This window comes from Cyprinodon tularosa, unplaced genomic scaffold (genome assembly GCF_016077235.1).
Source record: "Cyprinodon tularosa strain WSP-4 unplaced genomic scaffold, ASM1607723v1 ctg531, whole genome shotgun sequence".
NCBI lineage: Eukaryota > Metazoa > Chordata > Actinopteri > Cyprinodontiformes > Cyprinodontidae > Cyprinodon > Cyprinodon tularosa.
This window is the reverse complement of record NW_024039265.1, coordinates 21,493-156,971: the sequence shown is the minus strand read 5'-3', so window position 1 is coordinate 156,971 and position 135,479 is coordinate 21,493. Positions and strand designations below refer to the sequence as shown.

The window sequence follows — 135,479 nt, the reverse complement described above, 5'->3', positions numbered from 1 at the left end:
ATGGAAAACTTTGCAAAGATCTGTTACTATACAGTATACTATTCTGATGGCAATCTTTTTGTGTCCAAGGGACACAGATGGAGCAATATAAAGTGATCCCAGTGGCTTATTGTTGGTTAATAATAACCTCCATCAGCGGCACGTGTGAATAATCAGGGTGTTGCAGAGACATTACCTATCCAACACCCCCCCTCCATCCCCCCAGAAGAAGTTGTTTGCCCACGCACCTGCTGCCAGCCTTACTTTTATTAGCTGTTATTTTTTTCCAGCACATGTGGCACATGGTTGGTTCTTTTGAACCCCACACCTTGACAACCAGACAGTGTTTGCATTCCCCGCTTTAAAATCCCCATCACGCTCCTGACAGAAAGTGTTGCTGCCGTGACAACCAAAGTGCCGCTAGTGTTAATTTTCACAACAGATGTGCTGACAAATAGAACAGTGGTGTCTGAGCCTGTAATTGCACCTTAGCCATACTCAGAGCTCAGACTGTATAAAGTGAGGCATAGCAGAGCGGTTAGGCCGGACCGTACCATAAGAGAGGCCTCTCCGCCTCCAGCTCCCTGGGTCGAGCAGCAGCTGGCAGACTGATTTGCAGACCGGGCTGAGTGCGAGAAGAGCAGGCTGGGTTCTGGCTTTGGCTGGAGGACGGAGTAATTAACTTTGACACAGCTGATGAGTTGCTAATTAAATGTTTATCTGACTCTGGCATCTGTCATGAAACAAATGTCTGTTAGCTGCCTACAATCTTTGGATTAGCCCAAATAACTGGGGTTAGTTTGCTTTCTAGGAGATATTGGTAGCTAGAGCAAATTTTGACCCCTCAAACAAACAAATCGCTTTCTCTGTGTGCTTTATATGAGCTTACTGGGCGCATTATATCTACAAATCACTCTAAACACTCAAGCCAGCATATATATGTATGTTTTATGTTAATTCAGCCATACTTCTAAAATAGTCTTAAATATAAAAATAATTATTGCTTACTTTTCGATAAGATGACAGATTTATTCCATTAACACAAAGGATTTTTTTTATTTTGTTATTGCTATAACATTTGGGACATTTGTATCCGTGGATCATAAAGTTCCAGGTTTATTTTTTAAATTAAAATTCTTCCATCTTTATTGCTTGTGGAAATCATTTCCCCCTTCGTCTTTTGCTCTTCACAGGTTAGAAATTGCTCACCTCTTATTGTATTTTTGATCCGACTATCTCTGTGGTCTCATTCATTTTTATCCCTTGTCTCATCCTTATAAAGTTTAGCATCAATTAGGTGGTTCTTGGTTTAATTCTTGAACTTTTGGTTCTTCAAATCTACAGAGAGGTCAAAAATGAAATAATCAAAAGAATATTGAACTTTTGAAATGTCTATAAACAATATGCTCTTAATTTAGCAAACCTGAGCACTTAAAGGACCTGCAAAAACTTAACAGGTGGCATTTTTATCAAACAAGAGATTTGAAAATCTACCTGAGCTGGTGGAGTTCCAAACATCTCACAATGTTTTAATATTAATTTATATTTATATATTTTTAGATTTAGATTTTACTAATTAAAATAAAATTAATCAATGACTTAAGCAATACTTTATACAAGAGCTATGATATCTATATTTCAGCTTTGATTATGGCTGTAAGCAATTGAATCATAAGATCATGGTAAGTAAAATGTTCTATCTTTTAATCTTATTAGACTGAAATATTCTGCTTGACAAGAAAACTATTATTTTATCCATTCTGACTTGTACGTCCTTCCCCCTTTAAGAGGCTGTGGTTATTTGCTTAGGGTACATATGTTTTAAGTATTGAATGTTGGTTATAGTGCTAGAAAGACGAAGGAGGAGTGGCAGGTAGTTTACCTTAGTATGTATGTACACTGGTGTCAACCTGCAATCATTGATGGTCAATGCAGCTAACTTCCTCCCACAGTCCAAAAACATGACTGTTAGGTCATTTGGCTTCTCTTCTGTGAGTATGTGTGTGCCCATTGCTGTATGTCTCTGTATGTCTTTGTGTTACCCTGAGACAGATAACCTCACCTCTAGACTGCTGAAGATAGGAACCAACCCTACCACAACCCTGACGGAGGAAACAGGAGAACATGGATGTTTTCTCAGTATCAACCCTGGACAAAATATTTTCATTTAAGCTGTATTTCAGAAATGAGAGAGGAAAATTCTAGAAATCTCTTTAATATAGAAATTAGATAACAAGTCCTGAAATATCGCCGATATTTATATTATTATCTGAGATCAGTTTAATATAGGGTGGGCAATTCCAGTTACTGGGGGCCAGTATCCTGCAACTTTTAGATGTGCCTTTGGTTTAACACACCTGAATCAGGTAATTAGCTGATGAAGTGACTGATTATGACTCTGGTCCACAGACAATACCTTATTTTTAGTCTGCATTCAAAGGTATACTTCAGTCATCCAGTTTCTATGTCTTAATAGCTGTGATGTGTTAATGATAATAACCTATGGTGTAAATATCGTTAAGCAGAAACAGCAGTTGTTTTGGGCCCACAACCTCTTAGGGGCCCCATCACTGACACTTGATGGCCCCCTACACAATTGTAGACTAGGACGTCTCTTTGCAGATGTAATGGTGTGAATAATTCCTCTTAAACCCACCTGAAACTGTATTGACTGACCGCACTAGACCGTATTTATACCACAAAACATACCAGATTTCAACATGATGGTGAGCAGTTTAAACACGACACCACTAACAAAGCAGACAGTGGTACTTCTAATTACTATATTTATAACTATGTATAGTTCATTAGACAGTTGGTAAAAAAAAAAAACACTCCTATAATATGTTTCAAATCGCAATAAAGATCCTAAAAGAAGTATTTGAGTAATTTTATTTTTTTACACTACGGCTTGGGATTATGGTCAACCCAGAGCATAGATTAAAACCATAACCGTTACGTACAATGTGTTAGCAAAGATGGATCCCAAAAAGAGGTACTTTAGCGGATTCAAGAAAAGAAAAAGGAATGAAGAGCTGCTAGAAGAACGAAAAAAAATTTCCAAAATAAACACGTTCTTTTAAAGAACCAAAGAGGGCGAGGTGGACGTTGCTGCTGCAGTGAGTGAAGACTGCGACCAGGAGATGAATGGAGCATGGGTGAGGAGGGGGGCTGTAAAGCTCTAGTTATCCCAATGGCCTGTTGTGCTAACATGTTGTGGTGCGCTGTTACTAATGGTTCCATTCAAAGTTCACAGTCACTGTTTTTCCGTGTGTGATATGTGATCATATACTACTGAAAATGCATAATTGTATCTTCTTGGCCGATTTATGGAACTGTAAATATCCTGAACCTTTATCAAGTGTTGTACTTCATATGGGGCCCACCCGGATAATGTTGCTTATGGGCCTATTGTTGTGTCGTTACGCCATTGATAATAACCCCTTATTGTCCTAGAAAGATACCAACACAAAACTCAGGTTACTTTTCTGCAGAAGAGGACAGTGGAGCCAGAAGTAGAATGACACTCCCTAAATGTCTGTGGTCAACTCTGCCGGTTCATCTCTGTCTCCTGCCTTTATTAACAGACTGAAAAGTAGTATCAGGAGGGGTCAAAAGTTTACACATCCAAAGGGGGATCCAGTTTCATTGCGGATGGTGATCAATCACCTGCAACCACAGCTGGATAAGGCACAACACTTCCCTTTCTGGTAGAACCATTTGTTCTCCCTGTTTAAACAACAGAACATTTATGCATGCCAGATAATGTAATTTAATACAAATAAAATGATGATATTTACATTTTATAAACAACCTGCCTGCAATTTCATCAGGATTTATGGACAAATACTGTAAGGATGAGTGTCATCAGCAATAGGTATGTCTTTTATATATATATAGAACAATTTGCTAACAGGACTTAGCAATCAGCTCTTTAACCTTTCCAGATGGTACGTCAAAACTCCTTATATGCTAGAGCAGATTCTGCTTGCATTGAGATGTGCCTCCTCAGTTCGTCAGTGTGACAAAATAGTGGAGAAGCTCAAAGTATAGCATGTTCATCCTATCAATGAAACATTTTCAATGCAGTCTCTCAGCAGAAAAAGGCACTCCTGATTGAAAGCATAAAATGCATCGCAAGGGATTTCAGGAAGAACCATGAGTTTAAGGTGTTTATTTTGCTGCTGTGTTCCTCATATCCCAACATACTAAAGTATCTGTGAGAACTTTAATATTTTAGAATATTTCAAGAGTTGGTTGGTAAGGGCTGTTTTGACATCTTGTAAGACCAATGCACTGATAATCATAATGGACTCAGTAAGAATTTATCTTTTTTATCCTTACGTTCTTGCACTGATAGAAGGTTTGTTCTTCCCATGTTACGTTTGGCATCTGATTGTTCTGCTAAAATGTGCTATAAAGAGATCAAGGCCATACTAACCCATATTAAAGGAAAGTGGTGAGCAGCAGGACAACACAGTACTGTAGAAATGTTAAAAGAATCCTTTCAAGAGAAACCTGAATCTTCTCTGTTCTAGTTTTGACATATAATTTTTTTGTCTTTATCTTGCAAAAACCCCAGTGTTACGATTGGCGTCATCAACTTAATTATGGAGATAAGAGTGTGCAGGTGCCTGTCTCTGAGAAGTTCCTAGAAGATGACTGAGAGATCCAAATGATGGCCACCTGGATATGACGAATATAAAAACTCAGCTCATCTCAACCAGCCACACTGTCTGTTAACACCGTGTAAGTTTTGGAGTTGAAAGGAGTGAGCTGCTAGTTATGTTTGCTTAGTTGTTCTTAATTAGGGAGATAGTTTTTTTCATTTGGTTTGTTTAATTTTAATTAGGTAAGTTTCGATTAATATTCAGATATTTTCCTTTTGTTTGTTGTTTTCAGCGTTACAGCTCACTCTGAAGCCATATGCTCCATTTGTAACATCCTAAAAATACAATTAAAGTATTATTTAAAAAAATATAAAATTATAAACCAACTACGAGTTTTAGTCTGTAAGGCAAACACCCTGTCTACTTTTAAGGATAGGCTTAAAACCTTCCTGTTTGATAAAGCTTATAGTTAGAGTGGCTCAGGTTTTTCTGAGCTATCTCAGTACTTATGCTGCTATAGGCTTAGACTGCTGGAGGACATATGGACCTCTTTTTTAATCATTCTGATTTATTCTGTCTCTATTCTCCCAATCTGCAGAATCTGTTAGTTCAGTCTCTAACGTTATGCTCTCTCTGCTTTTTTTCATAGTAGCTTCATCTGGTCTGTTCCTTTTTTGGCTTTGATGCCATCCTGGAGAGAAATACCAGCTATGCTGCTGCCATCAACACCTTTGTTTATGGATGTCCAAGGTCGGCCTGTTTTTCAGTGTAGTCCTGTTCCTCTGACTGGGACTGGCTGGATGTGCTCTCTTCATCTTCTGACATGGGAGCTGGCTCGGAGCTCTTCTGCCTGGCTGTGTGTTTCCTGGATGGGGCCACCTCTAAAGCTGATTTACAGTTGCCTTTTGTTTCACTGCTCCTTTCTGTATGTCTCCTTGAACCCAATTCGGCCTCGGCAGATGGCCGCTCACACCGAGTCTGGTTCTATTGGAGGTTTCTTCCTGTTAAAAGGGAGTTTGTCCTCTCCACTGTCACTACAAGCATGCTTAGTGTGAGGGATTGCCTTCGAGTCAATGAGTCAATGCAATGAACTGGTTTTCCTTAGATAGAAAACTTTGAATTGATGTGACCGTGTGATTTAGTGAACAGTAAAAGTGCCCTGAGTTGACATGTGTTTTGAATTGGCGCTATATAACTAAACTGAATAGAATTGAATTGAATTAAAATGTTCAACTTTCTTGTATTGGCTGAAGGGATCTGATGGGGATGGGTCCTTTATGCTATGATCTTAATACCCATAGTAGGTTGGTAACCCCAGCAATAATTGTAAACTAAGGAACAAGCTGAATATCTTTTCTTAAAATCACTGTTTTTTTTAAGGAGAAGCTTCATATTTCATATTTCACTTCTGGTATTTGAACAAAAAATATCTGTTTAATATTCAAATGTAACATTTTTTTTCAGTGTTTTTGCTTAAAGCACCACTGGTTTGAAAATTCTAAAGATAAGCATTAAATGTTAAGGCTTTATGTTATTGGTTCATCTTTGCAAGGAAAGCAAATAAGACAGGTTCTAAAATGTTTTCTGCATTTTAAGTTGTTGAAAACCAACTGATTATTCTCTTGTTCACTGTCTTCAGTCTAAATTAGTCTCATATCTATGCTTTGACATTTAAGCTGCTCTTCCATTCATATGATTCAGTCTGATTGCGGACCCATATTTTCATTTAAATGCTGTTGGTCTGGAGTATCAGCGTAAATTGAAAACCAAAACTTATTTCTGTTTTTCCTTTTTCTAGCCATTTTGTGTGCTTTGTGAAGGGAAATTGGACCCGTCATTGTTTGTCATGCAGATTCGCACCAGTGGATTTCTATGAATGTAAAAAAGGTTCCACACGGCACTGACCAGCATTAAAATCCTCTATTTTAATTCAGATGTCAAACCAAACCCCAGCTCAGGCTATGGGATGCTGGATATCACGCTGAAAGTGTTAGCTAACGTCTGAGTGATGTGTCTAAAACACACACCAGGTATGCAACCCTCCCACTGCGTCTCTCCAACTGACTCTTTAAAGTTGGCAGAGACTGTAAATGATATCCACTTTTTGCAGCAGCAGTTCCAGAAGTAGGAAATTGTTCTTCAATCATGTTAGAGTTGCAGAAACTTGAGACAGGTTTGTGTTTTGTTGTTTTGTTTACATCAACAATTTGTGAAAATGTTACTTCAGTTTGAAATAGTAAAGTGGTGAAAGCACGGTATTTAATATTCAGATGCTAAACAGATGTAATTATCATTGAAAAAGAAATAAGTAAAGGGGTCTCCTAAGTGTATAAAATGTATAATTTTTGGGGGGCAAAATCCTGTTAACCCTCAATCCCCCTGCAGAGGTAAACCCTCGGCAACCCGCGGCTCCAGAGCCACACGCGGCCCTTTCATGCCCACCTTGTGGCTCCCTGGGAGAAAATGAATAAATATGGATTCTTTTGTGCTTTTATTTTAATATGGTGTGCAGGAGGTCAAACAAACATTTATTGTGTTTTCCAATGCTGTAAAAATGTGTATCATAAATAAATGTTAAAAAAAAGAAATGTAAACATTTCTCTCAACGAAGATTTGCGACATAGCCAGCAACACACGTTTCAGTGCGGCCTGTTGCCAGGAAGGTGGTGGTTGAAAAAAAAAAAAATAACCGGTGCGTGTGTCTTGTGCCATGGATCTAAATAGAATATAGCTGATGAGAATGTAGGATTCAAAGAAGAATGGACCGAATCATTTGCTTTCATTATCAACGCAGAAGGGTTGCCTGTATGTTTGTCTTGTACTGAGAAGTTGTCAAGTAAAACAATAATTTGGAAAGACATTTCAAGGGAAGGCCTGCTAAATATGCCAGTTGGGAGTGAGAGAAAAAGTGCGATTGCAGAACATCTAGATAAGGTAGCACACTTATACAGGTGTATGTGAACTTTTTTCCTTTTTTCCCCCCCCAGAATTCTCTAAATAAAAATAACACCAAGGAATGCTAGTGACGGAGGATGTGGGATCTTGGGGTTAGAGAGCTCTGCTCTGATGGATGTCACCTCCAGCTCGGGTCCTCATGACTTTATCAACTCCTCCCAATAGAACACGTCCATCTTAGAAAGTTTCCTTTATTGTGTTTCTATAATTTCATCAATGCAAAACCTAATACATACAAACCGTGCGGTGAAGGGCTTTGAAGTGGCGAGTGATGAACTCCATGTGGTGAGAGTATTCACTGCTCCTCCCTCATCTTGTTCTACTATGGAATGTAAACTTAAAGCACCGAATATCATACAGCATACTGTAGTACTCACATGGTGGGACATTTGCTCCAGGATAAACATTTAATCATGGATATTTATTATATACTTAAGCCCGCGTAGTCTGTTTTTAAAGTGGGCTAAAACTCTAAGAGCCCATGTTGCCATACAAGGCTTATAAAAGACTTTTACATTTTTGCAGCTCCAGGTAGATTTGTTCTTTTTTTTTATTGTTGTTTTTTTGGTGCAATATGGCTTTTTGAACAGTTTTTGTTGCTGACCCCTGGTATAGAGCTAGTCCAGTATTTCATGGCTCGGACAAGGACAACACTACTTCTCCTGAAGCCCAGATTCGACAAGCAGTTTCTCCTCTCCAGCACCCTGGCATAGGCCTTCTTTGTTTTCGCCAGGGAAGGTCTGGGATGAAGAGTGCCGCCCGGGTAGCGGTATGTTTGGCCTGACAGTACCTGCTTGATGCCTTAGGAGTCCAACAAGCCAACTAACTCATTAAGACTCCCTTTTCAGCTGGACAACATACTTTACTGCCAGTCTCCATGGGGGTTGCCTCACAAGAGGCACCATAGACTACGGGCCTGCCAAGTTTGTCCAGCCTCTTCCTCTTCCAGCATATCGACTCACCATCAGGTTATGATCGGTGGAAAGCTCCACCCCTCTAATCTCGCAAGTGTCCAAGACATGGTGCCCAAAGTCAGAAGATATGACTACAAAGTTGATAATTTACCTCTGGCCTATGGTGAATTGGATAAATTACAGGTACTAAACACCACTCAGCTTCTGTGCTGGGGTCTGCTCCTATTGATCAGTGCCCAGATAAGATAACTGGAAATTCTATATCATACTTAGGTGTAATAGTGAATTCTGATGGTTGTTTTTTTCTGTTATGACTGGTTCAGTGTCATTACAAAAACAGGAGACCATGCCACACGTGAAGCCACAGGCATGAGGAAGTATGCCGAAAAAATTGTGTTTTATAGCCTGTGTTCTGGAACCCTTTACAAAGGAGGAGCAAATAGGGCAGGCACCCTTACTACAACCCAGCTCACAAAACTTAGTGCTCTAATATTTGGTCAGACACCAGATGTGAGGTCTTTTTAGGACTACGGTTAGCATAGTTGATTTTTTTCACTTCCACCTTTCTTGTTAACCATCATAGACCACTGTTTAATTCAAATTGAAATACATGATTTGATCTGTGAAGCCTTCTTCAGAAAGTGTTTGGAAAAGACATCCAGTACAATTCCTTGAGCTGATTGGGTACCTGCCTCCTATGTCGAGTTTTTACCTAATCATAGCAGCAGTAGCAGCTTGATTTGTTTCACGACTAGAGAGTTAACTAATAAATAAAACTCTTACCAAATCCGGTCACTGGGAATGCACAAACACCTTCCCATTTACAAACACCAAAAATTGTGTCCTACTAATTTTTTTTAGGATATCCAGCTAAGACCAGCACAGGTTTTTTGTTTTGCTTCAGCCTTCTGACCGTGACACGTTGACGTCAAACATCACTGCATTTTATTGGTCCGAAACATTTCTGCATGAAAGCAAACGTATGTGATGGCTGCTGGCAAGATATATTTTCAAGAGGAGAATTCCTCTTGCTTGCAAGGTAACTGTCTTTTATCCCAAGACTTTGACTTTCTTTGTGCTATTTGGATTTATAACTACACTTTAGGGAGCTGTAGGTCGATTTATGTTTTCAGAATTCTTATTATGTTTTCTCTAATGAAATATTCAAACATATTCAGATGATGTGCAACGTTTCGAAATAGGGTTTTTGCAGATGAAAATCTGATTCAGTATAAATATTCAATTATGAAAACTTGTAATATGTTCTGCAAATTGTACCTTATGGTGGTATCTACAGGATGGAGCATTTGGCCTTTGAATCTTTGAGACTCATGTTACTGATTGTTGAATATACTGATTTAGAATTACTGATTTAAGTAATACTTCAAGAGTAGCTTCCTACGATGTCACTGGCTGATTTTAGCTATCTTGGCTGATGGAAATAGCCTTATCCCTTCACTTGATGTAAATAAAAATGTATTTATCGAGGAAGGCCATCTTCCACCATTGCTTCCTTATGTTCTGATGCTTCAATAGTCAGTAAACAGAAATACATATGAACTACTCTGAGTTTTCTATCTATTGTTTTAACCATAAACCATATATTTTCGAGAACAGTAGATAAATGTTGTCCGACGAAAAAATAAATGACTTAAACAACTTGGTTCAATGTTCACTTGAAAGAAGCCAGCCATTTATCCTAACAGAAGCCAGTCTGTTCAGTTGTGGCTAGACAATGGGACTCTGTGTACTATGTTGATAGTTAGGCATTTGTTAAATAAAAAGTAAAACATTTAGAAGAATAGGCTGTCTGTATATTGTCTTCATTTAGGAAATGCAAATGATTTTGTAATTCTTACTGACCTTCTGAGAAATGTTTAGATAGAATTAAATAAAAGTGGAAGTAAATTGGCCTTTTTCAATTATAAAATGGACAGAAATATTTTTTAGGGCTTGGGGGATTAATTTTAGGTACTCATTGAGTTTGTTGGTTTACTCATTGGGAAAGACCTCAATGCTTTTATGGTCAAAATAACTAGGAGAAATAAAATGGCAAAGAACTGAGTGCTTTCTAAAATGTGCTGATAGAAAGTCTGCATTTTCCTTTTTTGAAACAAAAAGTAGGAAATTAACTTTCAGCAGCACCTACTCAGTTTCACTTTATTTGTCAATCACTATGAATTCAACTTGCTACAGAGCTCACCCACTCAGAAATATTAATATAACCACAATGCAAGTTCTGCCTTGGTCCCAATACAACCCTAGAGATATGCATAAGATCACCTGAATAATAGAGGGGCTTGGAGACATTTCAAAGGGACTTGAGCTTCCCTGAATTAGACCTGACAATGTCCATGGTTAAAAATATAAAAATGGGTCTAAAACAGGTTTATTTGTTTATCTGATTGCTGTAACAATGCTATAAGCAAAAAACATCTTACTTACAGTAAGTAACTCTAACAGCCACCTCATTTTATAAATCTAGGTAAACTAAGGTGAACTTAAATAGTGCCATAATGGTTTATGCAATTATTACTTTATAAAATTTTAAGGGTTGCATTTGCATTGAATAAATACATGTAGGGAGGCACTGCACCATCATTTATAATTCTGATGGAAAAACAGGTTATGGATGCTAATAGAATAGTGGCAATGAAAATACCTGTACTAGTAAATATTCAGTCCTGATTATGACTGCAGGTAGAAGTTTAAACAGTCCTCTCCCTGTATTGGAGCTACATTTTGGGGAAAAGTGATTCTGCAGTTGGTCCTTTAATGGATTTCTGTCTCTGCTGTCTTTTCTTGACTGCTGCCTGTGGATGGTGTGCTTCTGTTATGCCTCCAAACCTGTCACCCTGTAACAGTGATTTGGGCTTGGGTTGGATGATAGAATGCCATTATTAATTCAGCTAATATCTTTTCAAATTGCTTGATACTGCTTGGCTATTTACTGTAGTCTGGACTGAAACACTTCTATTGTTTTATTTAATTTATTTGATTTGGGTTAATCTGGGTTTATGTAAATTGAATGCTTTGTTGTAGTTTGCATATTTTCTTTGTCTTTAATTAAATATTTTTAAAAGCATACATTTAAAGTTACAATATTTAATTTCAGACATTTTTTTAATTTTTGGTTTGATTGCATAAACATCATCCAACGTGCACCATTTATATTTTTGCTGGCCTATATATATCCTTTTTTAGAATTTTCTTAAAATTATTCTACTGTTGTTATTCCTGATGGACCAAATATGTTTACATAAACAAATAATCTTTCTGCATTTTCTGACATTGTACCAATGCTTCCTTTTTGGCCTCAATGACTGTAGATAGGTGCATTTTTAGGTGAATTCAGATGTGCTAAGAAAGACAAAATACAGCTGCAGTTTAGTTTCAGATTTGGAAAATCACTTTGCAAGTGGTACATGTTTATATTTACATATCCTCCACCCATGAATTGCTCATTAGAATATGATCTGCATATTGATGGAGGCACACTTACAAAACAAGGTTTGCACTTGCTGTCTGCTAAATTGCAAGCGTGAATCACTCAGCGCCTTCTTTTTGGACCTGCCCTTCTCATAAAACCATTTTTGGACCCACAGACCTCCTGAAGATCAGGCCCTGTGTGCTTAAAAGTGAATTTAAAGTTGAAAAGTTGCAGTAAATAATATCTATATTAAAATAGTATTTTAGAATTTTAATTGCACACCATTGCAGCACATTAGTCCTGCTACACACCCTTGTTTTTGTTTTTTCTTGCTTTGATTGTCTTCCTCAGGCAACAGTTTGGTTTCAAATGCTTCTGAGTAAATAACCATCACATCCAACTATTTTCTACACGTCTCATAATTGCCCAACATGTAAAATGAGCTTTCCTCTAATTACCGCAGATGCCTCTACAGCCTCCTTTAGTCAGTTCATATGAGAGGGATTTCTTACAATTCTTACCTCAGAAGACATGTCTCTGTTCTATTACTGTAAACAAGGATATATATAGTCACTGCTGCAGATGTTTTTCCTCTTCTCCCATGCACATGCAAAACTGGCAAAAGACTGTTGTCAATGGCTGTTGTCACCAGAAGGGACAAACATCTGCAAAACCCAAAACTTGCACTGTGTTCCTTTAAACACTTTTCCACAACAGTGAAAGTTCTACATAAATCCATTTAGTTTTAAATGGATGTTGGTGTTCTCCTGGACAACAGACTGAAGACAAAACTGTAAAGTCGTCTACAAGAATGAAAGGACCAGAGTTTACTTTGAGAAGCTTAGGTCCTTTATGTTATTCCGGCAAGATGCTGCATAACTTCAGACATGCAAGTCTGTTAAAAAGAGAGTTATCTGTAGAGAAGATCCTACAAAGCGCACAAACATCTAAGAAAACTCATTGAAATAAAAAAGGTTATGATAACATTTAACCTATCCCTATAGGATTAGTTTAGTAATTTCTAATTGAACCAAATAATATTAGGTTGAATTGTATCAACACTGATCAACTCTGAAAAACTAAACTCAAAAACTGAAGTTTGCAAGATGTAAATACATGCCATTGCCAACATATTTTAAACCACATTTGCACATGTATGACATGTACACATTTGGGTCATATATACAAAACCAATTTTGCTTGTGGTATGCCATGATATAACCTCTGTCATCATTGCCAGACTTGGCCCGCTTCAGTTTGAAATAGTGGTTGCCATGTCAGCAGTTAACTGTATTAATGGCCCCAGACCTGTTTGCTACATGAGAAAGGACTGTCTCTTGTTCTTGAAGTGCAAATGTTCAGCTGAAACTTGCCCAGAGCAACTGACTGTCTTACAGCAGTAGCCATTCAAAATTTCCCAAATTTCCTTGATGCCCTTGTCTGGCCCTAGGCTAACCCCTACAATTGCTTTTTAAACATCAATCTTTGTGCTAAAATATTCTTTCTGTCTTGATTTGTGGAGAATAAGATCTAAATAGAAGCGTCATCTCTTGGTCAGAACCTGTAATTCATTGAAAGGGGGGGAGTCAGAGTGAAAAAATATGCTTGCCCGGGAGAAGAAGGGATCCCTCCAGTGGCTGGAAGTTGGAGGGGATATTGCTAAAAGCTGCAGGTAAGTGGGCTGAAAATCGGCAGGCATTTGACTGGGAAGGGCCATTTTGAATGGCTGTTACTGTATGCTCTTTTGGTAATTCTGTTTTTGGTTTCATTGATTTAGGAGTCTGAGCAATCCTGGCTTAACTGGATTGCGTAAGCAATGGCACACAGCTTTGGTTTGGGTGTTCCATTTTTCAGGAGAAAGTGTTACTGAGTTTGGTATTTAAAGTTCTGTTTACAGAAAATCCTCAGTCTCTTACTAAGAAACTCCTAACACATGTAGTGCAGAATGCATTGTGAATGTAGTATGTGTTTTTATGATAACATTTAGATCAGTCATAATTGGTGAGAGATTCCCCTGTTATAATCACAAAGGCAACCTGTGGTTAATTTCTGTAACCCACTTGCATAATTCACAAACATGTGATCAAAGGTAGCAGGAAATTGTTTAATAAAGACAACAACACAAAAATCTCACTGAGCCATGTTGCATTTTTAGAAAAATATGGATGATTTATTTGACCCTACTTTGACAAATGTTGTACTCCATAACCAAGATAATCCGGTCTTCCTATATTAATGGAATACAGTCTACATCCAAACAAGAACGTGGTATATCTATTGTTAGTAACACATTCATTCACTTCTTGTCCAACCAAGTTGGCAAAGAAACACAGTAATTATCCTGTCAGATATTTGTTAAGTGGGTTTCTATCTTAAACTCACTAAACAGTGATGAGTTATAGTTTTTAAGAATCTATTTAAAACAGACAGTCTAATACAAAGTTCATCCAGTACAGACTTGTCCATAAGACTGCTTCAAGGATAGCTTATTTACAATTGCCTACTGGAAGCAAAAGAAGGGAAAAATAAAATGCCATTGTTTTAAAAACAAAACAAGCTAGCCATCACTATTCAAAGTCAAAGATAGACCAAAACTGAATATTTTCTATTGATTGTGCTTAGTAACCCACAAAACCACTTGGTATATAGAAATGGAACATCTGTCAGAGGCACCAAATACAAGTGCAGATAACATCCATTTCAGTTTCTTTCATGAGGTTCTCTAGGGCTATGAGTTAGATGGGGCATAAAAATATTCTTTTTATTCATTTATGTTATTTATTTATATATTTATAAAGAGATTACAGGCTCCCTCTTGTTCATTGCCTGTGATGGTGTTGTGTCAAACAACGAAAGTCACGGAGGAATCAGTTTTTGTTTATAACCATGCAAAGCCCTTTAAGATTTGCCAGAAAAGGTCATAGATTTGTGGGACAAAGGGGACTGATCAAGGCTTGAATAGACACAATACGTGTTTCCACTAAAACATATACAGAGGCAGGCTGTAGGCTGTGGACAATTGGATTATCCAGAAACTGGAAGGTATATTAGGCAGGTTAACTTGACAAGACCCAACCTCATCCCTTCCACAACCCTATCTGGCTTCAAATCTTGCTGGGCATGTTTATGCAGTGTACAGTGTAGTTCTTTGTTCCGGTCTCACAGTAAGCTAGTTGATGATCTTGGTCCTGGAATTTTCAGTTAAGGTAAATTAAGTCACTACTTTCTACTCTACAAGGTGGCAAGTTGTGCAAAAAAACCCATGGCCTGGTACAGCATTGATTCTTCCAGCACAGTTTAGGTTAGGGCTACTGTTACACAGTCACTTCAGTCTTGCTGCCTGTGCGGTAGTGCTGTGGCTGTTGTTGCTGCTGGTGGTGCTGTGGGATATAGTGGAGCTGCTCCACAGTGTGAGTTCGTCTAGAGGCAAACACCTGTCTCTTATTTGCTGTCTGATTCATGGCTAACGTGTTGGAATGTACAGCTACCCCAGTTCCCTGTGCCCCGCTGCTGCCACCACTGCCACTGACACCATTGTTCGATGCACTTGGATGCGAGTGCATTTTGGTCATCTTGTAGCGATCCATAAGGGGAGTAGTTGGCGTGAACACATCAGTGTGTGAGATGGCACGAGAAATTGACTTGTCACTACCGTGAAAACCTCCAGAAATGCTAGTGACCATACCACGCTTCAAGGACATCACCAACTTGTCTGGTGACAGGAGAGGATCTTGAGACAGGAGGCGGTCTTGCGAATACAAGCGGTCTTGTGAGTAGAGGCGTTCTTGAGAGTAATGGCGATCCTTGGAATACAAGTGCTCTTGGGACAGGAGTCGGTCCTTGGAGTACATGCGATCCTTGGAGTACAGGCGATCTTGGGAGGTGTGACGGTCCTGTGGTAGAAGACGCTCCTGGGATCGAAGACGTTCAGCAGACAGAAGCTGCTCATCTGAGAGAATTCGGCCACCATAAGGGGACATGCCCTCAGAGGACATGTTGTACTCCTGGTGTGGACCACTTTGTGGGACCAAGACACGGTCTTGGGACATGGCTCTCTGGACACGACGAGGCCTCTGCCTTTGTTGGGATTGCTGCTGGGAAGACTGCGACTGAGGAGGAGCCTGGGAGATACTGGATTGTGGTGGTTGGCTTTGGAGTTGTTGCTGTGGTTGTTCCCGATGCTGGAGAGCAAAAACATGACTAAGGTAAGATCACTCACAATTTGAGGCACTCTAATTGGAAACTACTGAATGATTAACTCTAATGAAGATTAAAAGAAATGAAAGTGTTCGGGCTTAGAGCCAGAACCTTCACTTATCACTTCAGAGAATATCACCTAATTTTAAAGACTTTTCTTTCAATTCCAACCCTTGTGCACCCACCTGTTCTTGACTTATTTTGAGAACATGCAAAGGAAGAGTTCCTCTTGCTGCCAGGTCAGGCAGGTGACGCTTACGGGTGTAGTAGTCATCAACTTCTTTATCTGCTACAAAGAAAATCATAATTAAGCAAAGAAAAGAAGGCAAGTGAGGAGGAAAGAGATCCAGGATGTGAAAGGGCAAAAAAAAAAAAAAACAGGAAGATGTTTGCACAGGAATGGAAAAAAATTAGATCAAGAGGAAGAGTAAAACATTGCACATATGGCAGAGAGTGATGTTGACAGACCCATCTGTGTTTCACCTTTCCAAGCTCATAACAGGGAATAGAAATAGAGGAATTGCATAGTACATGCTAGGCACACAACATCCACATCCAAGTTTCATCGGGAATGCTACAGTCAGCCCTGGCTGTGGGGAAAATTTTTTAAAGGTCATGAGGAAGTCCATAAACAGGAACAAGCATTAAAGTGACATACATGGAAACATTCGGGCACTTTAAACAAACATGCTGCAATGCTACTTGTTTCAGTGCAAATACAGTACATCCTTGAGAGCTGCAAGAGGTCTAATATTCATTAATAGTTGCCTCTTTCTTTACTTTTGTATGCAGACAAGAAAACATGCATTTAGAGACAGACCAAAGTGACAAATACTTTCAGAGATAATCAACTTTAGGAAAGAATATAGGATCATGGTCATGCCACACAACATAAATACATGCACAACAACTCTTTACAGAATTAGAAACATGGTGGGATACATTTACAAAAGTTGGTTCGGACATCTTTTCAAGGAAACGAATCATTATCCATGAATGTCAATAAATGACTGGTTTGCACTTAATTAGAAGTGAACGCAAGCAGAAATAATTTATGAAGAGCTTGTAAATGGCTTTTGTTTGTGATGCTATCTCCTTCAATAATGAGTGCAAAAAGGCTCATGCCACCTGTCCATATCAGATTCAGCCAAAATCCCCTCTGGCACACAGGCGCCTGCTGCAAATCGATTCATTATGAGAAATAATAAAAACAAGATGTTCCCTTCTCAAGCATAATAGTCAGCACGATCTGGCCAGGGCACTGCAAGCTCATCAACCATATTATCATGGAGTGAATGAATAACTTGTGATGTATACTGTCCAACATGGCAACAGTCTAAATGTTTTTTTTCTTCATTTTGATAGCAATTTGCATTAATAAGCAGAAGCATTATTCTCTTTTATTATCTCGAAAATAAAACCGCTGCTCTATCTTCCCTCTCGCACAATCCAGCATGATCCGTCAGCATACACAGAGTAGTTAAGCAACAAAAAGAAACAGAAGAGCCTTTTGGCTATTTGCTGCAACAAATAATTTGCTTTGGAAGCAGAAAGAAAGTTAGCAAGACTGAAGGACACTGCCTGAGGGTATTTGTAGACTTTTAACACAGTCTATGTAGCAGGCTTCTGTTGTGTAAATTGAATTAATTTGGTTTTGTTTTAATTTCCATCAAAAGCTGTTATACTTTGAAAGCATTTGGTACATGAATATATGATAAGCAGCCCTGAATGCCTCATAACCATTTTTCACTTTGCAGAAAAGGTTCCTGGCAGTTGCTGCTCTGTGTGGCAGTGTGGAGTGAACTCTGACTGGATGAGCTGCGGAGCGTCATCCTTCACTTTGAACACATGCCAGCAATGAAGCTGGACGGTCTTGATGAGATTACACAAGCTTCAAGAAATAGTTCACTTAGAGTATATCGGGAGATGAGACCTCATTACGCAGCAGAAATCCAGCGTAACGCCACTAAATCAATATGAAACAGAGCCGAGCCAGACTTGGCCCAATACGCCACTTAATGCATTTCTTTGCTTTGAGAAAATATGTGGCTGCAGTATTTAAGTGAAGACAAAAATAAAAAAGGAATGTCTTAGCTTTATAGTTTCTTTGAGATGACTACTTATTTTTCCATGCTCAGAGATGAAAAGGATATAGCTCATTTAGATTCAAAGTACTCTTGATTTACCTTCATATTTACACAACTGTGCTGAGCAAAATAACCTGGGTAATGACTACTTTTGTCAGATATCCTCAAAACAGCCGGGAATTCGCACTTTGAGATAAACAATATGGTGCTATAGTAGCTTAGGCTCAAGAAACAGGGAACCGCATATAATACATTTTTTTAATTTGTTTTTTAATCATGCAGGCACCAAGACGGGGATCCTTCGCTTGCATTAGTGCAGTGAACTTGGACCTACTGAGTTTCTTCAGGGATGAGAACCGGCTGAGGTCGGCTTTGACGGCCGCCTCGTAGGAGGGTGGCAGATGTGACAGGCTCTGGAAGGAACGTGAGAAAGACAGGTCGTAGGGCTCCGTCTGCGAGGTCAGGATGCCGCTTATCCGATTGTTCTCTGGAGACACATACGTACATATACAGACACAGAAGAGGAAATATTGGGCAGGCTGGTTTCTTCTGCTCCCCAACCCAAACTCCTTCAAATGACACCTTGCAAGGATGAGACCCCTGGCAATCATCACAGGCGGACCACCTGCTGAAGTGGAGGAAAACAGGAGCAGGCTGATGGAAGAGCTGAAGTTTTAGTTATACGAATGATCCCTGGGGGCAGAGGTGATGAAAAATCTACTAATTTTTTTTAGAAAATGTATTTCTGGATAAATCAGTTGGTAGTGGGGAGGTTAACTTAGGTAATTTAGGACATATATTTTCATATTGTGTAGCGTTATAACCAAAACAGAAATGTATTCAATTTGGAGTATCATGAGATCTATCAACACAAAGTGGTGTGTATCACAGTAGAAGTAAATGGCAGTTTTTTTTCCTTTAGAAATAATAAAAAAAAAATCTATACTATAATATTTATTAAAGGGTTATGTTTCCATTAATCAAAGTCCACTTACATGTTAATTAGAAGTAAGTCATATTAAACCCAGATAGGCTGTTGGTGAAAGAGCTTCATGAAGGTCAAAGAACAATAAATAGGTCAAGAAAAAATGATTGAAGACTTGAACTATCCTACAGAAAGGTATTTAACCCATCATGGAAAACTGGAAATAAGAGCCATTACTGTCACCAAGAGTGACAGAATAGAAATGTATAGAAAAAAAAAAAAAATAAGATTCCTAGGTCTTTTTAAAAGGGGCTGAGGGGTTCCACAGCTAATTTCATACATGAATTACTGCCCTTCATGAAAACATAAGAGGAAGACAGCCATTGTTGAAAAAATGTCTAATTTGTCAATTGGCACAAGCTATGTAGAGAAATGTAAGTTTTGCTTCGGCATGTATTCAGTTATTCGCGTGAAGAACTAACAGTACACACAGTGTCGCCACAGTGAAGCAAAGAGGTGAAAGCATCATAATGCAGTAGTGTTGCTCTTCAAGAGGAAAAAGGAAGCTTATCAGAATGGAAAAAATTATGGGTAGAGTTTAGAACAGGACACAACTATGTGTCACTTCATGACTACAGCCTTCAATGTGTCAGTAATTCTAAGAGGTCCTAAAAATGAAAACATAAAAAAATCACTGTTCAAATGAACTGCTTGTAAATGGCAGAATTTAAAACGCTGCTATGAGACAATAGTAAAAACAAGATGGCCACCTAATGTTTTCACAATAGGAATAACCAATATACTGATAGCTGCGTTTTTAAATATATTATATCACTATTGGTCTAATAAGTATATGGGACCGATATTACCAGCCCATATCTATATTTTATGGATTAAAATCTGGATGGACATATATTTCTATGTGATTACTTGCTTTGTTCATATGACAACGGTAACGAAGCAGGTCTGGATTCTGGGTTTTTAACACTACAGAGAGACAAGGTTAACCCTTTGCTCATTTTTTTAATTGGTCCAATGGGTTTAGAGGTAATAATATTGATGACTATCAGTTATCAGCCTTAACAGCAGTATGCATATTGGTTAGATTTTGATGTTGGTGCATCACTACCACAAAGACCTGCATATTCAGTGTTCAAAGTTCAAGAACAAAACATGAGGGCGGCATTTAGATTCTTTCCTTTCCAGCTCAAGATTTGCTTGCAGCAGCTTTTGTCTAAAAGGTCTTACTGATTAACTTTTTGCTTGATCACAGATGAGTGGGGAGAGTGAGATTGGAGAATATCTAAAGCCGTTTTAACATCTGTTTCTTTTTATGCGAGTGTTTGTATTTTTGTCATTTTAATGTTTCTCTTTTGATTTGGTGTAAAGATCTTTGACGAAAAGTGCTCTATAATTAAACTCTCATTGTCCTGTCTTGCCAAATCAACACTGTAAATGTAAAGTGTTAAAATGTTTAACGTGTATTCATGTGATCAAATTACACTCCAGACTGAAGTCCAATTGAGAAATTAAAACGGCTGTTCTGCTGGAACTCTCTATTGATCTGACAGAGCCATGGCCATTTTACCTGGGCAAACATTTAGTTTGTTGACATGCAACACTAATAGAGAAAATACCTCATAAGAAGCTTTTTCTAAATATTATTTAAGATATCTGTGCCATCCACATTTTCGAGATTTCTATTTGTTAAAAACAGGTAAAAGAGAGAAATGAAACTCATGTTTTATATTCCTTCCAGTTTCATTTGTCACTTTGTGCTTGAGCGTCTCATAACACTCCAAAAAAAACAAATAAAAATTGGACGTTTCATGGGAACTGTTATACATACAAGCCACTGCTTATAAATGAAATTTGCTGAGAAGTGAAAAATGAAACATCTTACAGCTGGCTGTTCTAAGTGCGATTTTAAAATCTTAGAGCTGTCCTTGGCTCTCTTCATGTTCTTTCTAAAGTCTTGACTTTGAAGCTTTATGGAGCTTCCATACCCAAGTGCCTGTTCTTCAGAGATGCTTGCACATCTAAAACTCCAGCTTTCTTTACATGGTAGGGCATTTTAGGTGGAAACATTACACACTCAATGAGTGCTTGCAGTGGCTCGACAGGTGAGGCGGTGGTTTGACTCGAGGAAGCAGTGCTCAGAGAGGGAAACGAGAGGAAGAAAACAAGACAGAACACATAACAGCTTCTGAGTGTTTGAGAGTGACCCTGTTCATGACAGCGCTGTGATGTGATCTGGGACCAGGCAGGGAGCAATGCCCAGACGGACTGCTGTTCAAACGACGTGATATGATTTCAGGAGCACACTCGGGTTGGGCTGCAGGCAGAAGGAGTGTCTGAATGACCTAAGTTTCTGTTATTCTTACTCTACTTTTTATCTCTCTTCCTCACACACATGCATGGACGCAAACATTCAGTCTGTGCCATTTAGCTCCGTCCTCCTCACTCTGTCAATCTTATCTTTCCCACCATGCTACCACCCACTTTTCTTCGCTTCTTAATTCTTTCTTGTCCATCCCGTATTCCCTTCTCTCTCATTGTCTTTCTGGCTGCTTCTCTATCTCACGTCCCCCCTGTAACAAAGTCTGTCAGAGTACAGAGCTGCTACATGGATGAGGCTCTACAGCCGCCTTCATTGAACGGATAGAAAAAGGGCTTTTTGCAATTTCTGCAAGATGGAAAACATAGGATAAAATGCAGTAGAGATGAAGATGAGGCCACCTGAAAGGGACAAAAGGTTGACTGTAATACAAGAAGGGGAGAAAATCTGGACGGGAAAATTGACAGAATAGGCAGAGGGGATTCAGGAGGGTCACACGACTGCTGGGGGTCCAGGAAACTGCAGGAAATGGGGTCTGAATAATGTAAATGATTTCTGGGTGGAGTGTCTGCAATCCTGCATCAATAAGGAAGAATGGGCTGTGGCATGCTGTTAACTTTAAATAGCAAACATGTTTCACTTCTTCATCAAGACAGACACTACAACCACACAGACCTGGCTCAAATAGTTCAAGAGTTTGGTGACTTATCAGCTAAGGATAGTGTTCCACAGTGAGGAACTTAAATTTGAGCTTTTCTGCCAACAAATCCAATGAAAAGATTGAAGCTATATATAAAAATCGATGACAAAACTTATTTAGGGCTTAAGTGACAAAGCTGTTAGATTCCTCTGCTCATTTGAAAGAATAAAATATATGCAATTTTTTTGCCACAAAATAGATCTGTGTTTGGGCTTAATGTTTGCAGGCAAAACAAGGTTATTCCCATTGGGTAGAGAGGGGGAAGACATAGGGCATAGAGTAAACCCACGATGGTCATGTCAAGGCCTCTGTACATGGGTCACACGCTTTAACCTCTGTGTATCAATGCATCCCTGTAGGGGAATTCTTAGTTTGCATTAGAGCTTTGAGTGTTCTATGAAACTAAACTTTTAAAACCATTAACTATTGCTGCTTTAAAACATCTGTCTTTCTGTTTTGTGTCTCGCCCATGAGATATGGTGCACTGCCAGTCAACTGGTTGACTGAAAGGTGGTACACTTTTCTTTTAAGACAAAGAAAATGTATGTTTGTGTGTTTGTGTGAGAGTAGAGAGAGGGAGTGAGAGATTTCAGCACAGATATTGCAAAACTGTCATTCTTCATTTTTCACAGTTCCTATTTTGTCCACTAAAAGGAAAAAAATCTTTTTTAGGATTTGTTGGCAGTAAGAAAGAGACAACTTTAAGCCTCAGTGTGGTTTGGACTTTTGCAATTCGATAAAATCATATAATACTGAAACAGTATATTTGAACCCACATGGCAAACCCTAGAAGTTTCCTGTAGGAGCAGGATCAAACACGCTTTCAAATCTACTTAAATCAGGTCTGACAATACACCAGCAGATATGAAAGAAAGGAAGACAGATTCATGAGGGTTGGATTGTGGAGGATGTGTAATAAAATGGATAAACAGTTATATCAAATCAAATATGTATGTATGACTTACCACGCCTCAATGATCGGTGAGCTACCAAACCCAAGCAAAAACAACAACAAAAAAAAACACAACAAAAAAGATTTCAGAAACATGTTGATGGTAAGAGAAAGAACACACTGCACACAAACCTTCTCCACATTCAGCATGACCAGTGCAGAAAAGGCTCCCATAAACAATTATTCTGATGAAATCAGCCTTCGCCTCCAGTGGCTCCACTTCCAGAGCCTGTGCCCATTTTGCCATTTTGTGCTCTGGTTGTGTCAGTAGTGGGCCAGGCAGAGAGAAATGGAACATTGGGTTTTATCTAGAAAATACACTGCATGCTGAAATGCAAAGGATTTCAGCCAGACTGTGATCAAAGTGACTGTGTTAGATATATTGTTGAAATGGATTTTTCATGTTTCCCACAGATCTCCAAGCATTTGTTCCCAGTGTGTGGCTTGCTTATCTGGGTGAGTGTGTCTACACCATATGGTCAATTATGTTAACAAAAGAAAGAACAATTCCGGCTGCAAACGTCATGCACGTGCAATGCTACATATTTTGAATATCTATTTTAATTGGAAAGTGAAAAAAATTACAAAATGTGTGTAAATTAATTATTTAGAAGTAGGAAAACTATATCTAGCCTTCTCACTCTTTGCTATTTTTTCCTGCTTCTTTAAATATGCAACCCCCACAATAATGGTATAGATTGACAGCTGGATGACGTCAGAACAAAAAAAAATATGTTTATGGAGTTGCCTCATTGGCCACTATTAGCTTTAGGTGATAACTTTGGTTATTTTGTAGAGCAGCAAAGTAAAATGGAGTCCACAAAGTCTGTCATCCCACCATTGGATGACCTGGAAAGAATATTATGGTATTTATCTTACGGAACAGAAGAAATGGAGGCTTAATCTTGTTCAGTGTAAAAATGGACATGACCATGAGTTGCGAAAACACCAGGATTTAATCTTTGGCCTTGTAAAAGTATTCACACCCTTGCAACATGACCGTTTTATTTTATTTTTTTTTATCTTTTTTGTAGAAGTCTGCACAACCCACTTTTAACCTCTTGAAACCCATCTGGGCGTCGGCACCTAGGTGGATGTATTTCTTAAAGGATGACTTATAAAAAGTATTTGTGAAGAGGTCCCTTTCAAACTTCTATGATTTGATAAAAACTATAATTTTAACACTGGCTCTATATCTAAGGGTGGCAGCTCCAAGATGAACTTCCACCCTTTTCTTGGATCCTATGCACCCTATAACAGGTGTTCTTCAGGAATCTCCGTGTTCAGCTGCATCATCTGCCATGACCATCTTCTCTTCTCTTGTGAAGAGAAGTATTGCCACAGCCATATTTTGACAATACAATATTTCCCCATATGAAACCAGTGTTCAGTTGTATCCAAGGTGAGCCACACAGAGGGCTTTGCATGGAAGCAAGAAAGTTCAGCTGAGTCTCATATGAAAAAAAGAACTATTATCTGCATGTTTGACGGTCTAAAACATTGCTTGAAGCAAAAATGCAGATGGATGCATCAGAACCCCCTAACGACCATTAACCTCCCAGGTGACCTCCGTGGCCAATCCATTAGGAGGGAACAAAGCATCTTTTTGTTCCCCCACGTAATTCTTTGTTACATCTACAGTATATTTATCTTAGTGCTGTTCAATACTATTTAGAAATTAAGAAGAATATTGAATAAGAAAACTTTGCATAAACTGAACCTTTCAAGCTTGGCCTTGACCTGGAAAACTGCAAATCTTCACAGATTTGCAGATGGAAATTTTTATGGCTTTCTGTCATCACTGGCTTTTTCTTTAGTCCCATACAGGCCCAATCTGTGCAAAACATTGTTGCTAAATGCGGGTTCACATGGCAAGATTGTAAACCTGTCAGGTGATTTTCAAAATGCAACAGACCTTACACCTGACAATAAATGATAAGGATTAAACAGTTCTGGTCAAAAGATGTGTTGTCTCCAACCACAAGACAAATGAATCACATCACACACAAATCCATTTGACCCAACTGTCACACAGGAACTCTTGCTAAACCTCTCAAGAGCAGACGTGATGCTGGAGTGAACAAGCATGCAATGACCCGAGTATGTGGTCTCATTTCATAAGAGAAAAACAAAATTATAAAGAACAAGCTTTGGGACATAATAGTTTTTTTGCCTGTAGGTTGCTATAATAGAAGGGTTCTTGCCCAGTTGCCCTCAGTGAATACCACATACAATAGGATAATGGGTAAAGACATTCCAATATGTTGGATTTCCCAGAGTTACGTTTACAGCAGTCCTGACATTCATCTGAGCAGAGCCGATACATCTTACCACATCAAACATGTGTGAATCCCTCTTAACAGATTCTGCTGTTCCTCTTTTAAGCTGCTCCTCTAAATAATGCTTTCCTTGCCTTGCCTGTTACCTAAATGGTAATAGGCAACCAGCTGACCAAGACAAACTTTAAAAGGCTTTGTCTTGCAGGATTTTCCACTGTGCCATATTTAACACTATTACCGTGTCATACTTTAAAGGTGCTCTGATAGATGCTTAGAGTTTAGATAATTACTCTATGACCTAAACCTAAACCTGCTTTATCTCTGGCCAATCCGATGGGTTCTTTGGTGTTAGTGATAAACCTCTACAGCCTTTAAACCACTGTGATTTTGAGGTAAATTCGACTCATTGGATTAATTTGGATCACTTCCAACATGTCTATCAAGTAAAATTTTAATAATGGTTAGTAACTGTTATGTGACAAAAAGTAAAAGAAAGCCAGAGGTATGTGAATACTTTTTCAGGGACTGTATATGCAGTGAATTGAAAGGAGGACCATGTCAGTGGGTTTGTCACTCATCCATCTCAAGTAATGAAGAGATGACTGTCAGACACAAAGCTAATCCTTGAAGTCACTTTAAGATTCCCCTCCGTTCCCTGTAGTTTTTCTTACCATTCTTAGGTGTGCGTGTCGGGCTACCTAGAGCCACATGGTTATAGTTGTGTTGGTGGGTACCTGCAATGACAAAAAGCAATGAAATACCTTGAATGTCCACAAGGAACTCAGTGTGTCAAAGTGTAAATAGACAGCGGTGTGAGAGAAGGCATTTGTAATCCACAAAAATGTTGACTTTTAATGGCACTTTTTTTTGTGTGTTGAACGATGCAAGGATTTTAAACTAAAAATGGGAACCAAGGTCTAATTGGTTTCCTTTGTAAGATAAGTAAAATAAGCTTTTAATTACTAAATTAACAGAAAGGGGTAGAGGATGCAATGGAGTACAAATTGGGGATAAATTAAGCCTGCTGGACTCATATCAAATAGAGTCCAGACAAGAAAAGCCAACACCAAATACATTAGGGAAGCAGAAAATGCATAAAGCAGGACCCGTATGCAATATTTATTACATCCAGTCCTGGAACACACAGGCAAATTTTATTATTTAAGAGTAAGTCATGCACAGCAACCGCTTGAATCGACGCAGTCCCATTAAAAACTATAATATATATGCAGAGCGGCCAGCAAAAGAACCGGACAGAAGATTAATGAAACAGGAAAACATGCTGACCAGTCTGAGAAATAGATACTATATTTTATATTTGTGCATCTACTACTGAATAAAACACCAGCATTTATTGCAAATTTGCTTCACATAGTCAACAACCATTTGAGGTAACCAAGTTTAGATCCATCAGCATTTATATATTTCCTAAGCTATTTGGTGGGAGTTTTAGGAGCAACACTACAACCTGAGTATAATGCAGAGTCTGGTTGGTTCTGAAAGGCAAGGCAAGTTTATTCATATTGCATATGTCAGCGGTAAAACATACAAAGTGCTGTACATGAGGAAAAAAATAAAATTCTAGTGGAATGGAGGAAGAAAATAAATGTAGCACATTCAACGAGAGGGTTATATAAAAAGATTAGTTGATTAAGAACATGGAATAAAAGTTAGACTGATAACATAACTAATGCTTAGAAAGCACAGTCAAAGGACACACTCTAAAAAAAACATGTTTTTATGTCAATTTGAAGCAACTGAGGGTTTCAGCACTTTTGAGAGTTTATTCTAGATTTGTGGGGCATAACAATTAAAAGTGCTTCTTCATCTTTGGGTTTGTTCTAAATATGCAAAATACATGACAGTTCATACCTGGTGACATTGTGATGTACAGGTATGTGTCATCTGCATAGTTATGGTAGCTGATATTGCTATTTATCCAGATCAGCTTTAGTGGAAACATGTAGATATTAAACAGCAGGGGCCCTAAGATGGACCCTTAGGGAACAACTCATGGGAGGTTTGTTTGGTGTGTGTTGTAATGTCACCTACACTGCAAAAAGAATCTAGAAATAAGTAAATATTTCTTAGATTAAGTGGATTCACCCTTAATTTGATAAGGTAAATAAGATGTTTTGTTAAAGGAATGCGCATTTCTATTCTTAAAGTAAGATATTTTGATAAGACGCACTTAAAATAATAGATTTTTTTTCTTATTTTAAATGTAAATTATCTTGTTCCATTGGTAAAGTGTCTCACTTACCTCCTCAATTCAAGAAAAATGCACTTAAATGAAGAAACAATTGCTCATTTAAATTTCAGTTTTTTGTAGTAAACTGACACAAAAAAGGCGCTTTCCTTCAGAAGGAACTTAAACCAGTCTAGTCATGTACCAGAAAGGCTGAGCCAGTTTTCCAAGTGCTCTAATAAAATGGACCGAGCAACAGTGTTGAATGCTGCACTTAGGCCCAATTATACCAACACTTTGTTTTCATTCAGTAACTCAAATCAAAATTTGAAAACTAAATAATGTAAGTATTCTGAATTGTTATGATTCCCTTGTTAACAAAAAAAAAAAAAAAAAACAACCAAAAAAAAACCCATCTTTGATTATTTCGAGATAGTACAACACAGCTTAAAGGCAGATTTTCGCTATGAACTGATCAGATATACAAATCATTTTACTTTTAAATATCTAAATGTCTTTTATCTAGGACACTGTCAAAACGATCTAGAAATAAGCAAAAATGTCTTAAATCAAGTGTATTTACTCATAATTTGAGTAGGTAAATAAAATGATTTACCAATGGAATGAGTATTTTTTATCTTAAAATAAGATAATTAGATAATATGTGCTTCAAATAAGACAATACAAATGTTTTTTTTTTCTTATTTTAATTGTAAATTGTCTTCCATTGGCCAAAGGGTCTCACCTACTTCCACAATTCAAGAAATAAAATGGTTATTTCAATTTCAACTTTTTGCAGTGCTGTAACTACGAAATAAAACACAGGTGATAACACGTAGACTTCATACATGTATATACCCGCCAAAAAATTCATATTCAAATGCTTTAACCAGAATACCAATAAATATAATTCAGCAAGCAAAGGGGAACAAAGAAACACAGAAGCAGTGACTGTACAGAGCCCAGCAAACTTCCAAAGTGACATCTCTTAGAATTTTTATGACAGACGGCTATTTTCAACACAGGCTGTCAGTATCATGCCATCAGGCTTCATGTGGTAACCCTGTGAGCCACCTTGTTCTGTTATGTATTGTGATGGAAATAAATGTGAAGCCTGGACCCACAGAATCACACTTAAGAAGTCAGTTGAAATGATAGAGGAAATTTCATTTAACACGAAAGCTTTCTCATTCCCAGAGAGTCCAGGCTCATTCAAACAAGCAGCGTACCTTGAACACATACATACGCTTCTTACCATTATGCAGCTGCAACAAAATGCTATTCACAAAGTCACACATACAACCGTTTGCACATTTTCACCCAAAATAATACTTGTTTGTAGATTTGTGAATGCATCAGTCCTCCTGTGTGTGACAGCTGACAACACTGATCTATGGAAAGTTTCTACAATAGTCCACAACCTCTTCTACTACTAAGTTGTAAGCTTCAGTAAAAGAAAAAAAGTCTAACCATATCATCAGAATATACTATTCAATCCAACTTTATTCATAAAGCACTTTGAACTGCTTTAAACCATTTGTGTTTGCTGTTCAAAAAACACAAATACGAAAATCAGTCAAATGTGGCATAAAACATCAACATCCTTTGGAGCGTTAAAACCCGAGTACAAGAGAATAATGTTAAAAATGATTATATTTTATAAATGAAATTATTTTAAATGAATCGGTAAAATTCACCTGAAATCAGTGAAGTGAGCTTCAAACCAGGAAGATATGTTTAAATAATATGTTTAAGTGAAAATATGTTGTAGTCTTGGTTTAAGCTTGTGTTAGAGTAACTTTTTTATCATATTTACATAACCTCTGGGTTCCACCAGACCATCTATTTAAAATACATCTGCAATAGAACTATCTTAAATCACCAAAAACAAAAAACTGTAAAATAAAGTTTCAAGTTTTCAAGAGCCATTATTATAATCCTGTGTTTGAAATACATTTACCAGGTTAAAAACAGATCATTGTGGCAGAATTTCCCACATCGATGCGAAACATCGGGTCCTAATTCTTATAATGCGATTGATTTCATTTACCCATTGTGTTCTGGGTCTTTAAAGGTATAGTGGAGGATGTTCTTTTTCCAGGTGGATCATCAAAATAAGTGGCCCTCCTAATTGTCAATCATTCTGGTGATATGTTTACCTAAGGTCGTCCTACGTGCTCCTCCCCATTTTCACTTACTGGTGGTGAGACTGACATAGTGGAAAAATTGCAAAACCTCTTTTGTATGAGGATTAGCTTGTATGAGCGATGCAAACAGCAATTTTTAAACAGAGCGTGCACGAGGAGAAATGGCCTCCTGCATGCTCTCGCACGCGTTTCATAGACGTTCCCTCTCAGGAGCGGGTGCAGGGTTGTGCATCTGCATTTTATTTTTAAAGAGGAGAGGGCGGGTCTTTTCAAAAATTCTCTAAAATCCTCCACTATACCTTTAAGTCCAAAAGTGCCTTCTCTTTGTGTACTCTTCTATAGAGTCTTTCTTAAAGTATACTTCTGCACTTACATTAGATTAGGGTTTTGTAACACCACACTGAAATAAATACATTAAAAAATATAGTTATCTGTTAATCCATCATTTCATTTCCTATGTTTGCTTAGTCCTGTGCAGGCCATTGAGAGGCTACTATATATTTCCAGTGATGTGTGGGCAATGTAAGACAACTTGGAAATATCTCCAGTCTATTACTAGGGCAACATAGAGACACACAAGAACTATGCACACACCATATATAAAACAAATCAGGGAATAAGATTATTTTCTTAAAGTTCGGCCTAGTAATAGGGCGACAGTGGCGTTGGATGTAGGAGTTTGCCCTGTAATCGGAGGGTTGACGGTTCAAGCCCCGACTCCGACTTTCATTGTCGTTGTGTCCTTGGGCAAGACACTTCACCTGCATTGTCTACTGATGGTGGTCAGAGGGCCCGGTGGCGCCAGTGTACGGCAGCCTCGCTTCTGTCAGTGAGCCCCAGGGCAGCTGTGGCTACAATGTAGCTTGCCACCATCAGTGTGTGTGTGGGTGCATGAATGGGTGAATGAATGTAGTGTAAAGCGCTTTGGTCAAGTCTCCTAACTTGAATAAAGGCGCTATATAAGTACATGCCATTTACAAAAAACACCAATTGGACTTTTTAGAAATTAAACCAATTATGTCTTTTCATGTGTTTGTGTCCTGACATATCAATTAGGAGAGTAGTTTTAGTTTCAAACCACAAAATCAAGTGTTTCAGCTAATCATCCACCCTCCCACTGAGCAGAAGTGGTTTTTGCAGATGACAGGAGATGTGATGCAGTGGCACAGTGCTGGCTGGGCACTGCACTGTGGAGGTGCTTTTTTTGAAAGATGGGACCTTTACTGAGCCCATTGTACTGGGAAAGATGATGAATGATAGCCATTCTCAGCAGCGTGTGTGTCTGTGTGTGTGTGCGCGTACATATATATAGCTTTGTGTGTCACGTGTAAAGAGGAGGCAGCTGAAGATTGAGACTCCGTCATAGTAATGCCGTCGCGACACGTTCTTTTGCTGTCTGCTGCTGTTCCTGTTTAAAAATGCATTAGAGCCGACTGGTGAAGCATCAATTTACATCTGTCACAGAAGTGAAGGAGGAGAGCGAGGCAAGATGCTTTCACATCATAGCTCTCGATATTTGCTCAGGCTATGAAGATAGATGGCATGTGTCTTGTCTGTGTTCCTCCTTTCTCTTTACTCATATCGCTGCTCAACAGTCACTCTCACTGCAGATATTACTCAAGGGTGGTAAATCCACAGACATCTGAGACACTTTCTGCAGAATATATTGAATTATTATGATCATGATATAAATGGCTGTTTAGTGTCGGAACTAGAGCAATCCAAGCTGTAGCCAGATGGGAAAGGACATTTCATTGGGAGATGTCCACTGTTGAACTGAAGCTTTGAAATCGATTGGAAATTCTGTTGAATGGGCAGAGACCATATAGAAAACATTTATTTATTTGTTATTTTTGTCCGACAGTTTTCACCAAACTAAACAACAGGAAGCCTTTTTTGCTAGTGTATTGACTATTTTATTTTTATATAATGTATGATATTGGATTATTGGAAGAATTCAAATCCAGGGTCAACTCATTGGATGTGAACTGCATGACTGATCAATCAATAGATCAATCAATCAATAAAGAATGAACATCATCAGATATGTCATTCTAATTCCCGTTGGATATCAGAACCATTTATCCAAATTTCTATAATGTCACTTTAGCGTTGATGTTCTATTCAGACATCAGTCTGTTATTCCAAGCCTTTTGATTAAAAAACAGCATTAACATCTTATGCTTGACAGAATCAACTATTAATAGTTGTAAAACTTTTTATGATTAACTTTACTTAATCAAAAATACCAACAGCCATGGAACCAGCAGAAACACATTTCTGCAGATGCTTCAGATGTTATCATCGCATTAAATGGGCGTTATTAGTGGTTATCAGTCCAATAGACTTTCTTCAGATTGTGCCTCCTACCAACCAGTAGGCTCAGTAGGTTGTTATCACTGAATGAATCCTAACCCTAACCCTAATTTAATTTTTTTTTTTGCCTGTGGAAATATTTAATAATTCTGTTTAATCTGAACATTATGTCATTAGTTCTTCATTGCAAAAACATTTTGCATGTCACTCATATTACAGAAAACAAAAAATCTCAAACTGTAATTTGCTTTTAAATGCCACATTAATTTGTATGACAGATACCTGGAATCTATTCAAAGTAAAGCTTTAAAACGCAGTTTAAAAAATAAATACAATGTAAATAAAGAAGATACAAAGATGAAAGTAAATTGTTAATAAAACTTACGGTTTTAGACGTAGCTCTTATCAGGGATAAGCTGCATATTATCAGCCATAGGAAGACTAGTCGAAGGTAGAGGAGGTAGGGACTAAAGCCAGTCTATGGTAAATGGGAAATGGCCTGTAATTTTTCAAGTCAGGAGACTTGACCAAAGTGCTTTATACTACATTCATTAATTCACCCATTCATGCAAACACTGATGGTGGCAAGCTACATTGTAGCCACAGCTTCCCTGAAGCTCACTAACAGAAGAGAGGCTGCCATATACATGCACCATTGGGTCCTCTGACCACCACTAGTAGGCAGGTGAAGTGTCTTGCCCAAAGACACAACAACATTGATAGCTGAAGACAGGGATTGAACCAATAACCCTTTAGGTGCAGGGCAAACCCTTGCCCCAATCTATGGGACTGATAACCACTAATAATGGCCATTTCTGTAGATTAAGGTTCACATCCAAACCGTGGCTTTAAATATCAATAAAAAATAAAAAGGAATATTAGCCAAACAAGAAGTTAGAACTATGCTGCATGGTGATGCAGTTGGTAGCAATGTGGATTTGCAGCACTGAGATCCTGGGTGAGAATCCTGGCCTCTGGCCTTTTGCTGCTGCCTGTCATGCATGGGTGGGTTCTATCACATTCATGCTTGTCTGTTCTGTGTGTTTTGGTGTTGCCCTGAGTGGCAAGCATGTACCAATGATTGCTGAAGATAGGAACTGCAAGTAAAAAGTATATGAATAATAGATCAAATAAGTTGTAACTTACTTGATGATGATGATGATGATGATGATGATGATGATGATGATGATGATGATGATGATGATGATGATGATGATGATGATGAATACTAAAAAAAAAAAAAACTCTATCGTGAGCTTTCAGGCTTTAAAAAGTTCATCCGAGGATTGAACAGCAATTTGAATTCAAAACGGAAACTGAATAGTAAGTGCGCAAGGAGGAAACGTGTACTTTAACGCTTCTGCAATGGCGCCCTTAATGACCAACTTCTGATTAATTTAAGCAGCTGCATGGCTCTAGAAAAAAAATAATAGAGCTAATCAGTTCGAAACAGGAGCAGGCTGAGCTGTAATGAGGACATGACAGTTAAATCCTAAGTGAGACGGAAATGAATACCTGCTCTGAGTTTGCCATATTATGGTTATATGTGTTAATGAGAATCTAGACAGCTATGGATGTTCAAAATTATTTCAAAACCTACACAAACAGCTTGAAAAATACACAGCAGAGAATTATTGTCATTTGAGATGCTGCTGGCACTTCTGATATAGAAAGTAATTTGTATATTTCTGAGTGAAATAAATACAACTAATTTGACAAAATGAGGGACTTCTAGCATGTTATAAATCACAATATTCTCGTCATAATTAAACTGTCATAATTGTTCTATTATTAGTTATTGAAAAAGTGCTTATCAATGTTAAGCTCCTAAGAATGGTCTTATTTATTTTTGTTGTTTATTATTATTAATCTATATTTCCCTTTTCTGATTGTGCTTCCATCCCAACTCTTGGACCTGTTTGCTTCACACTTAGGCACATGGAGTAGAGGTCAAGCTCCTGTCTTTGCAATAGGGAGAACCGTTGGAAAACCCATGATAAGACTGCTAAAAGAAAGGTAGAAAAAGTTTTAACATTCCGGAGTGGTGGTGCTCTGTTCCACTGTGCTGCCACAGATTCACAAACATTACCTTCATGGAGAAAAAGATCAGCAGCAGCAGTAGCAACACTTTCTCTGCCTTTTAAAAGCAACAGCCAAGGTCTAAGATACCAAAATGAAAACCGGATCTTTCAATTGATATGTTGAAAGCTGATTATTTTAGATTTCAAACTCAGCGTAAATGAAATGGTTATATGGTCACTTTTGGATCAAAGCTGTGTGAACATAGTTGTCTATAGCTGTATTTTACCTGGTTGTCAGCTGCAGGGGGAAAAAATGAGTTAGTTGGAATAAATTAAAGCTGGATCGGGAAATGCATAAATGCAGACTTTATAATAATAAAAAAAGCTTTATTTGATTTTAAAATGTATACAATTTCAATTAAGGTGGTGATGGTTCCATTTCCTGTTTTACCTACTATGTATTTAGTAGCTACCCAGCGTTGCTTTTTTAAAGATACCATTACTTATCAGTGAGGTTTTTTAGCTCCTGAATAATCAATAAATAAACTTTCACCAGTAGTTTCACTGTTGAATACTGTCTGTAGACCAAAACAAGATGTGTGGCAAGCTATTGTTTTCTTTATCTGTACTCAAGCTGCAGCTCAGCCCTGACATCCCCAAAGCAGCACAGTATCTCACAGGAGCATGCATATTTTAGACATAAGTAAGTTATGAATTTATAGTGCTGTTAAAAAGCTAACTTTATTTTGGAAAATAATAATCTAGAGTTGAACCTTTTCATCCGTTCAGCCATATTGCTCCTTCGCTGTCCTCTATGGCCTAAGGGGGGCTAAGCCCTGAGTAGCAGCTATTTACATGGATGTACATGCATGCGTGGCCAGCCTGGCTTGTTAACAATAAACTGGACAACAGCAGATAGTGTGTGATGTCACACCATATTCCATCTAAAAGATACCACTAGTCCCTGATTTCGCTATTTTTAGTTCTGTTTGAATTATTGCTTACTGCCCTTTTACTATTTTTCTCCCTGAGGCTATATAGTTGTATTGATTAAACACATCACAATACACACACAGTCACACACACAAAAAAAAATCTAAATAAATATTTGGATGTTTTACAAAGGTGAAATTGGCTGGAAAGCATTTGATATTACTGTACAAGAATATTAAGCATTCTCAATAACAGGCTGTTTCAATGAATCCTGTTTTATTTAAAAATCTTCAAATGTTTTCTAAACTCTAAGGATACCTGAAATAAACATTCAAACATTCAAAGGTAAACTGAAAAAAATAAACATTTTGTTGCTCTTTTCACATTTCCTCTCATTTACTGACAAGGTATCTTTTTTTCTCAGTCAAAAGGAAAAAAAAGAATTATATGGATGCTTTTAGATGTTGTAGAAAACATGGTTTTCCTCTAAATACCAGCTGACATCTTTTTCCTTCCTCTAACTTTAAACAACCTTTTAGGAAATAGCCTCCATACTGGAGATATGTTCTGTCAATTGAACTGATGTAGCTTTATGGTTACTATTCTGCACCGTATTGCAATAACTATCTGTAAAATTAAAGTGGGGCTACTTCAATTGATCTGAGAGAATCCAGTTTTTAATGGAAGCAAGAAACTGCAGGCAAATATTCGATTTAAAGTGACTTTTAGATTCAGGTTGCATAGAATATAGGAAACCTTCAAACATGGAACCAGTAAACAAGTAGATTAAAAATCTCTGCTTTGATTTCAGAAAGTGCAGTGATATAGCTGTTCTGAACTGGGTGTATATTTTATTCAGTTTTTCCCTAACCTAAGACTTTTCATTATCGACAATCAAGGCGATTCTTAGATTAGACTTTACAGCATCACTTTCTTACAATGCAGTAAGCTCTCTCTGTTTGAATGTAGAGTTAAAGAACAGATATGAAACACAATTAGGCTATTTTCTTAATTTCTAATTTCTGTGATATTCATTCAAAAACTGGTCTGAGGGGTCTTAGCAGAATCAGAGGGCTGAAGCTCATTAAGACCCGGGGAGAGTCGACGTTCAGTGATCCCATCGTAATCTGGAGACCAATTAAATTCATTTTAAGAAACTCCAGCACAGTTAGTCTCCCCAAATTCTCATCTTGCTTATCAGCTTCTGACACCCCACAGCTTCGTCACCTTCCGGCCCCCCTTAAGCCTATGTAAAAAAAAAATAAAAAATAACCTGCACACACCATGTTACTCTGAAGCAACCCCAGAAAGCTATTAGTGATTAAAGTTTCCTGAAGAGGAAGCATCAGACCTCCTGTATACCTTGCAGTCCATTAGTTTGTGTCTTAATCCCCCTTACATGTCACAGAAAAATGCATCCAAACCCAGTGGTGGTGTTTAATAACTGACTGACATGCCCTTCAGACTACTGGGTTAAATTGCTAACTGGCTGTTTTGCTGCCAGTATAGGGATGATACAGCGCTGTGTTCGTGGGATTTAACTGTTAAATTAGGCTCAAACACATCTATGATCAATGAGACGCGCAGACAAGTCATAGTCGCATTCCTCAGGAAACAGTCGCCTCCGACTCCACAAGAGGATTAATCACATAAAATTTCCCTTTGCTTACACAGTAAGTGTTCTCTGGAGAATACCTCCTTGGCAAGTTTGCATAATAGCATCCAGATGGCGAGCAAGTGAGTCAGTGATATGACATTTGGTGTGGCATTTTGTCTCACATCACACTTCCAAGCATCGCATCCATATAAAGCACTCAGGGGAGGTAAGCTAAGGGACGCTGAGCCAACTGTAAAGCACCTTGAAACCACTGCCAAGGTTAGATAAGCAATCGCAAAACTGATTGCACACCCCCACCCATATTTCGGTAACTGCCACTAATTTCCAAGAATGTTTTTTTTTTTTTTCAAATCCTGAAAATTAACCTCAAAGCATTCAGTCAAGAACCTCACTTATCTTCATGAGCACAGATGTTCCGACCAGTGGCGGAGCCAGAGGGGTGGCAGGGGGGGCATTTGCCACCCCCAACCGAGCCCTTGCCACCCCTACTGCCACCCCACTCGAAACGGTCATTTTAAAATATAGTACTTATGAGATCGGCAAAGATTTGCCAGGAAAACCGTAATTTCCGACTGTCCCTGAAGGCAGCCCGATGCAGTAGCAGCCTACATGCTGCTCACTGACGCTGTTCATTGGTTAAACTGACATGTGGTTCCTGCTTGATCCAAAACACACCCGCAGCTCTAGAGAACAACATTGAGGAGTTTTGCAGGTATTTACAACATTTTACCGCTCAGCGGTAACCGCAGTGTTACCTTCCTAATGAGAGGCGGCACTTGTCATACATTTCTAAAAAGAAAAAGAAAAAATGGTTGTGCACCGCTCCGTAGTGCCTCGATTATACTACTGCTGATAGATTGTGTTTTAAACAGATTCTTTTTAACATATGTTTTAGTGCAAATGCTGCCCTGTAATGTTTTATTCATTTGGCCAGGATATATCTCCCAGCTCTTGCTTGAAATGTGTGTGGTAAAAATATGTGAAAAACCATTGTTAAGTTTTATAGTGACTGAAATGTCACTATAAAAACTGTCATATGAAAGCTTTGAATTATAACCTAACTAGTTATATTAATTAATTTAATGGATCTATTTTTAATTTTTTTTATTTTAGCTAGCTACAGAAAACGAAAAACTATAGTTTAAATGATAGTTAACATAGTGTTGTGCCAAACAGTCATGGGGTCTAAATACCAGGCTGTCTTATTTTTTGTAGAGCCAGTTCTTCTTAAAGAGACACCAGCAGGTTAGAGGCTGTGACAGAGAGTTAATAAGTAGTAAAATCCTCTACTTTACTTGACTTTGTTGTGTTCCTGGAACCATATAAAGAGGTTTTTCATGAGCTATTTAGACTTTGTAAGATTTCGGTTGTTATCCCAGTCAGTACTGCATCCTGTGAGTGAAGTTTTTCTGCTCTAAAACTGATCAAAAACCACCTTAGAACAACTATGGCTGATGACAGGTTAAGTCATCTTGGCATTCTCAGTGTTGAGTCAAGGAGGGCACATGCCCTCAACATGGATGACTTTGTAAAACCTTTTGCTTCTTCCCACCAAAATCTGAGAATTATGCTCTCTTGAGTGTATCCTGGCTTTGAGTTTGCAGTACGTATGTTGTTCCCATTCAAAGCTTATTTGACCATAGCAGTGTTTCTCAAACCTTTATAAATACCACCAGGGTAATACTGGTCAGCTCTGGTGGTATTGTCTTGCAGTTTACTATTTGGAGCCAGTTTTATTTATTTATTTTTGAGAATTAGTTTTTGGTCATATTCTGGGCTCTGAGTTTACATTTACATGTTCACTGTTCCATAGTGCGTTTTCACATCTTGTTTGGTCATGGCAAATCTTTGTTAAAAAAAACATTTTAACTTGAGTGTGTGTGAGAAAATATTTGTTTCCTTTTGTTCATCATTTGTATATGGACCCCTCTGATAAAGCCTTGCTCACCCTTTGGCCACCCCTTGAAAACAGATCTAGCTCCGCCTCTGGTTCCGACTCCTTGCAACAGTGTTCACATCAACTTAGCCAAATCGGCAACATAAAATAATGCAAAAAATAATTATCATTTAAGCTCTTTACACCGCAAAAAGATTTAAATCTAAATAAGTAATTTTTTTTCTTAAAATAAGCACATTTTCTTAAATAGAGGATTTAAGTCAGACACTTTGCCAATAGAACAAATCTATTTACATTAAAAATAAGAAAACAATAGCATTGTCTTAATTGCATAATGCATTAATGCATATTATTTGATTATCTTATTTTAATTGTAAAAATACATATTCCATTGGCTAATAATCTTATTTAACTAATGAAATTAAGGTTAGATGAACTTATTGTAAGAGATTTTTACTTATATCTAGATCATTTTTGCAGTGTAAAGTACAAATAAACAGAAAAGGCATATACACTGAAGCTAAATTCAGCTAATTAGTAAATAAAGCCCATCTTTGGTTTTTTTTCTGCTGTCAATAAAGAGTTAAACTTGACTGTCTACATAAAAAAAACCCTTGTGGCGGAAAACAAACATTGCAAATAAAACACTGAAACATTTTTTCATTATTGCAAAACATCGTGGTGGCTGCATCATGCTTTTATTTAGCGGCAAGAAAAGTGAAGTTAGTCAGAGTTGAAGAAAGGGTTATTTGGACTAATACAGGACATTCTTTGACATAACTTGTAAGAGGTCACAAAACCATTTGACTCTGTTTTAGTTTGAAAGAGAGGCCTGTTTATTAAAGTTCATAAGTCCACTTGCTTTCAACTTTATCTGACTGAGCTTCACTTATTTTGCAAAAAAGAAGATGGTACCCTAATTTTGCAAATTAAAAGCACACAATGGAAATCACACTGCCCACTGTTGAAAAACCTTAGGCAGGACCTGGGTGGAAAAAATAACAGGCAGTAGTCTGCAATAAGAAATGAGTTCACAGGGATGGTGATGCAGGTAACATGCAGGTTACATTGGGATAATATATTAATATTGTAGATCGGCCCTTTTATAATAGATTCAAATAAATATCTGCTAACTCTAATTGAATCCGAAAGCTAAGAAAAAAACATTATATATTTAAAAGGTCATCCCATTCACCAATGAGGGCGTTTACAGTCATACGGTATTGTTCCATCCTTGGGTCCATCATCAAAGGTCAACCTCATCAGGTTGACCTTTGTGGATAAACTCAACGGAAGCTCACTGCTTCTAAACACAACAGTTGGTTAAAACTTGCTGAACTGAGCTGCTTCATTTTTATTTAAACTCAGTCTTCATTCAATGCGTAGAGTTCCTCCCTAAAAAAAACACATTTGTTACACTACCAATGGCAATATCAGAGTGTTAGTAATCATGCAAATGGAAATGTAACATCAAAAGCACAAAGACTGTCACAATGCATTGTTCCTCATATTTTTAAAATACTCCAGTTTTAAAGACTATGTTGTCACAAATTTAGCAAACGTTAAAGTGCATAGTTAAATGTATGGTTTTAAGAGAAGCGGAGTATCAGGAGAAAATTACTATATTAACCTGGACAACATGAGAAAATCTATGGCTCGGTTGACATTTGAACCAAGGGCCTTCTTGCAGTTCAAGCTGCACTACCCGTATAAGAGCTTTAAATGAGAAATTAAATTTAAATGATGACTATCAAACCATTTAGCAGAAGTTGACCAACACTCTACAAGGGTTAATGAATATTTAAGACAATAAAGTTAGTATATCATATACAAAATCCAAAGAATCTTCAAAAGTATAGTGGCAAACTTCCAGGCATTTGAAAGCACATTTTGAGTCCATCTAGGGCATGTAGCATGGCAGACACTGACAGACTGGAATACACCACATACCGATAAACACAACCTAATGAAAAGCCTAAAGGCTCAATATCTCTCAACAACACAGAGGGGTAGAGAGAGGAGCGGTGGTGAGGGGCTATAGGGGCAAAACTGGACACAGGATAAAGTGAGACAAAAAGCAGATAAAAAAAGAAAAAATAAGGATTTGGCGGAGTGCTGCAATATAAAGTGGAGAGAACCATCAACATGGACGAGTGATCACAAGCCCTCACAGCAATCCCTTACCCCCTCACAATCCACACCACCCACTGCAGATTCATAAGAAAGCCATCCTCTGCTCCCCTCATGGCAACCCTCTCTAAAACCAGCAGCTATTCTGCTCTTTCAGCCCTGCCAAGTGAGCTGCTGGAGCTATGACAGCTCAAAAAGAGCTAGTGTTACCATGAGGGCTCAAGAGTGGGAACGCATGTGACAGGTATGAATACAGATAGTGGAGTCCCACCGGCTCAGTTGTCAGCGTGCTATGCTGTTAGTAACACCTCCCTGCCCTACTCTTACTGCAGAGGATGCCGAGGAAACGGAAGTCACTGTGGGCCTGACATTTAACAACTGACAAAGAGTGTTCACATTTAATGGCTAAATGTTAACTGCCATAATAGCCCCGCTTCACTCGATTAGTGGGGACAAAGCTTCAGGCCCCTGGAAAGAAGTAGCTCCCACCTCTTCATTGATTTCCCTGGCAGAGCAGGAGGCTTAACACTGACCCAATTGCAGCACTGATGATAAAGCTTCTGAGTTTTGTTAATAGAACTTAGAGCTCTGTTAATTGAAGTTTCCTCTGTTCAATGTTAACTTACAGGCAACTGTGGGTAACACTTATAATAAACGTAAAAAAAAATTCGTTTTAACTTAAAGCTTGAACTTATTCTCTAGTACTTGTCTCAATCATCCATACCCATAAAGATCTGTGTAAGACATTTCAAACTGACCACATAATTGCTTCACTTGCATCTGTCTTTAATATGATTTTTATTGATAACCAAAAATATATTTTTTAACATTTTTCTAAAATAAACAGTGCATTAAAAACACCAATGATATGTTATTTTTAAGGTTATCCAAAGTAAAAACATGAAAAGTCTGACGGGTATTTAGGTTTAGCCTGCTGTAAATGGATCCTAAACTCTCAGAGAAGACACAGCTCACGTACTGAAACATTCTGTCTGCTGCAAATGCTGTGGGAATGCTTTTTCTTTTCTTGTTTCTACAGCAAAGCAAAAGAAGCTGATCACATTTGCTAAATGCTGGGTAATCATGGAAGAAAACCTGTTAGAGACTGCAAAATCTTGAAGACCAAATTGAAGAAAACAACCTTAAAAATGCCCTATATATACAGCCACTGGGAAATTTAATGTAAATGTGCAAACCACTCACTTTAAATCTGGCTTTAAGTCCAGTTTAACAGATAAAACAGAATATGCACTTTAAATTAAGTTTAATAACTTACAAGTACACTTTAGTGTCTTAATGGTGGCAATATGTGGGGCTATTCTCTGGAAAAAAGACCTACAAATCAGTACAAATTTCCTAAATTAAGTGTATTTACCCCGGTTTGAATAGGTAAATTAGATGATCTGCCAATGGAATAAGTATTTTTACTCTTAAAGTAAGATAAATAGATAATACGCACTTGAAATAAGAAAATGCAGCTGTGTTTTCTTATTCTAAATCTAAATTATCTTGTTCCATTGGTAAAATTTCACTTTTATCTTTTCAATTCAAGAACAAATGCACTTATTTTAAGGAAAAAATGACTTAATTAGATTTTAATTTTTTCGAGTGTTGCGATTTCTTAAGTAGAAAATAATGTTTGTTAATTGCTGTTTCAGAAAAACAAAAACAAACAATATTTATATTTTAGAGCAACCTTGACAGAAATCCAGACCTCTGAGAAAAAAATTCATTTCCTGTTTATAGACACTCTTCATCCAGTCTGATTGAGCTTGGGAATCTTTTCGAAGAGGAATTTTTAAAAGCAGTTGCAACCCTAAAACAATTTAAACAAAAATTTTAGTGGAATGTTGTTCTGCAAAGCTCAGTGAAGGATGAATCCTAATCTCTATCACATTTTTTAGATTTCAAATTGTAAACCTTGTGTCAATGTTCTTGCCCTGCACATTTATGATAAAAAAAAACTAAATATATTAAAGGTAATGAGGAGGATGTTCTTTTTCTGGCTTGATCTTCAACATAAGTAGTTCTTCTAATTGTCAATCATTCTGGTGATATGTTTACGTACAGCCGCCCTACATGCTCTTCCCCATTTTCACTTACCGGTGGTGGAAAAAATGCAAAACTTCTTTTGGAAAGTAAGCTTGCACGAGCGATGGAAACAGTAACTTTTAAACAGAGTGTGCACGAGGAGAAATGGGCACGCATTTAATAGGCATTTCCTCTTCGAAGCAGGTACACGGTTGTGTGTGTGAATCTTTTTTTTAAGTGGAGAGGGTGGGTCTCGTGAAAATCCTCCATTATATCTTTAAATTGTGTTGCTTTCTGTATGACAACATGTCAAAAAGTGCAAGGGGTATTATTTTTGATTTGCATAGGATAAAGGTATTTATTAGTTCTTGTGGGTTTTGTTTTTAATAGATCTTAACAGGAGTTAAGAGGGAATACATATTTACATGCATGTCAACCTAATTTGTTGACACATGAGTGTGGTTTCTGAGCCTTAAATGCATGCGGTGAGTGACAGCTCTGCCCAGGCATCAAGGCAGGAGGCAGAGAATTTATTGTGATTTCAGAGCCTCCTGCAGACTGACTGGTTGATTCCAGTCTTTAAAATGCTGCTGGCAGTTGCACTGTAGCTCCATCAGTCTATTTGCACCCTCATTTTTAATTCATCACACTGCAGTTAACGCTCTGCGAGTGTTTCATATTAAAAGTTTTCTGCTCCCACTTGGTCAAAGTTGAATGCTCAAACTTCATTGTGTTGAACTGGCAGGACCTTTAGAAAGTTGTTAATAAACAAATAAATGTAAAATACAAAGTGTGGACAAATATTCCTCAACAAGCTGATTGTGTAAATTTTATAAACAGCAATAGGTTTTTTTTTGTACTTAGGGTATTTTTTCAAGCTGGTCAACCCTCAGAGGTACTGCCTTTCATCTGAAGGTACATATATTCAAGATTTTAGATTAGTTAGATTAATTTGAAAAATTATGCTTTATTATATTCTTAATTGGGATTGTTTGTAGAATTCACAATCTTTAATGTCATCAGAATAAATTTTACTTTTGCTGTAATTTTCCAGAACTAAGGATCATCTGACCAAACTGGGATTAGCTGGCAGCTGTAAACAGGCAGTTGTCATCACTGGAGACAAAGTGTTAGAGTAAATTGGCATCCACACTGCAAAAAATTAAGTCTAAATAAGTATTTTTTTTTCTTAAGGCATTTTCTTCTTGAACTGAAGAGGTAAGTGACACAGTTTGCCAATGGAACAAGACAATTTACATTTAAAATAAACAGTATTTTCTTATTTCAAGAGTAAATCATCTAATTATCTTATTTTTAGAGTAAAAATATTAATTCTATTGGCAAATGCTCCCATTTATCTACTCAAATTAAGTATGAATAAACTTAATTTAAGAATTTTTTACTTATTTCTGAATTATTTTTGCAGTGCAGCGATGTTTTCATTTGGTGCATTTCTGTATTATTTGGACAAAACATTAACTTAACAAAGCAGTGTTGCAAATGTATTATTTTCTATTTATGCAGTCAATTTAGTAAAAAAATAAGACTATGAATGTCAAAGACATATGCAACTAAATTGTGGGAGTGTGTTTGAGGCTCAAATGTTCACTATGCAGGGGATATAATTTTAGGTAAATTATTTGAGAGGGTGTTGCTGGTTCTACTCATTAATTCATCTCAAATTAGCTTATGTATTTACTGCCAATTCACATATATATATATACTATATACTGTATACACACAAAAAAGTATTTACTTTATATAGTGATAATACAATCAGATCATGAGAAATCTTAGCCAACAGGTCACAAACTGGAACCTGAAGTAGGAGGGAACCAAGTCTAAATGTGGTTTAAACCATCAATGCTCAGAAATCTACAGGTTTCAATCTGTTCTAAAGACTGACATCAGTCTTTGCTGTAAAAAAATCTTTTCAGGAGGAGACTTCATGGTGAGACGTCATTGTGTCCTCCTGAAAAAAAAAACTGCTCCATTTTGACTCATTGAATTTAAATGACTAATATTTCCTCAATTATTTGACTGCTCTCTTAATGTTAGCACAGTACTTTAAGAATAGAGCGCTTTGTTACATGCAGATGAAAACCATAAAATATGCATTTTTTTCAATTATGTTGACAGCAGCCTATAGTTGGAGCCCTGTGTATATAGCCCCAATTCATAACAGATGACATCTCAAGGCACTTTGCAGGGAAAATGCAGTCAGATTGGTTAAAAGTTTCTATCCAGGAAACCAGTTGATTGCATCCAGTTATTGACTTGCAAGACATGCTCCTCCTTTGAGAGCTTGCGGCAACAATATTCACTTGATGACTGATGTAAACGAGGTACTGAGGTAAATGTACCCATCAAGTCTAAACAAATGTCATTTGCGCATCTTTGGGGATAACCCTTAAGGGATATTTAAAGCATATGTAGAAAACAGTGGAATTATTCTATTGTTTTTTATTATTTATTCTCAGATTGAAAAAAAGGCAACACTTGAGTTTGTCCGAGTTTGTATTAACTACATGCAGTCTGTCTAAATATGTGCATTGTGATGCAATGTTGAAATGAAATTAAATGTTTGTGCTTTACTGATATCATAAGGTGGGCATCAGGTTTCTATACAGGTGTTGGCTGCATACTCTCTTTTTAGTGCGCCTTGGAAAATCCCATTAAGACCTGGAATCCCTTTCTCACAGAAAATCCTTCCAAAACTCTGGAGTACACAGAGTTCATGACATTCAAAGAAATCATATAATAAAAGAGAAGAAAAATGACCATCAAAGACCTGTAATTTATATTTTTATAACAAAATATTGTAAATGGACCTGCCTCCTCTAATGAGTTCTTAGATATCAAAGTTGCAGAACTTTCTTGCAATAATATGATGCACATGCATTTGTGATTAGGTATAGCATCCCAGTCATCTTATTGTTCAACCAGCGGTGCACAATAATTTTAAAATATTTTTTCTGAAAAGCATATGGTCTCATACCTTCCAGTTTTATTTAAATAAAATGCAGACACCCAATGCTATGTCAGAGCTACAGTACTGTACAGCTAATACGCTGCCTAAATAGTATTAATCTGCTTTAAAATCCCAATAAATATACTCCATGATGCACGTTTCTGATCTAGTATATGCATCATTAAATTATTTAGTTTTTTCTTGGTAAGGCTGTTTACATATTTTCATTTCTTTGTTTGAAGAGTTATAAAACTCTACCTTCGCGTCGCGATGGAGTTACAAAGGTACGTGCAAAGTAACTTTGGTGTAATGAGATCATTTGCAATGACAGTGTTTTTAGGTCTGTTATCCTGTAGCACTACTTCGCTGTTCCCCAGCTAAAGAGCAGAGCTGAGTGGACCTGCAGAACTCGGGCCAACTCTCTCGCTTTAAAAATAAATAAATAAACAACTGACAGTTATTTTACATTATGACCCTTCATCTTAATTTGTTCCTAATGGTACATTTTTAATTACTGCAATGTAGAAGTAAAAAGAATAAAAGCAAACAATTAGTCTTAATAATCCATCAGGAGGATGGATGATAAAAATCTATCAAAGAGGTCCTAAGTGAATCAGTATTCTCAGTTATAATGAGCCATCTCCATTAATTTAACCAGAGCATCCATTTTTACACACAGAGTTGATCATTCTTACAAATTAGTATTGCCTTCATAATCATTTGTGCATGGTTTAAACCTGTCATGCCTGTTGATTTATCCATATTTCATATTTGATGATAAGTGAAACATAATTATTGTGTTTTGAATTGGTTGAAATGAATAGCTGCAATAAACAAAAATTCAATACCACTCTGCATTGAATGGCTCCAATCGTCTGTGCAGCGAGCACACCCAATGCATGCTGTCCAGATTGTTTCTATCCAGTATGCCGGTAAATATCACTCTTTATCTCATAACTCACAATCAAACCCCCAGACAGCAAAGGCCAAGTTGTTACTTGACATGTCATCCCCTCTCCTATTTGACAAATGTGTGGGGATAGTCTCAGCAGTAATGGAGAAGGGCAAGAGGTTGAGATGGACTCCATAACCAGTTCATTGTGGTAAATGATAGACAGTGAGCCCACTGTGGACTTTTATGACCCTGTGTGTCAGAGGGTGAAGAGGTAACCATTCTATTGGGAGGGCTTGGCTGGTTTCTTGCTGTTTTGTCACAGCAAAGCCAAATTGACTTCCCAGGTTTAACAATTGTTCATCCTGAAAAATCAAAAATTGGCATTTGCATGGTAAGTTACATTAATAATAAAAAGGCCGTTTCTTCTCTTCTTAGCAGTTGATAGGCATACCAACCAAGTCCGCTTGCAAGCTTTTGAAAAGCAGACTTCCCTTTGAGAGGAGGTGGAGGGCGAGGAACAGGCAGAGGAGGAAGAGGAGGGTCCGTATATCGTAAGCAAGGATAAGCACAGATTTATCTGATGTCTTCTTAAGATAAAAGAAGTAACATCATCAAAACTGCGTTTATCCACGCCTTTATAGACCAGCCCTCCTCTCCACTGAGACGGACAGAGCCAGAGAGCACACGCACGGCAGAGGTTAGCACATTTACTCCAGCATCAGGACATCACAGAGAAAGTGAAGCAGTTTAAATAAATGTACATTTCAAAGGGCACAGATTAGAACAGAGGAGTGAAATGAGACCAGTCAGGTTCTAAGGCACAGCACAATAAAGAGGCTAACACAATGTGGGCCAGCTGCAACAAACATCAAGAGGTACAGACATCTCTATACTTACAGTCCTCAGTAAAGTTTTGGCTTAATATATTTCCCCTAACTTTAATCTGTGCTCGCTGAGTGTTCCGTTTATTGAATAAACAGAAAACAGAGCTGCAGAGGCCACGTCTGTACAGCGTTGACGGCAGGCCCACATGATTGCACAAGTGTTAGGAGCAAACCTAAGAAAAAGGGTGTCACGGTACAATGTTAGTAATTCACACCTATTACAGTGTATTGCACATAATCGAATTTACAAATCGCTTTAGCATGAGAGATGAGGAAGGAGGATTTCTTTAAGAGCACCAAAGCTACTGTCTACAAACACATTTACTCTGTTTCATCTGTTTTTATTGCACCAAAGAAAAGCAAAGAAAATGATTTTGCTTTTAAGTTAATAAAAATTTATGTTAGGAAATGTAGAATTTTACTTCAGGGACAAACTTAAAATTCTCACTAATGAAAGAAATGTGGAATTTTATTTGTATACGAGGAGGTTAGCTTAAAAAAAAGAAAAAAAAAGCACAAACCCTGAAGAAAGTTTTAACACCATTTTTGTTAATTCATAAAGATGTGTTGAATTAAGTAACTAAGGTGTTCTAAGTTCAACCAGATCCGGTTCTAGCACTGTAACTGGTTGTGACTGTTTTTCATGTTACATGTCATCTGAAACCACATCCATCGAAAAGGAAACCATGAATTAAATTTGCATGAAACAGTTTGCACGAGTTTTCTGACTCTAGGCTAAAGGCAGGTGGGAAGAAAAATGACTGCCAAATGTTTGGTGACTTGCTTCACATTTGATAAAATCTTTAATTCTATGGACAGAGGACCCCTCAACTGTTGATAGATAGATTTGCTTACTGTAAAATGTTCCTTTAAAAGAAAACATATGTACATACAAGTAATCACATTTTCTTAAATTAAGTGCATTTTTTAATTGAGCAGCTATGTGAGACACTCTGCCAAAGAATAAGGAGGTCTCATATTTCAAGCGCATAATATCTAATTATTTAATGTTTAGGGGTAAAAATAACCAATTCATTGGTAGATCATTTTATTTAACTACTTAAATTGAGGGTTAATACTCTTACAGTACTAGCCATTCAAAATGTCCCCACTTTCCTTGATTGGCCCTTGGCTGGTCCCCTACAATTCCTTTTTAAACATCAATCTTTGCACTAAATATTCTTTCTGTCATCCTTTTTGGACATTAAGATTTAAAGAGAAGCATCCTCTCCTGGTCAGACTCTATAATTCAGCGAAAGAGTGTAGTCAGAGTGAAAAAATACACGCCCAGGAGAAGGCCAGTGGCTGGAAGATAGAGCGGATTTTGCTGAGAGCTGCAGGGAAGTGAGCTGCCATTTGGCTGGCGTTTGACTGGGAAGGGCCATTTTGAATGGCTGCTACTGTGTTATAATTATTTTATTTACTTATTCCTAGATTCTAGGTAAGCAGGTATAAATATCAATTTTTGAGATCTTCATGCAATAAAATTATTTTTATCAAACAATTTTTTTGCACTTAGGCTTAATTATTTAAAATAAATCTATATATATGTTTTAAAACAGATGACCTGCAACTTTTCAATCTGTTTTTTCACTATTATTATTTTGAATTTTAGAAAGATTTATTTGCAAATAGGTGTTTTGAGTTTTGTGACAGAATAGTCAAACAGGTAAAAAAAACCAAAAAACATAAAAATAGAGCAGGGCAGTTTGTAGACAGTAAAATTAATAATACAGATTAGCTTGTGGGTAAGTTTTTTTTTGTTTTTTTTTATCTTTCAAATTCAACCTGAATGGTTAAATCAAATATTACCTTGTACCGTTACGCCCCTGAATCCAGCACATACAAACCAGACTGTACACATCAATTTATCACAAAGACAGGAGAGAATACACAGTCAAAGGGAGAAAACACAGGTAAGATAAATAGATAAAAGCCACAGGAAGGCACGGCACTACAATTAACACCTGAGGTATGAGCTGCCTCTAAACACTGTTTTTGCCACAGATGCTGCTGCTTTTGAACATTAACCAGCTCATACAACAGAATCCAAAACAACAGAAAGTGGTTTGAAGCAACTTTGACCCTCAAACAGAAAATAGCCATCCCTACCATGGTGACTCTGGGAGCGGACCGGCCAATGTTTTTCCCCTAGAAAACAGAACCCAGTGGTTATTGATTAGACTGCTACTTGAATTGCACTGCAACAAAATGTAATCACACTCAGTTACTAGGAGAAACTGTGTTGGCATTGCACAGTAGAAACACGATTTTATTCAAAATATCACTCTTGTTGACATGGTCGATAATAAAACATCACTACAGCCTAATGTCATTATAATTAACCCTTGAAAATCTTTAAACAATTTTCAGTGGCTGCAGCGACAGATTTCTGGACGTGCTGAGTGCTGGAGGCGGCCAAAGATGAACAAAATTTTAGTGGTTCGATATTGATTCTGTGGCATTTTATCTTCCCATCAACTACTGGCAGATACCATCTGACACCATGACACAACGCATCAGCTATTACTACAGTAAAGAGTCTAGATTTTGAAATGAAAAGAGAGAAACAGTGTGAGAGGAGAGGAGAAGAGGATAATGAGAAGAAGTAAGGCGAGGAGTCACTGCTGTTCCCCACACCCTTTTACCACAGGGCTCCAGCCATGCGGCGCTTTGATCCATCACTATTGATTTACCATCAGCGTCTCATCGCCACTGCCTCCCACACAGCAACAAGGATGCGTTCCCAAGATGTGGCTCAGTATGATATGCACACTAGGTTTGACCTTAAACCTACCAGCCAGATGAACCATAGCACAGTTTATATCTATGACAACCCTTGGTGGAGATGCACTCTTCAATGGGAGTTGGATTTATTTCAATAAAACACACTGAAAAGGTTTTAACTAAAAAAAAATCACATGCACACATGCAAATAGTTTTACTAAAGTGAACAAAATCAAGTATATTACTACCAGGAACAGATTTTTTTTTTTATGAAATCTTCTGTGTGTCCTAAAATTTGGGCCTAAGATTAGTGAAAAATTCTAATGTGCTGATGTTTAGTCCAATCTGTATTTACATTATCACCAATAAAGGCACTGTATTAATATAATTGACAATAAGGAGTTATGTCTGCAGAGACAATATCAAGGAAGTGGAAAGATTGTATTGATTGATAGGTCAAAACTGCAAAACGAAAGGCTACATTTTGTATGTGGTTTGTACTGTTAACTATTTACCAATACAAAATACATTTCGCTACTGACTTTATTTATTTGTATTTCTTAAAGAATACCTGCTTATTATTTCCTTACTGAACAAACATAGGCTTAGTCATTCGAGGCAGAACCGGACTCAAACACACCAAGCTTGCCCCTCAAAGTCATTCTTCGGTTATCTTTCAACCCCCAACCTCCTCTATTGGATGGCATCCCTTTCCTTGACTGTAATTTGTCACAAGTCACACACTAATGTACAGTATGGAGAACCAAAAGACATTATTGAAAATTAAAGCAGAATGCTTTGAATACACATTAATAAGTAGCTAAGCCTAGAATCAGGAATAAAACTAGAATTACAATTTTAGAGTGATTCATACTATTGTGTTTGATGTATGTTGCCCATAAGTTTACCATAGCTTTGGAAGGTAATTTAATCTTTAGTCTTTAAAGATATGTTTTGTCTGATTAAATGTGGAAAACAGTCCATCTGCAAAGCATGCTTTTATTTTGAAAGCATCCTTAAAACAAATGCAAACCTTTGTGCTCCTGCGAACTGATGTAGTCAACACAGCAAAGCAATCCAACTAACTGCACTACCTGCTGCTTACTTTACTACTTTGCTGCTGAATATTTAACCCCTCTATTTAAATGTATAGTGGAGGTTTTTCACAAATTTTTGAAAAGACCCGCCCTCTCCACTTAAAAAAAAGGTCATGGACAACCCTGTACCTGGTCCAAAATTCAGCGCCAATATTTCCTGCCGAGGTCTGAGCGCCAAAGACTAAAGTAATTGTATCAATAAAATTCTTGTAGTTGTCTTTTTTTTTTTCAAGTGTGAGTTTGTCAGATCGAACTATACTAAAACTAGTTTTACACATTATAGAAGGTGGGAAAAGCTGCTAATCACTGCACCTTTTATAACAAAAATTGTAAAAGACTGAGATATGAATATCTTGTGAATTCCAAGAAGATTTTTTTTTACTTTTTTCTTTATAAAATAGCAAATGATAGCAATGAAGCTCTGCTATCATGTCTCAGTTCACACAGTAGCTGAGGCCTTATGCTGTATTACTATAGTCAAGGACCCGGTGAACTCGGTGAACTCTGAACATTTTTCAAAGTAAGTGGAAAATGTGTCTGCTGTAAATCATGAAATGTAGCAGCTGTAGAGTGTGTCTCTTCAGTTTTATTTGCGGTAATTTGGTGAATTGTCTTTCTGACCCAGCAGGAGCAAAAGGAAAATTACCTTCATCCTTTTGTGGTCCATCAAACACAGATCTGCTGATCTTTCCATTTTTCTTTTTTTGAATTGTATATTAGTAAGCAAAACGTGATGACAAATGCTCTTCCTGAAGCTTTGCTGACTTAACATTATGCATCAGGGTTTGGAAATGGTTCTACAGTATGTGTCGTTCAGAAACATGTAGGGCTCATGAGTGATAAAGAAATATTCAAATGCACCTTCAGCAAAGAAGCAAACAAATTTCTCAATTCACCGTTTTACTGTCAGGAAGCTTTTTTAATGTTCAGCACTTTTTTTTCCATTGCAAGGGGAAAAGCATAAATCAGAGGCTTCAAAACAACTGTCAGCGGAGGGACAATGCTTTTACAAAGACGAGCCCTTAAAGGTGGTTTAAGATAAAAGTCTACCTGGCAGTTTAGCAGGAAAAGGCAGCGGTTCTGATTCCTCCCTGGAATCAGATTTTTTTTAGATGCTTGTTTTCATGTGCAATTCTTTCAGCTCTACTTACTCAGCAGGAACATTTGTGATGGTAAAAGAGGAAAAGTTTTGAATTACAAATAATTTGTAACAGTTTTTACCGCATTACATGAAAACAGCTCCAAGCAAAAAGCTAAGAAGAGGAGACCCGCTTCTCTGTGCCAACCTACCTGCCAGCATGCCCACCCTCTGCTTTATCAGCTACCTGCTTAGATTTTCAGCTTAAGAGTTCTTGGATTTTCCACAGAAAACTTCAGCATATCAGCAAAGTTATATTTTAAAATCAGTAATATTGATAATGCTTTCCTAAATGTGTAACATTAGTTAACTAACACAGAAAACACAAGTCCTCAAAAGCCAAGTTCAAAAATAAGAACTATATCTCAAAACTTAACTTCTTGCTTTTTACAAATAATCTTTATCAATAAGTGCAAAAAGTACAGCTTGGAAAATATAAAGTTTGTTTTTTTGGCTGAAATTCTTAATTTAGTTGATTTTCATTGAAAATGAGTATTTCAGTGACAAAAATGCTATATGATATTAATACTGACTCCAGGGGCTGCTGCCAGACTGTGATGCATGTTGCAATAAAGCTAAATGTTTTTTTATGACTCAGAGACTTCACATAGTCTTGCGTTTCATATTAACACACAATGTAGCACATGTAAATCTCATAAATCTCATAAAAACCTTGCTTGCTAATGATGCGGGTGCAGCCTGGGAGCTGAAACCACATTCAAACCAAATGTTCATTAATTCATTGCTGCAAATGGATCAGCGTAATGTGATAACTCTTAGCTTTCAGTGTACCATGGAAAAGAGCTGTTAAGATTTGGGGTACGCATTTTATTCAGCTTTGTTCGATGGAAGAACCAAGTGGTGCTTTATTGTCAGGCTGTTAATGACTGATTTAGACATTTCGGCTTTATTTGTCTGAGTTTACAACCTCATGGCACATTATATGTTTTCTGTTAATGACAGAACTTTGAATGTAGATTATTAACAAAATTGTAAAATCAGTATGACTAGATGTAACCCATATACAGAGGTAATGCTGCAGTCTCTTAAAAAAATATTAGTAAATAATTGAACTTTATTGATCTCACATTGGAAAAATTTACCCCTGCATTCAACCCTTCCTCTCATGGAGCAGTGGGTTGCCATTGTGGGTCGCCCAGGGATCAATCGGGGGTTAAGTGTCTTGCTTAGACACCCAGAGTGGCAGTCTGTGGGAGTGGGTTTTGAACTCACAACCACAGGATTCAAAGCTCTAACTACTAGGCTGCAGTTAGATATCAGGTGTTTTTTTGACTTTTTTATTCATTTATCAATTAATTTTTAATTTTAATAGAAGGCCAAGGTGATTTAGTTTTTTGGCTTTAATAAATTCCTGCTGAAGTAAAACTATATTTTGTAGACTTTTCCACGTTGGTTTCAATGGGAAAGCTTAGTTAAGAGCTGCTGCTGAATATCTGCTGATTTAAAAGCTTTGCTTTGGAATCCACATTAGAAGAGCTAAAAAAAAGAATAAATTCTAGAAAAAAATCCCACTTAATCCATGCATTGTTTATTTTTTAGGTGAAACTTTTTTTTTTTTTCACTTTTTTACATAATCCACCTTCTTCCAACAGTGTAGAATATGTTGAATACTTCTCCAGGTATAAGCTTATTTCATATTGGCTCTATTTCTATTTCCTAACAGTTTTCACTGGTGCTACAAGCACACAACAAAAACGCCAGAGGATAAGCTCCGTATTTGAATCTTTCAATCTACCCCTTTCATATTCAGAGTACCTGTGGAGGATCTTAGAGCTGTTTGATTATATTTGTCTCCTCATCCCTTAAAATCCCTATCCTTATATACAAAAAGTTTTAGGCAGTATTTATGTTTTCTTAGCATAATATTAGCCAGTGCTCAATCAAAACTGAAATATTATTTCAAAAAGGATTTAATTCAACTTGACAGCATAGGAGACCAAAAGGTGTTTGTCAAATTTTGAATTATATTTATCAATCTAGTAGGAAAGCATGTTTGCGACCATATCCACATGCATGACAGGGGCATGACACTGCTATATCACCTGACTGCATGAAAGGTGATATTACACAAACAGGTTGAAGCTTAAACAGGTGTGCACAGCTAAATCTTACTGACTTTCCAACATTTATGGGTCCAGCAAATAGGTAATGCGGAGATAAGGAAGACCATTGCTTTTATATTTACCATATCAGAAGAATATTATAAGGAGAAACTGAAGAAACAAGGAAACAGACTTTACAATGTGGCACTACAACAGCAATAACTTGTGCAATATCTAATGTGCAATTACTATTTAATACCCTGTGCAATAACCAGTTTTTTATATTTGACACCCAGTGCAATAGCTATAAATATATATATAAATACCCATGCTAATACCCTGTGCAATAACCTTGTGTAATAATATAATAAGAGACTTCAGCGATCATATATATCTATGCGGATGCACTGTATATACTGTATATACTGTATATACCGTATGCACCTTTTCCTCCTTTTGGGACCTTCTTCTTCTTTTTGACTATTGAGTTGATGTAGCGAGTACATTTCTCTACTGGGAGAGCAATAAAGTTAATCAATAAATCAGTTCATATCAGTGTAATCGAAAAATTCAATCTTTGACCAAATACAGTAATTGTCCATGAAGTCAGTGTACAGGCAGATAATAGTCTAGACAATGTCAGTAAAACAAAGATTATTCATCATAAGAGGGTCACTTAATTAAAAGTAATCTAACTGTTTACACTGAGGTTTGAGATCAAAATAAAGTGTCAATTCTACACACAAACCTGCTCCTGTAGCATTATCATGAAGATTTACCTGTATTGGAAAAATTGCTATTGTGCCCATTTTCCTTTTATCTTTAAGTCATTTAGTAGGTTTTTGACAGAAAAAAAATATTATTTTGTCAATTTTAGATAATTGTAAATATGATTATGCATTAGGGGTCTCCTTTCTCCTTGCCATGAAAGTCCAGCCCTACAATGGGAATAACTTTGACATGAAAACTGTTTACATACAGGCCATTCAGGTCAACATATTCTCATTATGAGTGCGTATGAAATCGTACAAAAAGTTATGCACACTATTTCGTACGTTTTTGGACGTTTTTCCTCAAAAAACCACATCAGTGCTTATGCGCTGGCAGACAGAAAAAAAAAGCAGATCCACGGACGGACGTAAAAATGGGAAAAACAGTGCAATCATCACTTATTAATGTCTCTAACTACGTTGCTTGCTGTTTTATATCTTAGGGTTAGGTTAAGGGTTAGGGTTAATTGTAATTTATATTCTATATTCGCGAATGGTGCGTCAGATGCGCATGCGCATACAACGAAAAACACGTCCAAAACCTACGAAATTACGGTGCATAGCTTTTCATACGATTTTACACGCACTAATGAGAATAGGTTGTTCAGGTAGCTATTAAAGCAGCTAAGTCAAGTCTACACTTCAATAATTTATATATTTTTTTTGGTTTCTAAAGATGTTTTCTCTCATGTATTATCTCATTATCCTGGATTTAAGCTTCTTGATATCAGTAGAACCCAATTTCAGTTTTACAAGTTACTACTCTGCAACTCTCAAATATGTGTCGTCTTGAACTAACCTGAACCAGATAAAATTAAATACCCTTAGCAGCATGTTATCCTGCTCTGCAGAGGCGTAGTAACGAGCCAGTTACTACCATCAGGTTGTTTCAAGGACCTGATTTGATTTGATTTGATTCGATGCAGGACCAGCACATTCTGCAACAGCTTCTTCCCCATTGCCATCAGACAGCTGAACTGTTGAAAAAACTCTAAATCATGTCACAGACTCTGCATCACACTGATAACACCAAACCAAAATACTTATTTGCACCCTATCAATGTAATGCCCAGAACCTCCATATTAATGTGTTTTTGCAGCATGTTTTTATTTTTTCTCCCACACCGTTTACATTTGATCACTGCTGCCCTTTATGGAATGGAAATGTTCATTTCACTCCTAAGCTGCTGCTCATTCACTGTCTGAGAACAACATTTCCGTTTGTATACACTGTGTATATAAAATGACAATAAAAGTTTAAGAAGTTTAATGCAAAGTCTAAGAAGGCTTGCAGGATAGAAGCTTTTGAGCAATGGTCTTCAGCCAACCTCTTTCCATATCAACACCTCAGTGAGGACAGACAAGCTTCATTTCGTCTATGCTAATTACTTTGCATTGGCATATTTGCAAATTACAATTCCATTATGATTACGAGTCTGACTGAATTGCTTTATAGTTGCAAATTAAAAAAAAGACAGGCGCCTTTATTGCACAGCAGTCTGAAAGTGTAATTTATATTACTCACACACCTACATCAGGGACACATGCTCACAAACCTTCAGCTGCTCTCCTGCTGGGTGTGTTGAATCTGGCATCAGTCCCTTAGAACCCTGCTTACATAACCACACTGCCATCACCAGCCCACATCAGCCTCCATATTAGACGATAGCATCTCATCTGCCTTTTGATCCTTTTTCTTATGCCTCTAGCTTCATTTAGAGGAGGCAAAGCAAAGTTTAAATACACATGTAAGAATTATGTGTGCTTGATATAAATGTGTAATAAAGATTGAATCGCTTATGTTTGTTTGATTGAACTTAGAAGATCAGCTAACTTTAGGAGAAGAAGATGTTTGGAGTACGGCACCCCCATGTTTAAAAGTAACAATATGAAATTTTCCTGCTTAACTGGTTCGGGGGTTTTAGACCATAAAGCAAGAAAGCCAATCGTGACATGATTAACAAAAGAGGAGTACAAAGTTGCTGCAGTTTACCAGTCTTCTAGCAGGGGAGAGGAAAAGGCTTTCTTCATTAACTCTCCATCTCATCCAGCAATCCCCTAAGCTCAGATAGAGGAGGGCGAGCAAGCAAGGGAAAGATTAAGAAGGAGAGACTGAGAGCAAGGATTCGATAAAGAGGAGAGTCTTATTTCATGTCTTCAGACAGTGCTGGATGATCAAAGTACAAAATGCTGTTTTAATTCCAAGAATCATATCTCATCTTTGGTCCACAACCTCGTTTTAGAGAATTACGCTGCAGGATAGGGGGGAAGTAGGTTGGGAGACCTCCGCATCTAAAGTGATGTGTTTCCAAATTAGATACATTTGATTATTTGAGTTTTTAAAAGATTGCAAGAAGCTCATATTTGCTACTTGGAACTAATTTTATTAAAGGTATTAAAAGCTATAACTACTATCAACAGGTTACTCACTATATTCCAAAAGCACCTTGGTTAAAGATTTAAATCTGCACACTGAATCTGTGAGCCTGAGGTCTTCATTTTCACAGATCATGTTTCGTCTAATGCAAACTACTGCTAATTACTAACAACATCAAATTAGTGGAATTACAGAACGGACTCATTTAATTTATCAGAATCTATTCACTTAGTTTCCCAGGTACTGAAGCAGCATTTTGTGTTTAGGAATATATATAAAAAATATATTTTAATTGCCAGTAGATGTTAACATTTTCAGAACTTTGGCGTCAAAAATCAGGTTTTCGATTTTTTATTTTTTTTTGTTAAAATAAAAAACAAAACATTGTTGCCCAGAAAGCTATTTGTTTGGGAAACATACCTTTTTTTGGGGGGGACTTTCTACACAGAAAATGTTTATAATACAGAAAAAAATACAACTCCAACTAAAATGAATTGCTTTAGTTATTAACAAGTAATTTTAATTAGGTTTGCTCAGATTTAAGTTTTGACCTTATTAACTCAACCTAATCCAATCACTTGTTAACAATTGAAGCAACTCATTTTCTTTTTAGAGTGTGTTTAATTTAATACCTTTTTTAAACAATTTGCTTTTGTTAAAAAAAAACATGAACTTCTCTCAACACTGGTTCTTAGTAAACCCTGTTAATCTGAAAGGTTCATAAACACTTCCCATAAATATTCCCTATGGAATTAACCAAACATGCAGAGTAAATCTGAAAAGGTTGAGAATACTCAAAACATTTCTGGAAACGTCAACATTTTAGAGTACTTGAAGTACTTACATTTAACTACTTCAAAGTTAAATATTCTAACACACTCGAAAACTTTGAGGTAATTAGTTTCCATAAATGTTTTAATTATGCTGAACTATTTAGGGGGAAGCAGCATAAGTTCTTATGTGACACTATCTAGAATAAACTCACAGAAAAGTGTAAAAGTACCTTAAACTCAAGAGCGCATTCTAAATATGTCCTTTTATATCACTTTATTATCTTAGTCTTTGTTATAAAATCAAAGGTGGCAGAGATAATTCACAAAGTAGAGTAGCCTCTTAATTTTCTTTCTGCAAAAGCATCACCCCTACCTGCCTTATTACTGTACGAAAATCACAAAGCAGATTGCAATAAATAAATAAAGAAGCAATCCAAACCATTAGGTCGATCAGATTGTTGCCATTTGCACCTATTTCTGTATCAATCCACAATTTTTCTTTTCAATCCACTACAGTAATAATATAATTACAATTGTTCAAAAATATCTTCATTGATTCAACAGAGAAATCAAGCTCCTAAAAATAAGAGGCTTTCGTCAGAACTTTAATGATCTTACTGAAACATGTCACCTAAGAATCTGCAAATACGGTATATGTAATCTGCAAGCATTACCTTGTAGAACATGCATAAGGGATTACATCCTGTTTAAGTCAACAAAATTCAAAAAGGGTGTTTGATCTCAATCCACCACCCACTGGTTCGCTTGCAACCATAATGCAGTCATGAGGGCCTGTTTAAATGTGAACTAAAAACACCAACACAGAGATGTTTTGTGACGTTTATGAAGCTGATCTGTAATCATACAGTTTCAGAATTAGAAGCCCACACAAACTCCTGTTTGCAAATGGTTAGCATCCACAGATTGGTGAGCTGATGGTTTACAGCTTTACAGAACCTCAGAAAAGATCTGAAATATGCTTTTAAACAACAATACATTTCCACTTAGTGAAAAACATGGGTTTGAGGAATGAAAAAGAGACACTCGTCCCTTTTTCATTCTAGGGAATTTTAGCCATTACCAAAGCTTTTGGAAGCCCTCTACATGTTTCAACACAATCCCACCAAATAATTTTATTGTTGTGGGTCAACTTTTTCCCTGATGAAAGGTCCTACAGACGCACTCTAATGCGTCTGAAGTTAACACTCTAATATGGAGAACACACTCAATAGGAGACTGTACAAAATAATAAAGATATTATTGGTATTGTTTTCAGTAAATAGAAGTATACAAAGTGTTATTCCCTGTATGTATCTGAATAACCTCAGGAGACAGAATCAGAGCTTACTGCTACCGCTTGAATGAGGCCACAGCTTTAGCAATCAGTGCCTGCTTACTACTAACTTTCACAATAAAAACAATCTGCTAAAGTAGATGACTTTTCAGTGGAAGGCACCTGATGCCACTGCAGCAGTCATGCACTGAGGTGTGACCTTCATGAAAACGATCTTCCCCAGCTCCACTAATGCTTTATGTTTTCATGGAGCTAGCGCGTGGCAGCCACACATACCTGCACAACCACCGCCGCATCCATCCACGCAGCACTCCTCCAGCTCCCAATTCAACAGCACAATCAGGCTCGACAGGGGCTCGAATCTGCACTCTTTACAGCCAGTTAAACCTAAACTCATTAACAATGAAGCCATAACAATAGTGAGCACAAAAGCAGAAGGCGTGGGAGGACTGCCTTCACAAGGGGAGGAAGAAAAAAAATAGAAAGCATAGTAGGGTTTTTATAATCAACTGTCAGTCATTTGCTAAGATAAAGGCTTCTTTATTACTGCATGGGGGACAGTAGCTCACAGTTGCATTTTAATTACCATATTGCTCAAATTTCATGAAGTGAACTTAAGAATGTACCACAATGACTGTTAAGGTCTGGCTTTATGCATAGAAATGTATTTCACAAAAGAGAGCAGAGAGATGATTTTAGGAAATATTCATTGCCTCCTGCTTTCATAAGGAATAAAAAGACAACATATTTGGATGAATATTAACAATTCTACAATGAACTTGAGGGAGTATTGGTCACCTTTCCAGCCATCTGTGATAATACTTTAGCGTTTGATCTTTTTTGCTTTTTTTCTGCAGCCATATGCTAAAAGTCTGATCCTGTTTCCTGTTAGGATGTTAACCAAACCCTTTAGATGCGTGCAGTCTCCCTAGATGGGGCACAACATGTGTATCCCGCTTGAACAGCTGCCAAAAAGCACAAAAGCTGATAGCTCTTGACAAGGTGTGTTCAATTTGTTCCAGACTCGAGGTGTAAGTGAGACACATCTGAATATTGACTGGAACCATTTAGTTCACCCAGGTCTCTATTGATACGTCAATCCTCCTGCTAAATCCAGTAAGAGTCTTGAGAGCGGAACCGTGGCCCAAGGACGCTGCTCTTCTTTGTGGTGTTTTAATTGCTGTTGGCACTGCATGCTATGAATCATGGTAATGAGTTAATGAAGTCATTGAGATTTAGTGAGCAGCCACGGGCGAAGGACTTCCAGCAGAGAATAATGCACCGTTCAATGTGGCTTTATTAACATTTCAAAAAAGGGCCAGTGGTCACACCAGCTAAACAATCACAGCTTTGTGATTCATTTCCTGTCAATTCAAGAAAGAAAGAAATGTTGTGGTTGCTTTTGGAAAAGGTTTATGGCACCATATGAAGGCATTTTAATGTTTTATCATTATTTGAAGAAAAGTAAATAATAACTTTTCATTTTTCACTGAATATACCCAAAGTTCTTAGAAACTAACCCAAACCCCAAGTAATAATAACTCAGAACTAATGCAGCTTTTCGGTCATGCTACCTTCAACTGTAGTTATTACATAGAGTCTGTCAGTCTTACACTCACTGGCAAGACTCATTGCTGTAAAATAACATGTTTGTTATTCTTTGTGCAGTAATTAGTGACATACAATGTGTTACTATTATCGTTCCAAAAAGTTAAAAAACAATCCACTTGACTTTTTTACAAACTTGAAGACATTTTGCTTCCCATTCAGGAAGCTTTTTCAATTCAAAATGCCAGATATAGTGTTGAGTTTGAGGCTTTATAGAGTGGACCAAAAACAAAGCCTTGTTTTGGCATAGAAATCATGCAAATTAAACCGGACGAATTGGTTAGCCCCTTAGGAATGGGTCGTCATTTGGACTCTTTGCTAGCCTGCAATACCGATACATGTCTATGACCGTTTGTCCTCCATATCCTAGCCCATCTGCAGCAGCCCTCTCTCAGCTATCAAGTACCGCAGTTAATGATGGCGATTTTATTGTTTTATTTGGCAAAATTAAATTCATTTGATTTGTGTTTATCTGACTGAATGAAAAAAGTAAGAATTTATTATCATCTAGAGACTATTAATAACAGGAGGTGAAATGCAGCTCCAGACGAGCTGAGTGTGCGGTGACGTCACAAGTACAATACAATTGACCCAGATTCATGCTGCATGCTCCCGTTCTCCCCCGGTACAGACTTTCCTGTTTTCTTCTCAAGAACATACTTGGTGAGGACACATTCGCGATCATACTCACGTTCTTGTGAATTGAGAAATGGCCTATGTCTCTGAAAGGGGGGTTGTAAGAAGGAATTGTTGGCTTGACTGAACAGGCGAGGTGTTCTGTTCCCCTGTGTGGGCTTGGGGGTTAAGATGGTAGCGGGAAGGAATCAACTCCATCCCTGCATTGTAGGTTTTTTTGAAAGCTGAAATCTGAGTCTACCCCCTCTGTTTAAGGTTGTTTTTTCTTTCTTAAGAACAATGGCTTCCTTCCCTCTCAAAAGTTACTGTTATCATTCGTTAAATAATGCTTATATTAAGATTACAAAATAAGTATTTTTGCTGTTTAAATAAATGTTAAATTAATTTAAAAGGTTGCTGTTCATGTATTTTGGTGTAGCAAGCCTCTAGGTTCAAATATGTCCCTGCTTCACTCAAGTTCAGGCCGCTATGCTATTTTTTATTAGCCTAGACTTATATCAGGGCTATGCCCAGCAAGTTTTAGCACAAATGCTGGTTACACTGAAAGTAGTCAAAATTACACCCTTATTATGCTGATATACTGACTTTTAATGAGTATAATGGCCAATGAAACAATGTTTTTTTTTTTTTGTAACTTTCTTTTTATTGCCTTTCCAACAGGTTACAGCAACAACTTTTACACCGAAAAAAAAACAAAAAAAAAAAAAAACAACAAAAACAAAAACAAAACAAAACAAAAAAAGGTACATTTCAACAGATATATATATGCACACACATAGGGTAAGCATCAGCAGTTCGGATGTCCACCTGGCAGCAACGCCCATCTCTTTCAGTCTTTCAGCACACAAAAACATGACATATCATTCAGATCATGCAGGACCATAATCTTAAACACAAAGTGGCAGCTTCAGTTTTTCACAGATTAATCATTCAGAACTGTGTCAATGTAAGGGCCCCATACTTTCAAAAATATCTCCTGTCTATTATTCATTTTAGAAATCAACTGTTCATAATTAGCAACCTTGGTCATCTCCCCCAACCATTCATTAAATGGGATGTTGTTTTTTGTTTTCCAATGCCTAAGGACAATCCTGCAGCCTGTAGTAAGGGCAAGTCTACACCATAAAGTTTGCTGAGCTGACAGCTTTACCCCTTCCGTTATTATCCCTAATATACAGAGCGCAGGGCATCGCGATAGCTCTATTTTGAATATTTTATTGAGCAATATTATTATATTTTCCCAGAGATTCCAAGTCATTTGGCATTCGTACAGCATGTGAGTAAGTGTACCTCTATTCCTATCACATCGCCAGCACATATCTGATTCCCTCAATTTCAATCTGGCCATTTTGCAGGGAGTCCAGTAGCTCCTATGAAGGATCCTATATGTGATTAACTGTGTCTGTACTTCCCTCGATGTCTTAAACCAGGACCCAACAATTCCTCTCCACGTCTCAACAGCTATCCCAACCCGTAGATTCTCCTCCCAAGCTCTCTTGAGACCATCAAGCATTGGTGGGTGAGATTGTCTCAGTAGACTGTAAAACCTGGATGTCCTGCCCTTAACCATCAAATTGCTCTGAAACAATTCCTGTATCACTGTGTGAGGGATTAGAGAGTGTTCCCTTTGTACTGCCATTATACAGCTCCTCAATTGAAGATATTTCCAAAAATCTTTCTTAGGAAGTTTGTATTTAGCCATCAGCTCTTCAAAAGACATAAAAATATCATCCTTGAAAAGATCCTCAAAAAAGATAATACCTGCCTGGACCCAAGTCCTCCAGTAAAGAGTTTTTTAATCCACTTTTATTAGATTGTTATTCCAAAGAGGTGACTTCATGGTACAGAGAGGTTTTGACCCTATAACCTGGTGTGATACTCTCCAAGTTTCTCTCGCAAACATCAGCACTGGATTTCTAGTTGGAACTTCTCCCCCTGTCTGTGAGATAAAGGCCTGTATTGGAAGAGGCTCAACAAGCTCTTTTTCAATTGAGACCCATCCTGGAGCTTGATTTTCTACCATATAACTTTTGGATAACTGATTAAGAGAAAAGGAATAGTGAAACCAATCCACTCTCGTTAAGCTAAGACCCCCATCCTCCCTTGCTGCCCATAATTTTGTTTTGTTGAAAAAAGGTCTTTTGCTTGCCCGTAAAAAGGTATGTATCTTCTTGCGATACCTTTCCAATAACAGAGGAGGAAAACTCAAAGGTAATAAATATGTGATATAATTAATTTGTGGGATTACTACCATTTTTAGGATGTTTATTTTACCCAACAGAGATAGCCCTAATTTGGCCCAGTTCTGTAAGGTACTCTCAATTTTCTGAATAAGTGGGAGAAGATTTTCTGACATTATGTTTTTTAAGCCTGTGGTAAGCTTTATGCCTAAATATACCAGACCTGAAGGGAGCCATTTAAACTGCCAATTTTCCCTAATATTTGGTGGACATAAGTTAGACAATGGCATTGCCTCTGACTTCCCCCAATTTACTTTATACCCTGAGATAAGAGAGAAGGAGTCAATCAGTGATAACATATGAGGGACAGCTGTTTCTGGATTTGTAGTTAGCACCAAGACATCATCCGCGTATAACAACAATTTGTGTTCCGTCTTTCCTGCATGAATGCCCTTGATATTTACGTTATCTCTGATGGCAGCGGCTAATGGTTCCAGAGCCAATGCAAAGATTAGTGGGCTCAGGGGACATCCCTGCCTTGTACCCCTGTAAAGGGAAAAAGTAGGGGACATCCTCCCATTTGTTAATACGGAAGCCTTTGGGTCACAGTACAGAAGTTTAACCCAATTTATAAATATGGAGCCTAATCCAAACCTGTGTAGCGTCCTAAATAAGTATCCCCATTCTACCCTATCGAACGCTTTCTCGGCATCGAGGGAGAAAGCAACCGTGGGTTCCGTACTATTTCTTTCCTTCCAAATCAAATGTAATAACCTGCGAACGTTATCTGCAGAAGAACGCCCCTTAATAAAACCCACTTGATCTGGGTGAATCAGACTTGGTAGATGTGTCTCTAGTCTCATAGCCAGAATCTTAGCCAATATTTTGTTATCTACATTTATCAAAGAAACTGGGCGATAACTTCCACACTGTTGGGGGTTCTTGCCTTTTTTATGTATAAGTGTTATTACAGCAGTCTGCATACTTTGAGGCATGCTCCCTCTTTTCAGGGCGTCCCGAAATACAGTAAGTAACTTTGGTGCTAATATGTCTGAGAACTCCTTGTAGCAATCCACCGGAAAACCGTCGTCCCCAGGGGACTTCCCAGAACTCAGTCTCTTTATAGCTTGTTGGACCTCCTCCAATGAAATATCTCCCTCAATCTCCCTTTGTGTTTCCTCAGACAGAGTCGGCAAGTGTACCTGAGACAAAAAATTATCTATATTCGTCTGGTCTGTGGTACATTGTGATGTGTACAACTTTTGGTAAAATGCTGTAAACACTTCATTAATCTCCACCTTGTCTGACACTAAGACCCCATTCTCATTCTCTACTGCAGTTATTAATGTACGATTGTATTGTTGTTTTACCCTATGGGCCAAAAATCTCCCCGCTGCCTCCCCCTGCTCATAGTACTTCTGTCTGCATCGAAACAGTGCAAATTCTGCCTTCTTCTGTAGTATAGTGTCCAGTTCAAACTTAAGTTTGTTTAACTGCAAAAATACCACAGCATTTGGCTGGGATGCATTCAGTCTTTCCAGATCTTTAATTTTTCCCTCTAATTCATCTACATGTCTAATAGCTTGTTTTTTCAAATAAGAGCAGTGTTGTATCAGACGACCCCTCAAAAAGGCTTTAAATGCATCCCACTCTACACTATGGTTAGAAGTTGACCCTTCATTAAATTCCCAATATTCTAGAATTTCCTTTTTAATAAAGTCACGGGACTTCTCATTTTGGAGTAGAGAGGTATTGAACCTCCATCAGATATAGGCCTAAAACTTAACACTGCTTCAACCGGTGCGTGATCAGACAACACAATATTACCAATTGATGCATTCACGGTCATGCCCACTAATTGTTTGGATATTAAAAAATAATCTATCCTTGAGTATGTGGCATGTGGGTTAGAGTAAAAAGTATACTCCCTATCTTGGGGGTGTAATAGCCTCCAGATGTCGACTAAGCCCAGTTCTTCTTCCAACGTATCAATTGCTAATTGGGATTTCTGAACCTGTTTTGTATTTGTGATATTTGACTTGTCCAATGCTGGGTTTCTTACCTGATTAAAATCCCCCCCAATTATTACATATGAATTCCCCATTTTTGTCACAATGTTACAAATGTCAGTGAAAAAAACTGGGCAATCTATATTAGGGGCATAAATATTAACAAGGGAGCACCTAATACCACAAAGGTCTACATCTATCGCCACCCACCTGCCTTCCCTGTCCGTGAGTTGTTTGTGTATAATAATATTGAGATTCCTACGGATCAGAATGCTAACGCCCCGCTGTTTAGATGAATAGGCACTAAAGAATGTTTTACCAACCCAGTCTCTTCGTAATTTAGTAGACTCTTCGTTATCTAAATGAGTCTCCTGTAGGAAGCAGATATCTGCCCTCTTCTGTTTTAGATACAAAAGAAGCTTCTTCCTTTTTATAGCAAGATTTGCCCCCTTTATATTCCATGATATCACTTTAATCATGTCTGCCATTATTCTTCATTTTTTCTGATTTGTCCCTGGTCTTTTCTGGTCTGGTCTCAAAGTGTTTGTGACTAAGCGTGCAACCATGCTTTGCACCCCGCCGCAGATGCCTCCCCGTGCTGTAAATGTACCTACATGAAACCCAGACAAAAAAACACAAAAATAAAATACAAATACACAAATGTGGTAACCATCTAGGAACAAGACGGCTCTCCACAACCTTCATTCTCAAACGAAACAACAAAATAGTACGTCCGTGAAACTCAAAGTCCCTGGCCAGTTGGCCGTCCCCCCCCCCCAACATTATCAACTGTATCTCTTCCTCTGTAACCGAGTCTAAAAGTGAATGCAGAAACTACTGAGATATAACCACCATCTTCTGTCCTTTAACCTAACCTAGACCTTTATAGAGGAGCCCATTTCTTAACTTAAAACAAAATTCAAAATAATATCATGCATGGGTAATTAGTTAAATTCAAAATCAGAAGAAGGAGAAAAGGTGGAAAAATCAATAAATAAATTGCAAAGAGAATAGATGAATAAAAAAAGAAAAAAAGAAAAACCAAGACATCTCCGTGCCTACTATTCCACACAGCTTCAATTTAAAAGAACAGGTCATCTAAATTGTAATTTTCTGAAGATGAGTATCACCACAGCAGGTGCATTTTTGCATTACTGGCTTATAAGGGTCATCCTTCGTCCCTTTAATATATACTATAGTCCTCACTGTTTATCAGTACACTTATATCCTAACCCCGAACTAAACTCAAAGTGCAATGTCACCATAACCTACTTCAGAATAACATTATCCAAGCATTAAGCAGCAGTATTCAACTAAGACCCTTGTCTAAAATAAACAAACGTGAGGTTTAATTTCAAGGTGCTGCAGCTTCTGTAAACAATGTGGACGTAATCACTCTGACTGTCCACCTTACTGTTACAGTTCTACTTGCCGGTAATGTCCTTCAGTCCAGCCTGGATAGGCTATCCGCTGGTGGCTTGTAAAATCAAAAATAATCCACCAAAAAGTTCAGTCCGTTGGTCATCAATGATCTTCTCCCAAATACGCTGGAATTTTTATTAGATCCTCGTAGAAATAAAATCCGCCACCTCCTCTGGCGAAGCAAATGTGTGTCGTACGTTTTCGACCACAACTCTTAGTATGGCCGGGTATGCCATGGTGTACCGCAGCCCCTTCTCCTGTAACCGTTTTTTCACTCCATCAAGTTTCTTGCGCCTCTGAATAACATCCTGCGAGAGATCCTGGAAGAAAGATATGCGTTTGCCTTGCCACTCCACTCGTTCCTTTTCCCTGGCCGCCCGCAGCACTGCCTCCCGGTCTCCGAACCTTAAGAAACGCACCAGGAGGTGTCGGTCTCTGCCGCCTCGCCGACCGGCTCTGTGGGCGCGCTCGATTTCCAAATCCCGGGCCGTCCCGTCATCCAATGCTTCGGTAAGAAGCTTCTGCACAAACCCCTGCATGTCTCGTCCTTCGGCTCCTTCTGTAACTCCCACGATACGGACGTTGTTGCAGCGGCCGGCATCTTCCAGGTACGTAATTTTCTCCTGGAGCTGCGTAATGGTCTTTACAGCCACGTCCAGCGTCACTCCTCGGGTTTGGCCTTGATCTTCCAGGGTTGAAATCCGGGCCTCGGCCTCGTTCATCCGGGCCCCTAGTTTTTCTACTGCAGTCTGAACAGCATCCATGCCCGATTTCAGTCCACTCATGTCCGACGCGATCCCCTGCAGCAACGTTTTAATGCTCGCTAATTCCGCCGTTGTATCTGTCTGAATTTCCGATGTTGGGGCAGCCGCCATGTTTCCTTCCATTTCTTCGTTAGCCCCTCGCTTGCCTAGGCTTCTCAAACCGTACTGTGTGATGGTTTTCTGGACTGTCTGCATTCTACTCCGTAATCACAATCCTTCCCGAGCCTATTTTTTATATGTTGAATGGTAAAATAAGTATTTTAAGGTGGGTAAGGGGGGGCGGCTTTGCAGAGCTCTCCTCTACGCAGCCATCTTGGGTGTTCGCTCCCCGGAAGTCCTCTGAAACAATGTTTTTAAGCACATTTAGCTTCTTATATGCAATTATATTTGAGATATGTGCAGCATAAACGTTAACACTGTGCTGTTCACCGTCAGTAATGCCTCCCAATCTCCGGAGTTCTGATATTTCTCTGGTGTGATAGAGCTTCCTGTCGCAAAGAGGACCTTTGGTGGTATCTGGGCCGACCCAGAAATCTGTTAGATTTCCCATTTTACAAATGAAACAAATACTTAATGACATGTTTTTCAGTGTAAATGTTCCATCTTGGAGGTAACATTTATATTGATGTGTTTTGAACAGTAATATGTCTTTGCTAGATTTCATAAAATGTAAATTGCTCCATTGAGAAAGCTAGCTTTATTACTGCAGCTGTGAGTATCGGCAAGGCAGTCATATTAGATGTTTAGACTGGTGTTGGTTATGTTAATGAGTCTGACTTTGAGAAGGATTGAATTTAATGTTTTGTGTCTTGGATTGTTTTTTTTTTTGTTTTTTTTTGTAATCAAACTGTTTTTCTGACTTTCTAATGAATGTGATATACATGACAAGGTCTCTGTTCCAGCTTTCAAAATTGAAGCAGATTTAAAGTTTCAGACAACCAAAAAGAACAACTCTTCAGGTTTCAATAAACAGAAATATATATAAAAAAAGGCTTTCAAAGATTTCCACAGCATATGTATTACTTATATTTCAACTAATATAAAATTCCAGACCAGATGTAAGATGAAAAAAGTGCTGAGCACATAAGGAAAAGGATGTGCAAAAAAAGCCAGCCTGGAAATCGTCAGAAGCCTTTCAGTAGTTAGAAGAGATTACTGCTACTATCATCACTATTAGATCGTTTATGATTAGTGAATGGCTTATAAAAGGTTTCTGATTACCAAAGTATTGCAAAAAGAGGTACCGCTGGTAAAAGGAGAGACGCTCATAAAAAAGTCTTACCCTCACTAAACATAATAAATTTGTGCATTTCTTAACTTCTGAAATGTCTAGGAAAGAGCTGTTGAAGATACAGTCAGGAAATAAAAAGAACATCCTTTTCTGGTAAAAACAAAGTAAAAAGAATCATCCTAAGAATTATCCCAGAGCTTCAAGCACTAACTTGGAGCTTCAGAAAGACCTACTGTAGTAGGTACTGTTTTTGGTTTTAGTTTTCCCCCATAAATATAACAGCTAGTGCACTGAACCACAACAACCTTGCTGCAAAATGACTGTGTAAAACTACTCTGCTGGGAAAAAAAGGAATGTTGAAGCTGACCTTAAATGTGCTGCATAACATTTGATCCAGTCAGTGAAATACTACCAGAGTACAGCCTGTTTTGACTAACATAAGCTGAACTCTTGTCATCACATAAAATATATTTGAAAGGAAGCATTATTCTACTAATCATAAACACCATGATTAAAGTATAGATTTATGACAAGAGTCTTGTTACAACATAACTACACAATTAAAAAAGATATGATTGATTTACCAGGACATTCTTGATAAAAGTGTCCTGAATATTAAATGAGTGAGGACACCAAGACCATAGTCCTAAACAAAAAGGCAAAGAAACCTGTAATCAGTCTGTTCATTTGAATGTTTATGAACTTGAGGATGTTAAAATTTCCAATTAATAGCCGCAAGCCTGATGAGCCCAGCTTTGAGTCATGTTCTGCCAGTTATCATTATGGTGCATACTGAAGAAAAATGTACTGTGTAGATTTATGCCACAGGTTAGCAGGTAATCAGAATAGAATATCCCTACAGCACTCCCTAAACAGCTTTCCTACAGCATGCCCGAAGATACATTGCCAAGAAAAAGTTAAGTCTTCCCTAGATATTTCTTCTGTTTGTATTTTGTCGCTCTGAAATGTTTCAAACCATCATACAAAATTCTATAAACAACATTATCTTGAGTGAGTTTTTAAATGACAATTTTATTCCTTCAGGGCATGTTTTTGTGAACTCTTGAATATCTTAGTTCCCTTTTGGCAGCAGTGCTTTTAGCATTAAACCTTTACAATTTAAGGTACCTAGTATTTATAATTTTGAAACATGAACTCTGACCTTGCACTTCAATTACCTGGCAACCTTTTTAGGATATACCTCACATGATGCCCACAGAGAGCTGGGGATGGACACCAGCCCTCTGTTGACCTTGGTGTACAAACATTAGACCAGTGGTTCTCAAACTTTTTCTGTCATTCCCCACTTTGGACAAGGGGGAATTTTCAAGCCCCGCCTGTCCCCATCGCCCCAACACAATGCTAATGAAATATGCAACAATCTTAAAATGTTCCAATTTTATTGAAGTAACAAGTAGTATCTAAATACAAATCTACATCAAATAACAGCAAGCTCAAAAATAAAGAAAATAAAAATGCAGCTGTGTCAAAATTTGTATCAAGCTCAAAGATAGAAAAAATTAAAGTGCCACTCTGCAATCTGTTAATAAAAGAAAAGAAGTGAAATCCATCTGGCAAGACAGGTCTATTTATCCCTGCATTAGTGGCTGCAATGAGCCTGTTTTGCATTGCAGTTTCTCAAAACGGGGTTGCAGGCTTGATACTGCCACTCTCAAGTCATGCTCAATGTTCTGCTGAGATCTGTATTTTGTTTTCATTGAAGCAGCAGCTGAAAAGCCCATCTCACAGAGATATGATGTGGCAAAGGGAAGAAGAATGCACACAGCTCTCTGCCCGATGAGTGGATACTCGCTCTCCACTCCTAACCAGAAACATGAACATGTGGCTGTGTGAATCAAACGCCGTTATTTATTTAAGATAAAATATTTCAAATTCAGTTATTTATGATCAACCTGCGCCGTCAATCCCGGCGCATGTGCGCTTTATTTGCAGTCTGGACGCAAAAGTTAAACATGCTGTGTCTCTGCTCTGACTGCAGCGCTGATAGGGACTCCTGCGATAGCGGGGGAGAACGGGGTGGGGATGGGGGAGGCGCCCCACGGCAGCACCTGCCGCTGGAGGACAAGAAAAGGAACGATACGTGCTTTCACGTAAGAGTCTCCAAAAGGCGCTAGATTTGTTTTTTTGAAAAAGAGTCGCTGGAGGGGTCTGAAATATAGCGACAAAGTCGCTGAGTTGGCAACACTGGGGCGCGAAAGTTTATTCTGTTACAAATAATATGCCGACGTCACGTCAATCATTATTTTGGCACTTCAGTTCCAGGTGAAATTTTTCTCATATCTAATGTTCTTTTAATTAGACTGCATGTAGGCTAGTAATGATTACTTTGTGGGTTTGATTGGTCTAAAAAGCGGCAACATACAGCTATAAGGACAGTTTGCTCTCACACATTCTACATTTATAGTCACACACACACACACACACACACACACACACCGGAACTTGGCGCGCCCCACCTGTCACGTCTCAATTCCCCACCAGTGGGTCGCGCCACACACTTTGAGAACCGCGGCATTAGACGATGGTTGGATGGAATTCTAACCTTAACTGAGGCAAGTGAGGCTTTCACTTCTTATCCTTGGTTCTTTTCTTGCTTATGGATGAGTCATTGATAAGCTTTTAGCATAAAGGCACTCTTGCAGAATGTGTGACCTAAAGAGTTGACACATATCAGTTATTTGAAATGAAATAACTTGAAATACTGCCTATTTAAGTAATTTAACAACGTCGCTGGTAAGGTCATGTGACCTGGAATAATGTATGGCTTTAAGGACACAGGCTCTAATATAGTCATAAAGCTAAAGCTTTAGCTCTACTATTTTTCCACCTGCTCAACCACTGGTCATGGCTGAGGGAATGAAAATGTTTAAACCTTCTGAGGAGGCTAAAAGGAGAAAACGAGACAGGGATCAAGCGTTAGGAAAAACTAGAGTTGATCTTGGAAAGGGCTTTATTTGGATGGTGCACAGATGTAAAACCAGTTCTCTTTTCACAACTTTAATTTTAGACTGGTCAGTTAACAGCTTGTTCCTAGCATACAGTATATATATATATATATATATATATATATATATATCTTTGTTATTATTTTGGATGTTTAGTAGACCCAGAGAAAGTTAAAGGGCTACAAACAAAAGCTAACCGAGACGCCCCGTCCGACCAAGTGGCTCTTCACTTGAGCTCCGCTGCTGGTCCTCTGAGCCACCGGTCTGGCCTGCGCCAGCGGTGATCTCCAGCATTTTTCAGCGTTTTCCCAAATAATAAAAGACGGAAGGCTCTCCAGCTTTCTGTTTGTAGACTTTTGTGACAGTGCTGTTGCGCTTTGGCCACTAGGGGAACTAGACATAAAAGTTACAGGTCTAGCGCCCCTAATGGCCAAACGTTACACTGTTTGGCATTAAATTTAATGGGCTGCTTCTCTTTAAGATTTACCATAATATGTAAAGCCTTATAAATTGATGTCCAACCCAACAGATATTAACTGATTTATTTATAAGATGTTAAATACTTTATATCATAATGTCTGTCAGGTCGAATTTATGTGATTCTCTGAGTCATGGTTGGTATGGTTGTAGCTAGGATTAATCAAGAAATCATTCAGAAAACTGCCCTTTATAACAGTTCATTTAATATTTGTGAATAAACAATTGTATAAGTTATTTTTTACATAATTTACCTCCAGCTTATCACAAAAGATTTTTTTTTGTTTTAAAAAGAAATGATTGGAAAATTGCTTAGATTTTTTATCATGTTATCTTTGTCCAATACTAAAATTGTTTCATGATTTTAAGCACATAATGTGAACAGATTTTACATCATGTTTTTCAAAAACTGTATGTTTCAAAGGAAAAACAAAGCCGGTTTAATATGAAAATTCTTAGCTCAAAAATAAAACATGCAGTAACAGTTTACTGTTGGAAAATGTGCTGCCAATTAGTTTGTCACTTAATCAGCTCCAGCAATTTAGCTGAATCTAGTATATGAGTTCAACGGATGCTTGCTTCCAATTATCTGTTACAGAAGAAGGGGTATATATGTGATGAATGTGAGGAAAAAAATATTTTATTTTGTTTTATCATTTAATTCTGAACTTTTAAATGACTATAATAAAGTTTTCATCTGAGAAATGTTTGAATTATCTGGAATTAACTGGATAATATTGCAATGACAAGTTAGTTGCATGGGTTTTGAAAAACAGTCTGCTACACCCCAATCAGTTTAGCGAATGAAATAGTCCTAATATTATATAATCATAATCGTAAAGTACATCTCAAAGGATGTTGAGATGTTGGTTGTTCTTTATTAAAACATTTTGTCTCTTCTCCAAGAGACATCTTCATTCTGAGGAGTTACAGATAAACTACACTGCTTATAAGGGGAAGTTTACTGCTTTGATTGAGGAAGTCTCCTGTCCGAAAAACTGGATTACTGAGATGCATCAGAACATAATTGCATGATATTGTTAACCATGTGTTTTTATTATTTTTTTTTCCTTTTTCAGTTTGATGTGTCCTAATTATTGTCACCTCTTTTTGTTAAATAAGGTCTCCCTGAGGTAACAGAGGGGAAACATAAAGGAGAGGCAGATTTATAATATTTAGAAAAGTGTTGTTTTTGTTAGTTTAAATTTGGTCTCTAGGCAATAAATTAAAATAATTGCTTTGCGACACTATTCAGCATGTATGCAAGGCGTGTTTTCTGCAGGGAGTTCCGGACATGTCTGACTGAGACTTTCTTAATTAAGTAACAACCTTCACCTTCACTTAATTTCTCTCACTATTAATAATATCTCGTTTTAGATGGGTGACACATATCGATAGAATTCTTTTATTTATTGTTGAAATCAGTGAGTATTCAGACTTAGATTTTATTTTGTCATTTTGTACACCCAAGTGTATACAAAAAGAAATTTCGTTTTAGTACAGCTCTCTAGACTTTTAGATAATTTTTTTTTTCATTCACCTCGCTTCAGCTTGGTTTGCCTGTTTTCTCCTTGGCTACCAAGTCTGTTAAAAAAAAAATTGACGCCTGTTGAGACTAACAACATGCTGCATAATACGAAGGCAGTCCGGGGAGAGATGCATTATGAGACAAACCTCCAGACTATAATGTGCATGTTCAGAATAAAATCTGCATGATACCTAGTTTTGAAATTGCAAAAACATGTTCAACAAAAAAAAGGAAAAAATGTGCACCAGCGCAGCTCTTCTGTTCCTGCAAAATGCAAACCATCAAAAAGATTTGTTAGTCAATGATTTCTGCATGTGGCATTTGTATGCTCAAAATATATCAACTATCCAGACAAATGGTTATTTGATGGCTTGCAAGTGAGGGATTTTGTCCCCTTTTCAACATCGCTATGGTGATATCATGTGGAGAAATTAATTGAAAGACGACTGAAGTGGAAAATGACTGTTAGTGTATTGTTAAGTCTATAAAGTAGGGAAGGATTGTAATTAAGCGCCAGATCCGGGCATGAAATGTTTACCCAGGGACACGCTTTCAAAATGGGTAACACGTACATGTCATTGGGTGAAATACAATGGGTCTTTATGGGTGTGTTTAATTATTACATGCTGCAGCTCAGGAGCCAATGTGCACTCTTTGCCTTTGACAAAGCACCATATTTCATGTTGGCACGCGTTTCAGTCAAATGAGGGTGAGTCAAGTTGATAGATCGGGGGTCTGCAGAGATGATGCATTTCTACTGTGATTGCTTTCATAGCCATTACTCACAGTATAGAGTAATTAGTGGGCTGCTGCCTGACACCCCTGCTTGCTCCCGTATGACGAAACTGTCTCCAAGGAGGGTCCGGCTACCCCTGCCACCAAACCATCTCTAACAGTGGGGCTTAATTAATAGGTGAAAAACCAGGATTCTACCCATACATATGAATTAGCTTTACAAGTGAAAGACATTTAAAGGAAAAGTCCAGTCACATTCAGAATATAAACTTCTGAAAGTACTTTAAGTATGAAATTATTACATACTTTTCAGTGTTTTTAATTAGGAGTAATTTTCATTTGAATGTGCTTTACCAGAGACATCCATGTTTGTCAACGAGCACTATTACCACCTACCAGTTTGTGACGTCACAGTGCTGTATCTGGTGTCACATGCTCTATTATCCATGATGGGGACGACCCGTGCCAAAAGTAAAGGATTAATGACGTGTTTTTATTCTCTACCCAGAAGTTTGATGGCAAATCCTCCCTCTTGAAGTTGGCAATCCAATGACCAGGACCGCAGCAACCTGTCCATGGTGGATCATGAATCGGAACGGTGAAATAACGTTTTTTTTTTTTCACTTTTCCCCGATATATTACAACATCCAACTGCCATGCATGTGGGCATTGTCAGTTTAACTTTACTCTACTAGTCTTGTGAAGTTCAATGGTGGAATCCTCTGGAAATCTTAAATAATTGTTTTTGATTGCAGATGTGTCTAGTAATTCCCAATGATTCTGCTTGTAAAGCGGGGAGAATGGCGCTAGGCTTACCGCACCGTGACGTCACTGCCGGAAGGTGTCAGGAGTGAGGTGTTACTATATTTTTTTAATGATTAATACTAAATTAATTAAATCATTGCAAACATATTAGTTTTAGGTATAAAAAATGACCCATTGCTTATTCCTCGCTGACCGGACTCTTCCTTTAAGGACAGACAGCATCCATAATGAAAGAAGAAGATATGTCTCTCAGCATCTTTCTCCCAGAAGTCACTGAGCTATCCTGAATCAAAAACTTTTTCTGCTCTCTTAGGCAAAGTTGGATGCCAGCCTGACCATTTTAAACAAAATACAAACTAGGTGTAATCAAGCATGTATTTTGCTTCAATTAATTAGAAAGCAACGCCACTGAAACATAAATGAGGATCAGCGTTTTGTTCCCTGCCTCAGCTAATTGACAAGCAGATAGATTATGCTGAAGCTGTCCTGCTGTTTCCAAAAATCAGTTAGATATTTAACATGCAGCAAGCGGTCTCAATTTGTAAGTAATTTTTAACCTTCGCAGTAGAAATAGAACTATTTATACCCATTTGAATGTCACTGAACTCCATGGGGTGTCAAATCTAAGACAAATCAGTCCTGAGACTTTTATTCAAGGTGAAATATTTGCATTTTCTTTTTCTGAAAATGTTTGCCGAAATTTGAAGTGAATAACAGCATCTTTGAGGGCCTTGCATCTTAAAAACTAGTGAATTCCGACATCAAACCTAATGAGAAAAAGACATAATTAAACAGACAGCCTTTGCTATGAAATAAAACCAAAAGCCAAAAAAACCCTTAGCATGCTGCTAAAGTGAACAAAGTTGGTTACTTCCAAAATTACAAGGAGAAAAGTTAATTTACAGTAAGTAACATTTACTAACAAGTTACTATCAGGGGTATGTAATTGGTAGATAGTAATATAGAGTGATATCATCCATGCAAGGTGCAATAAAAACCCTGACCTGGACGCAGTTTCTTTTAGAAAAGCTAAATAGTATTTTGTTCTACTTAACTGTTTTTTCATTTATTTCTTTACAAAATTCTATTTTAGAAGAAGAATTATGGTAGATGTAGTTTTAATATTTTTAAGTACTTTTAAAAAAAATAATTTTTTTTTGCTTTCTTGTTTATTTTCTATTGTAGTCTATCTCAAATGAAATCTTAAAGCAGCCTTAATTCTTAAAATAGTGTATATATATTTGTACTTAAATGTCTTTTAAAGGGCAATATAAAAATTATTGATGGCCTTCTTATTATTCAGTGGAAAGCTTTCAAACCCTTATCATTGCTGACCAGCTTTTACATGGCTCAGGTATTTTGGCGAAGGAGGTTTGAATACCTTTTACTGCGGCACACATTGAAGTCAGGCTTCTGGCTGCTGCACCACAATATATCTTTTATTACTTCTGGTCACAAAAGGCATCATGGTAAAATTAGACTGTTACTTTAAAGTTCAGTCCCTTAGAGAAATGAATAATTAGGCCCTTAAATTTATATGTTTTGTCTGATATAGGTATTAGTGAAATTGGTGTTTTTTTATGCTCAATTTCCCCTTCTTTCAATTATCTCTTGATTATTACTACATTTTAATGTTGCTGAGTTAATAAGAAGTTAAGTTTGTTTCTCAACTGTATTATCAATGAGATGAAAACACATAATAATTTGAAACATATATATATTTTTGATTTTATATAATCCCAGAGGCGAAATTACTTCTCTGCATTTAACCCATCCCCTTGGGGAGCAGTGGGCTGCCATTGTGCGGCACCCGGGGAGCAGTGTCTTGCTCAGGGACCCAGAGTGGCATTCTAGGCCGCCACTCCCCCTAATAAAGGTAACCTATAAATAAAGCTAAGCAGTTCTAATACTGAAAAATCAGATACTTGCACTCCCACACTGGGACTGCCACTCTGGGTCTCTGAGCAACACACTTAACCCTAGATCGCTCCTCGGGCACCCCACGATCGCAGCCCACTTCTCCCTGAGAGGATGGGTTGAATGCAGAGGTAAATTTCTCCAATGTGAGGTCAATGAAATTCAATAAATTTTTATTTTTAGGGGGATTGGTGATTAGGGCATAGAGATTGAAATCCTGAGGTTCTGAGTTCAAGCCCCATTCCCACAGCCCGCCACTCTGGGTCCCTGAGCAAAAAGACCCTTAACCCCACACTGCTCCCTGGGCACCGTAGAATGACAATGGTTAAATGGAGAGAGTTAATTTCATTTCTCTATACTTGCAACAGTGTAATGAAAATAAAAGGTGGAATAAAAATTTGTAGTGTTCATAGCTGCCTTCCTTAAAACTGTAAAATATGTTGAAGTTCGGTTAGAACATATTGAGTAAATTAGTATTGCCCTGTTAAGTTTTTAATGGGACAGGGGGCAAAGGAGATGCTTTTTAAACTGTATTTAAACCACTGATGAGTGAGCCCTACACCAAGACTGAATGAAATTGTGCAATTGTTTCTTGTTAAGTAGCTGGTCGTTTAAAGTCAAAAGTGGAGCCTGAGGTCATAGATTGGAAGACCATTAGCCACTGGAGCAATCAAAGGAAGGCTAAGCCTTGGTTAGCTTTCCTTGTTCCGCTGGCTCTGACTTTCTAAACTGGATATCATGATGCTTTAATATTCTCAGAACTGAGTGATCCCTCATTATTCCAAATCATAGCACAATCTTTATTTATTAAGTCATGCCATTAACTGAAAACAGTGAAAGGTAGAACATAAGCACCCTCATCACATCATAAGTGTTGGTAGAGTGACTTATACTGAAAAGCTAATGATCTAGTTTAAAGAGTTGAAGTCAATGAGCCACGAGCAGAGTAGATCTCCTCCTCTGGAAACTGTTGCAATTTTTCACTATATTTCCCAAAGGGGCATTGAGGCAGCTGCATGGCTTCAGTTTAATATCTACCACGCTTCTGCAGATTGCTGTGTCTGCCAAATAAACCACCATGGTCAGAAACACAACAGAGATGGAAACAGGTGGAGGTCGATGCAGATCTGCTCAAACGGAGCTGGACAGCTGGAATTCAAGCTACCTACAAGCTACACCAATGTAGCATCTCCACACCTCCTGCGTTACTTTAATGCTCAATGCACTGTATATATAGTATCTAGTTATATACTATATATCGTATATACTATATTGTATGTTTTATATTCTATATGCGTAGCTATAGATTCTGTATTTTGTATATATAAATAACTAATTTGTCTGCACCATCAACACCAAGTCAAATTCCTTGTAAGTGCAAACCATACCTTCCAATAAACTTTATTCTGATGTGTGTTGTTTATACCATGGCATAAACCACCTGTTTTTCATATCATTTATTTATTTTCGAATATCAGAGATTTTTTTGCAAGACAACAGTTGATTAGGCATGTATTAAACAAATACATTAGAAAGTAAAGGGAACTGTCAGTTTACGTTTCAACCATCCAACATGCTGAGGTGAGATAAGCCTTATCTCTTTTAACAGGACGGACAAGTTTGAGATTGGTAATGCTATTATTGGATCACTGCCGTAATATTTGACATACAGCAGTGGTGCCCATCAGCAGGCCAGGAGATGTATATTTATGATTCTAGCAAAATCAAGTATATGGCCATATTGTATGTTTAGGTATTTGTATTAATGAGCTTCTCATATTCTGTCTTCCCACCTCATGAAACAAAAGGCAGCTATATAAAGGTGTAATTGGGTTTTACATCTAAAACAAGTCAAGGTGTTGATGTGTACAGCTGTGTTGTGCTGCATCGAAACACCTCGCATCAGTTTCATTCCTCTTTGCATGTTTTACCCACAATCAGCTGAGTATTAGGATTAAAAGACTAAGCGAGCAAGCACTGGTTCTGATGGCAGACTATTTGAAGCATAGATACAGGCAGAGATTTTACATCAACACTGCCAGTGCTTCGCTGTCAGCCTTTGCAGTTCATTGCCCACGGCTGCAGGCTTCTATTTTCACAGCAGGCTTCTCTTGTGCTTTTCCAATATCAACTAACTGAGAAAAAACACTGTCTGGAAATTGCTTGGGTATACAACCCGCACAGCAGTTTTTTATTTTTTATTTTTATTTTTTTATGTCTTTCTATCTAAATGGATTTATTGAGTGTGATGGAAGATTTCCACTAGATGATTTGATTGTAAATAATGATTAAATTGAAACAAGATTAAAGTGTGGGTAAAAGATTTTCTGTCCTGTGGTGTTGCAATATATGTTTTAATAGGACTTTCATTCTGGGATTTTGGATGCTATATTTTTATTGGTCATTTTGAAACAAGTTAAATATTATGGAATAAAATGAAAAAAAATAAATAAAGTAAAACCCCACTTTAGACAGTTCCTTATATATCTGCAATATTACCCTTTGTGTTTTCCTGATACAAAAGATAAATGTCAGTAGCAATTCATTTCAATTTTTCTTATTATTGATTTAATCAGTTGTGAAATAATATATGTAGATGATAAATAAAATGTAATATATAATTTGAATAAAAAGAAGAAATGCTGCAGTATTTTTTGCCAAAATATCCTGTTCAATAACCTGTTTCTTTATATTTGACCCCCGGTGTAATAACTCTACACTGTATATAAATATAAATATCCTGCTATATAAATACCCACATAAACACCCTGTGCAGTAACCCTGTATAATAATCCTACAAAAAATAATAAAAAATGTCATATGTGGATGCACTATATATAGTGCATATCCCTTACACCTTTTTTCTCCCTTTGGTACATTCTTCTTCTCTTTTGAATATTTTAGCTAATGTAAGGAGGAAATTTCTTCACTGTGTGATTAATAAAGTCAATCAATCAATCAACCAATCAATCAATCAATCAAAATCTGTGACCTCTAGTAAAGTTCACAAGAAAGCCAGTGCTTTGCTGTCAGCCTCAGCAGTCCTCATAAGCCAACATTTTTATCATGACTAAACATGAAATCATTAACTGAATAGGGTTTCTTTGAACCTGTGAGATTCAAGGGGCCTTCATTCTAATAATAAAAATACAAAAAGGAGGATTTTTATTTTTCATTTAATTAATGCTAAAAACTCATTTTATTCTTTAGTTTATGCATCGTCTAATCTGGTGTTCTGGATGCACTGTCAACCCCTTGTAAAGTGCTTTAGGCTATAAACTGTTCTGTGATATTTCTTTCCAGCAGTACTCTTTATAGATTTTTGTTTTAGTCGTTATTCTGGTATTACAGCCTCAGCATGAAAAATGTTTAATATCAGACTTTTTCTATTCATGTTCGACATACTATATTATAAATTAGCAGAATCTGATGAAACTCCAGTACAATTTGAGCGTCTCTCTTATTTTATTTGTGGAAGCGTACAGTTTCTAAAACATCCTTATCTTCCCTTTACCGTTTGTCAGCATTTCTTCCCTTGAAGGGTTTTTGATTTGTGTGCCAAATGAAAGAAACCAGAAAGTACACGCTTTCTCCAAAGTGAAAAGAACAAGTGACTGAGGGCGTCGACATACTCAATATCTTCTCTTTCAAGACAGCATATGGATGTTTCAATTCCACCATATGTGCCTGAGGGGATTTCTCCCCAAAGCTAGCTCTTCCTCTTTCTTCTCGCTTCTCCTCAGGGATCTTCAGCCCCCTCCACAACGGCTTCTGTCATCCTAGGCATGATAGCTGGAAGCCGTTTTCTCTGCTGCGTCCTCCCTTGGCTTCTGTCACCAACCGCTGTCTGAGCGTCTCAGCTGATTCCCAAATTCCCAATGGCCCTCAGTAGCTGAACAGCTCACTGTGCCAAATGTGAGGTAATTAAGACACAGAAAACTCCAGCTCTCAGTTGGAGAGGAGACTGAAAAGCTCATATCTGTCAGAAGCTGCAGCATGTGGCTAATTTATACAGATTTCAAGGCGGTTAATCTTTAATGTAGATATACCACAGCCAGAGACATTTGACCAGGACAGCTAGAACGAGCAGTAACAATCTTAGCATGCATCTGGATGATGCCTTCGCTTTGCAACAAAGCTATGGTTGCACATTTCCATTGTCACAAAAAGAGTAAAGCTTTCAGTTTATATAAGAAGATAACCTAACCTAAAGGTACTCCAAAATGCAATATAATTTGGAAAAAGAATTGGTATTCATTAGTGTTGCACCGATACCAGTAATGGGCAGGTTTCCGATCCAGCTCTAAAATTGTGGCATTGGTATCGGCGAGTACCAAGAAATAGGGCACCGATACCATTTTGAGAGCCATAAGTTTATTCAACTATTGTCACCCATTCCAGGCAGGCAATAAAAAGTTCAACTGGATTCACTTTGTATTAGTCTTTTTTCTGCTTCAAAAAGGTAGGCAGCAGCTTGACAAAGCTATGATGGCAATTATTTTACATCCAAGTAGCATGCAGTTCTTCATATACATACACACATCATTTTCAAACAGATGGTATCGGTATGGTATCGGCCGATACTGCGCAGCCAGGTATTGGTATCTTTGTCGGGGCTAAAAAATGGCATCGGCGCAACACTAGTATTCATGCAGCTTAGAGAAGTATACAGATGGATTTAGACTTTAATCATGCATAAATACATTTGAAAGGGAGTGTTATGTATGATATGTCTGGGGTTGTAATTAGGACTACCATACCTAAGAACAGAAGCTTAAATTAAGAAGAGGCTTAAGGACAGGGAGACTAACTCAAAAAACAAAAACAGGGATGAAAGAACATTTTCAACATCGTTGCTGTAATTATAACAATTTTGTTGGTTCAGTATTGATCAATCAATTATTTAAACAATTAGATGGTTGATGGAGCAATGTGTAATCAAAGTTCAACATTTTGCCATATTGTGTTTTCAGACATATTTCAACGATGTGACTTTGCAAATATCTTTTGAACTTCTCTGTCTAAGATCCTATTTCAGAGAGTTTGTCTGTGATCATTTTTGTTCATAATGGACTTCTTTGAAGCCACATTATCTTTATACAAAAAAGCAAGCTACAAAAGCACAAATTCTCTGTATATCAGTTACTTCTGCAATCATCTGTCATAACAAAAGATTAGACAAACAACTCCCGTCTATTCAGAAAACAAAATAGCTTCATTTAAATCTACATGTGCTTTAGAAACCACCATCAGTCATAGTAGGCCAACACGTGCATATATACTGCAAACAAAGGTACAGATGATTTCTCATTTGGGGGAGTAAGGAATGGTAAAGGATTGCCAATTCTTGAGTTGATCAATTCTACTTTTATCATTTCATATCAGCTTTCTTGTGTCAGCTGGTTTTCGGAAAATTTCTGGTATCAGAGTTTTAAAAAATTAAAGGCTTAAGGCTTTTTTTGATCTAACATTGGAGATATTTATCTCTGCATTTATCCTATCCCCTTGGGGAGCAGTGGATTGCCATCATGGGGCACCCAGGGAGCAGTGTGGGGTTAAGGGTCTTGCTCAGGAACCCAGAGTGTAGGCTGCGGGGGTCAAACCGAGTACTTGGAACCTTCTTAGAGCACAAGCGCTCTGCTCTACCCACTAGGCCAACACTCCCCCAACTTACATTAACAGCTTCATATGTTTTTTAAGCAATTTATGTCTCTGATGTCATTCATTTCAGCAATTACATTTAAAATGAACAGAGCGATGACAAAAACATGCAACAAGATCCCATTACTGAGATTATAACCAAGGCTGCAGATGGATGACCGATACCCTCCAGATAAGAGAAGCCAGCTCAACCAATATGCCGCACACTGCCCCAAAAGGTTTTATCAGATTTTAGAGAATGTGTTGACTAGTTTGTTTTTGTTTTTTTTTGTTTTTTTCCAGTCTAACTTTTTTCTGCATGCCATCAGCAGTTTGTTTTACACTTTTTCCATCCTTACAAGAAAGACAATACCATTAGGAAAATTAGGTCTAAAAGTTAAAGGAGCACCAATTCTCCATCTCAAAAAGGCAACTTTGTTTTTTCATAAATGAAACTATAAGGAGCATGTTTGTTGAGAAACTCATTGCATGTTGGCTAAGACCTTAAGTTCTTACAATAAGGCTAATTCTGTTTTAAAACCAAAAAGCCTGACAGGTAATCCATTCAATGTTAATTAATTTTGATTATTATTGGAGTTTCTATTTTACCTCTCTTATCACTAATGTTAGCTATCTGCTTGACGCTGTCCTCGCTGAGAACCAAAGATTTCTGCCTTCCATTTAAAGGCTTAAGCAATTGGAGTTACCTGTGTGTTGAAGTATGACATTGATCCAAGACATACATTAAACTGCACTCGATTAAATACCAGCAGTCAATAAGATTAACAATATGTGTAATGAATTTAAACAGGTTTTACAACAGGAAATCCACTACTTCATACAAACTCTTGAATTCTGCCAAGACGAATGTTCAAATATCTGCACAGATTTAAGTTATTATCCACTGAAAGAAGATTCTGTCCTTTGGACTGATCTGGTATTCAATGGTTGCCTCTGGAAATCATTATGAGTTGCTCACTGACTTGGCAAACAGCAGATGCCCTTCCTGACGTATCCAGAACTTAAACCAAAGCCACCAACATTACAAAGATTGTAACAACATCATGGACACTTTCCCTCTGAAGAAGTATGATAGGAAAACATTAACATTTAATGATCAATATAAGACTAACTCTCATGTTTAGTCGACTCCTGGTTCAGATTTACAAAAAATGTGGAAACTAACGAAATGTTACTTGAGTATCAGGTTTAGAATTTACACCCAACCAAAGCTAACTACAGTTAAATAATGTGTGGAAGATGGTATAGCATATGAAGCTTGGATAGGTCCCTTTATTGGATATGGGAAATTGAAATGTCAGTAAACAGCATCTGAGATAATATCACAGTTATATCATGTATAGGCCTGTTACGGCTGATATACTGTATAATGAAGCAGTGAAAGTGACCCTTGTCCAACCTCCTGTGTTCTCACACCTGTATCACATTCCCTCAGTGACTCGCTCAGTGGGGGTTTAACGGGCTGTATGTGAGAGCCCCTTCCTCGTATAACACAATGTGGCCCTTAGGGCCTCTGGGGAAAATTCATTATTTATTGGTGTAGAAGGGGCATCTTAATTATAATATCCCACCCCCCTCGTCTATTACCCTTACAGTCCAGATTGAATACCTGTATTGGTGGTAATTCAAGAGCCTACCTAGCTCACAAAAACTGCCATGGTGACAAGGTAGAGGCAATTTGCCATTCTGGTGAAGGAAAGGGCCAGGAAAGCAGTGCCGTAATGTGCGGTGGGGGAATGGAGTAAGTGACAGCTATGAGATGTAGAAATGACGGTGTTTTCTCTCTGTTTAACAACTAGGTCCTGGAGAGCCTATTTTCAACACCAAAGATATCTGCTCAGCATGTCAAGACCTTCATGTTTTGCACCTTTTTTCAAGACTTAAAATTAAAACCTTATGCGAAACTCAACGGGGCATTAATCCCTCATCGTTTAGCCACCAGGTTGCATAAAGAACAGTCTAATGTGGTTAAAACAAGGCACGGAGTGTCGGCTTCTTTTTTAATATGAGGCAGAGATAATGAAATGGTGCATTTTAGGTTCCAGACTGAGTCCTATTATTCACTGAGAGCAAAAGCAAAAGCTGGCTCCTAATGGTTTATTGTCTGTGAATGCGAAATTAGCAAATTGTTTAGGTGTGCAGTAAACAATTGGCCAATGCAAATTGATAATGATTACTGATTACCGCAGAAACAAGACTCATTTATCAGACCCCGCATAAGACGCTAGGTTGCTGGTTTTTGACGTGTCTGCATTTACAATGGGATGTTGTTTTTCTAAGTAAGTGTTTTTGTTTTTTTTATTGATGTTGCAATGTATGCATAAACTGAGAACCTAGACCTGACTTTACTTGGTGGCCATTGTGTCCTACATTTGCTATAACTTGCATTTGATAATATAGCATTAAAAATGTGTATGATTTAGCTTAAGAGATGGAACCAACGCTCTAACAAAATTCAGTCCCAGCAGAACAACTACAAACATGTTTTGGACTTAGCTTAGGAAAAATCAATGAGGAAAAACTAGAAGGAATGATCGTTCAAATTAGCACCATACTACAGACACACGCTCTGCTTTTGCCTTTTCAATTTTTCATCGGCTGGAAATGGATTTTGAGATGGATGCCAACCCAGAGCTGATAAATTTTAATTTGATCCCTCCCATGCATCGGTATTTGCACAATGTAACTGGCAAACAGAAGTCCTGTGCTCTGAATGGTAAGTCTACATTCAGATTATGCACAGAATAAGAAGTCTCCCCTACTCTTGTCCAACAAAAGGCAATCATTCCATTTGTTTTCCCCACACAATGGCCTCTGGATAATAGCGATTGGAGGGTGGGGTGGATGGAGGAAGAAGCAAGCAAGTTATCTGCCTTTCCCAGTCTCTGTCTCTGCCTCCTTGTTATGAATAATAGATTACTGATGAGTGTGTGACTTTGTGGAGTAGGAAGTGGGTTTGGAGCTGCTTGAGGTCAACATGCCAACGTCATGATCGGTGCTTTACCAGGTTTGTGTAAAATAATGTGTATTTTATGTAAATAAAAACTTAACAGTAAAAGGAATTTTGTTGTTCTTCTTTCACCTGAGGGATCTCTGTGAAGCACATAGATTTTCAGAACACAACGTCGATCTTTTCAACATGTTTACAGGCAAAGGCCAGCTGTATCTGTTGCTTTATCTATACAAATTCAGTCTGTTATGCATTATGCAGGCTTAGCCTTCTTTGTGCTCTCTAAGTCAGATTCTCAGCTAGGGCAATGACACCAACTGTGAACTGCAGGTTAAATTATAACTAGAATCCAAATAGCTGTTGCAGTGTAAATTAAAAAATCTAGTCAGGGCTTAAACACATTGTGACTAGGGTTTGCTGGAAGAAAAAGACTGTTTGATTCAAAGCCTCAACACTGTCCTTTAAGCAGCGGATTAACAACTCTCAGATCTGCTGTTTTGTGTTTAATGAGAGAGGATGCTCACTGCTAACATTCAGTCATATAAGAAAAAAAAATAAATTAAAGCCACATTCTGGATTTAAATTCCATCATTACATTGAAAAGAAAGAGAAAAACGCTTTGTGTGTGAAGTGTAAAAGTAATAATACATTTTATTTGAAAGCGCCTTATCACAACACCCAAGGACACTGTACAGGCAGATAAAAACATTAAAAACAGGAAGCTAAAAAGTACAAGCATAAAGATGCCACAGAAAACAAAACAGCAGGAAGTAAAATAAAACCAAAGGAAGAAAAGGAAGAGAACAATATTGAAGTGATGCGTAAGAACTAGATGGGATAGGACTGTCTGAACAGGAAAGTTTTGAGTCTGGATTTGAAAAGAGGGAAGGAGTCCATAGTACGGAGATCCAGAGGGAGGGAGTTCCAGAGGTGGGGAGCAGAGCGACTAAATGCCCGGCTCCCCATTGTGACCAGACGGGCCGAGGGAACGGAGAGCTGGAAGGAGTGGGAGGATCTTAGGGAGCGGATGGGGGTTTTAACGTGAAGGAGATCTGAGATGTAAGATGGAGCCAAGCTGTGGAGGGCCTTGAATGTAGTTAGGAGGAGTTTGAAGATGATTCTTTGTTTGATGGGGAGCCAGTGGAGTTGTTGCAGGATGGGAGTGATATGATGAGAAATGGGGGTCCGAGTGATCAGGCGTGCTGCAGAGTTTTGGAGGAGCTGTAGTTTCTGGAGGGACTTGTTTGGAAGGCCAAAAAGAAGTGAATTACATTAATCGATGCATGAAGTGATGAGACTGTGAACAAGAATGGCGGTAGTTTGGGGAGTGAGGGAGGGACGGAGACGAGAGATGTTACGCAGATGGAAGTAGGCAGACCGGGTGATGTTGTTAATGTGGGACTGGAAGGAGAGGGTGCTGTCGAGGACGACACCCAGACTCTAGTATAACAAACTGTTGTTATACAAAAACAAAAATGTTTGTGGTCTCTCCATTTTATCCTCGAAAAGGTGCACAAGAGCAACAAATGGCCAACAGGGTTTGATATTCCTTTTAAAAGTTCACAGGTTTAGTTATTTCTTAGCAGACTATCATGACTATCCACAAGTGAAGAAGAAGATGGTAAATAAGGAGGCTTAAGGAATTAAAGGTGTTAAAAAAAAAAAATTTCATCAAGGGATCACTAGCAAGGGTAGAGTAAAGGGACTTCCATGCATCTAGTTTCTCTTCCTGATTCTTCCTTCCAGGACCACAAAGTGAAATGTTGCCTGTCAGTTATTGAGCTGCAGGATAATGTAACATGCTTTTATTTAGTCTGTGGAATGACGGACCTGGGGAAAACCCAAACAGACACTAAGTGGATTTGGACACCCCCTGTAGAAAGATCGCAGATGGGATAAATACCCTGAAACCTTCTTGCCACCAACAACCCTCAAAGTTCATCAAGGTTTCAAAAAGTTACTGTTCCAAACTGAATAGATATTCCTCACCTCCAACCTTTGCTGTATTTGCAGAAAAAAATCACCTTATCCTCAATTAGAAAACAAGATAAATATGTGTTCAGGTACAGAAAGGGCTATTTTAATCTTGAAACTTTTTAGGCAGAAACAAGTTTTGCCATTAGAGATAATAAAAAAGAAATCCCACTCACACCAATTCCAAACTTAAAATCAGAGTTATTTTCTGCAAAATAGTCATTAACTGTATTTTTATGCAATCCTCATATGACTATAATGTAAAATAGTTATGAATAATAAATTTTTTATCAAATCACCTCATGCAGATGCTATATTTATAGCTAAACATATACATACATATATGTATGGATACCTGTACAATCACAAAGTCCTTAATTTTAAATATCCCCTTAAATTTCTCTTTATCTCCGTTCCCTTTCAAAAATCTAAATTAAAATGTTTAGGTAACTATTTATTTGCTACCTTTAACACAATTATAGCAGTTTAAAACTCCACTATATCATCAAACTCGAAAATATTTAATTATTTAATTAAATTAATTATTTAATATTTAATTTTGGGCTCTTGCACTGGCAGCACACAAAAGTAAACAATATTATGATCTAAATATATTACACTGACTAAAATGAAATGTCTATAGTGCTTTTCATATTCTAGGCTTTTCTCTCTGAATGTTCTGGATGACAGAACTTCAACAGAAACAAACAGCACGGTTAAATCAAAGGTCATCATACCTGAAAATGATAAACTGGCCTGTGCCTAAATGTCAGTAGGAAAAAAATAGTTATTCCTCTCAAAGTCAGTCCAAAACAAAGATGCAAGGGCAGGTGGGGGATGGTACAATGGTACTCTGTTATTAAACTGGAATGAAACTCCTTCACCTTGTTAATTAAATGCATCCAAAAATGATGATTGATTCCTGTTTGGTCAACCTTTGCTTTAACTTTGTACAAAGCTCTGCTGATCAAAGATGAATAACAATTCCAAAGAAATCTGCATGAAAAAGTCCTTGCATTCCAGCTGGTGCATTACATATCTGTGCTTACGTAAATGAGCGCCAATAAGAGTTGCCATGCTGTGCAGCAGGCAAGGCTTTGATTGATGCTACACATTAAGGCTATGTTACTGTGCCCAAGCAAATGTCAAAGCAGCCTTGTCAGCCTATTACACCCCCCACCCCGCCCTACCACCTTTTCTGTGCACAATCTCTTCATTGAATCTTTTAAAACTTAATTTGGTAAACCACTTGAGATAAAAATCACCCTACAACTTTAGTTTACTGTTTTCTTTTAAACATAGACATGTCATTCTTTATTATACTTATCATACTTATACCTTAGGAGCAGTGACGTGCGGTGAGGTTCATAGCTGGTGAGGCACTGACGTCATCAGAATCAGATTTGCAAATAGATGCATAGATTGACAGCAGTTTACAGGTTATGTTTCACTTCTGCATCCTTACACATACAAACTGTAGCTCACAAAACACACATTTCCTTAAAAAACAAAACAAAATAAATGTTATTACTGTCTTACCTTTACTTATAAATGAATAGAAGTCCTCCTTATCTTCCTTCAGTTTTAAAAGTCTCTCTGTCTCAATGGAGATCACTGCCAGGGAAGAAAGCCTTCCTTGATCCGTCCTGTTCCTGCCTTATGTTTTCAGTCTCTTGAGCACCCCCTGCCATGAGGCAAGAGAACTGCCTGCCTCACCTCGAACTTGTTCTCTGCCGTTTATAATCGCTCATTACACGAAACACGTTACACAAACACAGTTGGTGACAAAAAGCTCTGTACATTATATACATAAGCCAAATTATTAGAAATAAGTTCACATATTACATTTGTTTAAACCATTTTATTGACGCCGTACAGCAACATGCTCTCTCCGCTTTGCAGCCAGCGCAGAGCCAGGGGTTGCGCAATCCAAGGTGAGGCAGAGCTCGCTGCTGCCTCACCGGCATCGCTTCCAAGCATTTGAATGGGAAAATAAGAAAATTCAGCGATTTTGAACAAATAAAAATCGAAATTGGTGAAGCTACATGAAAAATGAATATTTTTTAGTACAAACCACCGGATGAATATAACAATTTAAATTACTTTATGATTATATATTTTCTTTCTTTCCATGATGGCTGGTGAGGCACTGCCTCACCTGCCTCCCCTGACCGCACGTCACTGCTTAGGAGATAAAAGCTGTTCTTTTTTTCTTTTTCTTCCTCCAGGATAGACCACTGCCAGACAAATAGCTCGACTTGCTCTAAAGTGGCCCCAACAGAAGGACGATGATAAGAGAGCTGTCTTCCAGCTGTCATTTTCTCTGTCTGCCGCCACATCTCACATCACTGTAATTGACTGCTATCTGAGAGGGCTATTGTTCCTCAGGATTCCCAAGTGTCTTGTCAGAAAATCTAGGGAGTTTTGTCATTCACTGACCTCAACATTTTTTTTTCTCTGGTTGTAATACCAAAAGCTGCAAAGTGCTTGAATGTTTTTATTGAATAAAAATCATTATATCAGTTTTCAGTGCATGGACACAAAGGGTTGCTGCTGAGTTTAAGAAAAGATAGGAAAATAGTAGGAAATGTTCTTATCTTCCCCTAAAATCAAATAGAATAGAATCGAATAGAACCACTTTTTTTTTTTTATCCCAGAAGTGAAAGTAAATTTGGTTAGATAAGCAGACACAAAAAGAAAGTATAAAACTTGAAAAACTAGCAAGCATTAAAAAAAAAAGCTGAATAAAAGCAAACACATCTGTAACTGTCTGAAGAATGATTCAGATAATTCGCCACTATCATAAAAGTCCTGACAAGAATCAACCAGACAGTGTGGAAATTGATCCAGAATTTTTTGGAATGTACAGAGAGATATGTTTACATCTACCTCAGCAAACTTAAAAACTTGGGTTCTGATTGTGTGCCTAGTTTCCAACGTACATAACATGGTGTGTCAAACAAACCCTTTCTCCAGTCATAAATCTGGAAAATGTGAAATTTGTCCTTCCATTCTAACAATTACAGCAATTTTCCTGTAAAGCCAATGTACCATGTTTTTAATAATGTTAAGCAAATGCATTGTATAACTGTAATGGAATTGTTTACCTGCAGTGAGTATTAAAAAGTACCTCGGGTTGCAACATATAAAAAAAAAAATGGGTTAAGTTCTGTTCTAGATATTCCTACCAAGGAATCAGATCCCCCTTTTTTACCTGGCTATCTTGAGGTTTACATCACCCTCGCTCTTTTCCATCAGGTCTTTTAAAAATATATATTTTTAATCCCTGCTAAAAATGCTCACGTTTATTTCTCTCACAAAGCCAAACACACTGTTAGCTACCTACCTACTAAAACAATCTAAAGAGGATGGGTTATTTATTTATTTTTTTGCATATTTATCAAGCTTTATGAATTCGTATAATGCAACTATTGTTTACAAAGGCTTCTCTCTACTTGGCGATACACTACCAGAGGATATGTCTTTAGATTTACCTCTCAGAGACCATAAAGCATACCAAAGAGTTAGCGAAAGGCTCAGGGGTTACTCGCTTTCATCCAGCGACTTCCGCTTCTCTGTGCGCCAAATCAAAGTGAATTGTACAGCAGACATCTAACAAAGTAAACCTGAAAACTACCCTGTTATTCTCTAACACAAAAAGGTCAAGGAAATACTGCTCTGTTGTACTTTGGCACAGTTACTCACCTCTATCCATCCTAGAACCTCCTGCATATTCAGAGGAAGACACTCCAGAGACTGGTCATGGGAAATATGCCCAGTCATTTCTCCACATTGTGATTAAAATAAATCTGTTTTATCTCTCTTTTTCTCTCTCCCGTTCTCCCTCTCTCTCCCTGCTAATGAGAGCTGTGGCCCACGCCCTGCTCTCCAGGACCTTATTAACACTTTTTTATTGGTTATTCTATAGAGTGCTTAGCCAGAAGGTCAGCCATGCCACCTCCCCTGAACCTGACCATCAATTTGTATGACCCTTAATACTTAACCCAAGTACACAAGCGCTGTCAATCAAAAACTCACACAGGAAAGTCTAGCTGCAGCAGATTTTGTAGTCAAGATTGCGCCCTTAAGTTGGGGTAGTTTTTCAAAGTGCTATGAACCTAATTTGTGTAAGAAAGGTTGGAAAATAAGGTTTTGCTGGAAAAGCAAACTACAGCCATCCTTGAACTTTAACTTCACATGTTTGACAGAGAAACTGCACTGCAACTTATAGAGTGATTATGCTCATTCAAGGCTTTCTAATGTAGGCAAGCAAATACAGTCAATGAATAACCTCTGGACAAAAAAAAAAGAAAAAAAGTACAACTTTATTAAAGAGCTATCTTATTTTGCAACAAATAAATATGGAAGCAGATATTCACTGAAATGCCAAGAAATATATTTACTTTTCACAGACCCCCAGTTGCTTGTGCAAGGTCAGGGTTAGGAAACGGCAAAAGGTCAATCACACTAAGCCTAGTTCGGCCGGTTTTCTTTCTGTTAAAAAAGAGTTTTCCTTTCCACTGTCACATTACATGCATGCTCAGTATGAGGAATTGTTGCAAGGTCAGCAACACAATGAAACGGACTGTCCACTGTTGCTATATTCTCATCTAGGAGGTATGAATTCTGCAAAGTCACTGCAATGTTTCCTTGGAAATTAAAAGGATTAACTCTCACGGACTGAATTATCTACATAAAATCATTGGCAATAAAACTCAGTAAAATATCAGTAGGAGTGCATGTGTAAACAGAATTTCTCATATGTACTGTTTTTTCTTAGTCTGTTTCTTCAGAACTTGGACTGGCCTGGAGGGGGGTCACTTGACACCAAACTTAGTCCTCCTCAAGCAGCAGGGGAGCCATGAGCAAGACAATAAAGGATGCATAAAAATGTATTCTGTAAACTATAAAAAAAATAATAGTTTTATTAACTGCATTAACAGTGACATATCCATTGATAGCTGCATAATTGATTTGGTCAGGATGTACTTATTAAGCATATCAGGATTCCTCACCATCCCTGCAAGATGGGTTGTCCTGTTAGTTCTCAGTGCTGCATTTGAAACAGTTATTCATAACATTGTTTTGGAAAGTCTTGAGCATTTAGCGTGAATTAAACGATCTTATTTATCTGACAGATGTCAGTTTGTTCACGTTATTGATAAATCTTTATTGTACAGGGTTACTTGTGGAGTAATCAGTGCTAGGACCAATTCACTTTACTATATATATGCTCTAAATTGGTAGAATTATTAGACAGCATGGGATTAATTTCAACTATTATGCTGATGATACTCAGCTATATCTGTCTATAAATCCAGATGAAGCTAAAGCATTACATAGATTACAGGCACGTTGCAGACTCTTAACTTTCTGCTCCTGAATGTTGAATATGTAAGTTATAATCTTTGGACCAGAGTTTTTGAAAAATAAGATGATTAGTTGGTGAATTAATCTGTATGGGATAAAATAGTTCTTCAATAATTAAGTAAAAAATACGAGTATTATTTTATTTTATACATTTAAATCCCATATCAAAGAGGTTTCTAGAATGTACCACTTTCATCTGCGTAACATTGCAAAAATAAAAAATATCCTGATTGGGGGTGACGCTGACAAACTAGTCCATGCATTTGTTACTTCAAGGCTGGACTATTGTAGTTCTTTCTTATCAGGAAGTCCACAAACTGTAGTTAAAAGCCTTTTGCTGATCCAAAATGCTGCAGCCAGAGTTCTGATGAAAATTAAAAAGCGAGAATATATTTCTCCTATCTTCTAGCTTCTCCTCATTGGCTTCCTGTAGAATCCAGCTTCCTTTTGTATCTCTGCTTCTTTTTCTATGTCTGCTTCTGTCTCCTTTAACCCCAGTTGGCCTCAGCAGATGGCCGCTCACACTGAGCCTGGTTCTGCTGGAGGTTTCTTCCTGTTAAAAGGTATTTTCCTCTCCACTGTCACTACAAACATGCTTGGTGTGAGGGATTGCTGTCAATGAGTCGATGCAATAAGCTGGTTTACCTTAGATAGGAAACTTTGAACCAATCTGACTGTATGATCTTGTTAAATTGTCTCTGTAAAGTTCCTTGAGATGACATGTGTTGTGAACTGTATGAATAAACTGCAAGAAAACATATCTACATTTATATTAGACTTTAAATGTTTGTGATGTTGACGATAAAAAGCGTTGAACACAGAGTCCAGACTGGTCCGAGGATAAAGGTGGCAGATATATTTGCCTTTGCAGGACTTAATTACAAACATATGAGAAAAATACAACCCACAAGTATAACATAACATATTTAGTGGCTTTATTTAGTTATATATGCAGATATGCATTGTGGAAGCAGATAAGATTCATAATAAGACTAAGAGCAGATGTTAAGATGAAGCTCCTTATTTTTCCTGTTAAATCTGCACAGTTGCTAAAAAAAAGAAAAAAGAACACAAACAATTATAGCAGTTATTAATCAAAGGGTAAGGACTTGGCCAAGCGAAAGTTGGAGCAGTGTGATAATTGTTGATTTAGTACTACGACCCATCAGGTTAATCAGAACAGCTGATGATAGCTTATATCAAACCAACTCACCACAGCTGTACTATAGGTAGCTTTGTCTGTTGTGTCAGTGTGACTTCAGGACTTTATATTTGTGTATTGAAACATCTGCCTGCTGCTTTCATGAGAGCTGATGCTAATAAAGTTTTAGGGCTAAATAATAAAAACGTCTTAGGCATCATAAGGCGAAAAAATCCATAGAGGTACCATTGAGAAATATTGAAATTTACTACAACTTAGGTTCTAATAAAATCTGTATCTGCCACTCAAAAAGAATCATTTATACTGGATGAAGATGTTTTGTATTAGAAATGTTAGCAACATTCTTGTAAGTTATGTTGTAATAGAACAGAGAAGGAAGAACAGCGTATACCTGTGACAGAATCTTCACAGGATGTTAAAGTACGAGCTAGTACTGCTTCACTAGCATAAGCTAGCTGGTACAGGAAGTTAAAAAAAGTTCAAATAAAAGTAAACATCAGTAATCATTAGGAATAGGATCAAGAAGCATAACATGTTTCTAAATTAGATCAGGTGGTTATATGAGTCTGCATTTAAGTTTTTTTGTCCTTTTAAAAGAATGCATGTACACTGCTTATGTTGTTTTATGGTACCCCTTCGCTCTGATATTGTAAAAATAAAAATGGAAAACATTTATCAAAACAAGCATTTTTAAATATTTCAAAAACCGATCATGAACTATTTACCATGGAGAAACTAGTTAATGTTTGCTACACTATTCATAACAACAGCATGAACACCACTCTGCTTAATTTGTTCTTTTAATAACCATCAATCATTGATGGCATTTTAGATTGCTTAGCTGCTTCATTCTTAGTATAAGAACTGTTACATTCTGAAGGAATTTTTAATTAAAATGCTCCTGTTACAAAACCAAATCTAAATACAAATCACTAACAAACAACTTCAGATTGGTCAGATGCATTTGCACCCAAACATAACCCTCAAGTTTAAGTTCAAGCTCAGTCTAATTCAACAAAAAAACGCATCTTCATGTTGGAGGGACTTGGATTAAATGAAAAAAACAGAGAAAAACTATTCTTGGTTGAACCTACAAACATCACACAAAAAACAACATGCTAACTAACTTTCAGTAGAGAACAAAATGTCTTTATTTTAAACTTGATTATAACATGGGGATAATTTTTAGAAAGAATATTAGGATTCCTGCCCAGAAAACCCGCAAATGCAAACCTAGCTTGAAGTCTTTTATGAATGGAATCAACATTTAAACAACAGATCCACATCTACCGAATATACAGCTAGTTGTTGTCAAAAGAGGAGTATTACCAAACAGCAGCTATTCGATTATTTAAAATTAATACAACATTCTTGTATTTATCATGTGTGCAAAAAGCACACATGGTCTTAAATACCCTGGTTCCCTGTGAAATCTATGAAACATCAAGACAAATTACACAAAATATCAGGAAGTAAACTGCAGACCTCCTCAAGTGTTTTTCATTATTGTGTACAATTTCTATATGCCTGAAGGCGTCTCGTTCATCTGTTCAAACAATAATATGCAAATGAAAACACCACAGGGAAAAAGTGGCCAACTGTTCAGGAAGGTGTAGGGTTCTGTGTGCCAGGGATGAACGTGTTTTGGGGCAAAATGTGTGAATAAATGCCAGAACATAATAACTTGTGCCTTAAGCTGGTAGGTGACTATCAGTTTCCACAGGGAAACAAGGCTTGTTCAAGTGCGAGCATCAAGTAACTCAGAGAGGAAGAAACCATCACTATCAAGAGTGAATAAAAAGAAAATAATTTGTTTGACAGTGCACCTTACGTGCAAATGACCTTAAAATTTCGAGACATCATATATTTGATTTGATTGACACCTGTGTATAAGTTTGTCCATTAATAAACAATGTTACAATTGGGAGGGAAAGTGGAGCATTTCCCAAGAACATGGATGGGCCCCATGTCATTTAGGTGCTAGATGGGTCTCCCAAATGGACAGCAATCCTAAACATGCAACATCATGTCTTAAAGATAGAAACGAAAGTGTTTTGGAGAGGCCAAATGGACTACTAATCTGACTCAGTTACAGAAAATTTGTTAGAAGGAATGGGCAAAAATTCCAGCAAACTATTGTATGAAGCTTATGGAACAAAACCAAAATCATCTGAAATAATCTATATACATGTACATAGAAGGTGTCTCTATCAAATGATAAGATGTATGGGAGCAATAAATATCCCTATATTTTCTTATCTGGTTTCCCACAATTTTACCAAAAGAAAACTTCACCATAGCCTTTTGATTTGACCCTTTACGACCAAAACATTGTTTGATTAGCAGACTGACACCTCAGTAGTTCAGCGACGATGCATCTGGAAGCCTTCAGCCTAAATTTATTTCAGATCAGAAGTCCCCGTGCTATTCTACGGATGTGATGTCAAGCGAGTCTATGTTAAATGAATCCAACCTAGCAACTCAGCTATGACACCAATTGCAACTCCACACCTTGTCAAGCACGAGCCCCAGCTACGAGCAAAAGACTGCTGTGGTTCTTCGTTTAGCCACAGGTGGCAGTATAATTTGGAAACTTTGTAATGCCTCTATATCGCTAAGGAGAAATAAAAAGTTTCTTTAAAAAAGTGTATGTAAATATCTAGACTGAACCTTCTTCTCTTGGTAACGTGTTTTTTTGCAGAATAATTTGCTTCATTAGAACAACAAATAATGCCTCCTGCACTCCCTAATTCTCTGAAATTATATTGTAAATAGAAATTCTGTGATAACATCCTGCGCTAATAGTTCTCCTGCATCTCACATTCCACCAAACCAGGCACATTATATTCATAGAATTAATTCCCTGCCATGAAAACCAATTTGACTTCCTCCACAGGGCAGAATTAAAAGTTGAGCTTAGCAAGGTAATAAAGTATTGCACATGCTAAGTCAAGAATGGAGCTTTTGTCTGGAGTAATCACTTCCTCCAGTTGTTGTGGCTTGGCTGCGTTTTATACCAACAAGAGTGAAATATGGGAAAATAATTAGAACAGACGCATTCAAGCAGTAACAGCTTGCAAGCTGCATTTCTTTATGCAATCAAATTTACATATTGGCCGTCAATCATCTGTCTAATGCTGAAAATCCAGGTTAATCAAGCTGTTTCGCTTGTAATCCAGCTGCCCCACAGATGCCTGTTGGTCTGAAATCTTGACTGCTGAGCTATACTCTTTAAGCAAGATGAAATATATGCGGCAGTGTAGAAGTGATTTGCAGGATGCAGTTCGTGCCCAGCGACAGGAAGTGAATAGAAAAGTACACTGCAGCTCTCCCGTGACAAAAACAATTAATACAAACCCGCGATCACCCTTCAGTCGGGCTGTATTTGCTGGGAGCGATGATGTTTTTTAGAGTTGCATCACCACTTCCAGCACACAAGAGGAAGCAAAGTTGCTCCAGCTCTCTCTTATCTATCTTCTGAGATTATGTTTCCACAGAACTTTTATACAATTTTTGGCATCTCTGACGCTTCAGACTGAGTTCTGCAGTTTTCACACCCAAGGCGGTGTAGCAGTGTGGTCCCATCTGACAGCAGTACACACGCAGACACACAAACACACAACAGATAAGTGAGCAAGCTCATTAGTTTGGCTCAGTTTGACAGAAGCCTCCACCTCGCTGCCTCCTAATTTTGGACAAGAGGACAAGAGAATACGCCGAAACAAAGGAATGTGTTAGGCGGTGCATCGATCTGGACAGATGGCTGTGGGGACAGGAGCAAGGTTAGCAGCTGTGCATGCTAAATAAAGTTTACGCTAGTAAAAGTCTGTCACCCTGGGAAAACACATAGTTTGTGTAAAGAAATTGAACTTTAAACTTAGTGGTTACCTTTGCAGTATAAATCTTGACTAAATGAAATTGTACTGAGAGAGAGAAATTTGCGGTACTGCTTGTCTGAATCAAGATGAGTCTTCATCCACAGGCAGTTTATACAAGTTAAATAAGGACACCAGGCTAATTCTAAACTTTAAACAACACAGCCTAGAAAAAACAAACTTTTCCAAGTCCTTAAACTTTGTTTTTTTCTTTGTTACATCCACAAATCACATTATTTTTGAGTGTAGAGAAAAGCTCAATAGCTTTTTCGGATTTTATGTGGTTGACTGACACAAAGCCTTAACTGAACAAGTTGGGACACCAAGTTTTTATATATATATATATATATATATATATATATATATATATATATATATATATATATATATATATATATATATACATATATATAATATATATATATATGGGTTCAACTGTGTAAGTTATACAGTTGATGTTACAAAATACAGCTGATGTTTGATCAACAAAATAAGAATTAAAAAAAGGCACCAATATTAGTCTTTTAGGATATGTGACAAAGCCATGTAGCTTTAATCTTAGATAAGGTTGGCTTACCAAAAAGAGCGGCAGAATGAATAAAGGCCAAATGTTTAATTGTAAACAAATGTCTAATAACATAGGTCCTATTCATTCCCTTTTATCATAGTTCTCCAGTTTGTTATCTCTATGACATAAAATCCCAAAAAAAAGACGGAGGTCAATGACACGATGCAAAGAAAGTCAGTCTGTATCCTCTCAATAGAACTGGATATGAAAAGGACCCGTGTGAAAAGTGTTTTACTGTAACATTTGTTATCAATAGCTGCTCTATAAATGACCTGGAATTAATTGAATGGAGTAGTTTAGCAGACCAGTGTACATTCTTCCATTCTCGGGCAGTACTGCTGCTCCATTAATGTAATTGTTCATGAAATAGCAGATGCACTGCTAATTATGATTCCTTATAGAATCACAGATTAAGAAATGCTAATGAACTGCAAAAGATACATCTAGACAAGCATTTAAATAACAATCAACACTTAAATGTAACATGTCTAAGTGGCATATTCACTGCATAACCCACTTTCGGTTTTTATAAAATTAAACCATGTAGTTGTTCAGAAATAAGTCCTTGTGCAGAGACTGTTAAAGCCTTGGTTCCTTTAGTGAAAATAAATGATTCACAGACAGCAGAATGAAATACAATAAATATGCTCTCAAAACTAATTTCCCTAAAGGGTTCAAGTACATTGGCCCCTTTTTTTTCTTTACATAAGTTTTTGTTTCAAAGTTGAAAACCATAAATAAAAAAAATAAAAAAACAGCAACCACCAATTGCCCTGAGGGTGGACTGTATGTGTGTACTGGGCTTTGTCCGTCCTGTCTCTGATTGGATCACCTGAGGTGTGCGTTTTGGTCCTTATCCTACATGACTGTCAAAAAACTTGATTTACTGATGTTTTTTTTCAGGTTTAAAGTACTTTCTGAAATTTACCTCAAAGTGTGTTTGAAGTGTGATTCTCATTAAGCCCACAGATATAAAAAGATAGCCTTTTGAAAATAATCATAATTAACGGAAAAAATGCTTAAAATGAGTTACTGAAAAAAAATTACCTTTCAGTGTTATCCTAGGCTATTGAACCTGATTGTTTTCAGTATTTTTAATTATACAAAAGTGCTGCCACTCTGCACAGTGCACCCTGCAGCAAGAATGTTGTGGGTACCCGGTCTTTCTGCATGGAGTTTGCATGTTATCCCTGGGCATGCATGGGTTCTCTCCGGATATTCTGGCTTCCTCCCACAGTCCAAAAGCATGACTGTTAGGTTAATTGGCTTCTCCAAATTCTCTTTAGGTGTGAGTGTGAATGATTGCTTGTCCTGTTTGTCTCTATGATGCCCTGCGGTAGACTGGCGACCTGTCCAGGGTGTACCCCGACTCTCGCCTGTAGACAGCTGGAGATATACACCAGCACCCCTCGCGATTCTGAAAGCCTTCAGTAAGTTATTGAGAAACAGATAGAAAAGACATCTCTTGTCACTTATTTCATTCAATATGAACTAATTAACGGATGTTCCAAATCAGACAAAAACAAACCCTAAAACATGTGAAGTTTGGATTTTAATTAGAAAACCTGAGTTTCTTCTTACATAATGATTAATACTTTCATAACACCTGTTGAAAGCTGCAGTAATAAACTGTTGATGTTTTGTGGTATTCAATTAGATGCACATGAATGTTTAAATGAATAAACTGCAGAAAAATCTATTTTTTTATTGCTTGCTTATAAAAATTTGTCCTGTGTACCGACTGCTGGTTTATTAGCCTGTAATTGGAACATGGCTAGTATCGATGTCATTTTATCCATTCTGATTTGCAAGATAAATAGAATCAAATGACAACAGATTTCAGAAGCAGAGATAAATCAGTGATATTTTGACACAATCATATGCTTTAACTTCATGATAACTGACTCTCAAATTAAGCATGATGTGTTGATAAGAACTTTAGCCCCACAAAAAAGAGTAGAACGTGGTCTTAGCTAGTCAAAACATCTTTATATTTGCTGTCCACCACCATAGCAGTTGGCCTCTGCTGTGTATTTAAAGTTACCATGATGGAGAACTGGAAAGCCTCTATGATTAATGCTCTCCTCACCCGGCCTGTCAGTTTAGCTGGACAGCTACACTGCCTCTTGATAGGTTTTTCATTCCGTACTCTTCCTGCTCTTGGATGATGGATTGAACAGTGTTCCATCAGATATTGTTAAATAATCTCAACCACCTTTAAACTTCTCTACAACTTCCCCCACTTATCTGTCTGCTGTGTTACTTAGTCTTCAAGATACTATTTTGCTCTCCAATGTTCTATAAGCAAAGAAACTATAATACCTTCAAAGAAAAGCTTGATTTATAATCCTAATATACTAAAAAAGGAGGAGTCTATTTTCTTCCTGGGTAAGTTCTGAACATTTTATTTATCCCTTCATATGGCACTCACTGAAATACTTTGAAAAGGAAAATTTCAATGTAATAACAAGAAAAACTAGACTGAATATATAAAAAAATAAGAAAAGTGCTTCTATAAAAAATTAACGAAAAACACTCTGAGAGTAAAAGAAACACTTTTTTTTGGTACAACATAACCTTAGAGGAATTAATGCTGATACTGGCACTTACATTTTTTAGTTTATAAACCTAAGTATAATTTCTAACTAGGCTTATTAAGTTTTTAACTTTACTTTTTAACTTTTTACTTTATTCTTGACTTGTTAACTTTTTTTTTTTTCAATTTAATTCACAGTAGGTAATATATCATTCAAGGGCAAATCTAATTGGTCAAATGAATGCTAAAGTAACATGCGCAGCCATATAGTAGCATCTTTGCTTAATAGCTGGATATAGATCTTGTGCTTCTAGACCTCACTGGGGGGGGGGGGGGGGGGGACTCCATTTGTAAGACTTAATTGTAATTTATGAATTTAATTTATTGCAAGGGGTATGCAAGTGATCAAAAAAGCTAACTTGCCCTATAAAGGTTTAAGGGGATTTTATTTATCTCATAAAATATCAATAAAATAAGATAAAATTAAACAAAAACTGGTAGAGCACATAGGGTATGAATTGATTTATGAATGTTGAATATCCTAATAACAGCAGGGCTTCTATCCTTTTAGGAAGAACTTGGATTATAAATAGCTAAACCAGAGTTAATTCAATCATTCTAAAATAAATAAAAGCTTTACTTAAGCATAGGAAAAAAAAACTTTTATGGAGCATATTCATTGAATTCTAACAACAAAACAAGTCAATAATAGCAAACATATTTAGAAGACTAATTCCAAACCATAACTGTAGCTCATATCTTTTTTAAATCATCAGCTTTCAAAATGTTCAATACAATCCCAGTTTTGATACTTTCATTCAGGCCTATTGCACACATTATTGTGTGTCTCTACTTTTTTCAACATTATTGCTTCTACATAAGACGGCAGCGCAACAGAATTGCTGATTTCTGCACACATGATATATATTATTAAAAAAACCAATCAGCAAATCATTCATACTAGTAGGTTGTTTATGTAAAATGATCTAGAGGCAACAAAGAAAGTACTACAAATGGGAAAAATTATAACAGGAAATCAAAAACAGGAAGTCACAAAATTGGATATCTTGTGTCAGAAAATTATGTTTACGTGAATTGGTTAGAGTGAAAGATTAAATCCTGTCTGTAATAAAAACCTGGAACCAAAACCAGCTAAGGTGAATAAAAACCATTATTTGGGAAAATGTGTAAAACCAATTATTCTTGGTCTGCTCAGAGCCTACAGCTGATCTTCAGCATCTAGCCATGATGTGCTCTGCCGCACAGATGTGAAGCATCCAGCTGCTATTTCTCTAACCAACATCCACTGAACTCTCCTAACCCTCTTTACAGCCCAAAAGGAACCGCTCTGCAACATACAGACAAACTTTCCATAATTAACAATCAAACACATCTACTGCGTGTATAATTAGGCACGAGAACAGACGGCGAGCCAGAGGAACATATCTTGACTTCTAAACCTTGTTCAGTCAACGTGACACAAAGCCTTCGTGCTAAAAAAGATACTAAAATAAATAAAAATATAAAAAAAGAAATCATAGAAACCTAGTGATGGACACAACATCTGTCTCTGGATGTATTTTTCCCATTGACTCTTCTGTGTATGCTGTTTTTTTTTTTTTTTTTTGATGTTTTGTTTTTTAGCCAGAGCAAACTAAGCTGAGCAAACCTCATCACAAAAACATGAAACTCTGTATTGTTTTTAATGCAGACAGAGTGTTTACACGCTGTTAACCTTAACGTGACTCATCTGAGTTCACATCAGCCCACGTCTTTACCTCAAAGGGCAATCATGTACAGCCAGAGGTACAGTTAATAGACTTTAATTTAAAATTTAAACCACATGGTTGCAACACATACAATCATCCTTGAATACAGAGAAATCAAAACAAATAAATCCAGAAATAGGTTTGGGTTTATGCTTCAAAATGTGGACAAGATAAAAAAATAAAAATAAAAACTTTAAGAAACACAAACCCAAAAAAATCTAGCTCTTCTTCAATGGCATCTAATATCTGATATGCAGTTAACAAATATAAAGGAGAGGAAAGTAACTGAAGCATACTCATTGATGTCAACCATTCTGATGCCATTTATTGAGGATTCTACAAACTTCCCATTCTGGTAGAGACTAGTAAAGCCCTAATCCAGAGTTACAAAATTAATTCACAATAACCTAGTAAAAATTAAGTCTTCCTCATATTTCTTACAGAGAAGTCAAAGGAATAGTCGGAAAAGTTGTTGAAGGGCAACAGACTATTGGTATAGAACTGGAATTATCAGATACAAATTTGTCCTGAAACTGATACGGAGCAAACCTGCTAGAGTATAGCTCTAATTTTGTTGTCGCAAACAATATTTTTGGAGAAGCAATTATGCAACACATTCTCCACAAAACACATTATTAATAGGGAGATGGGTAGGGTGGGAACAGTACTCGAGTTGAAAGGGGATGAGGGGGGAAGGCATCCCTCTTCTTAAGAAAATCTTAAAAATTATCCTCCTTCTTAAATGACCGTCCTCTGTGACATTTTATTACTGAATTGTAAAATTTCTACTATATATTAACAGTAATGGCAATAATATTGCCCTTTCAACATTTGGTGGGCTTTGGGTTTATGAGTAGCCTGAGCAAAATAAATAATATCAAAGAAGTGTCCTACCATGATTATCAAGCTGATCCCAGTGGGAAAATCGTCCTCTGCATTTTCCCTAACTATGCAGGGGCAGTGATAGCCATACCAGTCCAGGGACTGACTGCCATTCTACTGTACGGTGCCTTGGTCAAGGTCAAAGTCCGGCATACCTGACATGTACAAACCATACCATGCATAGCACTTGAGGTTAATAGACTATATTAGTTAGGCTATGTATCCTTCTTTCTGTTTAACAGCTAGACTACTGGGTGGGAACATTATGATCTAGCGCTGTCTTTCAGCTTAGACTACAGGTAGGAGAGTCTTAAAGAAACAGCACTTAATATTCTTTATAAAATCTGGGGATGAGAGGATGGTGGATTTTATGGGTGAAAATAATTCTAAACATAAACTAGAAATCTTTGTTCATTTTAGAGGATGATATTAAAGCAGCTAGACCATCTCCGCTCTTTTATCCCACTTTAATTTAAGTGAAAGAAGCAGAGATCAAACAGCAAAAAAGAGGCAAAGAGCCACCAGGATTTGTATGGAGGCTAAAAAAGTGCATCAATACAAAATATGTGACAAGATTCCCCAAAGAGAAGATGCTATAAAATCCTTTTAAAATGTTTTTCCTACAAATTTATATTGTGTTCAAATCTTTTTAGCTTCTATTTGTTGGTACCAACATTGCTGTGTATTTCATATTAAATAGCCTTTATTACAAACTTAAACTGAACTTGGTCAACACTCATTTCATTGCTGTAAGTGCAAGTCGGTTAACTTGACTACAGAGCACGCGGATAGCAAGGAGAAATATTTGTGGATATAGCTGAAACCAATCTGCATTAGATTAGAAAGAAGCTTGGATAAGCGGGGGAGGCATTCACAGAACTGTTTGTTTCATTCTATTGCCCCGAAGTGATTGTACAGTGCTGAAATGCTGTAGATACGGTAATTTCAAGATGCAACAATATCCGGACGGAAATTCAAAACAGAGTTTCCAATAATTTTAAAATGTAGTATGCAGTAACACCTGCCTTCAGGCACTGTGCAACCAATGATGCTGCCAAAAGAAAATACTGTTTAAAGAGTTCATGTATTTTACCAATTTTTCTTTCTTGTTTCTCTTTTTTTTTATCGGGTGGGATCAGGAAACCAACCCAGTGTCCCAATCTGTCATTTGTTTTTGCACCAGAGTAATCAAAAGCAAGAGGCTGCAAGAAAAACACAGACTTACCACAGATTTAGCAGCACAGATGCTGAAAGCTAAAGCACACCCCATACGGCTACAGGGAGTGTACTGCCAGCTGTGTGCGAGGCATGCTATTGTCATGTTTGCACAAGAGGGAAAATCTATTTAAACAAATTAGAACTGTAAATTTGCAAGATTCATGAAACCTAATAACTTTTTCCCGCATTGCTCATCTATTGCAGAGAAGCAGCGGCTGGTGGGGGGAGGGTGAGAGAAGGGAGTCGTGGTGCACAGCAACTAAACATCGCTGTGATTTCTTTTTTAATTCAAGCTCAACATGAATACCATAGTGGAACCCACCACCTTTGGGGATGAAAACAATCGAAGCAAAGAGCAAAAAGAAAAAGCTAATTTCAAGTCAACATAAATGCAATGTTTGCTCATTGAGAGTTAGCCTAGTGGAGAAACATCTTAGCCCCTGCAGTGTGACACCCTTGCTGCAACGCTTGGCGGAAGTGGATTCTGTTCAGCTGGTTGGACCTCCATTTATGGTTGCTAAAGCAACCCATAAATCAGAGCGGGTTAAAGCTGCTGGGATAAGGATGATGAACAGGAAATCAGCAGGTTCTAATGGTGATAAGGAGGAGCGCAGGTGTAATAATATACACAGCAGTGAAACTAAATTATATTTAAATCATGTAGACTTGCTACTAGAGCACTCATTTACAACACAGCAGTACAAGCATTCAATTAAATATTCAAAAGAAGTATCAGATGGAAGAGTTTGCATGCACCCATGCACTGCATCTGGTTTAGTGAATAAATAAATAAACAGAATAAATCACAAGATTTTAGCTGCATACTAATTAGTGTTTCCCCCCCTTGGGAAAACGTTGCCCCCTGCACCACCCCCAACTAATAGCATGTGGTCATGATTGTGTGTATGAGTTTAAAGTCACCTTCTCCACCCCCTGCGTCACCCATCAGTGGAGGTTGGTGTGCTTTAGCTTGTGCTTAATTGCAAAAACGCAGAGGCAGAAGTCCATGAGAATTCCTTGGGGAGGGAAATTGAATCTGAAAACATTTCACCTTCATCAAGTGTCTTGTTGTTGATCACCGGTGTTGCAAGTGAAACATTAGAGGGAAATTAACATTCAGTGGGTATACAGTACAGCGCAGTGCTGGTAGATGAGTGGAGATCACCGGCATGGAAGAAAAGAAGGAGTAAAAGGAGAAAATAAAAAAAAAGGTGCTGCTTTACCTTTCTGATGGCCTCGACCAAGCGTCACAAAGCCAGACGAGATGAAGTTGTGTAGGTCGCCGCCTCCACTGCTCCGGATGCTTTCTTTTCCATAGTGGAGACCTGGTCATGCATGCCAAACCACCACACGTAATCATGGAGAAGCATTCAGACAGAGACACGTACACAAAAGATAAAAGCAGATAGATAATCTTAAAATAAGAGAAAATACCAAACTATAGTTGCATTTTCAGTGTTAGAATCAGTCAAGAAAACTTGTTCTTGAATGAGGTTCGACGAATCTTTTAATGATCAGTTTCCTGTAAAAAAAAGTTGCAAATAAGCTTCTGTTTCAAGGTATTTTTTTTAATAAATTAAAAAATGAAACCTCATAAACACTGGAAGCTGAAGAAGATACAACCACAGGACCACCTGAGATGGTGGAATAAAACTATTTGAAAGCGATATGTTTTCTTTTCAATATATCTTTTATTTCATTTTATCAGACTAAAAGAAGATCACTGTCGTATAATTTGGTGTCCTGAATACACATTAGAAAAATTGGATGATGCACACTGTTACCAACATAGATGAACATAACACAAGCTTGGTCACTGATTGATGTCACTTCCATTTCAAGGAAGCTTTTCTTATTCATGATATATTGGCTTTATAACAAGTAACTATTTTCACTATTTCAGTGTTTGCTTAAAGCTACAGTGTGTAATAATTACAGGCATATAAAGTCAGAAATTTAATATATTATACATAACTATGTTATTTATTATCACCTATGAGCTCAGCCTTTTAACCATAATATTTGCGTTGCCTTAGAATTCGTTATTTATAATTACATAGGAGCGGGTCTCGCACCCATGGAGGCTGACATCTTTGCGCTACGGCAAGCGCAGAGGCAACAAACTAGCGATTGCGAGATCTCCCATGACGCTCAAAAATAACTACGGCAAGTTGAGAGAGATTAACTGAGACGGTACTGAACAGTAGATGGCAGTATTATGCCTGAGAAGCGTTTAGTCTGCCTGAAACCAAAGAAGAAGAAGAAGCAGGTATACTGCGCCTCAGTAACAAGAAAGGTGAACAAGGCGGCAGGCGTGAGTGACTTTGCAAACTGTTTGGCACTGTGTGGCCAAACATCAGACGAATGGAGGATCATGCCTACTCTGTATCACAATGAAAAGCGGCGGACACCGAACCCCCGTCATCTAAGAAGCGGAAACACGACGAGAATAAACGCAAGCGTGACAAGAAACGGCAAAAAACACGGATCAACATTGGCACGGCATTTACACGATGGAAGTCACTGATGGAGGAAAAAGGTTTTCAAAGTGACGCTCAAGTTGCCAGTTTTCTCTTGGACAGGTAATTAATCCTACACACACAATTGTCTAATATCACTGCAGTTTTTGGAGTACAGGATGCTCAGACCTGTCTAAAACAATAACATGCTGCGTGATGATGCTGTTACTCTCCAGTATACTTATTCAGCAACGTCCCTGACGTTTCACAGGTAATGATTCAGTAATTTTCTGTAAAATAATTTTCTGGATATATACCTCGGTTACTTCTCTCCGGCTCCTTTGGAGATCTTCAAGCCTTTCCTCCTCTGCTCTCACCCCGCTGGCTCCCCTCTCTCGCCTGGCCCTAGCTGCACAGCCTCCCTGCCTTCGCCCTCGTCCTCTCCCTCGCGTTGTAACCCCCGTGCCACCAAAATGACTTGGACTCTGTAAACGGGGGATATATATTCTTCCAGCGAACACAATCTCGCTGTTAAACTAATGACTACAATTACTTCGTCTGTTTATATCACCATGCAAAGCAGCTCACCAAGACGTCACAACGATGTAGAAAAAATAACGGGTATATTTATTATCTTAAGTCTACATGAAATCTATACCCTACACAGACTAAAGAAATACTATCTGTAAAATTATCTATGTAAACAAACCTCATCACTTGAGAGGGTAGGTGATGTGGACGTCGTAGAAGAAATTTTGTCCCGTAACGCTCGCCGTACTGTTGGGGGGGAGAAGCGGTGGGGGGGAGATGTTCATGTTGCTGCGGTCTGTAGTCTGACCGCTAGATGTCGCTGAAAATTACACACTGTAGCTTTAATTAGGTGAATAGTAGTGGGACTGAACATTAGTGAACGTGTTATACCCACTGGAAGAGACAATGGGCTTATCACAATTACTTTAGAATCACTAAGATTCACAGATAATCAGAATTAACAGCTTTTTTTAATCAGTGCATTATAAAGTTTTAAGAGTAAAAATACTTTTCAGGTGAGAAGGTGATGACTAAAAGTATCTCATACCAATTTCCACAAAAGCCTGTCACCATAGTTAGACTGGGTTAGCTGGAATGGGTGCTGGTAATGCATTCCATTCCCATGTCGTCATTTTACAATTTCTAATTTACACTGAACTGATCAGTACATCAAAGGACATTAATCTATGTCAAGGGGTCATTTTATTGAATTAGGGAAGCAAAAAAATGAGCATGAACTAACTTTTCAGTTGATAGCAATAAGACAAAAATGCTTTACAATGAAGCTTCATTCATTTATAGCAGCAGTTTTATTCTTCTTCACCCCAGATCTGTAATAAATGCAACTTTGAACATCATCTCTACCATTTTAATATAAACCAGGATATTAAACCCATCGTTCCACGTAATTATTGAACGTAGCAATGTTTGTGGAGACTGAGAAAGCAGCTTTAACAGTTCAAGTTTTTTTTACCAGAGACCTGTTGAAAACTGTCAAATATTTGACTCTTTCCACTTTTTTACCTGTTCAAAGATATCAAAAAAAGGAGAATTTCTCCATGGTGTCATTTTTATTTGACACAAATAAAGGAGGAATGGCAGATATGTGAACCATACAGACAAGCATTGTGGACTGTTACAGACTGGAAAAAAAAAAAGCAATATGTTTTCACCGCCCACATACCAATGCACTTTGAACTCAATCACACCTCTCAGCACATTGCTTTTATGGCTGCAGATAGAGTATCTGCTGGGGTTATTTTTCCCATTCAATCATACAAGCAATTTTGTGTCTGACACAAACACATGCTATTGTGCTTTCCCTTTGTCACCTTTGTCACTGATTGGCCTCCCTGCAACCAAATGTGACAACCCCTCAATCTGAAAGACCCCCTCAAGAGCAGTCAGCCCCGTCGTTCAGTCAACCCGCTCCCATCTTCAGCTCATTAAGTTGAGGTGGCTGAAGAGCCTTTAGGGCAATTGCCACACATTATGAATTTATTGTCTCTGGTACAAAAAGAAAGAAAATCGTGAATTCATATGCCTGCTAGACCATAGCTAGGGGAGGCTGAGAATTCCTAAGGTAATAATTCTTTAATCAGTCTTTAATAGACACTTACACTTCTGAATTACCTCCAGGAGAAGATAGATTTGAACATTTATAAAACTACATCTTTAATGGATCTGAAAGAGTTTCTGGGTTGCTGAAACTGGGCATGGTGTCTTATCACAGCAAGGTGGAGAGAATTTCAATATATTTTTAAGAGGAATATCAGAGGGAAACTTTGGATGCTGTTAGGATGGACAAAAATCTTCAGTTATGTAGACTTTGTCCCTTACTCTAAGAAGATTTCAGATGTATTTTTATTTCATTTTAACAAAAAACTTAAATGATTTCTCTGTTAATCCAACTCATGCCCTCTTGTGTTAATGACGGTGTATTACAGTAAGTCCACTTTAGTTCATGATTAACCATATACTGCAAAGAGGTGCTGATAAATCCCTGTGTTTGCACCTGAAGCCCACTTCTCACGGACATGTATTCACTCACAGGGCCAAAGGTCCATCTGCATAATAAGGGGTAATAACGAGATGAACGCCAGACGACAATTAGCTTGGGTCTTTGAGATGCTGGGGTTTAACACAGGTGCACTCTGGGAGTAGCCTCAATTAAATATGCTGATGGAGTCAGCACGGAGATGATAGTTATAATGCTGGGTTGAAGATCATCTGGCCAATCAGGAGCTGAAGAGGTCACAGTCAGCACAGTGGAGATGTTAAAGCACGATTAATTGGCGAGAAAGTTGTGGGAAGAAGAAGGGGGTGGTGATATTGCACATATGAAGCAGGACAAGAGAACTCTGGGAATATAATATTAAAAGACTAATTATTGGCTGTTCATGTATTGTCAGGGTATATAGAAGTGTAAATCTCCCAAATTTTTGTTTGGAAAACAAAGTATAATGATACAACTGAAATTAATATTTAAACACTGCACAAAAAAATGTAGTCACTGCAAAACTGTTTTTTTGTTTCATTTTTATTTTATTAAACTGGGCATGTAAGTGAATCACTTTGCATTTAAGCCTGTCACAGCCTGGAACGGTGTCCCTCATGGGGGTGGGTCTGGGGCTAGACCTGGGCTACACTGCTGCTCTCCTCCCTTTAGTGGGGTCTGATCTCAGCCCCCTGATCACAGCCCCAGCTCAACCTGCCTGTCACCTTCCCACACTGGGGGGTCAGGGATCTCCTCCTGGGTCTGTGGGCCTGTTGCCCTTAAGGGGATTGGCCCCTAGACTTGGGAGAATAGGATATATGTGGAGTGTAAGAATATGTTTAGTGTCTGTCCCTGTGTGCTTCTCAGTTGAGTGCTTGTATATGTACATATGGGAGTAAGGGTGGGATTGTGTGAATGTAACTGGATGAATGGGATTTTTTGTCTTTGTCTATTTTCCAGGTTGATTGTTTGCCTCTACTCCCATCTACTGGATCATCTTAGTCCCCAGGTATGAACAGGTCTTGCCTCCTTCCCCTTCTTATGCTCCCCGCCAAGGAGAGGTGCCCGTGTCTGCTGGCATGCTGATGATTCTCTAGGTTCGGGGCTGGGTACCTCATTGGGTGCTGTCTCATTCCTGGTTGCAGCCATGCCAGGCCTAGGCCTTCTGGGCCGTCTGGGCCTGTGGGGTCCCCATTAGGGGGAGGTACAACCCAGACCTCGGACCCCTGGCCACCGGCGGAGCCCATGGGCTCACTGCTGCTGCCCCGTGGGACCTTGACACTATGGCCTCTGAGGTTGGGACCCTCAGGGATTGTGTCCTTTGGAGTTTGGCCCCTCTGGGGTCATGCTACGGGTGCTCTCATCTTTCCCTTCTCTGGTTTGCACCGCCCTGAATGATGTTGTGTAATCACCATAGGTTTTGCCTTCGATTGATATCTAAGGGATACCCACTGCTCTTGAATTTTTTTTTATTTTTTTTAATGTTTCCTTTGTTTGTCTGTTGTGTTCTCTGTTTTCTGTTCCTCTCGTCTCATACAGGTTTGGAAGCTGACTTCTAGAAGATACTGTATATCTTGTCTATTTTTGCTATTTTTCATGCACACTTTCATGTCCCTATTTTTTCTCATTCAAGTGAATGATGTATAATTATCTTTTTTAAAGGTAAAATGACTCATTCCATCATCATATCATCTTCTTTTTCTATTCAAATGAAGGGCAAAAAGTAACATTCATTCAAAATGGCCCTTCCCAGTCAAACAGCAGCGGAATGGCAGCCCACTTCCCTGCAGCTTCCAGCAAAATCCCCTCCAACTTCCAGCCACTGGCCTTCTCCTGGACATGCATAACTTTTTACTCTGACTCCACCCTTTCACTGAATTACAGGGTCTGACCAGGAGATGATGCCTTTCTTTATATCTTAATGTCAACAAATCATGACAAAAAGAATATTTTAGCACAAAGATTGATGTTTAAAAAGGAATTGTAGGGGGCCAGCCAAGGATCAGCCAAGGGCCCATCAAGGAAAGTGGGAAAATCTTGAATGGCTACTACTGTATAAGCTAGTTTTAAGAAATGTTTACTCATTTCTAGATTGTTTTTCGACTGATTTTGGAACTTAACATCATCAAACATAACCTTAAATTCCAGCATGACTTTCTTGGATTTAAAAAACTTTTTTTTTCACACAATTTAAAAACAGCCTCAGGAATTTCTAATAGTTTTCCTGATCTTTCAGACATGTTAAAATGTTGCACAAAAACCAGAGGTTATTTGGCAATTTTCTCATCATGGAATGTTTTTATTATGAATATGCTGGATTACTTTTAATCTGTGGAGCCTTATGGACGAATGGAGTATAAACAATTGACAACAAACAATTAAAACGGCTTCTGGATGCCTTCCAAGGTATGTTGTTGTGGCTGCTTTGTCATGTTTACATTTTGACATGCTGCTATATCTGTGTTAAAGCTACAGTGTGTAATAATTACAGGGATATACAGTCAGAAATGTAATATATTATACATAACTATGTTATTTATCATCATCTACGAGCTCAGCCTCTTAACCTTAATATTTGCTTTGCCTTAGAATTCGTTATTTATAATTACATAGGAGCGGGTCTCGCAGCCATGGAGGCAGACATCTTTGCGCTACAGCAGCGCAGAGCCAACAAACTAGCGATTGCGAGATCGCCAAAATGTCACAACGATGTAGAAAAAATAACGGGTATATTTATTATCTTAAGTCTACATGAAATCTATACCCTACACAGACTAATGAAATACTATCTGTAAAACTATCTATGTAAACAAACCTCATCACTTGAGAAGGTAGGTGATGCGGACGTCGTGGAAGACATTTTGTCCCGTAACGCTCGCCGTACTGTTGGGGGGGAGACGCGGTGCATGTTGCTGCAGTCTGCAGTCTGGACGTTAGATGTCGCTAAAAGTTACACACTGTAGCTTTAATTGTGCGTTAGTTCTCACTGTGTCCATAAATGAACTTGGTGGTTGAATTTTGGAGAATCTAAGCTTTCCAACAATGTCTAACAAGTCTATATTGGTAAACATTTACCCGTGTAATTTTCATGCGTTCTGAAATGTTAGTTGTAAATGCTTTGAAACGGTTCGCCAGCGAGGGTTTTGAGAGGTTAAGAGAATAACAGCAGATAAAAGTAGGGTTATCCCTTTGCATTGATTGTAGCAGTAAGTATCATCCATGAGGAGAAAACTCCCAAAGTTTACAAACTGCCCTAAGAGTTGAAGTTTGATGTTTTATACCAAATTAATTTCCCTTGAGAAATTTGCATAACTGTGAGCTCTCCAGCTCAAGGTGACACTTATTCTGTTCATCTTAATCATAAAAAAATAACCCCCTATTAAATTATATCATTGGTAGTACTTGCAGTCTATGCATTATATTATATTAAATGTCAGTCCTTATTTGTACAAAGCCTGTAGAGACATACCCCAAAAGACATTTAGATATATGGCTCTGGATGGCACAATCTTCTGATTTTCATTTGCAAAATATACTTCAACTATAGATCTTTTTCTTTCCTTCATCATTATCATACAATATTTTATGTTGGCCTATCACATACAGCTCTTATAAAATACATATTAATTTGTAGTTGCATTTGAAAACATTCAAGGGCTGAACATTGTGTTGGAAGGCACTGTAAGGAAGAACTGTGTTGCTTTAAAATGATCTGAAGGGCATGTCAAAGTAACTTAAACAGCTGAAATGATTATTCAGTCATGAAGACCTCTCATTGTCCACAGCTGACCTTTAAGCTGCAAAGTTTTCCTACCTCAAACAAAATTAACTGACCCCTCCAAACCCCAGGGTGCTGCACACCGTTGGTACTGAGGCAGATATAGACAGCTCTCAGCAGCCATGGGGGTACGCACTCTAACATTGTGATTCTGCTTACTCTTATACTTGTGATGCAGGGAACATAGCCTCATAACTCATAATCCAATTTGCCTTTTTTTTGCCGAACTGCTCAACGAGAGTGATTGTTTTCCTTTTCTTGTCGTTAAGCAAAGCAAGACAGAGGAGAACAGCGACTGTAAGCGCTACCTGGAAACCATATTTCATCATTCTGTGCATTAGGAAAATGTCAGAGAGGAAACCAAGCACTGTATTTTTTTTTTGTTGTTGTTGTTTTTTTGGTTTAGATTTTTTTAAATGGAAAAAAATAAAAGCAAATCTACATCTGCACATTGCTGCAAATAAATCTACTTCATCTGAGGAGAGCCGTGAGCTAAACAGCATTACTCAGTGAGTGGTTATTGTTTACTTTAACCAAAGGGGAAACCACTGCTAAGTTATCTGCTCCTCCCTCTCAAGGTCTGCTTCTTGTTGTGGCTGCAGGGTGCTCTGTGTTTAAACTCTGACCTAAAACAGGATCTGAGCCTGAAAACAAAGCAGAGGGGATTTGAATAAAAATAGCTGCACTTTGCAGACTGGTATCGTATTATGCTGTCTACAGTCTTTTTTTTTTTTTTTTCTAAAAGGCCTAGTTTTTGAAAGGAATTTCTAGTTGTGAAAAATGCAAGGAAGTGTGTCGCTAAGGGTACTATGTCACACAAGACCTTGGATTAAATAAAATAAAAAAAACAGCCCATATTTTTAGATGTGAGCCTTCAAAAAATCCTGAGGACAAGAAAGAAAAGAAAATACTTTGGTAAGGATGTGATTACCGCTAAGAGCGACAAAGCATCATCACATAGTGACGATCAAAGGAAAAATGGTTGTTATTCCAGCTCCAAACAGAAGCCGATTGGATCCTCCTGGGCCCTTTAGCCACTTGCTTTATGAGTTCTCTCCACCTGATTTAAAAGCGTCTCGAAAAAAGCCTCTGGATGTGAAGTGCCAAACTCATCAGTGATGACTCCATCTGAGGACCCTCTCTTCTTAAGAGGCCCGCCTCTTCTCTGTGTGCCAAATGCCCATTTAGCCGCACATGAATATGCATTTTCTATGAGAGCAAGTGTGTACAGTGGGGCTTCAAATTATTATGCACACATTAGGCGCACTCTCGCCTGTGCTGTCACTGCCTTTCATGTCCATGCCCTGTCAGGACTGCTGGGATCTCTGACATGGGGTGGGTGGGTGGGGGGTTGGAATTGCTGTTAGCTGTCGCAAGCAGGCAGAATTCCCCGGGCCAAGCAAAGCCACAGATAGATGAATTCGGCGATGCCTGACCTTTACTGACTATAAATACAGGCAAGGTTGACCAAAAGGCAGCCTGCCACATGCAGCTCCCTGTCCAAGGCTGCCTGGAGAATATTAGGAAGAGACTAATGTGGCAACTGAACGGACGATGAAACTACGTGAATAATTGCGTAGTCACAGAAGAGCTGTATAAGAAAACTCCAATCCAAGCATTTGACCGCTGCCATGTTGCACAAACCAACTGGAAATGCCACACAGGCTGTATCAGGTGCTGAGATGTAAATCCAGCTCTGTCGTAACTGTCAGAGAAAAAGACATTTTGCTCTGACATCCTTTTTTTTATAATGTTCTAAAAACTGTTAGGGGATGCCTTTTTCATAAAATGCAACATTTTATTTGGTGTTGTTGTGACTGAGTGACTGAGATGCATCATAAAAAAATCGACCACATCAAATATTTCCACATGCTGTAGTTTGACTTTTTAAATCCTATAACATTTTTAGTTTGGACACTGTTATTTTCTCTAACCTGTGACAGTGTAAGTTACATCCTGGGTAATATATGAAAAGGTCAAGGCTGAAGTACACCATTTATCTATCTTCTGGCTCATATCTGTCAGGGCTGTTGCCTATCTCCAGCACTCTATGTGCTAAAGGCGGGGTAGACTCTGGACAGGTTGTCAGTCCATATAGACATACAACCAAATATACACACACCTCTAAGGGGCAATTTAGAGACAACCAATCAACGTAGTGGTCAGAGTTTAGTACCTAAAGAGAACCTACCCATGTGAAGAAAAAATAAAACTCCATGCAGAAAGACCCGAGGCTGGAATTCAAAGCTGCAAGGCAACTACTGTGCATCACAATGCAGCCTGGCTTAAAGTGCACCCTAAACAAAAGACTTTGACAGTTATGTCCAAAGGCAGAGCACCCATAATAAATCTGGATGTAATGGTAGACATGCTTATCAGCTATGGATGTATAAAAGCGATGTGACGTATCCATCATACAAAAAGAGAGGTGCCATCACAAGTCAAAATAATATGTTATGAGTCAGTTACCAGAGCATCTGACGTCAGGCTATTAAGTGAAGGTCACCAAACTCAGAGAATGGCTCACAGATACATTAAATGGACTTGGTAGGTTTATAGGGGTCATACTAGAGGTAGACTGGTCGTATTATGGATATTCATCTGGCTGACTTTTTGGAAACAGTGAGGATATCACATGTGGACATCCAGGGGAAACCGTTGTTACCAAATCTGTTTTTTCGAAATTTGTAGCAAAGCCAGACTCAGATAAGCTCCGAGCTTCTTAAAAAGAGAAAACATACAGTAGGGGAATGGCGGCCTAATGGTTAGGGCACAGAGCTTGGAATCCTGAGGTTCTGAGTTCAAGCCTCACTCCCACAGACTGCCACTCTGGGTCTCTGAGCAAGACCCTTAATCCCACGATGGCAGCCCACTGCTCCCCGACGGGATGGGTTAAATGCAGAGGTATACAGTATTTCTCAAATGTGAAATCAATAAAGTTCAATTATTATTATTCATATATATTTTTTGTGCAGTGGTGGAGGCATCTGTGTGGAATTAACTGTGTGCTTAAGTGTTTTTTTATTTTAATCTAAATCAAGATTAAAATAGTTTTAAATTTAGATCATAATTAAATTGATATTGACACGCTATCATAAAAATGAGTGAATATGTTCATATCATTGTTATTTTTTTCTACATCTGACATGCTTAGTGTTTCAGGCTGTTTCATGCTGTAGTGTATATTTAGAGACTTGAAACTACTTCTTATTCAGACATTAAACTGGCATCAAGATGCATTAAGTATTTACCTTCTTCAATACACTAAAGTGTTACTGTTGCTCTAGTTTTAGTATATTCAGATCAACCCCAGATATCAGCTCAGGTGTCTTATCGGTGCTCTTTTATTCCTCTCTAAGCTTCAGCATACGGCTACCAATGTAGGAGAAATGCACTGGTCATTGAGTTTTATAACAAAAAAACGCATGTTTCTTAACTATAAGATTAAGTTCAAGTTCAATTTTATTGATTCCTCAGGGAAATCTGATGTACAGCAGGAATCACAGCCGCATATTATCAAAAAACACTCTCTTGACATAACAAAGCAGGATTTAGCAGAGATACGCCAACAACAAAAACATAATACTACTTTTAGATAATTTAGTCAACAAGTCAGTAACTAGAACTACACTGATAAAGTAATGAGCTAAATTATGCATTGTAGATTAGCAGGTAGCAAACACAACCGGGTTAGGAAGTAAGTTGGGTGTAAATATCATTATATCTAACCCCCCGCCACTCCACCTCAACCCTCCAACCTTCTAAAAATTGTAGCACATTGTGGCGGCCATCTTTCCCATTCCGATAAAGTCAGAGCCAACTGTTAGGAAAGCTTTCCACACATAGTGACATTGTAACAGCTTCTGAGGTAATGTTTTTCTTATGGTAAATAGTTGTTTCCATCTATTTAATAAAAGCAGTGGGATAATGTCATACACTTGACCTCATAGCATTTCTACCATGATGCCATTACTCAAGGTTATCATACTGTAAGCATAGCGGGACTTCTCTTTACTCGGATGGGTGTAAGGAACACTGAGGTGATTTTGGTTTGCAAATATCTTTAATTTGTCTTACAAACAGATTTAACATACAGATTTAACATTAGAAATGTATTGTGCCATCCATTTTCCCCATCTTTCTCTTCAAAAAGCCTCAGGTTATCCTGCATTCCATGCCAGCTGTTATGCACCAGGTCAAACCATTTTCATTGTTGCATTTTTGTTTCATTATTAACAGATTTTTTCCCTCTGCAGAGTGCATGTGAGTGTACTTCTGAAATTAATGAGCTAATAATAATAGCCTATTTGCAAATTTGAGTTTTATGTCAAACAAACCTGACATTTGTATGGCTGGGTTCATTTTTATTCCTGTTGCAGGACAGAAATGTTGTCATTACCTGCATCATCAATCATAATAGCTGCTCTTCCATAAGAAAAACCAGCAGAGAAAAGTTGCCCACATAAGCAGCAGTTCTTAGCATTAGTCTCAGTGGTGTAACACAGAGTTTAAGGTTTATGAAGCGGATTCTCAAGCTCAAGCAACCTTGAAAAAGTTAACTGTCTCAACGACAATCTTTCCTGTAAACTGAACCAATATCTTTATCAACAACAACTGTGAGAACTACATCTATCCAATCTATAGAACTTTACACAGAATAGCAAAGCTTTAAAAGAAATCAGAAGCATATTTGTAGAGCAATGGGGCTCACCACTCAGGGAAACCTGAATCCTGGGGCAGCAATACCACAGTAAGCTGTTTCTTTTTCTATTGCATACCTCCAAGCTCAGCCAGTAAGGATTAAGTGCTGCTTAGTTTGAGTGGTGGACATTGGTGGCATTTGATTTAAGAATTCAGATTTAGGTGTGTGGTTAATGGGTCTTTTTGAAAAAAAAAAAGAATGAATATTAGTTTTTTATTTTGATAATAATCTAAAATGCTTAGATTGTTTATGCATTGTTTTCTACTGAGAGGAAATCTTTGAAATCACAGAGCTGCCACTGCAACTAGTTAAACAGGAAATCTGCATTGTAAATAAACAATCAAACCAGCAGATTGGAGCTGTCATTGATGTCAGACATGTATCTCAGGGAACTGTCAAATATGAGGCAGAATGAATTTATTGCAAAATGCAAACTAATCATCATCAGTCGGCTTACTTTAACAGCTGTAAAATCAGCCCCTCTAGTCTTCCTCATTCTGCACATTGAAGCCTCACGCATTCCTGTTTCTCTTTCCATCTCACCGGCTGCTTTGTAATATCTCATTATTTTCCATCTGTGTGTTTGCCTCTCTTCATCTGATAACACCTGCCTCGCCTAAGAACCTACCGCCTCCGCCGTCTATGACGACTGGCTTCCTGGACCTTGTGTGTTCCCCATACTGAGTTCTTTTTTTCAGAGGGGGGGGGGGGGGGGGGGGGGGGGCATTTTAGCGATTGATGCTCCCTGTCTGCTCTCAGAATTGCGAGGTTAAATCACGCCGAGCAGCCTGGCTCCGACTCACTCAGTGACTGAGTGAGAGAGCTCGTCACTTCCAGCCTGTCAGAGTCTGCGAAGCCCTCACTACCCTGCCAGCCTGTCATTATCTCCACTAACGGGGCCCCTTCTTTTTCTTCACCCCCTCTCCGCTGCTCTCTCGCTTCGCGCTTCGCTTTCGCTCTAATCGGATGATTACAGGATGTTTCCGTCAGAGATTCAACTTTTGAAAAGGTGAGAAAAGTTTCTAATGCAGGCACATAAACTACAAAGAGACAATAAACATGCTTTAAAGTAAAAGATGTGAAATGAGAAGGCCACGTACAAACTTCTGAAATCTGTTATATCACATTACCAGATTTATCTGTGGGAAGCTTCAGCATTTCCATAAAAAAGTATAAATTCACTGAAAAAAATCGGCAGATGACCAGAATCCGATGATTTTCTACTTGATCAACCAGTTGAAAATTCTAGCTCATATCTTTTCTAATCAGTGAATTTCTCCCCAAAAAGCAGAAAAGAACGCAGGAATATATGTTGTTATACCCTTGTGCGCTTTTAATCTCTTTCTTCATTTGGAAATGGTGGATCTGAAATTGATCAGTCTTTTACAAATCTCAGTATTAAGGTAAGGATCTACATTCCCTGGGGAATACACATAAAACGAGCTGTTTATAGTTCCAAATGTTAGTTTGCTAATTACCAACTTCACCTGTCTATGTTCTTGAACAGAAAATCCAGTTTGCTAAAAAGCAACTCAAACCTTTATAAAACTGGAGATCAGAAACTAGCTGCAAATGATGCATCTGGAGAGTTAGCTCTTACCATGGTTGGATTTGGAGGCATGTACAGGGGTGTAGTGGTTCTTGGACGAGGTTCTGACTGGCGTGTTATCTTTTGGTGAGCCGTTCATCGCTGCAAAATTCTCACAGTCATATTGGGAAATAGGGATCGGCCCCTGCTGCCTCAGAATATCTGCAAGGGCCCTGGAAAATGCAACACAAGAGCAACTGTTACACACAGCACAAAAAAAATAAATAAAGGTTTGTGTGCTTCAAAACGGCTCTGCTAAAATTACTTCTGTCTTTCTTTTTCCGTACAACTGGGGACGTTGTGATAGTTAATTTGCGAGAGGAATAAACACGGGATGTGCACACATCTCGACTAATTGGGTTGAATTTGGATGTTTTTCAGACAGCACCAGGTGCATATGGAGGGCTGAAGCCCTCAAGGGGGGCGGGGGGTGGGGTGGGGGCTGGGAGGAAATGGAGAGAGAAGCAATCATGATGAAAGAAAGTTTAAAAAAAACTGTTTGTTTGCTTGTTCTGGCATGGCTTTTGGAATAGAGGGGGTGAAAAAAGAAGGAAATCTAATTACATTTGCAGAGCTGCAGCTCAAAGCTTTTGTACAACAAATGTATGAGCAGTGTAACCTTTGCTTTTAAATTAATACTTCACCTCCTCTTCCCCTTTCATGTCTGCAATCTTTCTCCTGCACTCTATTGAATGTGCAGCAGCGCATGCATGCCGCACGCCCTTGATGCATCCCTTAACGTTAACACTATCCATTATTCACAGGATAAAGGCTGCTCAGGTGTTGAATAATGCATCCAATAAAAACTGTTCAGTGTCAGCGTTGTTTTTGGATCTCGGCACAACATACGAGAGGAGGCGTGAACCAGCCACTCAGTGTTCATCACGTTGAGCGCTCATGTCAAGATGCACCCATGAACTCATCAGACAGAGGGCGGAGGCAGTGGGGGTGGAGATTTAGAGCTGGGTGCTGAGGAATGATGTTTGAATACTGACCGCTCTGACTTATCTGCCACACAAGTTAAGTACCTGAGGTAGTGTGAGATAGTTGCAGGGTGAAAAATGAAGGTAAGGCGTTAATTCCTCAGCAACACACACTTCCATCAGCCTGTGACAGCTCTTTTACTTTTCCTGTTTAATTATTTCAGGCTTTTGCTTCTTTGGGATTTAATGTCTGCAGCAAGAGTTTAGAAATGTGGCGGTGGCTACAGATAACAATCGCCTTATCAAAAGTTTAACCGTCAGCCTCATTTGTGCATTCCCAATGTAGTCTTCCATTAAATATGACCTTTGATCTCCTTGGAGATAGATTTATAATTAAAGAAATGTTTAAAGTGATGTTTCTGATTCCTTAATAAAGGATAAAGAAGAAGATGGATTTCTCAGACTCACCTGTGTATGTTCATTTCCTGAGGTGGCTCTGTAGCTTTGTCATAAGCCACTTTCACCGACACCCCCAGGACTATGATGAAGGCTATGACCCCGCAGGTGATGTAGACCGCTGTGTTCGTCGGATCCATGATATCTCCATACTGGCTGGTCGGGATGGGCGTTGGGGCAACCGTCTGCACCCACGGTGGCTTCTTGTCATTCTTGCAGAGCTTTTGCTCCAGTCGGTCTTTCTTGTACTCGCAACAGAAGCGCAGGTAGCAAGTCCCGCAGCAGTAACGGTGGTTCGTGTTGTTGCACTCGAACATCTTGTCATACTGACCACTCACGTCAAAGTAGCCAAGGCAGGTGTCGTGGTCTCTTGCGGGCGCTGGCTGTGGGGTCTTCTCAGGAACGACCGTGGGGACCACTGTGGCTTTGGGGGCCTTCCTAGGCACCTGTTTGGGCTTTTTACCAGCCGTGGCTGCACTCAGGACGCAGAGGGGGTCCAGATATATAAGCAGCAAGAGAATGTGTTTTATCCCCATGGCAAATGACACACTAAAGTACTTTATGTAGGCAAAAAAAAAAACACTTTTTAACTTTGGTTTAACATAAAAAAGGATTAATTAGATTCTTGCACTGTTCGCACAGTTTCTTGTGAAATCATTTTGAAAAGCTGGACGCAGATGGTCTTCAAGGGCATTCTCAGCTTTTTTTCCACTCAGTGAATAATCTAAAGCCCATTGCGAGGGATTGGAGAGCGCTGAGAACAGAACGCCACGTCCCGATGGGGACAGGGGGCTGTGGGAAGCCGGGGCTCCGAGCTCTCCTCCTGCTGAGCTGCGGCGTGTCTCTGTCCAAGGTGCTGAAAGCCGGAGATCCAGCCACTAAAGTCAAACTCAAACTGGGAGGGAAATAAATACACTTAATTATTTAATTCGGGATTACATCACATAACTAAAAGCTCATTAATTAATAAGCATTCTTCTATTTGAGCCTATATAACTCAGTAGTTTTGCGCATGTTGGTTAATTGCTTGTTTTGTTTTTTTTCAACTAAACAACATGACACCCACACAGAGCAAAACGACCGAACACATTGATGCTGTTTCAGGGTACTTTAGTCTGTAGCCACAACGCAAAACTAAACAAGATAATATAAGTATAAGTTTTGTTTAGCTGGTACTTTTAAAGCCCTGTTTTCAGAGTCGGGAGGATAAAAAGCAGCCTACCTCTGATTGGATCCCCGCTGGGGACTCGCTCCCTCTCTGGGTCTCCGAAAATGAGGAGCAGATCAGAGCTCCGAGCAGCTCTGTCACTCTCTCTCCCGTCTCTCCGCACTTCTTCCCTTCTCCCTCCCTCCCTCCCTCCCTCTCTTACATCACTTCAGTGCTGGCGTCAGAACTCAGCCAAGTATCGGTAAATTGCGCCTCCCTCTCTGCCTCCCTCCTCCGCCTCTTGCTTCATAAAAGTAAGACCCGTTTATTGGCATCAGCACGTCTACGGTAAATTAAACGGCGGTTCGCAGGTCTCTGTTTTCAGTACACGGTGGGCACTCTACTCACACGTTGTACTTGTTTATTTCCCCACACAGTCCTCCTGGCAGATTCATATTCCATATAATTACGGAAAATTCAGTTTGCATTTGGGAGTTGAAAGTTCCGATTATAAAGCGGAAAAATACAATGAAATACCCAATAAAACCACAATTTTATGATCTATTATGATTACAGATCTTCTAAAAGCAGAAAAAGTTGGAGGAGAAAATAGTTTCCATTTCATCAGCACCCTAACATCAGTTGTTAATCATCTTGTTTTATTTAATTTGTATAAAATTCTATTGTTATTTAATTAGTCCAGACACATAACGGAATAGCATATCCCACTTCTTTTGCAACTTTTTACATTAACATTGTTCATACTCGGTTATGTTTTCACTGGAAAATAACAACTTTAAAATCTAATTTTATAAATTAAAGTAGACTTTCTGCAAATTTCAACTCTGAAATCTTGAAAATGCAACAAAGGAAAATTAAGTTAAAATCCAATATGGCTGCACGTCTTTGGAATATAGTTATAGCTGCAGAAATAAGCAGTTTTCTGCTCATATGTTTGCAAGCGCTATTTATGGTGCTACAAACTATTCTCCTATTGTCAATTACTGGTATCTAGTTTTCATATTTGTGTGAGGATGTTAAACTGGAGGGTAGTATATTGTTACATGCATTGCTAACTGACTTGTTACTATGAAGAGTTACAGTAATAGAATATTCCACATTGGAATGGAGTTGGAATGTTATCTTAAAAAAATTTGAGGCTTCCCCCATTTGCCCACCTTAATATCCTATATGTACCTGAAGCTCACATATAAAAGTTATTGAAAATGTTCCTAAATTTACATACATTGTTTAATTTATCTAATTTAACATTTTTATTGTTATTGTGTGTTTTTTACTACATAAAGTCAGTTGAAATGTTTTAAGAAGCTTGTTTTCATAACAGAGGAGCATACATGAATCATAAGACAAAAATTAGACAAAAAAACCTTAATTCAGCCTCACCTGTCATCCAATCACCCTTTGATGCTCCTTGGCCCTGGCAAAGCCTCCAACATTACCAATGGTCATCTAGAACTCTGCTTTGAAAGATAGAATTCCTCCAATGAATTGCTGATGCACCAAGCTGCAAATCTCCTTCATCCCATCTTTACCATCATCCCAATTTTCATCTGACTTCCTTCCTCTGTCAGCCTCCATTCCACCATTAGGCCCCTGGGAGGAAGATGTACCTACCATAATCTATCTGCTCAGTCATAACGTCATAACTCTCTATGCTTATGCTTATATCTTCCACCTGGGTCTGAGCGCCAAAGGCTATATTTCTCATTTAAATAAAACTCTCTAATTGTCGCCTATTCTGGGTGAGTCTTCGCAGGTTGACATGCAACATATCTTTTATTTTTATTTTAACCTGTGGCATTTTAATGTACCATCAAATTAGACTTAAAATAATAATCTAAAAGCCTCCTGAATTCCGATATTTTACAATTAAACCCTACAAGCTCCAACCCACACCTGTATGGGCTCCAGCACATACAAAACTTTATTTTATGGTATGGTATGGTATGGTTTGGTATGGTATGGTATGGTATGGTATGGTATGGTATGGTATGGTATGGTATGGTATGGTATGGTATGGTATGGTATGGTATGGAATGGCCTCTGGTACAGCACTGAACAGATTTACACCCTTACACCATTTAACTTTACATCAGAGACTACAAAAACCATGTGACGTTCTGCAAGGGTCAATCTTAGGGCCCCTCCAATTTAATATCTAGAGTCCCCCACACCTCAGCCCCCAACCCCATCTCATATCTTAATAAACAACAACATAAGTTACCATAACTATGCAGTCGACACACAGCAATTAAAGAACACTGTCACCAGGCAACTATCTATCACTATCTATCACCAGGCGAGTATCTATCATGCAGCTTCAGTTAATATAGCCAGAAACCACCAATGAGGCTCCAAATCTGGTTGTAGTGATGGTCTCAGACCTGAACCTTCAGAGGCTCATTAAGATAGTAAAAATGTAAGCCTTCTATCACCTAGAGTACAGCTCAAATATGAAAGGACTAATGTATCTGCAAGACCTTGAAAAATAAACAAATGTGTTCATCTTTATTTAAATGAACAGTATCTTCAAAAGTCTGCCTGAGTACTCAATCATACAGCTGTTGTTGATCCCCAATGCTACTGCCCACATCCTCACTAAAAGTAAGAACAATGAGAAAATCACCTCAGTTCTAAAGTTCTTACACCTGTGTCTCAGAGAATACTTTTTTAAATACTCCCATTGGTCTATTAATCAGTTTGGCTTCAAAACACATTACAGATTTGCTGTGCAAGAATCAAATATGGAAAAAGTAGCTTTTAGTTCTTATGCTTCACTAATCTAGAATAAACTCCCAGAAAACTGTAAAAGCAATAAAATTATTATTAAGATAAACATAAAATAGATGGCTCAATAAACATTAATATTAATATAAACTTGATTAATGTTTCATAATTCTCTTTATATAATCAATGTACCAAACTTATAATTTTTATTCTGTTTTATAATATGTGTTACATTTATGCCACTGTATTGTACTTTGTCTTTTTTCATGTACAGCATTAAATTGTCTTGCTACTGAAATGTGCTTTATAGATAAACTTAACTTACTGCCTTCCCATGTATTTTGTGGTTTGGATAATCTCCTGTTTTGACATCACTACAGTCAGACAATGTTTTTTTGAAAAACTGTCTAAGCTTACCCCTTAAAATATTAACATTGTCTATTTATCTTAAACCTAGATTTAGCTGAAGAAAAAAACTTTCATGATCTTTTTTTTTTTACATTAATGCTGCTTTGTATCTGATTCCATTTAGTCAAAACCTCTATAAAGACCAAAAATAATTTGTAAGCCTGTTCTTTTTGTCATTAAACACCTAACATGCAGATATGTCTGCTAAAAGAAGGTAGTTTTGTCATTGTGGATAATAATCAGCATTTCCACTGGTTTTCTGATTTCTAATCAGAATACATTTAGGTTGCATTTGATGTCTGCCTGATGTGTAACTTTTGAGATAAGTGGAATGCAGTTTTATTGTTCACATAAGCAGTCATTCTGCAGTTGTATCTCCATATAAAGCTGCTCTCTTCCACTTAATGAACTCATTATCACAGATAAGGTCACTAATGTTGGATCTGTAGGCAAGCCAAGACACCTGGGGGATTGCTGTGAACTGATGGGGTTAACATACAAGAGTACACTAAGAAGAGCCAAAGCCATGAGGCACACTCCTCCACACAGCTTTGTTTATTTTTCTTCGAAATCCATGGTCACTGCTGAAGAGAACAAAACAAAAAACAAAAAAAACAATAACAAAGGATATTATGCAAAGATTTCTAAATAAAGACCCTCGCTAATTACCACACATTGAATCAGCCAAAACAGGCAGGAACAGTACCAGATAATGATGATAAGGCCTGCATACACACATAGCTTTCGGTGTCACTTGGTTGGAGTGTTAGATTGCACACCATATTTGCACCCCCAACACTTCTCTGATCACGACAGTGCGGGTGTCTTGACAACAGCAGCTAAGAGAGAGGTGTGGAAGCTGCAGGGTGGGAGCGGGACCTTAAATCGCAGCTATATCCTCCTCGGTTGGGAATGCGTGCAACGTGACGAACATACAGCACATTGTTAATAGGGAGCGTTTCAGGCTGAAGAGGAGGCTGTAATGATGTGGGCCAAAGGAACACAAGTAAAGATCAGAGGGGAGAGTGTTAGAGTGGATGAGCCTGCAGAGATAGCCAGGAGGGGAAAAACAGCTGAAAGAAGCGCATTGGAGATTTTTTGATGTTCTCTTTTAGTCCAAAGATCTAATTACAGACTTTAATTGGTGCATATGGTTGAACATGTCTTTGTTTATGACTCTGATTTCTTGAGTTTGTATCCAATATTTAAAATCAATACAAACTTGTGATTTTGGGGAATTGTATGCAGAGAGATACAGTGGCTTGTGGCACATTTACTCACAAGAGTACATTTCACTTTATTAGAACTAATTATCCTTTGTTTCCTGCAGCCAGTGTGGAGCAGTTAAATGTTTACAAGATTACCACATCACCACCAAATGGTTTGCATGGGACTGTAGTGCAGACCAAGTGCAGCTTTTCCATTTTGTTTTCTGACTCTAAAAATAATAATAAAAAAGCAGTGGGTTGCACTACATAGACAACATTAGATTATATTTTACACACAGACAAGGAGATCTGAGCATTGATTGAAGAAACAGTTTAGTCAGTTATGGTGTCTCTGGAGAAGCTGGAGAGATCCTCAGCTCAGGTAATAAGAGAGTAAATGACCAAAGAAATTTGTGAGAATTATATTTTGAAGCAATTTTGGGAAAAACCGAACGGTGGAGGAAATTATCTGGACAGAAGAGACCAAAACATAGCTTTTATTTCTTAATGTAATATAGTTGTGGCTGAAAAAATATCCCTCTGAACATACCAACTTCCAGTAAAACATGGCTGTGGCAGTATCATACCCAGACAGGTAAGGCGGAAGTTGAAAACTTGTGTTAGGGTGTTGGATCACTTGATACCTCTTTAACCCTCTTAATTTAAATCCAACAGTGTTAGAATAACACTATATAATAATATTAAAGTTAAGACCTAAATTAACCCAGTAGACCTAAATAAATGTCTCTATATATGGAGACATTTCCCAAAGAATCATAAAAAAAATATCTGTTTATAAAAATGCTCATTTTTTTCTGTTATAAAGAATCTCCAAAATACATTGAACATTTTTAAGGAGGATGAATGCTTTAGCAAGGTCATCTTAAGTGACAGATAATTAGCAAAAAGAGTATTGAGATCATTTAAAAGTATTCCTGTGCATTCTTAATGCCATTTAAACATTCATATATAAAGATTGATTACATAATATGACAATGTTATCTCTTATATGAATCCTCCTAATTACAAGAACCAGCATATGGATTTTTTTGTTCCTGAAAGTGTAATTTTTATTGTCCGAAAATAGATTAGAATATTCCTCCACAGACGTGTTACAGCAAGTTCTGCTGCCTCCAGGTGTCTAGAAAAAATTTAATTGGTCCATTTTCTGTGGTCATAATGGCTTTGGACAAATATTTGAGGTAATAAAGCCACAAGAGGAGATTAAGGCAGGATATAAAGCAAGCAAGTTTAATACTCTTGTGAACTATTCCAAAGTATGCAGTTGGATGATTTACAGACCAACTAGCCTGATATTTCGCATCACTCCTGGATTGAGCATGATCTTTGTGTGGTGTGTGTGTGTGTGTTTTGCAATAGGAGAGGCTGCAGAATTTGGACTGGAAGCACTGAGCTCAGCACATCAGGAGGTAAAAACAGACTAATTAAAGCTGCTGTGTGCCACATGTCAGGGATGACCTGCACTGTGTGTAAATGAAAGCAGATTTGCCACAGCATCCACGCTTAGATTTGCCAAATTAGAGTTAGAATAAAGATCTAAACCATGTGCATGTTTTGGCTCAGGTTTGTCTGGCTGCCTCTTTTATGATCTTTATACATTATGCTCATTAGATGTCTTCCTATATATATGATGTGTAAATGCCAGTGTTCACATTCTGTTTGAAAAGAGGTTTTTTCAAGAGGGGGCTTCTTTGTGCCAATATTCAGGACAAAAAGGTTTATCTTCTCCAAACCAAACTCTATTACTTCAAACACTACAATCCACAACAGCTTGTTTTCAGCCTAATTCTCAGTATCAGTGTGTCAAAGTCGCAGCTAAGAAAATAATTATTCCGTTGAATCATTGTGCTGCATCCCTGATTTTCTTCCCAGTTTTGTTTTACTTCTAACTCTATAACCTCAGCTGAACTCACAATGCACTGTAAAAGTATTCACACCTATTTTGATTAATAAATATTGTATAAATATTATTGCCTCAACAACTACTGATAAATTATAAACGCAGACTGCATTTCTTTTTTTGTGAAGGAGCAAAACAAGTTATTGTGCAACTAAAGTAAATAGAAAGTTCTCAACATATTTACCAAATTAACATCTAAAAACTGCGGCATGGTTCTTTTTTAGTCCACTTTATACTGACATATGTTCACTAAAACCAGCAGAGCTACTCAGATTTAACCAATCAGAGGTCTACACAGGTTCAAGTCATTTGCAGACTAACAAGTTTATATCCTGGGTTATCTATCCATCAATCCATTACGTTTAAATGCACATGGTTACTCTAGATTAGCCATTCAGTATCTTTTAGATGCATCTCTTCTCTAACACACCCAAGTCTAAAGGCTCAATCCCGTCATTCAGCTCAGCAGAGGCATGTTAACGAGCCACTCATTTGATTCAGGTGTGTTAAAAAGGGGTCCTTCAGACAGTTGCAGGATAGTAGCTCTTGAGGACTGGACTTGAGCACCCCCACTCTAGATTTCATTTAAAGGAATTAGATTGAAGGGAACTCAATACAAAGTAAAGCTGATTCCACAACAAGCATGTGTTATTTCCCTTCTACTTCAAACTTTTTTCTCCACATAAATCCCCAATAAAAGACACAGGGGTTATGAAGTTACAACAAGTTATACATTTAAGGGGCTATAAATATTTTTACAATGCACTGCAGTAAAACAGTAACTTACTACTAATTATTAGCTTGTTCCTATCCTTTTAAAGAATGATATTCAAAGCAAGCTTGTAAACTTAACATAAGTCTCAGAGGGAAAATATACCTTATTGGTCTGAGAATCTAAAGCTATCGTGTTTGTTAGCTGCATATTGACTTAAGAAAGTTTAATAAAAGAGTTCAAAGCCTTCAGAAATCAATTCAGTCTCATGAAAATGCCTAAAAATTAAGAACCCGTACTGCTCATCCATTTTTATGCATTCTTTATCCCACTGATATCACATGGGAGCCAATACTTATCAGAGCTGTCATCAGGCGTGAGGGAGGCTACACCCAGAAACAAGCAGGAGTGTAATGCAGCACAAAGTTAATGTTTAAACCAGGATATCCAGGATGAAATTTCTGGTCATATCATTTTGGACCTAAAACCACATCTAAATATGCAATGGTGCAACATGGAAATGCCAACGAAAGATCAGTCATCATAAAACCAGAAACAATGTTAGAATTTGAATAACCAGCTCATATGTGCAGGAAAACTTTGGAATTATAGAAAAAGACTGGAGGCTGCTGTAAGAGTCGTTGTCTTTTGGGCAAATGTTGCTGCAGTTTGAACTTTCGTCAAATGCATTCTTTTCTTTTTCTTTTTTTTTTTTAAACAGAGTCCTGTCTGGCAATGTGGCAATAAGAATAACTGTTTGATGCCAATAAGAGCCCAACAGATTTTACTTTCACAAGTGGAGCAGTAGGGCTATTGCCATAGTGTTCCGCTTGTTTCATGCATATAAATTGCTTTATATAATTATGCAGGGAGTTTTACAGATTACCGGTATATTGACACTGCAATGTAAATAGAACAGAAGAGGTAAAACAGAAAAAAAAGGAGAAAAGATGAAAGAAAGAGGAGATAGAAGGGAGATAATGTCAAATGTATTCTTGCCAAACATCAATGTTTCGTCAGGCAAAGCACTTTATTCTAAATTATCTATTGGTCTATGTATCATTGTATGACTTTGGGCACATTTCTGAGAGTGACTGGATGAGTATGACTAGAATGTAAAGCACATGAAGGGACTGATCTAAAGGTTGCATGTATAAAAGCACTTGCAAAATTTGCACTAGTAAAGCTCTTCTACTGAGTGGATCATTGTGTCACTTAAATAATTGAAATAGCAGGCCTTTTCCATTTTGCATGGTTGCCTTTATGGCTATGAAGAACATATGCTGATCATCAGAAGGTCTAACATACTGAGAGAAGGAAATATGAATTTCATTATTTACTAATTGCAATGTGGTATATCAAACCTGAAAGGGATTGTAATTTGTATGTATGTTAAAGGAGTTGCAAACGCACAAACAGAAATGTTTGCAGTTATTTTGCAAGGATGTAAAGGTTTAATGAGAGGTGACAAAAAATTGTATTTGTCTTTTCTAAACATATAAAATCAGAGATTGAAATAAAAGAGAAATCTTTTATCCAAGGAATTAGTTTTTAATTTCCATGATTACCTAATAGATTTGGTTCAACACCAATAGAAAAGCTCTTCAGGTCCAGAAAGGGCAGAGCAGATCAGTTCTATAATAATCATTTTTACATACACATTGTTATAGTTTTTAAAAAGAGGCTTCAATAGTGGGAATTCGTTCCATTTTTAAGACATTTGGACACCTATCCAGAAGTATTTAGTTCTCAAGCGACTAGTATTTAGTCAAATGTGAGAGTATTGACAAATACTCCTTTATAGGTGTCAAAACTTCAAAAAAACTTAGTGGGAGTCCCACTGCGTTCCAATTTAAGCCTGTTTGTGGTACTCATGACCCAAATATCTGGGAATTTACACAGTTATTGTTACAGTTTCACATGAAGGAAATCAGCTTTAGTGTCATGTTCATAAATAAAACAAAAAAACCCAACAACATTAAAATGAACCAGAGAAAAATGTGCCATCTTTGAACCTTCCATCCATCCATCCATCCATCCATCCATCCATCCATCCATCCATCCATCCATATTCTGTCACCCCAAGTGGGGTGGCGAGGGTGCTGGTGCCTATCTCCTGCTGTCTACGGGCGAGAGGCGGGGTACATCCTGGACAGGTGACAGTCCATCGCAGGGCAAGTATAGGAGTAACAGTAAAGGAGAATGCAGAGGTGAAAAGAAATAAAAAGAGATACCCCATACATGGTTAAAAGCATCTGTGTGCATTTATTTTTGCACCAATGTAATGCACATGGATGTCGTATTGTCTAAATGTTATTTTTTTGCCCATCTTGGTTTGCAAAGCGGGGTTCAAGGCATGTCACATGATTTCAACAATTTACTCTTTACAAAATAATACCTTATCTGCAAATCACAGTATGAGATTTATGTTTTCATCGAAACTTTATAAGAAAAGGGGCCAAATAGTAATTAATATACATAATCTTGATTTATGTTATATAATTCATAAATACATCCTCATAAAAACATACATCTAAAGACCAACGTATCATTTTATCTAGAGCATGAAACTTTAGTTCTCACCACACAGGTTATGGAAAGCAAAAACAGCGGTTGATTTAAGCTTAAACTGTTTACCTTATGTTTTTGTTTTTATGTCTCCAGTTAAACTGAACAATATGTACTACTCTAAAGTACTGGTACTGGTACTATTTGTTAATCCTTAAATCCTTTAAATCCTTAAATAAATATCATCAGTCTAAATCTAATCTTACACTCCCCTTTTCCCAAGTTTAGCAAGTACACACTAAAAGAATAAATTAATAATAAAAAGACCAACCATGAATTTCCTGTGAAATTTTAAAGCCCCAACTTGTTTTCCCTGAAAATGTTTCTTGTTATAAAAAGCTTAATCTTTATCTTAGCTGACCATAAAAATAAAAAAATCCTCTCCTCAAGTTGTCAATTTCTTCCAATAGAGATAAGAGTCAAGTTTAAACTTGTCAATTTCTTACAGAGATGCCTCTTATGGCTGTGCATTTGGTGCAAATGTATAATCATGGCAATACCACAGTGTCAAGTATTTAAATTGAATAGAGCTTTTGGGAATGCAATGACTGTTGGCAGACTAAGTGTAACAGCAGACCAACACATGGCACTGGTCAAATGCTTACAGGAAGCACTAATTAGATGGCGAGGAAAGAACACAGACATATCACAGATCACAATATTTATTAATATTGCCATTGTAAAATTCTAAATATTGTGCAGAACTACTGCCAGGTTGTTTCTGAACAACCCAAGAATAATCCTGCACCTTTAGAGAATAAAGGTCTGATTTCTAGTTATTTGTTAAATAATCAGTATTAGCAAACAGCAGAGCAGGTGTCATTCTGTTGTATTGTCCAGATATAATTAAGTGGGACCTCAATCGATTATAATGTGAGACCCCATAAAAACAGAGTTAGAATACAAAAATAAACTCATCTCTTCAACAAAGTGCTCCATTGTAACCAGCAGGGGGGAAACATCAGCCATTTAAAGACATAGTGGTTGGTGTAGAGTCAAATTAAGCTATGACAAAATACAAATAAAATTACAGAGCTATTAACCTTTCAGGTGGTTTGTCATCAGAAAAAAAATAACATTCTGTCTATGTGATTTGATTGAATTGTCTCTCTAAAGTACCATAAGATGACAGGTGTTGTGAGAGGCCTCTATGTGAATTAATTAAACTTGTTAACACAATGTTTATTTTTATTATTGACTCCTTCCACATATATTCTCAGAAACAGAAAACAAAACCTTAAAATAACAAAACAACAAGTATCTTGTTCAAATAATTATAATTTGAAGAGATCTGCTGTTTTACTTGTTTCAGTAATTAATTATCTTTATGAGACAACACAGATACAAACAAATGCATTAGTATTCTATTGAAATGTGCCTTTTTTCTGCTTTTCATTTATTTTTTTTTGTTTTCATATCCTGAGCTGAGTGGACTATAGAAATGATAATATCAAGCTGCAGTGAAAAGTGTTTATCTCTGACTAGAACATGTCTGTTAATGTGCTAAAATAATTTAATGAAAAGTGACATGTACTTGCAGACAAAGAGCTAAACATCTTGTGTAGATAAACACAAAGAGACTGTTCTGCAGTCCTAAATATCTCCACTTGTCAGAAAACATTTTGTTTTAATGCACTATTAAACTATCCAGTTTTGAAAATCCTTGATGTCACTGAATTCTTTTATAAGCTAATTTCAAATTGCCATGCTTCTTTAAGTATGGGAAATAACACTGCCTCTGTTCTTCCCTCATTGATGTGACTCCCTATTTCCTCACCCTAAATTACTAAATATTCTGAGGCCAAGACAGCTTGACAAGGGCACCCCTATATTCAAGCTCAGAATAAGAGGACCCAATATTTGAGGCAGGCAATACTGTTTAACTGTTGTGATTAAAAGTTTATTTAAGACTTAGCAGTAGAAAACAACATGGCTATCTAAGGCAGGAACCTCTGCAGGAGGAGACAGCAGGTTACTGTCCACATCTGTCTGGCGCAGGAGGATAAAGAATATGTGAGTCACTATCCTGGTCTTAAAGCTCAGTCCGCACTCAGAAGATGAGGTTGGTTCCAGCCAGTCGGTTGTCTGCACGATGCGGCGGGCACCACCCAGAGAGTCTCAGACAGTCCCAGAGGTCAGGGGACAGGCAGGAGATCAGAACCGAGCAGACAAAGGAAGGCAGGATAATTCACAGACCGAATCCAAAGCTGGTGTAGAGGACATGCCTAGGAGTCAGGATCAAAAGATCAGAGATCCAAAGTGGTACAGAAGGGAAATCCAGGATGGTGTCAGAAAAGTCAGTTGCAGGTTCGGTAAACAGACGGAATCCAGCAGAAGACTGAGGACATGTCAGGCAAACAGCTCAGAATGGAGACAGGCAGGCTGAGAGGTTCAGAGGCAGAACTGGTCAGGATCAGGCAATCAGAAATTCTCAGGTACGCTAGAGAACTCTCAACAAAGGCTTTAATAATCTGACACTGATGAGTGGAACAAGG

General features: G+C 37.8%; 1 protein-coding gene across 14 annotated transcripts; it reads right to left on the bottom strand.

The window, feature by feature from the left end:
* Positions 1–14,031: 14,031 nt before the first annotated feature.
* On the bottom strand, positions 14,032–123,606 carry LOC119796030 (protein shisa-6-like). 14 transcript variants are annotated; one of them, XM_038304339.1, is made up of 10 exons: positions 123,495–123,606; positions 122,285–123,167; positions 120,906–121,066; positions 107,063–107,164; positions 49,510–49,548; positions 26,038–26,100; positions 23,101–23,121; positions 18,507–18,659; positions 16,271–16,374; positions 14,032–16,069 (listed from the first exon to the last, which is right to left on the bottom strand). In XM_038304339.1, exons 2-10 carry the CDS (start codon positions 122,806–122,808, stop codon positions 15,203–15,205), a joined length of 2,034 nt encoding a protein of 677 aa, XP_038160267.1. In that variant the 5' UTR covers positions 122,809–123,167; positions 123,495–123,606; the 3' UTR covers positions 14,032–15,202. The 14 variants fall into 14 exon arrangements, with proteins under 14 accessions (XP_038160267.1, XP_038160268.1, XP_038160273.1 ...); XM_038304340.1 differs by having other exon boundaries at positions 16,271–16,371; XM_038304345.1 differs by lacking the exon at positions 18,507–18,659.
* Positions 123,607–135,479: the final 11,873 nt, after the last annotated feature.

What these genes read in the sequence shown, in the direction of transcription:
- LOC119796030 (XM_038304339.1), bottom strand. Translation starts at nt 122,808, where the DNA reads ATGGGGATAAAACACATTCTCTTGCTGCTTATATATCTGGACCCCCTC. An exon ending in CAGGAAATGAACATACACAG is followed by an intron (nt 121,067 to 122,284) that starts GTGAGTCTGAGA and finishes TGCATTTTCCAG; the next exon opens with GGCCCTTGCAGATATTCTGA. An exon ending in TGGTCGAGGCCATCAGAAAG is followed by an intron (nt 49,549 to 107,062) that starts GTAAAGCAGCAC and finishes TCTGTTTTCTAG; the next exon opens with GGGAAAAACATTGGCCGGTC.